At 35.0% G+C, this 144179-nt stretch overlaps 10 protein-coding genes across 15 annotated transcripts; 3 read left to right on the plus strand and 7 right to left on the minus strand.

The window, feature by feature from the left end:
- Positions 1 to 1674: 1674 nt before the first annotated feature.
- Positions 1675 to 2049, plus strand: LOC136063368 (uncharacterized). The gene has a single exon (XM_065763671.1). It carries the CDS (start codon positions 1675 to 1677, stop codon positions 2047 to 2049), a length of 375 nt encoding a protein of 124 aa, XP_065619743.1.
- An 11330-nt stretch (positions 2050 to 13379) lies between these two features.
- LOC112004408 (psbP domain-containing protein 6, chloroplastic) lies at positions 13380 to 17479 on the plus strand. Its single transcript, XM_024036657.2, has 3 exons — positions 13380 to 13870; positions 16037 to 16353; positions 17120 to 17479. The coding sequence occupies exons 1-3, from the start codon at positions 13510 to 13512 to the stop codon at positions 17288 to 17290; spliced, it is 849 nt and encodes a 282-aa protein (XP_023892425.1). The 5' UTR covers positions 13380 to 13509; the 3' UTR covers positions 17291 to 17479.
- A 2610-nt stretch (positions 17480 to 20089) lies between these two features.
- On the minus strand, positions 20090 to 23819 carry LOC112004393 (bZIP transcription factor 17). The gene is made up of 2 exons (XM_024036637.2): positions 21861 to 23819; positions 20090 to 20861 (listed from the first exon to the last, which is right to left on the minus strand). Exons 1-2 carry the CDS (start codon positions 23707 to 23709, stop codon positions 20431 to 20433), a joined length of 2280 nt encoding a protein of 759 aa, XP_023892405.1. The 5' UTR covers positions 23710 to 23819; the 3' UTR covers positions 20090 to 20430.
- Positions 23820 to 25908: 2089 nt separating this feature from the next.
- LOC112012537 (uncharacterized) lies at positions 25909 to 30173 on the minus strand. Its single transcript, XM_065763672.1, has 7 exons — positions 29966 to 30173; positions 29314 to 29490; positions 28959 to 29041; positions 28352 to 28519; positions 26944 to 27054; positions 26283 to 26336; positions 25909 to 26199 (listed from the first exon to the last, which is right to left on the minus strand). Exons 2-7 carry the CDS (start codon positions 29432 to 29434, stop codon positions 25909 to 25911), a joined length of 828 nt encoding a protein of 275 aa, XP_065619744.1. The 5' UTR covers positions 29435 to 29490; positions 29966 to 30173.
- A 5579-nt stretch (positions 30174 to 35752) lies between these two features.
- LOC136063369 (uncharacterized) lies at positions 35753 to 37704 on the minus strand. Its single transcript, XM_065763673.1, has 4 exons — positions 37452 to 37704; positions 36892 to 37391; positions 36216 to 36322; positions 35753 to 36158 (listed from the first exon to the last, which is right to left on the minus strand). Exons 1-4 carry the CDS (start codon positions 37702 to 37704, stop codon positions 35753 to 35755), a joined length of 1266 nt encoding a protein of 421 aa, XP_065619745.1.
- A 15974-nt stretch (positions 37705 to 53678) lies between these two features.
- Positions 53679 to 54488, minus strand: LOC136063370 (uncharacterized). Its single transcript, XM_065763674.1, has one exon. The coding sequence runs from the start codon at positions 54486 to 54488 to the stop codon at positions 53679 to 53681; it is 810 nt and encodes a 269-aa protein (XP_065619746.1).
- A 9295-nt stretch (positions 54489 to 63783) lies between these two features.
- Positions 63784 to 70163, plus strand: LOC112004394 (uncharacterized). Its single transcript, XM_024036639.2, has 4 exons — positions 63784 to 64161; positions 67640 to 68264; positions 68782 to 69061; positions 69873 to 70163. The coding sequence occupies exons 1-4, from the start codon at positions 64047 to 64049 to the stop codon at positions 69921 to 69923; spliced, it is 1071 nt and encodes a 356-aa protein (XP_023892407.1). The 5' UTR covers positions 63784 to 64046; the 3' UTR covers positions 69924 to 70163.
- A 4903-nt stretch (positions 70164 to 75066) lies between these two features.
- LOC112004402 (transcription factor MYBC1) lies at positions 75067 to 77506 on the minus strand. Its single transcript, XM_024036647.2, has one exon. The coding sequence runs from the start codon at positions 77048 to 77050 to the stop codon at positions 76040 to 76042; it is 1011 nt and encodes a 336-aa protein (XP_023892415.1). The 5' UTR covers positions 77051 to 77506; the 3' UTR covers positions 75067 to 76039.
- A 3346-nt stretch (positions 77507 to 80852) lies between these two features.
- Positions 80853 to 97466, minus strand: LOC112004404 (calmodulin-interacting protein 111). Of its 6 annotated transcripts, XR_010625049.1 has the most exons (13): positions 97218 to 97466; positions 96046 to 96356; positions 95792 to 95947; positions 93556 to 94430; positions 88759 to 88963; positions 86296 to 86503; positions 84660 to 85147; positions 83946 to 84372; positions 83677 to 83757; positions 83372 to 83562; positions 83107 to 83295; positions 81637 to 81710; positions 80853 to 81510 (listed from the first exon to the last, which is right to left on the minus strand). XR_010625049.1 is itself a non-coding variant. In XM_065763663.1 (12 exons), the coding sequence occupies exons 2-11, from the start codon at positions 96337 to 96339 to the stop codon at positions 83152 to 83154; spliced, it is 3069 nt and encodes a 1022-aa protein (XP_065619735.1). In that variant the 5' UTR covers positions 96340 to 96356; positions 97218 to 97466; the 3' UTR covers positions 80853 to 81510; positions 83107 to 83151. The 6 variants fall into 6 exon arrangements, 5 of the variants coding, with proteins under 5 accessions (XP_065619735.1, XP_065619734.1, XP_065619733.1 ...); XM_065763663.1 differs by lacking the exon at positions 81637 to 81710; XM_065763662.1 differs by having other exon boundaries at positions 80853 to 81710.
- Positions 97467 to 133352: 35886 nt separating this feature from the next.
- LOC112004390 (geraniol 8-hydroxylase) lies at positions 133353 to 136946 on the minus strand. The gene is made up of 2 exons (XM_024036634.2): positions 136055 to 136946; positions 133353 to 133973 (listed from the first exon to the last, which is right to left on the minus strand). The coding sequence occupies exons 1-2, from the start codon at positions 136931 to 136933 to the stop codon at positions 133368 to 133370; spliced, it is 1485 nt and encodes a 494-aa protein (XP_023892402.2). The 5' UTR covers positions 136934 to 136946; the 3' UTR covers positions 133353 to 133367.
- Between the last annotated feature and the right edge of the window lie 7233 nt (positions 136947 to 144179).

Consider the following 144179-nt stretch of genomic DNA (forward strand, 5'->3'; position numbering starts at 1 on the left):
AAAACTGGGCTAAACTAGTCGTGTCGGTTTAACTGTTTGAACTGATGAATCGGTATCTGGCCACAACCCTTTGCGACTTATTCGACCAGTTCAGCTACTAAAATATTGATGGCAATAAATAAGTTAACAATCTTTGAGTGGCCCCTATATTGAGGTCTTAAATCAACACACAATCATGTCTTAAACAATCGGTTTGATCCAATGAGAGGTCAATTACTGTACCTTTAGACAAACTAAAAAGCCCTTAAACTACAGAACAAACAAAATCCAATTCATTTAAAAATCCAGAAACAAAAAAGGTTAAGAGCTTGGACGAATTGAGGTTTTATTACATAATAATTATAAATAATCTTCGGGAAGTGGTGTTCACGTGGCACGAGGAAGAGCACTTGAACCAATGAGCTAAAAAGTTATATAGTTATTTTATCTCTACTAAAACAGAAAAATAATCATACAGCAGAGCTAAAGTTATTTGTTTTAGCTTCATTGTTACAGTGCACATTTATAGATAGATGTGCACTATAGCTTAGAACTAAAAAAAAAAAAAAAATTATTCCTTGCCTGATTGTGTGTGGCTGCGTGTAGTGAATATATTATTTTATTGTAGTAGATATATTATTTTATTGTGATATTTATATTATTTTATTATATTAAAAGTTAAAATAGATTTACTGCTATAGAATGTGCGTAAATAAAATAATTTTTTGTGGGATTAAATAATAAATAGCTAAATTTTTAGCTGTGGATGCTCAAAAAAGAGTTCCTACTTTCAGGTAGGAGTATCATGTTAAGGTTGTTTTCTTTCCTTTCTCCACTGCTTCATACATTACACCGCAAAGAATTTTTTTATAAAGTCCTGAAAAAGCTCGTCGACGTTCTTTTTAGAAGACATCTCTCTCTCTGTCTCTCTCGGATAGAGTTTGGACTTTAGAGTACCAAGAATCCCCCACTTTTCTGATGACTTTTTGCTTTTCTTCTCGTCCTTTTACTGTTGTAGTCTGTTCTGTTCTGTTCTGTTCCTTGGGTTTCTCAAACTGAAAATAACATATTATTACTTATGTGAAAACGGCTCTACGGTTTGCCATTGGTGAACAGTACTGTGTATTGTCCTCTCTGTAGATCCAATATAGCATAAACTATCATGGTCAGTTGACTCAGTTCTACTTGCCAAACACATTATCATTATATGTCCCATTTCTTGTTTTTTTTTTTTTTTTGAAATTTAAACTACATCTCTCTCTCTCTCTCTCTCTCTCTCTCTGGTTAGGAAATGAAAGTATTCATGATCTTTAAGATTCCACATACATCCTTTTAGTATTATCTGTACTTGCAGAATATTTCTTTCTCGATTTGTTTGCCTCAAGTATTGACCCTGTACTTCCATTTCTCATTATATTATTGAATGAGTTAACACTATCTGGTTACTGCTTCTTTTAATTAGCCATAAGATATCTTGTCCTTCCAGTCCCTTCTATATTCTCTTCATCAATCTCTTTTCCAAACCTCCAAACTCGACCTCTAACTTGTAATCCATATACCCTCCAACATTTTCAAGCTACATCTTCCAAAAACCCCATAAGCTTGAAAGCTTTACCTAGCCAATTCCCAGCTGCCCAAAACAATCCAGAATCATATATATCTTGAAACATCAAACTTCACAGAGTTCTTTACATAATGTCAATGCCACTAGATCAAGTACCTCCTCCACCAACAGTGACCATAACACATCAAACTTTCTATAGCCACAGCACCTTTGTTCCTTTTATTGCCGTTTTCGTCGTGATCATAATCTTTGGGGTGCTTGCCATTATGATCGGACGGCTGTGCTCAGGTGGGACAACCCTGGGCTACGGCCATTATGATATGGAGAGGTGGGTAGAGGAGAAGTGCTCATCATGCATTGATGGAAGGATTAGTCCCCCAACAACTACTCCAAGACCAAGGGCTAATAATGTGTCTATCACCTCGGTACCAACAACGCCAATCCAAACCCACCAAGAAAACAGGCAAGAGGAGCCCTCTCCTCAGAACCCGCAGGCAAATGTTTGATTCCTTCAGGTGTTTTTTGGATGTTATAGCCCGTTTTAACTGTTTTATTTTATTAATTTTGGAAATAGCTTTTTGGTAGTTGCTTTTATTATATATTATTATTAAAGAATGTGATGGATTCTTCTTCCTTTAATATCAAAAATCCTGAGTATGTTTTCAGTTTATGTTTACATTCCTGATAAGGCTGAAATGCCTCTTTTGCCAAATGCATTTGCTAGAAGACTGTTTTCATCAAAATTTTGGTCACTAGGTTCTTTTGCATTATGAAAAAAAATACACCCATCTTATATAATTGTGTGATAGGGTGCAGTCTTTTTTTTTGGCTGAATGACAGGGTGCAGTCTAGTAGTTAGAGGCATTGAATGAGCTATAGACCAGACATTCAATCCCTATTAGGAGTTTTATTAGATTACTTGATACACAGTTTTGGCTGGCGAGTGAGATCGTTTATCCCTAATTTACTTCCTAGGTGATGTTTAATGTCATTAACAAATATATATATATATATATATGTTATAATTATAAACAATGTTACATCACTCAATAACTTGTTATTGAATTCATATTATGAAAATCCAACTGTTGAATTATATGTTCTATATATTTTTAACATGTCATGAATGCCAATATGCCATTTTGCATGCCAATCTAATGTAATTTACTATTTGATCTATAAACTAATCTTTTATGCATTGTTTTAAATTACAAAAATTTGAATTTAAACAATTGATTGATGACATAATTATTAATCTTTGTCATTTTAAAATTTTGTAAGCATGAAGAATATATGAAGATAATATAATCCAACGGTCGACTTATCAAATTTCACATCTAATTAAAAAATATTAGGTGGTGTAATATTACTTAAAGTTACACTAGGTGTAACTTGAGCTCAACTCATATATATATATATATATATAGCAAAAGAATTATTAGGTGCAAAAATCGAAGAGTCTAAAACTAATTAAATTCTAAATCATATATATATATATATATATAATGAGAAACCATTACATATTTTAGAAAATGTATGCTTTTAAAAAAGTGTAAATTAATACTATGTATAATTTGAACATTTTCTTAAAGATATATATAATTTGAACCATATAATTGTGATTGTTTTTAATTATATTTGTGCATATGCACAGAGCTACACACTAATGTATGTATGTATATATATATATATATAGAGGGTTCAGTGGCATTAACTTAATGGATAGTTTTAGGAAATTTTTGCTACCACTTTTATATGAAATATAAAAAAACTGTCAAAAAAATCTATGGGGCCAAAGAATTTGGCGACCCCAGCCCATTTTATACTGAGCCTAAGGTCCACGCCAAGAAGGAAGGAATATCTGAGGACGAACAAATAAAGCCCAAATTGTCGAGGATCATAGCCGAGGACAATCTTGTCCTTGGCCAACCAAGATCATAGAAGGGAAGAGCTGTACGCCACCTAAAGCAGCCTCCCAGAGCATTCCAAAAAGAAGGACGAGTACAATGGACCAGTCATGGGAGCATAGTGTAGGAGCAATTCATGGAGAAGCTGTCACCTTCGCATTAAATGCCCATAACTAATGTTCTGGCCGCATTAATGAGGAAATGACCTCTGAACAGCGCTACCTCGGTTACCGCGACTCATAGAACGCCATAGAGAGTGTCTGATGGGACAAACACTCAAGTATAGGCTTGGATGATCAACAAGTGGAAGGCCAAGATCGTCTAAAGAGGGATATATAATTGGAGAAACCCACCATAGAGAGGAGGTTGCTGGAGAAAGGGAGAGAAAGCATTATGGTGATCTCAAGAACTCCTGTAACCATTGTCACCCAACATATATACAGGAGTAGAGTTCCTCGAATTGTGCCAAGGACAAACTTCCTCTAATAAACTTAGTTCATTTCTGTTTGATCGTCATAAACCCCCATGTTAACCGTTGCCCATGCACCAAAACCTAGCTCTTTGGCCCACTTTTTACAAATTTATTGTATTAGGATCACTGGGGCCAAGATCCCATTTATTTTTGGGCTTAGTCCGAAAATCGAGATCCTACAAAATCAATTACTTTTTTTTTTCCATAAAAAATTTCTAAAAATACTTAATCAATGCATCCATTAAATTGTGACAATGACCTTACTTAGAATACACCAAGGCCATGGCTACTAGCTAGAGTTGCCTCAATTTTTATTTTTTTATAATTCAATAGTTGGTAAAGGAGATTTAAACTTCCTTTAATTGAAAATACCAAAAAGTATAAGTTGGGTTATAAGATTCTTGAGTAAAACTACCTCAGTTTTTCTTACATGTATAGCACAATTAAGTGCTCTATGTTTGCACTTTTTTTCTGTTTATAACAAATGAGATAGTGGATTCAAATTACTTTGCACTTGAAATTTTTTCAAAAAAGCCAATATTCGTGTCTGAAAAAAGTGTTTTTTTTTTTTTTTGGGGGTGGAATCGGTAAGGAGGTGTTTTCTTCTTTCTACAATGGTCAACCCCGACCTATGAACTCGTGCTTGAATGCGGCAGTTCGCTCCATTGATTAATATATAGCTTGCAGTTGCAGGAGCATAAATATTATTCCTTGTTACGTTCACGAGGATAGGTAACAACTTATTTTTTATAGGTAGAATGGTACAAACATTTTTTATTTCTACATTGCCAAGTGTGTTGTAAATTTATTCTCAGCCAATTTATGTGCCTAAACCGGTAAGACATACCGTCTCGAGACATGTAAAGCAGGAAGAGTCAAAACTCAAAAATCCCAATAGCTACTAAACGAAACCAAAAAGTGCAGGGACATGATTTTCTGCTGCAATTTCACGTGATTAACAGTGAATGATTGAGAAAAAAATAGTAGATTCTTGTGTATATAATTGTCCATTACTTACAATTTATCACTTTGTTAAGTTGTAATAAAAATTGTGACGATTTGTGGGATCCAACTCAACGGAAAAATGTTTTATCTTATGGTCAACCAAGAAAAAGAATTTTATGAGACAATACCTCTTTCTCAAAATATGTCTCAATTATATGGATTTTATTCACATTTATCTATATTTATATATATCTAAAAGTTGAAGCGTACTATTTATTGTTACTGCATTCATATTGCGCTATCTCATTCGCCATGTCATTGGTTACATAGGGTCCGTTTGGATACAACTTATTGTTGCTGAAAATATTATAACAAAATAATTTTCAAATATATGAATAGTGCTGTAGGATCTATTTTTAAATTTTTTTTCTGAATAAAGTGGTTGTAAGTTCCATGAACAGTGCGTGAACAGTACCAAAACAGTGCATGAACAGTGTTTTTTGTCTTGCACTGTAACTTTTGTCTCCTGAACGGCGTGAAAGCAAAAAAAAAAAAAAAAAAAAAACTGGTGATCATGACTTCGTGATTGTGTCATGTGTGCAAGTTCCATTAACGATTTGATTTAGATTAAATACTACAATAAAATTATTTTTATTGTACACAGTTAAATTCAAAAAATAAAATCATAATCTTTAAAAAAATACTCACTGTCCACGCACCACCATTTTTTTTATTCATCTCTTTCTTAGCAGTGGTGGGTTAAATGTTACTTGGGACATCATGACTTGATTATAGTGGTCAATGGTTGTTTTTTATTTTATTTTTTCCAAATATGGGTTGTTGCAGGGGTCACAGGCAAGTTGGCCATGGATTGGGTTTAGGATGGGTATACCCAGACCCAACCAGAATATTTTATTTATGGATATTCAATTTCAATACCCAATTAACACCCATACCCAATTGCTACATGGATTTTTATCCATGGATAATGGATATCCATACACTACCTAAACCCGGTTTTTTGGTTTTTTTTTTTTTTTTAGTTATGGAATTTTAAACTGACATTTTTTATATATTAATTTTAACTCTTTTCTTAAAATATTTATTAACCATTTATTTTACATTACATTAGTCATTAGTTTTATATTTTTCAAATATAAAATCAAATCTTATTTATTACTTGATATCCAATTACTATTAGTCAATTACTTAAGTGTCAAATACATGTTTTTTTTTTTTTTTTAAATCTCTAAGCTATAAACAACAATATATATCTATATATATCTAAAAGTTAAAACGTAGATTTTATTGTTGCTACGCTCATATTACACCACCTCGTGTGCCATGTATTTGGCTACATAATCATTATTTTTCTTATTTAATTTCTATTCCTAAATTTTGTTGACAATGCTTTGCCGGTTTTAACTTTATGTATAACTTTGCATTTACATATTAACCTACATTAATTTAGATATTTATACCTAAACAATAAAATCAATGAATAATCTAAAACCACAAACAATATCTACACACACACACACACACACACACACACACACACACATATATCTAGGTTATTATATAATAATGGAAGTTTTGCAATAACTTTTACAATGCTTCTTCTCACCCAAAAAAAAAAACTTTTACAATGCTGATTCTCAAATATATATATATAGACACACAAACACAAAGCTCTTTTTGTGCCACATCATTAGCATCCTTTCTTATTTTTTAGTTTTTTTAATTTTTACTTTTTCATCATTTCATCTTATTCAACCATTGCCTTTTTAGTTCAATTTTTCATCTCCTCCAATCACTATCTTCTTAAATTTTTTATTTGATTTCCTTTATATATTTTTAAATTTCTCCTTTATAACTTTTTAACCTCTACCGTTTCACTTTTTTCAACCTTTCATATGCTTTTATCCTAATTCTTCCATCTTAATTTTCTTATAAATTTCTTTTTACTTCTTTTCCACTTCTCTCTCATATTCCTTCCAAGTTGTTCACAGCAAAAAGGTCAATACTCTCTCTCTCTCTTTCTCTGTTTCCAATTTTTTTTTTTTTTGGTGATTTTTTTTTTTTTGTTTCAACTACTTTTTTTTTTTTTTCCATTCATGGTTATCTTCAGGTTGTATAATATTGATTTTCTTAGCACGCAAGTGCTTATTTAACTCATATCACAAAATCTTGCACATGCTTTAGCTTCATCCTCTTTTGCCGTCTCAATTTTACGTATGGGTTGAATAAGTGAATCAGCTTTTGGGATATTATAGCATGAATCTACGTAATACCATTGATTTGAACCTTGTAGGTCATGATTATGCTCAGATATAAAGTGGGAGATCGACACTCCTCATTTTTTTAATGCAATTTAGATCGTGGCCTTGCAACCTACCCTAGTTTCTTTTCTTGTAAACGTTTTCATATTGGTTGGTTGCTTCTTTGATCAAAATTCTTCCTTTGAACTGTAAAAATATTTTTTTGCAAGGGATTTATCTGCCAACTGTTGTACCTTGCCTTTTCTTACCTTGAAACCTATTTCCATGGCATATTTTTTGTAAAACTTGAGAGCCTCTTCCTCACTTGAAAATTTCATCCTAATTTCTAGTACATGATGAGACTCAACTTCACGATTCCCTTTAGTTGTAATAACAAGTGATTCAGAAGATGCCTCAACCCCGCGGCTTTCTAGTGACAGTACCTTATCCTCATCATTGCATGCTGGAGGAATGGAACCAGTATTCTTGCAAGTTGAAAGGTCCATTATCAAACCACTATTTGTCATCTGCTTACACAAAAAAGTTATATGTAGTCATGATGCTAGGACACATGAATGGATTGTTCCTGATATTTATACATTTAAGGTCCATTTGGATACAGCTGAAAATTGAAAACTGAAAACTAAAAAATATTGAAGCAAAATAATTTTTAAATGTGTGAATAATACCGTAGGACCCATTTTTAATGAAAAAGTTGTTGAAAAGTGAAGTTTGTGGAACTCGTGAATAGTGCACGAGTGCATTGTTCACAGGAGAAAAGTCAAAAGTTGTGGCTTGAAAAAAAAAAAAAAAAAAAAAAAAAAGATGAAACGCGTTTTGCGTCCAGACGTGGACGCAAACACAGTACCCAAACGGATACTTAATAGTGAACATCAATATTGCTTTTGTTAGATTGAGAAGGAATNTTTATTTTTTTATTGTTGATTTAATTGTCACATCACACTTATTTCTCTTTTTGGCAAATTTTTATCGACCTTTATGCATATTTATTTGATCATATTTTTTTTCTTTGTCCTATTGGTTTGAATTGATTTAAGTTAATAATTAGTTGTTTTACAAGTTAAAATTGATTTTTTTAGTGATCCATTTAGATGTTAAACTATGAGATTTTAGTAAGTTTCGTTTTTTTTTTTTTTTTAATTTATAATTCTTTTGGGTAGGCAAAATTGTAGTTTTGTATAGAAAGTACTCTTAATAGTTTTATGTGAGTACTCTCTCTCTCTCTCTCTCTCTCTCTCGCAATAGAAGTTTTAATATATTAAAAAATTGTTACAATAACTTAAAATAAAGAAATTGTTGCAATAAATTGATAACAATTATTTTTGCAATTTATTTATCATTACAATAATTTGAAATTAATTCTTTTACAATCTATTGCAATGGCAAATACCAAAAAAAAAATCAATGAATATATTATTACAATAACCTGATATTAGGTATTTCATAATCAATAGCAATGACAAAATGAAGTAATTATACATTACAATGAAGACATTATTGCAATAATTTAATCCAACTTATTTTGTTCAATTATTTGCAATCAATTACAGTAAGATTCGTGAAATAATAGTCTATACCTATAAGATGTTCAAAACAATAAATTATTTATTGCAACAATGTGTGTGTATCATTGCATCAAAGTTGTCATTAAAATATTTGAAATTTATTGCAATGACTCTAATATTATTGCAATGATTGTTTTCATTACAATAAATTTTCACTTATTTCTTGGATAAATCTTCTTGTCTTTAATACAACCACTTGATATGTATTAAACCCAACTTAGATCTACCTAAATTACAAATAAGGTGCATTTTGTCAAAGTATTAGCCAATTACATAGAAAATATGACCCTAACAAAAACAACTCTGGCTCACTGGCACTACAGTAAAAATCTTCATGTAGTTCTTCTCTACGCTAATGCTCTGTTGCTTTTTCATATTTCAGAACATACTCCTGTAACATCATTGCCTCACTTTTCACATTCTAGAAAACATTAGCATAACTGAAATATTCAGGGCCTTGGTTTGAGTTAATGCTAGCACAGAAGGTCATCTTACTGAATAAATAAGAACATTTTGAGTGTAAAGTGTATATATTTTGAAGCCATGGGTTTTCATGAAGATTGTATTGCTCTAATAGAGAACTTCATGATGACTAAAATTCTCCTTCTAATTGATAATAAGTCGCTTTCAAATCCAGGGTGCCCATAATACATCGAAAGATATTGTTTTGCATTTTGGCAGATAAATTGTACATAAAGGCGATGTTGTGATTTTGGCAATGTCGCCTCTACAGCCTCTGATATTGTTGAACACTCAATAGTAAAAAAAAAAAAAAAATTTGGTTGACGCCTACCCATAGCTTCTATAAAAGTCCCAAGCAACCAAGTATATGACTCCACTGATACATCAAGCAAGAAAGCACAACCAAATAAGACTACTTGTTGATGATGATTAAGCCCCAAAAATGGTGCACAAATCATGTTATACCTGTCTGTCTTAAATGTTGTGTCCAAAATGAGAACATCACCAAAATAGTCATAGTCAATCTTCGATGTGTTGCCCCTCCAAAAGAAATTTGTCATGTGGCTTTCAGCATTAACTTGAAATGTGTAGAATAATGATGGATCCTCCACTTGCAATTTTTTGAGGTAATCTATCAACCCCTGAGCATCTTCAGGTTGTATAATATTGATTTTCTTAGCACGCAAGTGCTTATTATAACTCATATCACAAAATCTTGCACATGCTTTAGCTTCATCCTCTTTTGCCGTCTCAATTTTACGTATGGGTTGAATAAGTGAATCAGCTTTTGGGATATTATAGCATGAATCTACGTAATACCATTGATTTGAACCTTGTAGGTCATGATTATGCTCAGATATAAAGTGGGAGATCGACACTCCTCATTTTTTTAATGCAATTTAGATCGTGGCCTTGCAACCTACCCTAGTTTCTTTTCTTGTAAACGTTTTCATATTGGTTGGTTGCTTCTTTGATCAAAATTCTTCCTTTGAACTGTAAAAATATTTTTTTGCAAGGGATTTATCTGCCAACTGTTGTACCTTGCCTTTTCTTACCTTGAAACCTATTTCCATGGCATATTTTTTGTAAAACTTGAGAGCCTCTTCCTCACTTGAAAATTTCATCCTAATTTCTAGTACATGATGAGACTCAACTTCACGATTCCCTTTAGTTGTAATAACAAGTGATTCAGAAGATGCCTCAACCCCGCGGCTTTCTAGTGACAGTACCTTATCCTCATCATTGCATGCTGGAGAATGATTGCTTTTGTTAGATTGAGAAGGAATTCTCAGTATATTGATACATGTAAAAGCATTCAAGAAATTGTATTTTAGAGTATTTGTATCCCTTGTGTAAAAATTTCTGTTTATTTTAGCATAAAAACCTACTTTTTTTTTTTTTTTTTTTACACACTCACTTTTTAAAACACCCCACATCGGTTGATTCAAATTAACTATTTACACAACATTTCATTAAAGTATAAACTTTTTTTAATTTTTTTCTCTTTCTTTATACACAACAACCATCATTCACTTTTTTCCTTCATTCTAGGAATATGTAAATTTATATAAAAAAATAAAATAAATTTTTTTAAAAAAAAAACCTAAAATAAATAGTGTCAATTTAAATTTACATAGTTGTTTGTAGTAACCATATATTTTTATACAACTTTGCATAGACTGATGTGAGTAAATTTTGAGCTTGACGGGATAAAGTCTAAAACGTGATACTCAATCTTCTATTATACAAGCGCTTATATGAGTGCTCTTATATAGGCACACATATGTGTGTTTTATAAATAATAGAAGTGCAATATAAGTAAAGGCAAAAGTTAAATACAATACCTTACAATATTGTTACTTTTGTAATAGATAATTACTTCATTTTGTCATTGCTATAGATTATGAAATAACTAATATCAGGTTATTGCAATGATATATTCGTTGATTTTTCGTATTTGCCATTGCAATAGATTGTAAAAGAAATAATATCAAATTATTGCAATGATAAATAGTTTGCAAAAATAATTGGTATCTATTTATTGCAACAATTTCTTCATTTAAAATTAAGAATAGCTATATCCTATCTATCATTGGAAGAAGAGGCAAAAAAAAAAAAATCATTAATTTTTAGCCTATATATAGAGAAAATTTGTTTACTAATGCAATGTATATAATAGTACTATATTAATATTATTTCGTGGAAATTGCCAAGGAAATTAGAAATTTTCGTTTTTTATTTCTTGATAGAATGTAGTAGTTTTTTGTGTGAAGAAACTGATACAAGCAGATTGGTTCTTGTATTTTTTTTTTTTTCTCTATTTAAAAAGAGGTTAATTAATTTATTTATTTGGTTAAAGTTTTTTTTTTATCTACTCAATAATACAACCTTTTTTTTAAAATAAAATATATAAAAAATTATACACACACACAATATATATATATATATATTAAAGGCAGGTCAGGTAATACCCATACCTGATCTACTAAATTTGGATATGGATAAAAACTCGTACTTGATATCCAGACCCTAATCGGGTAGGGTAATACCCACAATTATCGGGTAAGGTCGATCTAGGTATCCATTACCCAATAGGTATGGCCCCCTAATCACAACTTGGCTGTGGTGATATTGTGTATGGGTTTATTAGATTTGGATTTTTTCTATCCAATGTTGTTGCATGTTAATTATGATTGTCAACTTCAGTTTGCTATGGTGGTTCGTTGTTGTCGGCTTGGTTATGGTGGGTTGTTGATGCGGGTTATTGTGGTGGTTTTTTTTATCTGGTGGACCATAGCCACTTAGGGTTGGGGTTGCTAAGGCTTTGTGGTCTTTGGTTGTTAGTGTGGGTGTGGGTGTCGTCGGGTTAAGGTTGGGTTTGGTTTTGGGTTTTGGTGGTAATGGCAGTAGTGAATGGTTGCGATGTCTCGAACTTTTTTTTTTCTTCAATCCAGTTGTTGTTGTTGTTGGTATGTGTAGAAAACATATTATTTTAATGAAATATATTACAGAATAGAGAATGTGATGTAGGTTTTTGTAAATAAAAAAGTGACCACTTGGTAGTGTAAAATAAAATAGAGATTTTTTTTTTTCAAATCCAAATGTGAATGCACTTAGTGCTTTTTTGGGTGTTTAGATTCTCATGGATGTGGTGAGATTTTGGTGGTTGTCATTGAAATTCTATTGAGTAGGTTTGAGTTTTTTCTCCTTTGAAAACAAGTTTTATTAAATTTTTATATTTTGAAAAAAAAAAAAAACTGAAAGACTTATGCTTCATTTTTAAATCACAATATTATTTTCAAACAATTTTTTTTTATTCTCGTAAAAAAATGTTTTGTACATTGGCATCAACTTGTTTAGTTTTTTGCTAATTGCTAAAGCTAAAAAGTAACATTTTGTTTAGGAGAGAGAAATGAGAGATGATGAAATGAAATGAAAGAATTTTAAAAGAAAATTCTTTCAATTACCTTTTTTGAGGGTCAATAGGAAGGCAAGGAATAAAATCCAATTGGCATTCCATTCCCAATTTAAAAACAGTTTTCTAGTTTTTTGAAACACAAACAACTTTCTCAAATTGAATGAATGGGTCCATGACCCACTATCTATCAAATGGTTGGTTGAAAATGGATTTGTCAATGCTTCGAGAGGGTAGGTTGGTTATGGGCGAGTGATCAATCTTAGGTTAATGAATTGTGTTGTATAGTCTATACTCTATACAATTTAAATTACAAAGGAAATAAAAAAAAAAAAATTGTTTGCCCATTTTAGCCCAAAACAATGGGCTTGATGGTTTGGTTTATTTTTAGTGTTTAAAATTGCTCCTAAATATTTCTTAGGTATATTTATTTTTTTTAAAAGATAGAAATTTTAGTTAAGAGCCTTGTAATTCAACTAGTTGGCACATTTTGAAATTTTCATGACATTCAAGATTTAAAATCCCCCTTTCTTGTTGTAAATATTGAATTATCAAAACAGAAAATATAGAAAAATTCTTAGACCCTCAAGCTAAGCCCCATATATAAATTACTACACTCATCACTCTAAATCACTATTTTTTGAATCACTATTTTATATTTCTAGGGCTCTACACTGCCAGCTTTAGGCCCAACCCCATTAACAAATGAAATATCCCTTGGGCCTTGGGCTATACAAATATACAATACCATACAAAATCACAAAATCATCATCTGCTCTCTCTCTCTCTCTCTCTCGCTCTCTAGTTACCATCATCCAACATGGATAAGACTATATCAAGAGAGCGGGAGGGAACCAATGCCAAATCCAATCTCATTATCTCATCCCACCCTTCCAAAAAAAAAAACACTGACTAATAATGGCGACTACTTCTACAGTTCCACGCTTTCCCAGTCCCATATCTTCAACTTCAACCTCAACCTCAACCAGTACTCCAAAACCTCCACAGCTTCACTTCAAAGCCCATAATGCAGCCAGTTTTTCTCAGCAGATAAGTCAGAACTCTCTCACTCTCACTCTCACTCTCACTCTCAGAAGAGAAGTACTGCTTAAAGGCCTAGCAGCAGCAGCAGCTGGTGCAGTGCTCCCTCTTCTCAAAGCGCCTCCTTCTTTTGCAGCTAAAGAAGTGGAGGTGGGTTCTTACCTCCCCACTTTGCCTTCTGACCCTTCTTTTGTTCTCTTCAAAGCCTCTCCCAAAGACACCCCGGCTCTTCGCGCAGGTACCTACACCCTTTCATTCTTTTCTTTTTTAACTATATATGTGTTCTAGAAAACTGAGAATAATGCTGTATATATCATTGAGATACAACAGAGGATTTGTATTCATTTATATTGTGATGGCTCATCAGTAGTAATGACATCTTTAATATTGGTTCAAACCCCACCTCCCCTCACCATTACATTATCCACCTAGAGCTACAATATCTAATATTCCATCATTATGTTTGCTTATTTATATGAAAAAATTGGGTTTGAAGGTTTCGATTAGTGTCTGTGGATTCATTCTATCCTATAAAGGAAGGTTTAAATTGGTTAAATGATAAAAGTTATCCATTTTCTTATCAATTTCAGTTTTCAGGACAAATGGTAATTCATCAATACCTATAGCAATTACATGGATTTTCTGGCATCTACTAATTGCTTGCGTTACGAGTAGTATGGTGATTGGTCAAGGTTTTGATACCTTTGTAGTTTTTGCGATTTGTTTTTTGAAAGTTCAATTGGGTTTGAAACATGAAGAAGGAAGAATCAAAAGGGTTTAGAGTTTTATTGATTCAGCTTATAGAGGCACACACATGGATTCTTAATGGATCATGCTGTGTTTGTATTCAAATTGTAAATGGGTGTTCCATGTTTTATACCCAGGAAAAAGAAATCGACTTAGCATTCATATCTTGGATGTCAATAGACTTAATCAAAATGGAATTTGAGTTAGGGATGTTTAGGTTTAGAAGGATTATACAGTGATAGGAATAGGAAGTCAAGCAAATCCATGAAACTTAGGGGGAACTGACATTGTGAATGTGGACTGAAAAGGCAACTCATTGCATTTCCTCGACGTATCAACTGATCTGGAATTCTTGATCGCAGAATGAATGAAGTGGATTTGAGCTTTCAACATAATTATGTGTTGGGAGTCCATTACTACCTTTGATACCTGAAATTGTTTACTAAAAAATCAGATGAAGCCTGAGATCAGGAAATCGATTGAAGCATTCTGCATAAAGAAGTTGTCCCTATAATCAATGAAAATGCAACATTTTTGCCCTGGAATTTTCTATAAGCATCTAAAGACTCCCAAACATCACAGTTTTGCTATTAGCACAGAGACTCTTATTTGGTTTCTTTCACAAATGCCAGTGTCTATCATTAGAGAAGTTGCTAAATTATTGAACTATAAGTAGTATTGTCCCTTCACCTTGCATCACATTAGCATCAGAATAAAGTATTGAGGATTAAGGGAACATGATAATTGTTGCCCCACTAGCATACATGTTAACCTTTAATATTTGCCAAACATGCTACCACTAAATGAGAGGAATGATAAATCTCTTTTTTTTTGGCTTTTGGTTAATGCTAATAAAAAGATCATACCCAAAGCACTAGACTCCCACTTTTGCGGGGTTTGGGAGAGGTAATTGGTAGGTAGTCTTACCCCCAATCTGGTTAATTATAGGACATTTTTGTGCTTCATTTGCAACTACCAGTGTTGAATTTCTGCACCATGGCCACCAACATCAGCTTTTCCTGCACACTCTGACTCTTGTTATGACCAATAGAGCAATGACAATTCTGTCACAGCCATGTAATTATTACCACCACCGTCCATCCACAATAACGGTTGCCATAACCATACTGCTATAGTTCCAAATACCAACAGCATTCTGATCATCTTTGCTGCCTTTACCAATGCTATTAGGCTGGTCACAACTACAATGCCTTTACCACTGCTATATTCTACCTTCCTAATGCCTCAAATCCTGAAACCATAGTTGAGGCTTTGCTTTTTTCCATTGTTGTCATCGCCATCAACTGACTGAAACATCACTTTGTTGATAAGTATTACTTGAAGACTAAAAATAATTTGACCAAATACATAATCAATTATGTAATGAACAACGTATACCATAATGTGCATATCAAATGCTGTTGCTGCAATTCATTTTTAACTAGACAATTCAGAGTTACAGAATGAAATAGATTTTAGAATCTAGATTCTAATATTCTCTATTACCAACAATAAATATACCCTCTAAATAAATTAATAATCCAATATTTCTCTAGCATTGTTTTTTAATTATTCTGCTTCTTCTTCTTCTTCTTCTTCTTCTTTTTTTTTTTTTTTTGGTATATGCTAATGATACTTGAGATTTAGTTCTTTGCAGGAAATGTGCAACCCTACCAGTTCATCCTCCCACCAACTTGGAAGCAATTGCGAATAGCAAATATATTATCTGGTAATTACTGCCAACCAAAATGTGCAGAGCCTTGGGTGGAGGTGAAATTCGAAGATGAGAAACAAGGAAAAGTCCAGGTAGTGGCTTCACCTTTGATACGCCTGACCAATAAACCAAATTCATCAATTGAAGAAATTGGGAGCCCTGAGAAGCTCATTGCTTCTCTTGGCCCTTTTGTTACTGGAAATACATATGATCCAGATGAACTCCTTGAGACATCAGTTGAAAAGCTTGGTGATCAAACGGTACAACTCTTTTACTAGATTACTTACCATATGATTTGCTATCGTAATTCTTCTGTTGTCATTTATGGTCAGTCCTCATTCTTTTCTTTTTGCTTGCAAGTAGGAAAAGAAACTAGAAATAGGACACGGATAAGCACTATTTGGTTGTGTATGTTCCAAACGGTAGAAAAAGCAGAGGAATTGAATCGGGATTTGTTCCAGTTTAAAGGGATACTGGAGCATGTGCAAATATTTTATCAGATGAATATAGTAACACTGCCAGTATTACTACAGATTCATATTGCTGTGAGGTTTGCTTATGCATGAAACTTTCTTTACTTTGTCATAACATATATTTGGGCAAGGAAGTTAGACATGTAGTTTCCAACACATGTTGACAATGAGAGAAGGAAAAAAAAAAAAAAACTAGAGATTATTTTGTGAAATTTGTGGAAAATGATATGTCGAGAGAGGTATATGATTGAGAATATTGAGCCACTTGAAAATTTTTAAAGAAATTTGAAGGTGTTTGTCTCATTTTCATATGTTACAATGGCTGCTAACACTTATTGCTTCTTAAATCAAGAGTGATTTATCCCGCAAACACTTGGATATAAGTATATTTCATTTCTTTAATCTAGATGTTTGTTTGATGTTACTTGTGAAAATTAATTGTGAATTAGAAAAAAGCAATATGTGTGTGTGGTGGCTATTGTTCAATATGTTACATCACTTAAATTTCTATTAAAATAATTCTTTTAACAACTTTCCATATTTTGATGTCCAGTATTACAAATATGTGCTTGAGACTCCTTTTGCTTTGACGGGTTCACATAATCTTGCGAAGGCAACAGCAAAGGGGAACACCGTCATCTTATTTGTAGCTAGCGCAAACGATAAACAGTGGAAAGCATCTGAGAAAACTCTAAAAGCCATGCTTGATTCCTTTCAGGTGTAGCTCTCTCTTCAATTTGTTACTTTTTGACTTTCAAATGTACAAATCACTAAAGCCGAAAGAATGTTATCAATTGTTGAATTTCTGCGGTTCTTTGATGTTGGAAGGGTGATACCAGAGATCAAATTTTAGCAAACATTTGAATTAGTGTTGCTATGGATGATTGAGTTTACATAGAAACCATTTTTCAGATGATTGAAAGTATCTTATTGTAGTTGCTAATTTGAATACTTCAATCAAACTACAACATGGTGTGTACTACTGAAGAAATCTAGGAACCAAGAACCCCGAGTGACTTGGCTTGTTACAACGTGATGTCAAACTTCTACCTCTTTTTTATTGGCATCCATTGTATCAATTTTATTCCCCAACTAGGGTCAACCAATTCTATGTGGACTCTGTGCATTGCTTATTCTGCACAACAGTGCACATTCAAGCAAGATATGTGGGAAATGGATAATTCAGAGAATAATTGGTGCACTCTTTAATACACAAGGAAAAGGACTATGAAACAAACATCTGAGGAAAAAGTTTACCTCCAACTTTGGAGGAAAAAGTTTTCCTCAAATTTCTCTAATCTACTACATGGTGATTGATAAAACAATCCACACGATTTTTTCATTGAGTCGTGTGAATTATTTAAATAATACATGTAGACAGTTTTATCTATCTCAACATAAATAAGAACATAAGGCCATTTAACCCTACAAAAATCTGTAGGGTCAAATGGCCACGATGAAGGCTAAAGGTGGAACCAAATTTATATTTCCCCCACCCCAACTCTATATGCGTCTCCCCACAACTCTGCAATTCTCCTTGGATTAGTTCTCAAATTTCTCTTAGATGCAATTCTCCTTGCATAGATGTAAAATATTTTGTGTAAAATATTTAACTAAAATTATTTTCTGGAAAACAAAATTTTCTTACGGTGTTTGGTAACACATTTGAAAAATATTTTCATGTGTTTAATGGGTGATGAAAATGCTTTGAAATCACAAATTTTATTAACACAAAATTCACCAACCAACACTATAATCCCACAAAATTCACAATACAAACAAATCTAGAATACCAAAATCCGCTATTAATCAAAATCCACTGAAAAAAAAAAAAGAATATATATATATATGAAAATTGAAAAAAGGCAACCAGGGAGAGATGGGTTGCAGGTGTTGCAGTGGGTCGCTTGAGCAGTTGAGCAAGAGATGACTGCTAGAGAGCAAGGGACAACTTCTTTTCTTCTTTTCTTTTTTAAAGAATATCTGTGGCCTAAACTTTTTATGCCAGTAATCCATCTTTAAAAGAAGAAAATTACAATGTTCATAATATTTTCACAACATTTTTATTATAAATCATAAGAGGCAGGTTGTTATTGACTGTTACAAGTGGGCAACAAAGTAATTTAAATTGTAGATTCAAATTAAAACCAATAACAACTTACCACCTTGATTTGTTGTGAAAATATTATGAATTTAGTATTTCTCTTAAAAGAAACATATAACCACTAAAATGAGAGGATTCTATTTCCCTACCTCAATATAAATAAAAAAAAAAAAAAAAAAGAGGTCAAATTATTATCATCTCTTCATGTTCACGTAGAATTAGGGAATGGATTAAATTCACACAACTTGTTTTTATGCAACTTAAATGATTATTTGGTTGGAAATTTTTAAAACTGTTTTTTTTTTCCTCCAAAAACCAGACTTAAAAATGGTTACTCAAATTTATTATGCAAATATCAAAAACTGTTTGTGTTTTCAAGATCAGGTTTTGTATTTTTAATTAATGCTTGAAGCAAAGATACATTTGCCACATAAATAAATATTGTCTCCTTTAACCTCTTTTTTTTAAAATAATTCAATAGTTGGAAGAGGGAATATTTAAATATGGACATCTTCGTTGGAAACATCAAAGGTATTAATTGAACTATTAACACATCATTTTATAAAGGAATTGATGAAATTAAGTAATGGAAATAAATTGAATGTAATGAAATAAATAACCTTGTTTGATTATTTTAAAATAAGTAAATAGAAATGAGTAAATTAAGTAACATTTTTTTATTGTTTTAAAATAAGGATATAGAGAAAAATAGACGGTAAGATTTTTTTTTTTTTTTTTTTTTGAGGGAATAGAAGGTAAGTTTTGTTTGGGAGTAACATAAAAAGAAATGAATAAAATCATTTTATAACAATATTACTATTAGACCTATATTTTAAAACAAATTACTAAATATATAAAGGAATTGTGAGAGTTTTAGTAAAAAAAAATCATTAAACCTAATTTTATTCCTCTTTATACCCTCTCAATTTTGGAAATAATGAAAATTTACGGTTTCCAGATGATAGAGAGGAATGGATGGAATGGAATGAAATGAGTGAGAGAACATTTATTCCATATTTCCATTTTCTTCCACTTAAACTTTCAAACAAGAAAATTAATTTTTCATTCCATCTATTAAAAACTTCCAAACAAGAAAAGAAAGTGAATATTCTAAGATTATTCTTTCTATTCTTTTTCATTTCATTCATTTCCCTCCCTCCTCCCAAACAAGCTATAAGGCTCTTAGCTTCCCTTTTCACATTTAAAAATTATTCAAAAACATTTTTGAAACCCATTTCAAAACCAATTTTACTCTTTTTTAAGGCCCTTTTACCAAAAGAACAACTTTAATTTCCTCTCAAGAAACCATCCAGGTTTAGAATCATGACCCTCTTCTTACCAATACAAAGAAAACATGTTGTCAAGTTTGATCGACAGTGATAAACACCATTCATCTAGATTGAACTTTTAATAAAAGAATACACCAAATAAGTTATTACAATTTCATATATTTAGTCAAATGTCTGCAATCAGTACAACATTATGACATGCTACAGAGTATAGCACTAGACACTAGAGAGAGAACAACAGCCGCACATCCATTTGAAGAAACCTCAGGGCTAATGTTCTACATCTCAACCAAAGAACATTATAGTATATCCTAACAAGCCGAAGTTAACGGAAGTTTAGGTAATTTAGAGTACATCTAAAGGCTAAGAAAGCTATTAAAGCTGCTTATTATCTGTTATATACAAAACTGGGAGCTAGAGTTGGATGCTGCTGTTATTCCATATCACCAAAATCTACTTTCCTCTTTGTCACTAGATGAGACCAGACCGTGGAAGCACACAAGAGTAAGTGACATACTTCACACTGTCCATAAGAACAACTACAAAAATCCGCGAAAGCGACTTTGGTCTGATCATGCCATCAACCTCACTATCTCCAGCTTCTCTGGGATCAACAAGCACAGAAACAATCATAGAAGAAGATTTATTACCTTGAAAGCTTTCCTTCTGAGAACTATTTCTCACATGCTCTTCAGTAATGTTATAATTGGATCCAGCCACAGGAATTGGAAGACGATTGAGGATCCTTCTATTCCTCCCCTTGCTAAGGCGAGTAGCATTCTTAAGGTGTTTTGCAGGAACATTGGAAACTGAGGATGCCGGAATTATAGCTCCTGGAGCAGAAGCTGGAGAGGCATCAAACTGGAACACCTCAGTGCACATGCCAGAACTCAACATTGGACCTGTAAAAGGAAAAGAACCATAAGTATTTAACAAAGTATTTTTGATGAGTTCCAAGCATAACAGATCGCCAAATTTCAAATCCAGTTTTAGTGAGGAGAACACGCATGGACACTGAAAACATGAGATAAACTGTCACCATCAACCCAACTTGCAGCCCAGCACAGAACCCCCAGAAATGACAGCCAAAATGAACAGGCAAATGCTCTCTTGAATGAGAAGGTGACAACAGTTAATCATTCTCTTGCAACAGAACAGACCTACTAGTAAGACAGTATATGAAATATATGATTTGAAAGTCAGAATGTCAGGAGCACAAAGTTTAGGTGCATCAGAGGCTAGTATTGGTGCACTCACTAAATTAAATGTTGCCCTATTTTAGGCTCTGGGCCTGCATTTAAATATTCCCTAATAATTCCAACTAAATGGGTATATAGCACAACACTATATATATGGGTACATTAATCTCAATCAATGGTTGAGATTAATGTAGTTCACTCTTAATCATAAGGTCAGACAAACAAACATCAATAAAGTAGGCCAAAAAAGGTCAGTGATATGGAGGAATAGCAAGACACCATATTCTATGAATTCCTGAAATTAGAGAGCATGTGAGGTATGGACCTAATGTCACTTCTCAAAAAAAAAGGATGACAAGATAAGCGCTTCATGTCAAGACACAAAATATGTTTTGTTGGACTTTCACAATATTTGTGCATTGTCAAAAATAAGAAATCAAATGTTCCACTCCAATACACTTTAGGGGTAATTTCCACAATTCCAAAAGTCTTAATTCATACACTGCCAACAAGGTTTAACTTCAAGGCCTGTCATCAAAACCAAGACTAAACACAAAGAGGTCTATTTCAGCCAGTGGAGAACCAGTAGCTTGCCATTAAATCATGACATATAAACTATTCAAAGCATAGAACATATCAGTAAGCACCCTAATATATGCGCAAACAAGAATTATTGGCAAAGTGAGAGCAGAAAATTATTACCTGCAAGACCTTCACGGAACCACTGTTGCAGCTTACCATCAGCTGGAGCCGACTTCAAATTGTCCTTCAGAGTATCAGCTGAACCAGAGGCAAGAGCCTTCTGCCCTCCTGTAGGATTTCTGTATACATGAGAATGTCTCCCTCTATTCCCTCCAACTTCTGGAATTGCCAATGCCTGAGCCAAATCCCTATGAATTGCCAGACCAGTTTCTTTATTGTCTTTCTTTTCAGGTTCAGCCTGAGATGCCATAGCTTTCTCACTGGCAAGAACAGAGTGAATTATCAAGTTCCCATCAATCTTCACAAGCTTATCATTCCTCGGCACATATAAAGACGCAACAAGAGGCTCACTACCGTTGCCAAAACGAATAGATTCATCTGAACCTGGTAAAGGTTGCGACCCTTGTCCTTTCCGTTCACACTCTTCGATTCGTACACGTCCTCTCACATAATTTACTTTGTTAGTATTATCAAATTCCCCACTAGAAAATCCACCTCCTACACTTCCTCTAGACCCATTTGAATATTCATTAACACTCAAAACCCTCCCATGTTGTCGATCATAGAACCTATCACTAACATAACCAGCCCCTCCAGGAACTTTGTCCCCTATTCCTCCATACCTAACATTGACAAAAGGAACCAACCCACCAAAAAGCATGACGAAAAACAACAAACCCAGGAAACTAACACTGGCAACCTTCTTAGTTTTCCCCTCACTCTTCCTACTCTCCGGCTTCTTCGCCTTAGGCGCCGGTACAGGCTGCTGTGGTTTCAGCCTCGGTATCGGAACCAAAGGAACTTGAGACCCTTGTTGTTTAATAACATATGGGGCGCAAGGCGGCATCCACGGGTACCCCATGGGCGCCATTGCGGCGGGATGTGGGTACATACCCGAGTGGGGCGGCGGTGGCTGCACATTGCCACTCAATTGCTGGCGCAATGTGGCGTTTTCGGCCATAAAATACGAAATCTTGCTATTCAATTCAGCAATTGTAGAGTGCATACTCCTTACCTTGTCTTCCAACTCCTCCACATAATGCTTCTTCCTCTGCCTCGACAACTGGGCGCTCTCTCGATTCCTCATAAGCCTCGCCTTCCTCTTCTCCTCGTCTTCGTTCGCCGGCGCCGCCTCGAAACTCACCGAATCCGCCACAGTCTCCGACGATCTCCGGTACTTGGGGGTCCTCGAATCCGCGGAGATTCCTTCTTCCACGTGATCTTTCTTCCTCTTCGACACGCAATTCTTCGACGCCGTTTCCTCCTCCACCTTGACCATCTGATCAACAACGATCACATTCGGAGACCGCGGCCCGTTCTCCGATCCCTGCGACGAAACCGACCCGCCACCGCCGCTCTCTGACCCGCCCGATTCGGGAGACGGGAAATTCAAAACCCTAGCTGGGGCATCGCCAGAACCGGACTCGGCCGATCCCGAACCCGAACCCGAGAAGTTCAGGAATTTCGAAACGTCAGAACCCACATGATCGGTCGAAACCCCAGAAGAACCCGAAATGGAATCCGAAACCTGAACCGGTTGAGATTGGATCGGTTCTTCAACACCCAGCTGAACCGAATCGAGGCAGTGCTCAGAGATGATAAACTCTTCATTCTCCGAAGGAAGGTAGAAATCGTCGATATCGTCGAAAGTAAGCTCGAAATTCGAATTGTCGTCGAATCCGAATCCAAACCCGAGATCCGAATCAAAGGTTTCGGAATTATTGATATTTTGGGTATTGGTTTCGAAGAACACAGAATCCATAGGAGGAATTGGAAGAGAATCGAATTCAGACGAGCAATTGTTGTTAGGATTAAGGTTATGAGCCTCGACGACCAAAGGGTCAGTCATGGCTTTCTGGGGTTTTGCCTAGAAAGTTCTTCTTAGTTTCCCAAACCCTAAAAAAATGTTTTTTTTGGTATCCTTTTTTTTTTTTTTTTTCTTTTTAATTGTTTGGGTTTTACAATGTGACTTCTGCGGGGGCAATGGGGGCTTTAAATGGAGAGTCTCGTTTAACTGGTCTTATCTATGTAAAATTTTTAATATTTTTTTATATTTTTGGTTTCATTCAAGGGCTATGTGCTGCGCGTGTTATCACGCGCTGTAAGTGAGTGCTTAATTTTCCACCACGTGGCAATGAGACAACAAATAAATATTAGCGCTCTTCTAGGACTGCACCATTCGCCACTACTTGGTAAGCACCTACCTTCAAACAGATCCACAAATTTTTCTTCATTATTTATAGTTGACCGCATGTAATTGTGATAAAAGTGGTAGTTCAAAAGTTGGATTTTCTTAGACTCCCTCGTAAATTTAGGTTATGTTTGTTTTGGTGTAAATAATTTTTAAAAAATATTTTACACAAGTAATGTTTGGATGTACCTGTAAAATAAAGTTTTTTAAAAAATTTTAAACTTTGACCGTAAAATAAGCCCTTTGACCCAAAAAATCATTTACGAATCTCTTTTACCTTCAAATGATTTCCAAACTCAAGACACCCAGAGGGAGAGAGAGAGAGAGAGAGAGAGCAAGAGAGAGAGACAGAGAGTGATCTAGAAACACAAATAAGCACACTCCACCTGAAGCACATCCTCACCAGACTCACATCTAGAGAAAGAAGACCCATCTCTCAAGCCAAGAAAGAAGAAGGTACTCCACTGACCCATCCCTCATCCTCACTAACCCATCCCTTGTCCTCGTCCTTTGTCATCCATCCCTCGTTCTCAGGGTAGCCACCAGAAAATAAATCAAACCACCTGAGTCCATGACCCAATGAATAACCCACCCCTGAGCCAATCAGACCACCATGAGCAACCGACCCTGAGCCGATTTGTCCACTGTGTAAACAACCCACTTCGAGCTCTGCATGTACCCAATCCACCAAGGCAAAACTCTCCTTCACACCGGCGAAGCCCATCTCACCTCCAACATCTCGATCCGTCGCCGACGAAACACTTCTCTCAAACCCACCCTTTACAATACCCGATCCACCCAAGACCGATCTCATTGCCGCCACTGAAGATCGTCGCCGTCGGTGAAGATCGATCTTGTTGACTCGATCTTCATCTCTTTCCCGATCTATCTCTCTTCTCCCTCAATCTCTCACTCTTTCTTCCCCTCTCACCAATCTATCATGTAAGTGTTTTTATTTTGATTTTTGGTTGTGTTAAGTGTATATTTTGAAATTTTTTGTAATAAAATTTGTTTGGATCTGAGAAAATGTAAAAAATTTTAGAGAAAATAGCATTTTTAGAATGTTTCCAAATACCAAAACGATTTTCGGATATTTTCCATTATAAAATCAAACACCCGAATTTCATGATCCTTACAGGAATTCACTTTCCCCTGCATTCATTNTAGCTTCAGAGGGAGAGCCCCAATATTGATGGCTTTTTCAGTTTAGCACAACCTAGCTTATAAAGAATGTGTAATTGCTAATATGATAGGTTTTTTTTTTTTTTTAATTGAATACATGTGTTACATTATAAAGTCGTGTGAAAAAAGATCTATACAAAAAATAGTCTACTACATTAACAATTATAATTCGAATAATAGCCATATAAGATATAATAAGAGTCATGTTGAAGCATTTTAAACTTCCAAGCACTAAACTGGAACAAATAATTAAATTAAGTCTTCTATTATTTATAGTTTAAGGACCCACAATCGTATTTCATACAATTCCCTTAAAAGTTATCACAGCTTTCATGTAATACCCAATTGCAATTTCAGCCAAGCTTTATGGACCCAGTCAACTGGTATCCAATTATTGGTTTACACGAACAAGAACTGTATTAGCCCAAGCAACAGAAAATGAGAGATAAAAACTCAGAAGTAGTATCAAAGGGCTTGGTAGATTTAAACTTTCATTCTTGAAACAGGACACAATTAAAATAAAAATGTTTCAATGTAAATATTATCTGACTGCAAAAGTTTGCTTCAACACTTCTACAAGACAATTTCCACTGAAATGCAGACATAGGAAGACTCTTCTCTCAACACATCTACAGAACTTTCTTTTAGATTGTGGCACATGTTAGTAAAGCTGGTTCATGTAGCCATACCACTCGGTTCATGACTGTTGCCTTTGCCTTTGCCTTTGCCTTTGCGATTCCAGATAGAAGTCGTCTCAATAAGCTTATGAGGTACAAGCCGCCTTTCTCGCTTAGTAAGCTTGCGGAAGTTGTGGACTCTGAGTCTAGCTATCTCGGCCTCCTCTTCAGCAGTCATCTCCCTCACTACCACTGTTAGTCGGCACTCAGGTCTCTCTTTGACTCCAATTCCTTTAGCATGATAGGAAACTCTTTTTCTATAGAACCCCTTCCCCAACAAATGCCTCAGCTGTATGAAAGAGAGTGCAAAATAAGCAAGCTAAAAAAAAATGAAGAGAGAAATTTCACTTGCATCATTTACCAACAAGAGACGTCTAGATCCAATCCATGGTTATGAGTTGCATTTGCTCGGGCTGAGTGGATAACCTGCAGATAACAAATTTCTTATCACATAATGTAAATTGGCAATTCATTTAAAGGAAAAAAAAAAAGGTTCCTCCTTCTATGGTACCTCTAACACACCTTCAAGACTCAGGTACCAAGTTTCAGGATATTATCTTGTGAAAGTCATAAGCATTATGACATAAATCAAATAGATTTATGTAATTTCAAAACCCCAGTACTAAATCAAGCAAAAAAACCCAAGTACTAAATCTTTTTTATTTTTATTTTTTTTTAGTGAGTTACACATGCATTTGATCGGTCTTGAACTCAGTGCTCACAACCTCACTCTCCAAGTAGCACTTAGTAGGTTAGGAGGTGCCAGTCAGGGTAGAGCTCATTGTATGTGCTAAATCATTTATATGATGATAAACAACTATTTGCATGACATCTTTAAGAAAGAATACAAGGAAAACTAAGTGACAGCTTAAAGAAAGAATTACAAGGAAACTAAGTCCAGATCCTGGTACCAGAAATGCACAATAAAAATAAAAAACAGAAAAGAGAGAGACAGAGAGACAGAGATTTATGAATGAAGATACTATAACCCTTTCTAATTGGTAATGTTGATAGTGTAGAGTGCTTGTATAACCTGATACACAGTTTTTGCTGCTCGCTTTACTGTTACTTGCAACTGCAACAGTGCATCCTCAACTCGCATCCCACGAACTAATGCAGCAACCAAATTGACCTTTTTTGGACTCTGAAAATGCATTAAGTTAAGGGGCATATCAAACTTAAACAGAAGCCATTCAGGTGCAACTGAGTAAACACATATTCAATGGTCCATTCCAAGAATCCTTTATGTTTAATGTCTAAACTGCACTAACAAAAATCTGATTCAACACACACATAAACTTTATATCATCCTTTTCAAGCAACTAAAGTTTGGTTAAAAATGAAATAATAAAATTTCAACTGCTAGGATAATTAGCAGCTGACTACGGTGCAGTAATAGGGATTACTTACATTTTCATAGGTTTTAACCCAATTATTTCTTTGATTTTTGTTCCCCTTATTTAAATGCATCTCCCTTTTGTTCTCTGAATTCTTACAGTAATATCAGTTAAAAAAGAAGAAGCAAGAAAGATGTCATGTATAAGAATGTTCATAGTCATAGGTCTGTTACTTCATATGCTAAACCAGGGCATTAGTATTGACCAAAACAACAAATAAATGCTACCATATCTCAATATGGAAAAGCATATCTTGCAAAGTGTCCCAGGGCTTTGGCTTGGTGACATCAACGTGGAGTGTAATTGGGCCAGATCTTACGATGAAATCTTAGTAAGTTGTTTTTTGACAAGTAAATCTTAGTAAGTTGTTCTAAACCCCTCTCTCATTACATTATTTCTTTGATTTTTTGTTCCCCTTATTTAAATGCATCTCCCTTTTGTTCTCTGAATTCTTACAGTAATATCAGTTAAAAAAGAAGAAGCAAGAAAGATGTCATGTATAAGAATGTTCATAGTCATAGGTCTGTTACTTCATATGCTAAACCAGGGCTTTAGTATTGACCAAAACAACAAATAAATATTACCATATCTCAATATGGAAAAACATATCTTGCAAAGTGTCCCAGGGCTTTGGCTTGGTGACATCAACGTGGAGTGTAATGGGCCAGATCTTACGATGAAATCTTAGTAAGTTGTTTTTTGACAAGTAAATCTTAGTAAGTTGTTCTAAACCCCCTCTCTCATTACAATGGGAGATGTTAGGCATTCACGGTAACTGAATCATAAAATTGTGCAGCATTTGAATACTCAAAGCCATAGTGTTACATTTAGATTACTTTATCCACCAATTATAAAGTACAAAAATAATTATTTGTTTCTATCCTGATAAGTATTTATCGGAAAGACTGAATCAAAAGCAATATGATAATTTCAATGGCTCTAATAATCACATAAGACTGAAACCAAAATGAATTAGATATTCAATTGTCCCATAAATATTCCCAGAAGAGACTGACTGATGCAAAAAAATGTGGTACCTCATACCTGTTTAATGCCCTTCAATATAGCTTGAACTTTTGAAGCCTTAGAGACAACTTTCTGGTTCTGGTCTTTGTTTTTTCCACTATTTATTGCCAATACAGGAGTCAATGGAGATGGAATGGCTTTTTCCTCCGATGATTCTGCTAGTAACTTCCTCGAACTGGAAATTCCCTGGATCAGTAAGAGATTTAAATTAATAATGATAGTAAAAAGTATATACAACACAAACATACAATCAATTAAGTTGAACGAGAATGTTTGGCATCAACTCTTCTTAAGCCTAATAATTTCCACTGATAAAAAGAATTGCCAATACAATGAACAACAAATTCAGAGGTATTGTTCAAGATTGGTCCCATCAAGTAGGAAGTGCTCAGGTACACACATTGTGACAAAATTTACTTTAGAATTCTAGACAATGCAAATGTTTTACAATATATGCCCAGGTGTGTTGGAGGTGTGCCATGGTACACAGCTTCTCTTATAAAATATTCATGCTACATACGATAAAAACAAGAACTTTACTAAACTAGAGGACAAGTGAGGCACTCAAAAAGGAAAATGTTCAAGATTCAGGGGAAACAATAAGGCAAGGATAAGTTAGCAATACCAATTGTTGAAAATACTGATAAAAGGGCCTTGAGATGTTTGCAGAAGGGGGTCTCCATAGTCTCTGAAGATAAGTTAATTCACCTGCAAAAGCTGCCTGTGCTATTCAGTCCTAACATTTGAGTTGTAATATGCCAAAAAACACTGACAGCCATTGAAATAAATATGATTCCGAAGACAACAACAACAGGAAAGAGATTTCAAGCACACAACTTGGTTGTAAATGACAGTTGCAACATTGAAAAAATAAAAATTCTACTTAACATTTTTCATTACTAAAGGTTCAAATTTCAATTTAAACTTCATATATGACAAAAAAAAAAAAAAAAAATCCACCCAAAAAATTTAAGACTAACCTGGTGAAAAAGAAGATTCCAAGCGAGAAGAAGAAAAGTTGGCAGATAAATTGTAACTATGTTCCACTCTTTTCCCAACACGACTAAGTACAAGGTGTATGTGTCTCTGCCAGCCCACCATGACCACAAAAGCTAATTCAACTAACAAAATCTTCGGCTAGAAGAATATCAAATTATCTACAAGGAAAAAGTAGCACAATTAGACCGTCAAAATCAAGAGCACAACAATGCACAAAACACTAGTCGTTCAATTTTTTACAAAAAAATATCCAAATTTTCAATAACCCAATTGAATGTTGGTCCATAATAGACTACATTTCAGTTCAAATCAAATAGTTCATTTTAGGACCAACCCATTTGAAGAAACATAGTTTACATTAAAAAAACAATACAAAACAAAGTTGTGCATTTCTGAACATAAACCCTCCTAACCTTAAACCCACAAGGGTTTATAAACTGAGTTTGTTCTTACATTCACAAAAATATGCACTTTCTCACACAGATTTCAAGCTTCTCAAAAATTTAAAAGTACTATCAACAACTTCTCTGAACAATCAAAAGCCCAAAGCAATTAAACTCCTTCCTAAATCTAAACCTGGAAAAGGAATGAGTAATCAGCTCAAAGTCAGTACCATAAGAAAGTGATATTTACCCAGGGCCGGCCCTTAGGCGAGTTAGGCAATTGTCTCTAGTCTCCACTGTTCAGTCTCCAGCTGGACCGCCTCAGCCTCTCTCTGATGCTCTGCTCTCCGCCTCTCTCAAGTCTCAACTGCTCACCTCACCTCAGGAATCAGGTATAAAATTATAAATATTTGGGCACAGGCACAGGCACAGGGCACTCCATTTTATTTGTTAAGAACTTAAGATAACTTTGTTTATTTGGGCCCTACCTGGCTGGTTTTGTAACTTTGTTTATCCCTTATCAGTTTATCATTATGGCTGCCTGGACCCTCCCTGGACTGGGCGTTAAGTTTGGGCCCTCAAGGTTTTTTTTTTTTTTTTTTTTTTTTGGGGTGAATCTTATTAATAAGTCTTGTGTCAGTGTTATGGTGGTGCTTAAATTTTTGTTATGCTTGTGCTTAATTTTTTTTTTTTTTTTTTTATTTATGCAAGTTGAGATTGCTAAAAATTTGTTATTATTTAGTGAAACTACAACAATACTTTTTATATAAATCAGGTTCTATTTCTCATTTGCTCTACACTTGAAAGTTATTTTTTATTTTAGTATTTATAAATATATTGTTTGATTAGAAATGTCTACTAGAAAATATGCATCTGGATATGAAAAACTTAAAAAAAGAAAAAAAAGAAGAAAAATTAATTGAGTCTAAAAAAGGATTAATGTATAAATTTGTTATTAGTAATAAACAAAATATAATACAAAATTTAGATGAAAATATCACAAATGAGTAAGAAATTCACCAAAATAATTTAGAAGAAAATGATGTTCAATTTTGCAATACAACTGATGTTTCCAAGGAAATCAGTGGGCTGAGGATCTCCGGGTCTTGATCTCGTAGGGAGTCCTGTAAAATAAAATAGGATCAGAGGAGATCGGTGGGAGCCGGCCAAGGGTCCTCCGATGGCAAAGTTAATCTTTTTGCTAATCGTCAAAAGAAAGAAGGTGCTATCAAGAATTTTTCAGAATGTTTTTCATACCTTGCTCCTCTACCAATGAGCCCTTTATATAGTGTTCGCCCAAAGCGGTTACCTTGTAACTTCTCCAGTCATCGCAGGTCTCGAGGGTAACCGCTATAACCATTATGGAGGTTACAATACTTAGATTCCTTAACTGATCATTTACTACAGAGCGGTTGATAGAAAATTGCATCAGTTGAGAACAAACGCAACGTCTCATCTTGTCCGTCTTACCTTTAGAAAGGACGAGACGCTGTCATAATGCCTAGCTCGTTTGTCATCAAGGATGGACGAGACATTATTACAATGCCTCGTCTTTGTCCCTCAAGATGACAGAGACCGATAAGGATGACTGTTGACTCAATTGGCAGAGGCTCCATCCTCTTCCTCGGACGAGGCGTGTGGACGACCTGTGGGTTATCCTTTTTCCTTCCCCATCAGTTGGACGAGGCGTGTGGACGACCTGGGAGTAGATACTTTTTCCTTCCCCATCAGTTGCCCCCTGTCCACATGGGTTGTTCAACTAATGGGGTGAGTTGTTAATTCGTCCTTTAGACGTTTATAGCTAATGTAAGATAAATAAATATGCCACGTGTCAGTATCTTATTGGCAATTAGTCTCGTCGATTCATTTTTTCGAGGTAGGTGCCACGTGTCACTCTCGTACTGGTGACATTATTTCAAATGCCTAGGTCAACATCCTATAAATAGTTGAATCCCTCCTGTGCCCTTCACATTTCTAGAATTCTCTGCCTTTGACATTCCTCGTCTAGAGCCTCGTCTAGGAGTTTTCACGCGTTTATAGCCTTCATCCGTCTTAGAACCAGGTATTCCCTCCTCCTTTGTCTTTTAGGTTTCTTCAATTTTTCTTTTCAAAGAAAATGTCAGCAACAATTATCTCCTCGTCTAGTGATAGTGTAGAGAAAGAGATAGACGAGTATTACGACGAGAGTAGCTCCAATAACTTTAGTAGTACTAGTGATAGCACTGGGGGGAATTCTTCAGACGAGTACATTTCTGGCGTCCCTGGGCTTCCTTTGGAAGTTGTTTAAGATCAACTTCGGAAGGCCTCAGGGTCCCGGGCTGGTACCTCGTCCAGCATTCCTCCTAATGTTTCGGACGAGCAGACCACTGTCTTTAGTTGTGCTGTAGATATTCCTTCTAAGACAGACGAGTAAAGGTTGAAAAATCTTAGGACGTGGTACCAAATCCTGGACGAGCTTAATCCCAGATTGCCAGTTCGTGGAGAATGGTGTTGTGACCCTCGTTTTGGGATAGGCGTCTATGAGGCTTATCTTTTGGGGGGTCTAAGATTTCCATTAAATTCTTTTATCAGAGAACTACTATGTAGGTTAGGTTTAGGAGTATGTCAGTTTAACCCCAACGCGTGGAGGTTGATTATCTCCATGCAAATTTTGTGGAGGGAAGTATTTGGAGGGGACCGTCCTCTTACCGTGGACGAATTCCTCTTCTGTTACAAACCCTCAGAGATTCATCAATCCTTGGCTTCTATCAGTTCACAGCCAGGGGTAGTGATTGTAGATTGATCAAGTCCTTGGCCTCGTCGGATAGGAAATGGAAGACATGGTTTTTCTTCGTCTCTGGCTTTTGGGCTGGCAACCCTGCGGATGTTGGCCGGGATACGTTTGGTCTTTATACTGGGGATTTAGGGAACCTTCGTCCAGAGGGTAAAGTCCTTATCTCTTTCTTCTTCTTCATTTTTTTTTTTTTCTCTTTTGCTATATTATTATTATTTTTTGTCTAACTTTTATTTATTTTCTTTTGGCCGTTGGACGACCTTCCCTCAGCAAATTTCACCGTGACTGCATCCACAGGGCTCGTCTACACTCAGACAGGGACTTCCATTCCTTAGTTACACTCAGACGACTTGCCAAGTGGGGACTTGGTCCTAACCCGTCCAAGGAAGCTCTTGCACACGAGATTACAGTAAGAAGAAGTAAGTTCAAAATTCTAAGTGTTCTTGGTATTGTTTGTCTTTCATCTTTGTTCTAAAAGATCTGTTTTTATTTTTTATTTATTTATTTATTTTTTAATTTTTAGGAATGACAACAATGAAGGGAAATAAAGGGAAGGAGGTAGCTGGTGAAGGGACTCGTCCTGAGGGCGAGCCTCAATCTCGTCCATTGGCTAGGGAGAAGAGGAAGACTTTGTCCAGAACTCTGGATTTAGGGAATCTCCCTAGCCATCGAAGCAAGAAAGTTAAGCATGGCTCGTCCCAAGTGAAGCCCAACCTACCCTCGTCCCAACCACCTACTCAGGTGTTTGATGTTGATTCGTCCACGCCCATTGAGACCCCCCCGTCCAAGACTTCTACAACCAAGACGACTATTGCCACCTCGTCCCAGCCTTCCCAAAGGGTTGCTTCAAACATCGTTGAGAATGAAGATTTGGCCTGGGAACGGTTCCAGAGTGCTGTGCTTAAGGAAGACATAAACGCCTGTTATGACATGTCCTTAAAGGACTTTGAACACTCAGGTGTTCATGATCTTTTTAAGGTATGGACTTCTTGAGCTCGTCTTGGCTATAATAGGTTTAATTTGTTAACTTTCTTTACTCGTCCTCTCTTATAGGCTATGTCGGCTTTTAAGCAAGCTACAGAGCTGGACAAGACGAGGGTCTTGCTAGAGACGAGGATCCAAGAAGTGAAGGGTGAATCCAAAAGGTGGGCCGAGGTAGCCGCTAATGCTAAGGAGAAGGCAAAAGAGTCAGAAAATTTGATCGAGGAGCTGAAGACTGATGCTGTGGAGAAAGATACTCGTCTTGATCATCGCCAGAAAAAGAATGACGAGCTGAATTCTCTTCTCTCCAAAGCACAAGAGGACGCAGTGGTAGAATTTAAGGCGTCTAAACAGTATACTGATCTCCTAGACACCAACTATGCAGCTGGCTTTGAGGATTTCAGAATAGAGGCTATGGAAAACTTCCCAGAAGTTGACTTTAGCTCCATCAAGCTTAATTTGAATGCTGCTGCTACCAGTTCTCTCCTTCAAATTGGCTCTGAAGACGTCAATATTGAAGACGATGCCTCGACCTTGCCTCCTCAGGACGACTCCCATGTTGATGCTCCCCCAGCTTAAGGATGAAATTTTAACTTTGTTATCTTTTGTATTTTTATTTTTACTTTGGTCCATTATTTTAGGACCCTTCTTTGTAATGCAAGTACACTCAGCTCGTCCATAGTTTAAGGACGAGCTTACGTAAAACATTTTAATTTTACAAGGGTGTTTGGACATTAGTTGTCCGCCCTTGAAACAGTTGAATGAATATTGTTATCTTTCTTTAATATGTGCATGGACGAGTCTTTATTTTCCACATGCTAGTTCTGATGCTTAACTCGTCCATTTTACACATTTTTACCATTTTTGCTGGAATTTCACCAAGTGTGATTTATCCATATGAAGTAATAATTCAGCATCATTCATCTTTTGTTTTTGCCAATTGTCGTCCTGAGACTCTGCATTTTCACTCATCCATGGAGCGAAATATCTCTGGTTCCAAAGAAACTCGTCTATGCATTTCCTTGTTCATACTTGGAACATACATAATATTTTACTTCATCCGTTGTATGGACGAGTAAATGTTAACCTCATGACGAGTGTAAGTTTTACCTCGTCCTTTGATTTGGACGAGTTTACTTGGATAAGTTTACCTCGTCCCTTGATTTGGACGAGTTTACTTGGATATCAGGTTTACCTTATCCCTTGATTTGGATGAGTTGGATGGCATAAATTTCACTTCATCCTTTTATTCGGACAAATTTGCCTTGGAAAAATTTTAACGATACATCTCCGCGTCCAGAGAATTTTCTCGTCTTGAGCTTTTCAGCTCTTAGCTACATGAAAATCAATATTGCACACAACATTTTATACATAACGTATTGTTTATGAAAATCAATATTGCACACAACATTTTATACATAACATAACGTATTTTTTTAAGATGAGGCATACACTTCAGAGGCTAATGCCTTTATTTAAATAACACAGACTATAACGTTGTCCATAAATTTAACACAACAATAAAGCCACACAAAATATAATAGCAAAGTTTTTTAATCCCTGAGTTCGTCTAGAGTCATGCTCCTCCAAGCTGGCATTCTACTGATAGTACTTCCTCAAGTGCTCCACATTCCAAGGATGTTCCAACTTCCTCCCATCAAGGGCTTCCAAGTAATAGGACCCTTGTCTTTTGCAGTTGACAACTCTGTAGGGGCCTTCCCAATTTGGTCCCAACTTCCCATGTGCTGGGTTCTTTGTTGCTAAGGAAACCCTTTTTAGGACGAGGTCTCCTATGTTGAAACGCCTTGGCTTCACCATTGCATCATACTGCCTAGCCATAAGGTTTTTGTACCTTGCCATCCTTTGTTCAGCGTCCATCCTTACCTCGTCTATTAGATCAAGGTTCAAACGGAGTTGCTCCTCGTTATCTTTGTCTTGATACGCCGCCACTCTATGATTGACCATATGCACTTTTGCAGGTATGATTGCTTCTGTTCCATAGGCTAGCTTGAAAGGAGTTTCCCCTGTAGGAGTTCCCGCTGTCGTTCTATACGCCCACAGAACACCTGGTAGCTCATCTGGCCATACTCCCTTAGCCCCCTCAAGCCGAGTCTTGATTATCTTTAAAAAGAATCGGTTTGCAACTTCTTCCTGGCCGTTAGCTTGTGGGTAGGCTGGTGAGGAGTAGTGATTTTGAATTCCAAAGTGTATGCAAAAATCTTTGAAAAGTGCATTGTCAAATTGTCGTCCGTTGTCCGATACCAACACCTTGGGTACTCCAAATCAGAACACAATGTTCTTCCACACGAAGTTCTTGACGTTTTGTTGTGTGATGTTGGCTAAAGATTCTGCCTCTACCCACTTGGTAAAATAATCAATACCAACCACGAGAAATTTCATTTGTCTTACACCTAGTGGAAATGGACCCAGAATATCTAATCCCCATTGTGCAAAAGGCCACGGGGACGTCATTGGAGTCAAATACTCTGATGGTTGCCTGGGGATGTTGCTAAACCTTTGGCATTGATCGCAGACTTTGACGTAAGCCTTAGCGTCAGCCTGCATGTTTGGCCAATAATACCCTGCACGGACGATTTTGTGGACGAACAACTTGGCTCCTGAGTGATTGCCACATGCTCCTTCATGAATTTCTCTTATTATGTAGTTTGCTTCGTCCAGGGCTAAACACCTGAGATAAGGTTGGGAAAAACCTCTTTTATAAAGAATTTCGTCCATAAGAACGTACCTGGCTGTCCTTACCCTTAGCTTTCTAGCTTCGTTCTTCTCTTCTGGGAGTTCTCTGTCTTGTAGGTACGACACAATTGGAGCCATCCAATTTTCTCTATCTTCAACCTGTTATACTTCTGGGATGTTTATACTTGGCATATACTGAACTTCATCAAATTTGTCTACGGCTTCACTTGCTGGAGCTTCTCTTGCCAAGGCATCAGCTTCCATGTTTTCCTCCCTTGGGATTTGAATGAAGCTAATTTCCTCAAACTTTTTTATAAGGCGCATCACTCTGTTTAGATACTTCCTCATTCGTTCCAATGACGGCCCCGTGGCCTTTTGCACAATGGGGATTAGATATTCTGGGTCCATTTCCACTGGGTGTAAGACAAATGAAATTCCTCGTGGTTGGTATTGATTATTTTACCAAGTGGGTAGAGGCAGAATCTTTGGCATTGATCGTAGACTTTGACGTAAGCCTTAGCGTCAGCCTGCATGTTTGGCCAATAATACCCTGCACGGACGATTTTGTGGACGAGCGACCTGGCTCCTAAGTGATTGCCACATGCTCCTTCATGAATTTCTCTTATTATGTAGTTCGCTTCGTCCGGGGCTAAACACCTGAGATAAGGCTGGGAAAAACCTCTTTTATAAAGAATTCCGTCCATAAGAACGTACCTGGCTGTCCTTACCCTTAGCTTTCTAGCTTCGTCCTTCTCTTCTAGGAGTCGTCCGTCTTGTAGGTACGACACAATTGGAGCCATCCAATTTTCTCTATCTTCAACCTGTTGTACTTCTGAGATGTCTATACTTGGCATATACTGAACTTCATCAAATTTGTCCACGGCTTCACTCGCTGTAGCTTCTCTTGCCAAGGCGTCAGCTTCCATGTTTTCCTCCCTTGGGATTTGAATGAAGCTAATTTCCTCAAACTTTTTTATAAGGCGCATCACTCTGTTTAGATACTTCCTCATTCGTTCCTCCTTAGCCTCAAGCATTCCATTCACTTTGCCTATGATTAACTGAGAATCCCCCAGGACGAGGAGTGACTTCGCTTCTACGGACTTGGCCAATTCCATCCCCTTGAGAAGAGCTTCATATTCAGCTTCATTATTAGATGTCTGGTACTGCAAACGAACTTTGTGTTTTAGCTTGTCCCCCTCCGGAGATTGTAAAACCACACCTATTCCTCCTGCGTACTATGTAGATGAACCATCCACATAGACGACCCACTTAGTATTTTCCTTCTCACCCACTTTGCCACAATTTGAGGTAAACTCTGCGATGAAATCTGCCAGAGCTTGAGCCTTTATGGCATACCTCGGTTGGTACTTTATGTCAAACTTACTGAGCTCGACGGCCCATTGGATCAAACGTCCTGCAGCCTCTAGTTTATTCATTGCCTTCTTGAGTGGGTGGTCTGTCATGACGTTAATGAGATGAGCCTGAAAATAGTGCCTTAGTTTTCTGGAGGCTGTTATCAATGCAAAAGCCAATTTCTCCATTAACGGATATCGTCCTTCCGCTCCCCTCAGTGCTTTGCTGGTATAGTATACAGGTCTTTGTACCTTGTCTTCTTCCCTCACTAATGCTGAACTCACTGCGTGTGGAATGACTGCCAAATATAAATACAATTCTTCTCCTTACACGGACGGGCTTAACAAAGGGGCCTTAGTGAGATATGTTTTCAAATCTTCAAAAGCTTTCTGACACTCGTCGGTCCATTCAAATGCTTTCTTAAGAACCTTAAAAAATGGCAGGCATTTGTCAGTAACTTTAGAAACAAACCTGTTGAGGGGGGTAACTCGTCCGGTGAGGGACTGAACTTCTTTAACATTGCTCGGAGGCTGCATATTTAAAATTGCTTGAATTTTGTCAGGGTTTGCTTCGATTCCTTTGTAGGAGACCATAAACCCTAGGAATTTTCCTGATAATACTCCAAAAGCACATTTGCTAGGGTTCAACTTCATGTGATACTGCCTCAATGTATCGAATGTTTCCTGCAAGTCATCCAGATGCCTATCCTCGTCCTGAGTTTTCACCAACATATCGTTTATATAGACTTCTATATTCCGCCCGATCTGTGGACGAAACATATGATTGACCAGTCGTTGGTACGTTGCTTCAGCATTTTTCAAACCGAAAGGCATCACTTCGTAAGAAAATAATCCCTGACTAGTGACAAAGGACGTCTTCTCTTGGTCCGCCTCATCCATCCTAATCTGATTATATCCAGAGAAAGCATCCAGGAAACTGAGCAACTTGTGGCCTGCAGTAGAATCTACCAACTGATCAATGCGTGGTAGCGGGTAACTATCCTTGGGACAAGCCTTGTTTAAATCAGTGAAGTCAACACACATTCTCCACTTACCGTCCGCCTTCTTAACCATGACCACATTGGCCAACTAGTCAGGATAGTATACCTCTCGAATGAACTTCGCCGCAATTAACTTCCGAACTTTTTCCTTAACAGCATTGTCTCTCTCTGGGGCGAACACCTTCTTCTTTTGTCGCACTGGTTTGGAGGAAGGGCATACACTCAGACGGTGGGTAATGACACTAGGATCTATACCCGGCATGTCTTTGTGACTCCATGCGAACACATCTCTGTTTCTTTTTAAGAAACAAATGAGATCTTTCTTGATTTTCGCTTCCAGATCTGCTCTAACCCTGATACACCTCTCAGGGTTATTATCATCTAAGGGAACATCTTCCAACGCTTCAATGGGTTTCCACAGACGGCGCCAACTGATGTTCCCAAGGAAATCAGTGGGCTGAGGATCTCCGGGTCTTGATCTCGTAAGGAGTCCTGTAAAATAAAATAGGATCAGAGGAGACCGGTGGGAGTCGGCCAAGGGTCCTCCAATGGCAAAGTTAATCTTTTTGCTAATCGTCATAAGAAAGAAGGTGTTATCAAGAATTTTTCAGAATGTTTTTCGTACCTTGCTCCTCTGCCAATGAGCCCTTTATATAGTGTTCGCCCAAAGCGGTTACCTTGTAACTTCTCCAGTCATCGTGGGTCTCGAGGGTAATCGCTATAACCGTTATGGAGGTTACAATACTTAGATTCCTTAACTGATCATTTACTACAGAGCGGTTGATAGAAAATTGCATCAGTTGAGAACAGACGCAACGTCTCATCTCGTCCGTCTTACCTTTAGAAAGGACGAGACGCTGTCATAATGCCTAGCTCGTCTGTTATCAAGGACGGATGAGACATTATTACAATGCCTCGTCTTTGTCCCTCAAGATGACGGAGACCGATAAGGATGACTGTTGACTCAATTGGCAGAGGCTCTATCCTTTTCCTCGGACGAGGCGTGTGGATGACCTGTGGGTTATCCTTTTTCCTTCCCCATCAGTTGGACGAGGCGTGCGGACGACCTGGGAGTAGATACTTTTTCCTTCCCCATCAACAACAAATCTTGATAATGAACTTCAAAATAATTTAGAAGAAAATGAAAATAATGATGAAAAATATAATATAAAAATATTAAATAAACATTAATTTAATTAATATATAAGTATAAAAAAGACCCATTTTTAGTTATCGCTTTAGGCCCCAAAATGTCTAGGGCAGCCCCTGTTTCCCACTCATCCTCTCTCTGCCTCAACCCATGTCACACCGTGCTCCATGTCTAACCACCAAGCTCTCCTTCTAAACCTCCATGGCTGGAGCTTTTCAAGCTCATCACCGCCAACCACGTACCACTGCCAAAACCCAGCCAAAATCAAATCGCAACAAAAACCCAGAAGCCCACCAAATCATAAATCAAATCACACCCACCGCACAAAACCCACAAAACAACCAAAATCACAAAAGGAAAACATTGAAAGTGAACCCATCGTTAAAAAAACATATATTGGTTTTGTTATTATATTTTAGAAGAAGAATCATCTTGTTGAATTAATTTTAGATCCAAATTAATTAAACACATACCACAAGTAAGAATGATAGACTGAAAGTTAAGCAAAAAAATGGTATTTCTCAGAAAAGTGTTTTCAGAAAATAGAAAGGGTAAGCAAAATATAAAAACTATTTGCTTCATAATCTCAAATAAATAAATAAATAACCACCATAATCCGGTGAAGCCTCGTGAGAGAAGAAAGACGGGCTGAGATCAGGTGCACTGTTGTAGATATTTTTTTTTAACATTTTTTACTCTTTTTTTTTTTTTAAAACTTTTTAACTCTCCTTTAATATATTTTATTTAGTGGTTGAGATTAAAAGTTGTTATTTCAACTTTTAATCTCAGCCATTAATTACAATTGCATCAGGGTATTGCACCTGAATCTGAAAAATACAAAGAGACCTACACATACACATACACATACGCATACATAAGCACGCATAAACACATAAACATACATAAATATAAGCACGCATAAACACATATACATATACACACATACACATACACATACACATACACATAAACATACATACACATACACATAAATATACATATACATAAATATAAATACACATACACATAAACACGTATAAACTCATATAAACGTAAACATACACATACACAAACTTAAATATAAACATAAACACATATAAAGACTTGATTTAGCACATCAAAGTAACGAATGAAATTGTTTGAAGATTAATGTTAGTTTGTAATTTTTTTCAGTCTATATGAGGGTTTAATTTTTCTCAGTCTGTATGTGTGTTTATGTGTATGTGTGTTTATGTTTGTTTGTTTTTGTTTATATTTGTTTATGCATGTTTATGTGTATGTATGTTTAAACGTAAACATACACACAAATAAACTTAAACATAAATATAAACACATATAAAGACTTGATTTAGCACATCAAAATAACCAACGAAATTGTTTGAGGATTGATGTTAATTTGTAATTTTTTCCAATCTATATGAGAGTTTAATTTTTTTCACTCTGTATGTGTGTTTATGTCCATATTTATGTATGTGTGTTTATGTGTATGTGTATTTATGTTTGTTTGTTTTTGTTTATGTTTGTTTATGTGTGTTTATATGTATGTGTGTTTATGTTTGTTTGTTTTTGTATATGTTTGTTTGTGTTTGTGTTCATATATATTTATGTATATTTGTGTTTATGAAAAACAAAATAAAGCAAAAATGGAAAAAAAAAAAAAAACAAATACATAAACATAAACATGCATAAACATAAATGGATATAAATATAAACACACATACACACTCATACACATATACATACATATATATTAACATAAACACACATACACATAAACACGTATAAACTTATATAAATGTAAACATACACACACATAAACTTAAATATGAACATAAACACATATAAATGCTTGATTTAGCACACCAAAGTAAGTAACGAAATTGTTTGAGAATTGATATTAGTTTGCAATTTTTTCCAGTCTATATGATGGTTTAATTTTCTTAGTCTGTATGTGTGTTTATGTCTATGTATATTTATGTTTATGTATGCGTGTTTATCTGTATGTGTGTTTCTGTTTGTTTGTGTTTGTGTTCATGTATGTTTATGTGTATGTATATTTATATTTATGTTTATAAATATAAATGTACATAAACATACACACATACATAAACATTCATAAACATAAATGAACATAAATATAAACACACATGCACATACACATAAACATACACATACACATACACACTCATACACATACACACATACATAAACATAAATGAACGTAACCATAAATATATATGCACATACACATATACACATATAAACATACACATACATAAACACATATACACATAAACATATATTTTTAGTTCTCGCCTTAGCCTCCAAAATGTCTAGGGCCGCCCTTGTATTTACCCAGTAATTTTATTTTCTTTATTTTCCTGGGGTTTTTCGAGAACCAAACAAAGAGTGAGCATGTGAGATTTACCTAAATGATCAGCAGTGAACACTGAACAATCCTTTTGAGCTTTCGCAAAGAATAAAAAACTGCTTAAGCCTAAAAGTTCTAGGCAGTGTGGGTGGGTTTGAACCAACTGGGAAACCCAACCCATAAATGAGCTTATTGACGAGTCCGTCTGGCCCCTGACCATATAATCATGAAACCCAACACAACAAATATTGGAGAGGACTAATAATTGTAAATTGAGCCAAAAATTTAAAAGCATTATCTTGTAAAATTTAATAGTATTTATTATTATTATCTGTCTTTAAACAATTGATATTTAAAAAAGTATTTGATAAGCTTGCGAAAATCAGTGGGCTGAAGATTCCCGGATCTTGATCTTGGAGAGAATCCTGTAAAACAAAATCAGATCAGAGGAGACCGGTGGGTGCCGGCCCTGGGTCCTCCGATGGCAAAGTTAATACTGTCACTCGTCGCCTAAAGAAAGTACAACTCAGAAAAATGTTTCTTCTTTTTTTTTAGAGTTTTTCATACCTTGCCTCCTTGCCGATTGCCCCTTTATATAGTGTTCGGTAAAAACGGTTACCTTGCAACTTCTCCGGTTGTTGCGGATTTTGAGAGCAACCGCTCGTAAATTAACCTTTTGACCACAGTCGTTGGGTACCGTTTCCGCTACGCGTGTTTTTTTTTTTTTTTTTTTTTATTATTTATTTTAAAAATAGCCACACTGTAAAAACGCAGCTAATTAGCCACTGCAGTACGATTGAGCAATTATAACTTCTCTTCCATGTCATTATTATTCTCATTAATTCACTAATCTTATCCAAAATCCCACATTCTTAATGTTACTTAATAGGTTCCCTAAAAAGCTATACTTGATTAATTTTTAGTATTTATTTTATATTACCACTATCTTAACCTATTTGAGTATATAAATGGATAATTTGATGGATTGATTATGTCGTGTATATATGATTGTTATCCTAGTTTTTTAAATAAGTCTCTCTTAAAAAGTAACTATATTCATACTTTTTATTACTTTCTTTTTTGGGTTGAAGTTTTTAATGTATTTTTTTTAATAAGCTCAATCATTAATAGCATGTTAGATAAAGACAATTTTCGTTTATTTTAGTTGGACAAACTTAATGAACACTTTTTTTTTTTAAGAACTTCATTTTGTTTATATAAAATCATTTGAAAAAAAAAAAAAAAACTTTTTCCTACTCTCAAAAATTATTTTCTTTTATACTTTCAAAAAGTACATGTTACTGTGAGACTATTAAAATAGAGTTTTTAATTTTTATTTGTTCATAGCTCCACAAACTCATAGTTACTTTTTCATGCAAAATTAAAGGTTTTATTTTAAATAAAAGACTATTAATAAAAATAAAAATTAAATATAAAGAATATTCTTGACATGTTTTTTACTAATTAGACATCCCATAATTTATTTATTTTTTAAGTTAAAATACATATGCTTCTACCTTCTTCTTAAAGCAACATTTATTTTGGTACATTTCATTATTTCAACAAGCTTCAGGATTATTTGCATAGCCGTCTTATCTTTGTTCACAGACTAATTTAATGTTGAAATATTTCTAAGTGTTAGGATTATTATCATAACCTATTTGTCTTCACTCGCAAGCTTATTACCTTAGAAAAAAAAAAGTGTAATAAAATTAGAATTATCTTATTCAATAGTACATTTTAAAGTAAATATGTACTAACTTTATTATCCAGACCACATATTCATGGGATTATTTTCATTTTTCATATTCATTTGATTGTTTATTTATTTATTTATTAGGCATAAGGGTAATTATTTGGAAAATAACATTGTTAGGTACATAAAGTATAAGTCTTCATTGTGAATTCTAGTTAGTTGAATTGATAAAGTCTTTTGTGGTTGAATAACAAATTTGGGATTTGATTTGTTGACTATTTCTTTAGCTTTTGTTCTTTCATTTATATAAAATCATTTGAAAAAAAAAAAAAAAACTTTTTCCTACTCTCAAAAATTATTTTCTTTTATACTTTCAAAAAGTACATGTTACTGTGAGACTATTAAAATAGAGTTTTTAATTTTTATTTGTTCATAGCTCCACAAACTCATAGTTACTTTTTCATTCAAAATTAAAGGTTTTATTTTAAATAAAAAAACTATTAATAAAAATAAAAATTAAATATAAAGAATATTCTTGACATGTTTTTTTACTAATTAGACATCCCATAATTTATTTATTTTTTAAGTTAAAGGTGATATATAAAATACATATGCTTCTACCTTCTTCTTAAAGCAACATTTATTTTGGTACATTTCATTATTTCAACAAGCTTCAGGATTATTTTCATAGCCGTCTTATCTTTGTTCACAGACTAATTTAATGTCGAAATATTTCTAAGTGTTAGGATTATTATCATAACCTATTTGTCTTCACTTGCAAGCTTATTACCTTAGAAAAAAAAAATGTGTAATAAAATTAGAATTATCTTATTCAATAGTACATTTTAAAGTAAATATGTACTAACTTTATTATCCAGACCACATATTCATGGGATTATTTTCATTTTTCATATTCATTTGATTGTTTATTTATTAGGCATAAAGGTAATTATTTGGAAAATAACATTGTTAGTTACATAAAGTATAAGTCTTCATTGTGAATTCTAGTTAGTTGAATTGATAAAGTCTTTTGTGATTGAATAACAAATTTAGAATTTGATTTGTTGACTATTTCTTTAGCTTTTGTTCTTTCTTGCTTTTCTTCTATCTTCCTACGTAAAGATTTTTTAAAAGTACTATTTTCGTTTAACATGTCTTCTCTTACAACTTTTCCTACTTCTTCTTTTGTCTTTATCTTTTCACTATTCTGTCTTTCACTCATCTCTTTTACTTTATCTTGGTCTATTACTATGTTATCTTTCTTGCTATTTTGTTTTTCCATTTTTTCTATTATTTCTTTTACCATACATTTTTTAATCATTCCATTATTTTTTATACGAGTTATTCTTTCATGAACAAGGCCATCTTTCATGCTGTTAGTCTTTTGTCTTTCACTTTCTTCATGCATAATTCCTGTTAGACTAGTTTGTTTCTTTAGTTCGTCATTTTCTTTGTCTTTATATGTTATAGATATATTGTCTTTATATGTTATAGATATAGCTCTATCAGTTGATTTTGAAATATTTACCATATTCATTAATTTGTAGCTACTTGTCGAATTATCCTTTTGTCTACTCTACCAATTATATGCCATAGTATTGGTTAAAGGTGATCTATGATGGGGTTTAAACTCTCTTTCGTTTTTTAAAGGTGAATTTAAAGTTTTCAATTTTTTATAGAGGTCCAAAAAACTATCATTTTTTCTATCTACTTTAGTATTTATAGTAGATCTTTCAATAGTTTCCAAAGATTTCAATTTTTTATTAATCATGTCTAAAAAGTTATTATTGTGTCTATTAGTCTGTCGATTGATTTTATATCCAGTTAAAATACTCCAATTATTTGTGTTATTATTATAGTTATAATCATCAATATCACTATTAGAATCAGAATCTGTTTCATAATTCATATTACTATTTAACCAATTATTGTCTATATCTCTCATACTATAACATTCATCATAATCTATATCATAACCAAAATTTTTTTTTATTACTTTTTAGATTTTAGATAAAGCTACCAATTTGACATCCAAACAAAATAAAAGGCAAAGAAACAAAAGATAATGTGTGGTGGCTTAAGACTAGTCCATTTGGCAAAAGGCACTTTTTTACATAATAAAAAAATTTGCCTTTGTCTCACCTTGTTCAAAAAAAAATAATAATAATAACTCTCATTTCTTTTTTTCTTTTTTTTTTTTTTTTGATACCACAAAAGGAAGATACAAAGTTATCAGTTTACAAAAGAAGTTGGATCAGCCCAACAGTTATGTATTGGCATTCTAACTGCCACAGCTGCAACATTATAAACAAAATCAAGTACAATCCTAGGAACCTCTAACAGCTTACAAACCAGTCCATCTAGGTACAAAATAAGTAATTTTTAGGTACTCCCGGAGCACGAAGAATGGTGCTCCATTTTTTCACATTTATGGTGGGGTTCTCTCATTAAATTCATAGTAGGATTCACCATGAATGTGAGAGGAGAGAATACTGATAAGTCCTTAGAAATCAGTGGGCTGAAAAGTCTTCGGATGTTGTTGATCTTGAAGAATGAGTCCTGGAAAACCAAAGAAAGATGCTGTTGATCTTGAAGAATAAGTCTTGGAAAACCAAATAACATCAGAGAAGACCGGTGGAAGCCGGTCTTGAATCCTCCGATGGTAAAGTTAGTGGATTGAAGTAGAAAAGAGAGCACTTCCAAGACTTCACCAATTTTTATCTATAATCCAAAAAAAAGTCCCCATACCTCTGTGTAGAAGGGTCTTTATATAGTGTTAACTTGACAGTTATTTCTCCTATCATCGTAGAGTTTGGAGGATTCAGAGGGTAACTTCCATAACTGTCATAGGAGTCACCTCATCGGGACCTGTGTTCTGATTCAAATAATATGACTCTTCAACATGACTCTTGGCTTTTGAAAGAGTGTTGGAAGTGTAACTCTTGGTGAACCTCATTCGTCCATCATTAAGGAAGGACGAGGTTCACTGCTTGTACGTCCTTCATTGGACGAGTGAATGAAGGACGAATGTAAGAGGACGGTAAAGGAAGGATGAGTGTACCAACCCTTCGTTCTCCACTTTGTACATCGCTATGGACGGCCATATGGACGAGTAATTAACTTGGAGTTTTTCTTGCACCATCAGTTGCCCCTTTGTCCATGTGTCGTCCAAGAAAATATAGTAATTTACTCCTCTGGATGGACGAGCTTTTTTAACGATCAGAGATGCCACGTGTCACAATCTAATTGATGGTTCATTTCGTCGATTCATTTTTTCGAGACGAAGACCATGTGTCAGCATCTGATTGGTTGTGTCGTTTCATATGCTCAGGTCAACCATCTATAAATAGTGGAATGCCCTCATTACCCTCTCACTTCTGAGATTTTTCCTCCTTGACATTCATCGTCTAAAGCCTCGTCTAAGAGTTTCCTCGCGTCCATAGTTTCAGTGCGTCCTAGAGCCAGGTATTCCCTCTCTCCTCGTTTTTTAGGTTTTCAAAATTTTCTTTTTAGAAAATGTCAGGAATCACCATTTCCTCGTCTAGCGATAGTACAAAAAAGGCTATAGACGAGTATTATGACGAGAGCAGTGATAACTCTAGTGATACCAGTAGTAATAGTAGTAGGGGAAACACCACTGATGAGGAGTATGTCTCAGGGGTCCCTGGGCTTCCTTTAGAAGAAGTACAGAAACAACTTAGGAAAACTATAGGGTCCCAGGTAGGTACCTCGTCTTCCATCCCTCCGTCCAGTTCTTTGGACGAGACGGAGGTAACTGTATATAGCTGTGCTGTAGATATTCCTTCAAAGACGGACGAGGAAAGATTAAATAACCTTAGGGGGTGGTACCAAATCCCAGACGAGTTTAATCCTAGATTACCCGTCCGTGGAGAGTGGTGTTGCAACCCTCATTTTGGGATAGGTGTATACGAGGCCTACCTTCTTGGAGGTCTTAGATTTCCTTCAAATTCTTTTACCAGAGAGCTGTTAGTTAGGTTAGGTTTAGGGGTGTGTCAATTCAACCCAAATGCATGGAGATTAATTATCTCTATGCAAATTTTGTGGAGGGAAGTGTTTGGAAGGGACCGTCCTATTACTGTGGATGAGTTCCTCTACTGCTATAAACCTTCAGAGATTCATCAATCTCCTGGCTTTTATCAATTCACAGCCAGGAGTAAAAATTGTAGATTGGTGAAATCCTTGGCCTCGTCTGACAGAAAATGGAAGACGGAGTTTTTCTTCGTCTCTGGATTCTGGGCTGGAAATCCTGTAGACGTTGGCCGGAATTCCTTTGGTCGTTTTACTAGGGACCTAGGGAACCTTCGTCCTGAGGGTAAGTCCCTTAGCTTTCCCCTTCTTCTCTCTTACCTTTTATTTATTATTATCTCATTTAATTGTAATTTATTCCATTACAGCCGTTGGACGACCCATTTTGAGCAAGTTGCACCGTGACCGTGTCCACAGGGCTTGTCTACACACAGACAGGGATTTCCATTCCTTGGTCAATCTTAGACGACTAGCTAAGTGGGGGTTAGGTCCTAATGTGTCTGACATTGCATTTGCACACGAGATTACAGTAAGAAAAAGTAAGTATTAGATTTCTGCATTCCTTGCATCTTTTATTTTCATTTTTCTAAGTGAATTCTCTTCGTCTCTTTATAGGAATGGCAACCATGAGAGGCAATAAGGGAAAGGAGGTAAATGCTGAGGGGAGCCGTCCTGAGCTTGATCGCCAAGCTCGTCCTGTTGCTGGAGAGAAAAGGAAGACCATATCCAAACACTTGGATTTGGAAAACCTCCCCAGCAGACGTGGTAAAAAGGTTAAGCATGGCTCGTCTCAAGTAGTTAAGCCTACTCCGTCGTCCTAGCAGCCAACCAAAGTCTATGATATCGACTCATCCACTCCTGTGGAGTCCACTCTGTCCAAGACTCCACCGTCCAGAACTGTGCCCACCTCGTCTCAACCATCCCAAAGGGCCCTTTCAAACATTATTGAAAATGAGGACTTGGCCTGGGAGCGTTTTAAGAACGCTGTGACGGATGAGGATATAAACATCTGCTACGACATGTCCCTCAAGGACTTCGAACACTCTGGTGTTCATGACCTTTTCAAGGTAATATTTTTTCTTCGTCTTGACCAAATGTACATTTTTTTTTTTTTAACTTATATTTGTTGTTGACTTTTATAGGGCATGTCTAAGTTTATAGCAGCGTCCAGACATGCCACTGGGTTGGACAAGACGAGGATCTTGCTAGAGACGAGGATACAGGAGTTGAAGGAAGAAGCTAGACAATGGGCTGAGGTGGCTGCTAAGACGACGGACGAGGCAAAGGACCTTAAAGCTTTGGTTGAGGAGTTGAAGGCTAATGCTGCAGAGAAAGATGCTCGTCTTGAAGACTTGTAAAGAAAGAGCGACGAGCACAGCATTCTCCTTTCCAAAGCCAAGGAAGATGTAGTGGCTGAATTCAAAGCATCTAAGCAATATACAAATGCTATGGACACCAACTATGCAGCAGGGTTTGAAGACTTCAGGATGGACGCTGCTGAGAAGTTTCCTGACATGGACTTCAGCTCTATCGTGCTCAATTTGAACCCTGCCACCACTAGCTCTCTCCTTGGTCTCGACTCTGAGGACGCCAACATAGAGGACAATGCCACGACTCAGCCTCAAGACAACCCCAATTTAGATGCCTCAATTTAGAACATACCTTGATGACTTTGTTTTTTTTGTTTTTTTAAATATATATGTAATTTGAGTACATTTAGTTCGTCCATGTTTAAGGACAAATTTTGATAAAACAGTTAAGGGTGTTTAGGACGTTTCTTGTCCGCCCTTGAAACAATCAAATGAATACTGTTTGTCTTATATGCATGGACGAGTGTTTATTTTCTATACTAGATTTCCTGTTTTACTCGTCTACATTTCATACACAAACTCAAACCATTTTTATTGGAATTTCCACTTGAGTGTGATTTGTCCATGTGAGATGGTAACAAAAACTTCACTTGAAATGGTTAAGTAAAAGCATTACTCATCCTTAGACTTGTCTATGCTTTTGTCTCGTTCGTGAAATGCCCTTTTTTTTTTAAGTAGGTGATTTAAAAAAGTTCAAAACGCCCATGTTTTTCCTCGTCCATGGTATGGTTAGGTATTATGTTTTACCTTGCCCCATTTTGTGGACGAGCATGCCTTGGTTTTGCTTGTAATTTGATCTGCACAGGCTTTATCTCATCCTTTTCTTTGGACGAGCATGCTTTATCTCGTCCTTTGCTTTGGACAAGCATGCCTCGACTTCACTTGGAAATCTTGAGATTACATCTCTGCGTCCAGAGAATTTTCTCGTTTTGAGCTTTTCAGCTGTTTTCAAGTCAATATGAACAAAAAGTAGTACTTAAATCATGGATTCACACAACATTATGTACATTCCACAAATATTGTTCACAATACATATATTGTTCATAGACGAGGCATGTTTTAAGAAACTAATGCCTGCCTTAAAAGAAAAACAAACACAAGCCAAACCACAATTTTGTCCTTAACATAATAATAAGACAAATAAATAAACAAGTCTTTTATGTAGAATAGTTTTTTATGTAGATAGACAGACTCCAGACTCGTCCAAAGTTATGTTCATCTAAGCTTGCATTTTACTGATAGTACTTCCTCAAGTGCTCCACGTTCCAAGGATGCTCTAACTTCCTCCCATCAAGGGCTTCCAAGTAATAGGATCCTTGTCTTTTGCAGTTGACGACTCTGTAGGGGCCTTCCCAATTTGGTCCCAACTTCCCATGAGCTGGGTTCTTTGTTGCTAAGGAAACCCTTTTTAGGACGAGGTCTCCTACGCTGAAACGCCTTGGTTTCACCATTGCATCATACTGCCTAGCCATAAGGTTTCTGTACCTTGCCATCCTTTGTTCAGCGTCCATCCTTACTTCGTCTATGAGATCAAGGTTCAAACGGAGTTGCTCCTCGTTATCTTTGTCTTGATACGCCGCCACTCTATGATTAGCCATATGCACTTCTGCAGGTATAACTGCTTCTGTTCCATAGGCTAGCTTGAAAGGAGTTTCCCCTGTAGGAGTTCTTGCTGTCGTTCTATATGCCCACAGAACACCTGGTAGCTCATTTGGCCATACTCTCTTAGCCCCCTTAAGCCGAGTTTTGATTAATTTTAACAAGGATCGGTTTGCAACTTCTGCTTGGCCGTTAGCTTGTAGGTGGGCTGGTGAGGAGTAGTGATTTTGAATTCCGAAGTGTATGCAAAAATCTCTGAAAAGTGCATTGTCAAATTGTCGTCCGTTGTCCGATACTAGCACCCTGGGTACTCCAAATCTGCACACAATGTTCTTCCACACGAAATTTTTGACATTCTGCTGTGTGATGTTAGCCAAGGATTCTACTTCTACCCATTTGGTAAAATAATCAATACCAACCACGAGGAATTTCATTTGTCTTACACCCAGTGGAAATGGACCCAGAATGTATAGTCCCCATTGTGCAAAAGACCATGGGGCCGTCATTGGAGTCAAATACTCTGATGGTTACCTGGGGACGTTGCTAAACTTTTGGCATTGATCGCAGACCTTGACGTAGGCCTTAGCGTCAGCTTGCATGTTTGGCCAATAATATCCTACACGGACGATTTTGTGGACGAGCGACCTGGCTCCTGAGTGATTGTCACACGCTCCTTCATGAATTTCTCTTATTATGTAGTTTGCTTCGTCCGGGGCCAAACACCTGAGATAAGGCTGGGAAAAACCTCTTTTATAAAGAATCTCGTCCATAAGAACGTACCTGGCCGCCCTTACCCTCAGCTTTCTTGCTTCGTCCTTCTCTTCTGGGAGTCGTTCGTCTTTTAGGTATGACACAATTGGAGCCATCCAATTTGCTCTATCTTCCACCTGTTGTACTTCTGGGATGTCTATACTTGGCATATACTGAATTTCATCAAATTCATCTACGGCTTCACTCGCTGAGGCTTCTTTCGCCAAGGCATCAGCTTCCATGTTTTCCTCCCTTGGGATTTGAACGAAGCTAACTTCCTCAAACTTTTTTATAAGGCGCATCACTCTGTTTAGATACTTCCTCATTCGTTCTTCCTTGGCTTCAAACATGCCATTCACTTGGCCTATGATTAACTGAGAATCTCCCAGGACGAGGAGTGACTCCGCTTCTACGGACTTGGCCAATTCCATCCCTTTGAGAAGAGCTTCATACTCAGCTTCATTATTAGTTGTCTGGTACTGCAAACGAACTTTGTGTTTTAGTTTGTCCCCCTCTGGAAATTGTAAAACCACACCTATTCCTCCTGCGTACTGCGTAGATGAACCATCCACATAGACGACCCACTTAATATTTTCCTTCTCACCCACCTCGTCACAATTTAAGGTAAACTCTGCAATGAAATCTGCCAGAGCTTGAGCTTTTATGGCATGCCTCGGTTGATACTTTATGTCAAACTCACTGAGCTTGACGGCCCATTGGATTAAACGTCCTGTAGCCTCTAGTTTGTTCATTGCCTTCTTGAGTGGGTGATCTGTCATGATGTTAATGACGTGAGCTTGAAAATAATGCCTTAGTTTTCTGGAGGCTGTTATCAGTGCAAAAGCCAATTTCTCCATCAACGGATATCGTCCTTCTGCTCCCCTCAGTGCTTTGCTGGTATAGTATACAGGTTTTTGTACCTTGTCTTCTTCCCTCACTAATGCTGAACTCACGGCGTGTGGGGTGACTGCCAAATATAAATACAACTCTTCTCCTTGCACGGACGGGCTTAACAAAGGGGCTTTGGTGAGATATGTTTTCAAATCTTCAAAAGCTTTCTAACACTCGTCGGTCCATTCAAATGCTTTTTTAAGAACCTTAAAAAACGGCAGGCATTTGTCAGTAGCTTTAGAAATAAACCTGTTGAGGGCGGCGACTCGTCCGGTGAGGGACTGGACTTCTTTAACACTGCTCGGAGGCTTCATACTCAATATTGCTTGAATTTTGTTAGGGTTTGCTTCGATTCCTCTGTAGGAGACCATAAACCCCAGGAATTTTCCTGATAATACTCCAAAAGCACATTTGTTAGGGTTCAACTTCATGTGATACTGCCTCAGTGTATCAAATGTTTCCTGCAAGTCATCCAGATGCCTATCTTCGTCCTGAGTTTTCACCAACATATCGTCTATATAGACTTCCATATTCTGCCCGATCTGTGGATGAAACATATGATTGACCAGTCGTTGGTACATTGCTCCAGCATTTTTCAAACCGAAAGGCATCACTTCATAAAAAAATAATCCCTGACCGGTGACAAAGGACGTATTCTCTTGGTCCGCTTCGTCCATCCTAATCTGATTGTATCCAGAGAAAGCATCCAGGAAACTGAGCAATTTGTGGCCTGCAGTAGAATCTACTAGTTAATCAATGCGTGGTAACGAGTAACTATCCTTGGGACAAGCCTTGTTTAAGTCAGTGAAATCAACACACATTCTCCATTTGCCATTCGCCTTCTGACCATGACTACATTGGCCAACCAGTCAGGATAGTATACCTCTCGAATGAACTTCGCCATAATCAACTTTTGAACTTCCTCCTTAACAGCATTGTCTCTCTTTGGGGCGAACACCCTCTTTTTTTGCCGTACTAGTTTAGAGGAAGGGCATACACTCAGACGATGGGTAATGACATTAGGATCTATACCCGGCATGTCTTCGTGACTCCATGCAAACACATCTCTGTTTCTTTTTAAAAAACAAATGAGATCTTTCTTGATCTTTGCTTCCAGATCTGCTCCAACCCTGGTACACCTCTCAGGGTTATTATCATCTAAAGGAATATCTTCCAACGCTTCAATGGGTTCTGTCATAACTTTCTTTTCTTCAATATTCATTGCTTGAATTTGCTCGTCCGCAGCCAGCATGGCTAGATAACACTCTCTTGCTGTTAGTTGGTCTCCCTATACTTGGCCTACCCCATGTTCCGTCGGGAACTTGACTGACAAGTGGTAGGTAGATGTAACTGCCTTCCACCTATTTAGGGTTGGCCTCCCAGTTATTGCATTGTAAGAGGATGAACAATCGACCACAAGGAAGTTCACCTTCTTGGTAACTTGCTGCAGATATGCCTCCACTGTCACTGGTAATGAAATACTGCCCACAGGTTGTATCTTCATTCCACCAAAACCCACTAGGGAGGAGCTCGCTTGTCGCAGCCGATCTCGTCCTAACCTCATTTGCTGAGAGGTTGGATAATACAAAATATCAGCCGAGCTTCCGTTATCTATCAACACCCTTCTGGTCTTGTAGTCAGCAATAAGGAGGGTGATGACAATAGCATCGTCATGAGGATGGTGAATTCTCTCTGCGTCCTCGTCCGTGAAGGTCATCGCCTGCTCATCCGTAGTTCTCTCGCTCGGTAATCGTCCAGAGAGTTGAACGTTCTGTACTGCTTTCAAGTATGTTTTCTTTGACTTGGACGACTGTCCTGTAGGACTTCCCCCTAGGATGATTCTTATTTCTTCGAGCGGTGGTAGTGATGACTCTTCTACCTTTGCTTTCAATTTCTCATCCTTGTGGTCTCGTCCAAGGAAATTTCTCAACTTTCCTTGCCTGATGAGATTCTCAATCTGCTGCTTCAAATCAAAGCATTTATCTGTATCATGCCCATGATCCCTATGGAAGCGACAATACTTATTCCTATTGCGCTTGTTGGGATCTCCCTTCATCTTCTCTGGCCACTTCAAAGAAGGCTCATCCTTGATTTGCATAAGAACTTGCTCAAGTGGCACGTTCAAGGGGGTGTACTGTTGATTTCGAGCTGAAGGACCTGCTTTCTTTTCTCGATCCTTCTTATCTTCCGTCCGTCTCTTCTTAGGACGAGGGCCTTGCTACGACTGACGCATTGGGTTGGCTTCAACTTTCTCAACTCTCTTCCTCTTCTTGGCTATGATAGCATCCTCTGCATTCATAAAGTTCTGGGCTGAATGAACCAGTTCAGCCATGGTTTGAGGCGCTTGTTCATATAACTTATGGATGAATAAATCAGAATGAACTCCATTATAAAATGCTGCCAGAAGGAGTTTATCATCCACCTCGTCCGCCGCCAAGGCATCCTTGTTGAAACGCGTGATGAAGGACCGCAAACTTTCATTCTCCCCTTACTCTATGGTTAGCAAGCTAGACGAAGAACGTTTGTGCCTCTGCCCTCCAATAAAATTGTTAACGAACAACTTGCTTAACTCTTCGAAGGACGTCACTGTATTAGGAGGTATTTTGCTGAACCACACTCGTGCAGGTCCTTTGAGGGTAGTAGGGAAAGCTCTGCACATTATTTCATCTAGAACTCCTTGAAGATGCATAGTAGTTTTGAAGGTGGCAATATGGTCAAAAGGATCTCGCGTCCCGTCATACGAATCTAAAGGAGGCATCTTGAACTTAGGTGGCAAAGGATGAGCATTGATAGACGCCACAAAGGGGGAATCAGTTCTGTGAACTAAGTCTTCCACAGGGTTTGTTTTCCTCATGTTTTCCCTCATCTCGTCCATGACCCTTCTCATTTGATCCATTTCCCTTTCCAAATGAGGTACCCTCCGTGAAGCGATACCTCTTGACTGATTTTCAGTTTCAACATTCCTTTCCTCTTCTTGACTTTCGGCCCGTTCTTCAGCATTCCATTCATGAGGCTGCTTCCTTAACTCAAGTTGTCTAACCAACTCTTGGTTCTGACGAGTTAACTCTGCCATAGCAGCGGCCATGGATTGCATATGTTGGAATGAAGATGGTTGCATGGTGGGTGCTGACTGACGGTCGCGGTGAGGGTTACTAGATGCGTCCCTGCTTTGTTGAGGGCCTGGACTCGTAGCCCTAGATCTTGTCCGAACCATTTCAACCCTTTATTGGAGAAAGAAATTACAGAACTTAATAAACTAAGTTCAAAAGACAACAAATTTCTTACGTTTCCCACAGACGGCGCCAACTGATAAGTCCTTAGAAATCAGTGGGCTGAAAAGTCTTCGGATGCTGTTGATCTTGAAGAATGAGTCCTGGAAAACCAAATAAAATCAGAGAAGACCGGTGGAAGCTGGTCTTGAATCCTCCGATGGTAAAGTTAGTGGATTGAAGTAGAAAAGAGAGCACTTCAAAGACTTCACCAATTTTTATCTAGAATCCAAAAAAAAGTCCCCATACCTCTGCGTAGAAGGGTCTTTATATAGTGTTAGCTTGACAGTTATTTCTCCTATTGTCGTAGAGTTTGGAGGATTCAGAGGGTAACTTCTATAACTGTCATAGGAGTCACCTCATCGGGACCTGTGTTCTGATTCAAACAATATGACTCTTCAACATGACTCTTGGCTTTTGGAAGAGTGTTGGAAGTGTAACTCTTGGTGAACCTCAATCGTCCATCATTAAGGAAGGACGAGGTTCACTGCTTGTACGTCCTTCATTGGACGAGTGAATGAAGGACGAATGTAAGAGGACGGTAAAGGAAGGACGAGTGTACCAACCCTTCGTTCTCCACTTTGTACATCGCTATGGACGGCCATATGGACGAGTAATTAACTTGGAGTTTTTCTTGCACCATCAAATACCATTTCACTATACTCTAGGACTACTTAAAAATTTTCCGTACAAAACATCCAGTTTAGCAATGAGAGACCTCTCATGCCAAGCTGGTTTCTTGGACTTACTAAAAAGTTGAATTAGGTCCTTGCTATTGGTCAAAATAAGGATCCGTTGAAAACCATGATTCCTGACTGTGAAGACAGCTTCCATCAGAGCCTCCTGCACAGCTCCTTTAGTTGTACTAGCGTTGTTGCTATGAAATAAAAATTCTCATTTAAAAAAAAAAAAAAAAAAACTAGCACTTTTGAAAATAAAATAACTCTTATCTTTTTATCTCACATTTAACAAATAAGTCACCAAAATTATGGAATAACAAACAAAATATTCTCAATAATAAGCGAAGGACAAAACTTAGGTATAATACCTCAGGTGCTGTTCCTTAAATTCATCTCTTATGATTCAGTCATGTGGCTACTTAACTAAAAAATACACTTCTATCTCATAAGAAAAAAATTCACTCACATGACAAAATATTAAAAGGAGAATCTAAGAAATAGCACTTAAGTCCTGTACTTAAATCTTGCCCATAAGTGAAATATATTCCTCGATCTCACAGAGTAACGCATCAAAATTGTTAGTTACTCATATCGGTGCAATGATAGGTGTAAATTGGCATGGTCTCTAGAACTACCTTTATATATATATATATATATATTGGTTTTTCCATTTTAGAGAGTATATTCCCAATAATAAGTTGATGCTCAGCTCCAATGATAAATAAATAAATATATATAATAAAATAAAAAAAAAAAAAAACTTATTATGACAAATTCACCAACAGGTTCAAAGAACATCTCAACAAAATTGTTTATTCAAATTTACATCATCACAGCTTCACGGATAGGTTCAATAACATCCAACAAATAACATTTGATTCTTCACAACAACACATATAACACAGGTTCAATAACAAAAGTTCTTGCATTAAGAAGATTCATCAATTGATTCGTGTCACGGGTCACGTGATGATCATATGATATCTGTCCAATAATAAGTGAAACATATTTTTTTATTGATATTGACTTTTCCATTTTAGAGAGTATATTCCCAATAATAAGTTGATGTACAAATTCCACAATAATAATGAAAAAACTCCATATGACAAATTCATCGATAGGTTCAAAGAATATCAATTCAAAATTGTTCATTTAAATTTACACCATCACATGATTCACATCTTCACCAACAGGTTCAATAAAATCCAACAAATAATACTTAATTCTTCACAATAACACATATAACACAAGTTCAACAGCATAAGTTATAGTATTAAGGAGACTCATCAACTAATTCATGTCACTAGTCACGTGATGGTCACATGATATCCATCCATCCATAAGAGATAACATAAGTTAGGCTATGTTTGGTTCCCGTAAAATATTTTCTGGAAATTCAATTTTCGGGAAAGGAAAATATTTTCAAGTATTTGGTTGCATTCTAAAAAATATTTTGGAAAATATTTTCTGGTGTTTGGTTGTATTCTTGAAAATACTAGAGAAAACACATTTTCTCCTTGATGCTCACATTTTCTCAGCTTCCAAACAAAGCCCAACCAAAAAAAATTCATCAATGGCGTGATTTGAGTGAAAGAAAACCCATTCGTCGGAGTGGTAGGTTTGACAAATGGGTTCGTCGGAGTGGTGGGTTCGTTGGTGATCTGGTGCGAATGGGTTTGAGAACAATCTCGCTGGTGGTGCGACGATCTCTCTACTCTCTCTTCTTTCTCTCTCTGTCGCTCTCTTTGCTCGTGGTCTGGAAATGGCAAGACGATCTCGATGATTGGTGACTGGGTTCGATGAGGGTGGGTTTGAACGATCGAAACAGTGCGAATGTCTTGCTCCGATTCGATCTGGTTGTATTCTTGCTCCGACAGCGATCTTCTTGCTCTCTCTCTCTCTCTCTCTCTCTCTCTTCTATTTTCCAAGGCCGAAAATCATTTGAAGTGAAAATGAAAACGGAAATCATTTTCCACCGTTTTGGCTAAATTTTCAGTCAACTCAGAAATGCTTTTCAGTTTGACCCAATTTGAAGTAACAACCAAACACCCACTTTTTCGGAAAATCATTTTCAGAATTAGTTTGAAGCCAAAACAAACGGAGCCTTAGTCTTAGATGTTGATTTGGTAGATATGAAAACCTTTGGAAGTTTTGAGGAAGAGTTGAAATCCCATGGGGCATTTTTTCAATTGACCCGACCCGAAGAGGTGATTTTACATTTAGGCCTAAAATTAATGGCAAACACCATTTTGGTATTTAAAATTTGTCCCATTTTCTAATTTGATTCCAAGAGTTTACATAGCAATCAAATCCTAAAAGTTTGTAAAGTAATCCTATTTTTTTTTTTTCTTTTTCTAAAAGCTAATTTGGACGCTTAATATGTCATTCATATAATGTTCTTTGTACTTAATTGTTACATGCTTTCCATAATTTTCATATTAGCTTGATCATGCATCACATGCTTTTTTTTTTTTTGAGAAAGAGAGTTTCAACTTATGGCGTCTGATCATGATGATAACTTTTTATCATCAGACTAAGACACCAATCAGTTTTTGGTGTAGGCAAGGTTTGAATCTCAAATCTCTTATACAACCATCAGAGACTTTACCAGTTGAGCTAACTAGAATCCACACATTACAATGCTTGTTTTATTATTGCTCAATGTGTGTTAACCTGTAAGCTCAGAAGTAGAAGCTTTGGATCACAATATTTCTTGAACTTGGTTATCCATGGGCGAGCCTACCACCCCACTGCATAGTACCACACAGCCCTTTTGAGTTAGGTATAATAAAGTTCAAACTTTATTGTTTTGATCAACGCCTCGCTTCGTACGTCACAGTTTTGAGGTATAACGTTGTATCTTGTATGTGATCTTAAAGCCAACATTTATCATTCATCTAGAAACCCAAATATATCATACACTGATAACCTAGCCCATGTAATTTTGCATTAAAAAATTGCTTGTGCTGACCTTGATTGCAAGGTTTTGTTTGTTGTAATTTGTAAATGAATTTAATCTCAACGCTTGGTGCTTAAAAACTAAAACACCCAAAAAAAAGGAAGACAAAGCCCAAAAAAAAAAAAAAACAAACCCAAAAAGAAAAAAAAAAAAAAAGAAACACCAACAAACAAAGAGAGACTTAAAATGTCCAGTTGAATGTATGGTTAAACCTGAGAAGGATCTAAGGTCTAAAGAGTAAAGATTGATGCAATTTAAAACATTAAGTACGCCATTTAGGCTGCGTTTGAATCGGTGGTAATCAATTTCCAGAAATCATTTTCCACATTTTCCGCGCGTTTGGCAGTTACGGAAAATTCCATTTTCGGAAATTCACTTCCTATTTTCCCTTAGACAACGGAAATGCATTTCCGTTCCTATTTTCACTTCAAATCTCATTTTCCGGAAACCCAAAAGTAGAGAGCACGCAGAGGGAGAGGGAGAAAGAAACAGAGAGCACGAAGAGGGAGAGGGAGAAAGAGAGAGAGCCCAGCGCCGGAGTCGATCCAAGCCCAGCGCCCAGCGCCCATCGCCGGCGACCTTGAACCCACGAACCGCCGATCCAAGCCGAGAGACCATCGTCGGCGACCATGAACCCTTGAACCCAGTCCCCATCGCATCGCGCCGATCCAGTCACGAGCAGATCCAGTTCCGGAAAATCGATCGCACCGCGCCGTCGATCGTCGATCGTCGATCATCGATCGTCGATCATCGAACTCCTTCGAACTCGACGCTCTTCGCACCGGTGAGTCGCGCCGCGCCGCGCCGTCGATCTTCGTCTTCCTCGATCTCTCCGGTTTTTTTTTTTTTTTTTTTTTTTAATTTTTTTTTTTTAAGTTTGATTGTTTGTTTTTGTTTTTTTTTGAGGAACTGATTGTTGTTGCTGTGGTTGTTGTGTTGTGGTTGTTGCGTTGTTGTTGCCGGAATTTGGTGGTGTTGTTGTTGTGTTGTGTTGCCGGAATTTTTGTTGCCGGAATTTATTGTTGTTGTTGTTGTTGTGTTGATATGAAAAATTTTCCGGAAAATAGCATTTTAGAATACATCCAAACACATAAAAATATTTTCCATAACAATTTTCATAATTCACCCAAACACTTAACACATATTTTCCTTTTCCAGAAAATAACATTTCCGGAAAATATGTATTTTCCGGAAAACGTTTTACACGAAACAAACACAGCCTTAGAAATAAAAAGTCCATTTCCAATCAACTCAAAACTCAATTTACAATAATCAATCTTCAAAGACTCAGGTCTAGCAAACTACAAACCTTAAGTTTCAAAGATTCACTTCTAGTGGACCAATAAAGAGAAGCTGATTAGGCCAACCCTCAAAGGTGTTCCCAATTCTATTATCAAGCATGTGCAAATAACTAGTTCAAATTTCCAATCCAATATGAAGCTCAAGATTGAAGGATATTTTAACCCTAGAACTTGGTATTCCTTCAAGTCCATCACCTAAAGGGTACAAGTGACATGAGCATTGTGATTATCACCAAGAGTGCATCAAATGGCAACATGCCATTCAAGACCTTATTGATTAGAAAGTCATCATTTCACCTCCATCGGCCTACCAACTTGATTTTGCTTTTAATTGAAGTCTCAAGGAGAAAATGGGCAAATGCCCCTTTCAAAAAAAAAAAATCCAGCATCTTGTCCCCTTTTCCAAACTAATTAGGGAAATATCCCTCTTTTGAAACTTGATTTTCTTAAAATCGAGTTATAAAAAAAAATATATATATATATATATATTCTAAAGCCCTATAGCGGCGTTTTTAAGGAGCTTATAGTGATGTTTTAAGGACCTATAGTGACGTTTTGTAACTCAATTTCCATGAAGTCGAGTTACATGCAAATTTTTTTCTTTTTTTAACCTATAACTCGACTTCATGGAGATCGAGTTACAAAACGCCACTATAAGTCCTTAAACATCACTATAGGCTCCTTAAAAACGCCGCTATAAGACTTAACTAGATTTTTAGAAAATTGATTTTCAAAAGAGTGACATTTCCCTAATTAATTTGAGAAAGAGAGCAAAATTCTGGATTGTTTTTTAAAAAAAGGCAAAGGCCAATTTTTTCCAAAGTCTCAATAGTCAATACCATAAATGATTATTGCATGAGTCCTTAAAGGCTTAAACAACAATAAGACCTTTGCATTTAATTGTTAAAATTCGTTAACTGGTTTATTTTTATCAGTCTAAAAAGTGCACATTTCTATTTGACTTCTTGACTTTAAATCTTTAATTAAATTTACGTTAGGAATGGTTGCACCATGAATTTTATGTTTTGATTAATCAATGCATTTTGTTCTTGTACGTATAAAAAATTAAAAAAAAAAAATTAAAAAAGTTAAAAGAAAAAGAGGGGAAAGTTGATCATTAATATTTGAGGGATAATAATAAAACTTTGAAGACAACACTACTTTATTAACGACATAAGTTGATAGTTTCTTAAAAAAAAAAAAAAAGACTTTGAAAGACCTATGTATGTAAAAACTAAAAACACCAAAATTTAAAATTAGTTAATGGTGTAATTACGGATGTTAAAACCATGAATTTTAAAATATGTTTTTTTTTAAAGAACCAGAGTTATATCTAGTCCCATTTTGAACTAATTTTTTTAAAAAAAAAAAAAAACAAAAAACAACAACCATGACTAGTTATATTATTCTAGCTTAGTTTAGTTTTGTGGTTTGTAAAAAAAAAACCCTTAGAGTGGATTTGGATAGCAACGCAAACCGCGTTTGCGTTTTCTTGGGTGGGTCTCGACTGCTCACGGATTCACAAGTACTTATTTCAACAAATATAACTTCTAACTTGGGTCCCACGGCATTATTTACACATTTAAAATTTATTTTGCTACAGTATTTTCAGTTTTCAGTAATAAGCAGTATCCAAACAGACTCTTAAAGTTCCAGTATTTCTCACCTGTGAAAAAAACATCCCTAATAAAGGTGGCAATTCATGTTCACGTGTCGGGTTCGTGTCATGTCAAGTCATGCGTATTCGACTACATAAGTCAACACTAATCCGACATGTTTATTAAACGGATTAAGATTCCTCAACCCTAACACGACCCATTTATTAAACAGGTCAATCGTGTTGACCTGTTTATCAGATTTTATAAAAAAAAAAAAAAATTATGAAAAAACAAACAAATAAATACTTTTAATATAAAATTCAGAACTAATGAGTAATTGTATCACAAATAATCATTCAAAACTAAAGCATATCCCAATATCACAAATAATCAATCACAATATGTCAAAGAAAATAAATTTCAACAACTAATATGTTTATATACCTAGAGTTTGAAGGGTATATTGGTAAAATGTCATTTAATTAAACAGGACAGACGAGTCAAACGGGTTCTATGTGTTCAACACTAACTCAACTCATTTATTAAACGGGTCAGCCGTGTCAACCCGAATATGATATTAACCCATTAAGCCTCAACCCATAATCTACTAATTTCGTGTCATGTCGTGTCGGGTTCATGGGTCGTGTCAAATTTTGCCACCCCTAATCTCTAATAGATCTGACAAATAGGTCAAGACGATCGGGTTTGTCTCAATTGAGTTTGGATTAAATAGGTCGTCCTAAATGGGTTACAATGTCTATGACTCTTACTTGGTCTTATGAGGAAACGGTCAACCTAGTATAACCCATTTTTGTGTTCACATGCCAAAAAATCAATAATATATATAAAAAAAGAAAGTTGATAATGTTATCTTTGTCTTCCTTAAATGCAAACAAGAGAATAAATAAACAAAAATACTAAAAAATAAAAGTTAAATAAAAATAAATTCTTAAGTTTACACATTCAACAGTAGACTAAATTAAAGCATTCAAACCTAGACATTGTGATGAAATAATCAGTGAGCATCTATGAGAAGAAAAAATCATAGAAAAGAAAGGAAATAAAGAAAAGAGCAATAAGGGAAAGTATAAAACACATTTACATATACTTATAAAGCTAAAAAGGAAAAGCTAAAAACATGAAAATAATTTCCCTTGAAAAGACAGAAAAAACAAGTCAACCCTTTGTTCGGGTTATCTGATTCAATCCAATTTTATTGGGTCTAATTCCTAATCTTTTCGGCTATGTTTTCATTGTCCCCTTTTTCTTCTTCTTACCTTTAGGCTAAAAGGCCCACACATGAAGTTTCAAATTGGGCTGACTTTGGACCCCAATTATGGAACCAAAAATGTTACTCCCAAAACCCGTTAGGAGTGTACCCATCTCAACCCAACCTTAACATCAAGCCCCAATGAAGATGTGTTTGGGCTTGACCAAATTTAGAGACTAGTAAATCCCACCCCAAAAAAAAAAAAAAGAACAGAAATCCATTATTATAGTCCCAATAAGGAGAGGATAATTTTGGTGGTAAGACTTTTTTGTGTGCTTTCACATTGAGAAGAAGATTTTTTTTCTTTGAGGACATAATAAAATCTAACACTTTGCTTGCACAGGCCTCTCTCTCTCTCTCTATCTCACACAATTCTCTTCCATATGGTATTTGTGAGATAACAAAGGAAAAAGGGGTTCCTTCCTTCACTTCCTCTCTTTCTTTCTAAATGCTATCAACGGAAAAACCCTTTCCTTTTTCTTCTTGACAAAGAAGAATAGGAAGAAGATTCTCCTTTGAGAGTTGGTTTTTTTTTATTGTTTTAGAGGAGAGAGAGAGAGAGAGAGGGAGCTCGTGGCTATGGACGCCTCTGCTACCATTGTTGGTGGTATTGTTGTTGGGCTCAAAGATAAGGAGTCCATGATGGACCCCTTCTTGGTTGAGGCTCTCCAGAACCCTCGTCATCGTCTCACAAGTAAGTACCTTTTTTATCTTCCCCCCTCAAATCTCATGTTGCAAACCTCAAATTTTGATTTTATTTGGTTTTTTGCATATGGGTCTGATTGCCTTTTGCTCTATGGTATGTGAGTCTATTGATTTGTAGTGCTGTTTTTGGCTTTAGGGTTTATGGGTTTTGGTTGCTTTGATTGGATTGGATTGGGTTTAGCTTTTAGCTATGTTGGGATTCTGATTTTGTCAGATCTGGGTTTGTTTTGGGTTTACCTTTTCTTTGGTATCTGGGAAATTGAGGAAAAAACTTAAATATTTGTTGATATATGCTGAATTGGTTGAGAAGCCCCAATTTTTGTTATGTAATATTTTTCCTGAAGTCAACACGTATATGATGCTAATTCTGACTTCTTCCAAACATATGTTTATGTATCTGTATTGTGTTGTTTTTAGTATTATCATTGTAGTCAATAAGGTCTGCTATAGTTCTCAAATGAATTATGCAGCTTTGTTAACCCATTAGAGAGTTTTTTAAGAAAAAATTAAATCAATTGCAAATTGATGGAGCTTATCTTTTAAAGTTCACCTCTGCCGTTACACAGTTTCATGTGAACAATTATGTATTCTAGCGTGGTTGCATCTATTAGGAACCTGTCTAGTAATTCCTTGTTTGTCCTTGAGTTATGCTTCAAGTTAATGGGCCTTTTGGATTATTTTTCCCATTACCTAACCACGAACAGCGGGGTGGGAACAGAAATAGATTTAGGAGGAAAAGTAAGATTGAAGAGGCTTTTAGAAGATCTAAATGTTTACCAACTAAATAGAAAATTATATACATATCAAAGTTAATTAGCAAAAACCTGTGTTACAAAGGGCGATTGCAAGTATCCAGGGTTTCCTCTCAAGGGTAGGTCCAAAGGGCCCTACCTTGGCGAGGTTGCATGTCATCAAAATAATTTTGTTCTAGGGTACTAGAATATGATGATTTTATTTATATTGGTGGTGTGTGGAAGGAACCAACTCATATCCTTTTTGTTTGTTTGTTTGTTTGTTTTATTTATTTTTATTTATTTATTTTTTTAATTTTTAATTATTATATTTATTATGCTGGGGTGTTTTTTGAGCTTTATCTTGCTGCGCTAATCTTGTCTTACAAACAGAATTGTGTTTTGACAAGGTTGGGAGTGAACATGTCCATTTGCCAAGAGCCTTGTAGCTTAATTGGTACCTTCTGGTGTTTCCTATAGAGATGTTTAGGGTTCAATCCCCCCACCCCCAACTATTGAATTATCAAAAAAGGAGCAAATTTATCCATTGTAGTTTAAAGGTTGGGTTTGACTAGAAATATCTATAGCACAACTATGCTCGTCAAATATTTGTTCACTTTCCTCAATTGATTAGAAGAGGCAGCTTTTGGGTTTACAAGGTGGAAGATTTTTTATAATTCTGTTGATTGGGATTTTATAAGTGAGCATGAGTGGTTGGAGGAATGTTCTTGTGAATGGGAAGGTGATTTATATATGTGTCCTATGTGCTTGTAGTGATTTAAGGAAGATCATTTTACGACACTTCCCTGGTTGAGAATTTTCTTTAACCTTAGGTTTTCAAAGAGGGATTTTTTTTCTTTAACCACGATATGGTTGTGCCATCAATTCCTCCCCTCCAAAAAGAACTTAACTCCCTCAAGTTAGGAGCTGGACCAAGAATTCTGTTGAAGGGCCCAGTTTCCCAAATAAGGAACTCTGCTTCAAGTAAAAGTTTTTCGTATTCCTTGATTGCATTTTGACTTCTTTTTGGACTGTCCTTTTTGAGCATAGCAACTGATTTTTCTGGACATTGAAAGGACGTATGGCCAAAATTGTGATGAGTATGAAACTTTACTCTAGAATTAGAACTACTACTTCCTTGGGAGCAAGTATGAGAATAAAAATTCTTGAACATGTGAATTACCTTGACATGTCAACAAACTTCTCCCAATTGGCATCCGCAATTGTTTTCTCACTTTTGACTTCTAAACTTGCTTGCTGCTCTCATCAAGGCTTTCTCTCATACTCTTCTTTCCTTTGGCATTCAACTTGAATTGCATCATGGTATAAAGTCTACTTGGAGTCAAACCCAAAGAAATTAGAGAGAATAGAAACGGAGAAGCCTCAACACTCAAAACACTCAGTACTCAAAATCCTTGGTATTTTTATTGTTCAACTATTCTTTGTTTGAGTACAATAACACAGATTTAAAGACCTTAAATCTTAACTTTTCCTAGTATAAGTAGGAATCCTACTTGACTAGTAAACCAAGCACTAATTGAATTGAACCAAAGGCCATGTGTGAAGTCTCATAAATATAATAAGACTTATCAAGAAAATAAAACCCCAGGTCCACAACTATGTCTCATACCGAACAATTATGAAATTATTAAAATACCCTTGACTCTAGGATAACCGAAAGAAAACATAAAATAACTTACTAAAAACCTTATGAGCTTCCATGAACGCTTATTCCAAGTCTTCTAGCGAGGATATTGTTTTTCTAACCATGCTACAGTGGTCAGCAGAACCACTCCATCCAAGAGTGGGGCGACCGGGGCTCATCCTCTACGTCTTCCATCATTTTTACGATTTTTACTCTCTTAGCATGCACAGCATATGGAAATTTGGCATTGAAGGCTTCCCTTCTATTCCTCCCCTCTTCAACCAAACAACACGAGGGATAGGCACTCTTCTCCCTCTCCTTTCCCCTCTTCATCTCTCATACGTTTCATTTGTTCTACTGAACTTAGGCTTAGTCACAAGGAATTGTCAGACACTTCATTGCTGACCTTATTACTACTGCCATCTGTAGTGCTTGATTTTAGTCATGTTTTAATTCCCTTTAATGCCGCAGCATGCCTGGTGACTGGATGTGTGGTGAGTATTTGGTATCATCTATGATGTAGCACTAGATTAAATTTAGCCTAGGCTACACAAATAAGTCCCAGGTATAGGTCTGATTAGGCTAACCATTTCATTTACAGAGTAATGAAGCTTTTTTCTCTCGATTGAGTGCCACCCACATATAATCATGATTTGTGAGGTTCTTGTATGTTTTGGGCTGAGTAGCTATAGTATTGTCTGTTTGGATAGTTTTCTTTTTTTGTCATATTCATAAATAAGGTTGTCAACCCAGGCAGACTGTATGGATTTTTGGAGTGTTCTGTGGGCTTTGTTTCTCTTCCTCTAATCTAAATTTTCAGATTTAATTGTGTCTTTAAGTTGGTCTTATCTCCCAATGCATTTTGTCTGAGATTTTTACTGCTCTCTTCAAGAGTCTTATTACCAAAAAAAAGAAAAAAAAAATTTAGGTTTCCTTCAAGATACTTTTCCTTAGAGCAACTCATTTAGTTGCTTCTGTTATTTATTTATTTTTTTCCACATTAACTTCATTTATTTTCTTCTTTTCTTTTTTATAGTTAATTATTTTTAGAACTAGATCAGCTGTTAATATAATGTCTGTATTTGTTTCAGTTTTGCGAATGGAACTTGATATCCAGAGGTTTTTGCACAATCCTGATCAGCAGCAATTTGAATTCCAACATTTTCCTACTTCCTACCTTCGGCTTGCTGCACATCGTGTTGCTCAACACTATGGCCTCCAAACTTTGGTTCAGGATACTGGTTTAGATGGTCAGGGTAATAGAATTTTGGTGAGAAAAATAGGAGAAAGCAGATACCCTGCTGTCCGTTTATCTGAAATTCCTGCAAATCAGCCAGAAAATGATAAACCTGAGAAGGTTAAAATTGCCATCAGGCCTAGGCCTAACAGAAATTCTTTAAATGATGCTAATGATGGTGGGATCAGAAGCAGTTCTATGAGAAGTGTGGAAGAGAGGAAGGAGGAGTATGACAAGGCACGAGCTCGCATCTTTAGTAGCCTTAACAGTCCGGATTCAGATGATACATTGTCTCAGGTCTCAACTGAGGGGAAAAATGTTTGTTTGAGCAGGGATGAGAATGAAGGTTTCAGGAACTTTATGATTGATCCGGAAAAGAATACTACCATCAAGGATGCTGGTTCTTCGTCTCGAGTTGCCATTTTCAGAGATAGGGAAAAGGATCGTACCGACCCAGATTATGATCGTAGTTATGAAAGGTAGGATTCACACCCCTAACAGTCACACACACACCCAAAAGACCAAAAAAAAAAAAGAAAAAAAAAAAAGAGCTATCCTGATTGTGGTTGTTTAGGTAGCAGGGATTCTTCTGTTTTAGTATTTTTGCTGTGTTGTACTTATGATAAAACACTTGCTGCAAACCATTTCCGGTAGTGGGCTTCGGTGTTTTTTTTGAAATTTACTCCGCCTCTCCTTTTTCAAGAATTATTCCCTTTCTGTCTTGTCATATTTTAATATATTATATAATATATATATATATTTTCCCCTTTCCCCAGTTCCTTTGAGGGTAGTGGTATGGTTTTGGGGGTCATTGAATGGGGTTAATTGCTCACTAGATATGAAACATTGACATTGTTTTCTTATGGCACATGTTGTCTACTCCTTGCTTTTGTGATTCTTAAATTCAGTGCTTTGTTTTAGAAATTGTTGTCCTACTCTTCTTTATTATGAATTAAACTCTGTTTATTGATAAAATTGAATTACTGTACTATTCAGGTATGTTAGGAACCTTCCAGCCAATCAAAACTATAACCTGGTCCCTTTCAATATGCAAAAGGTACAACCTCCATTTGTGCAGTACGATACTGGTTTTTCTCAGTTGGGTCAGATGCCAAGGACACTCAGCTATGGGCCTCCTTCAAGCCCAGCTATGAGCCCTTTTTGTGCCATGGGATTGGATCAGACGTCTGGAGATGCTGCTGCTTACATGCAGTGGTCAAGCACTGCAATGATGTATGCACATTCATATGAGCCGTTTAGACATGCTGTTTTCCAGGTAGTTCACATTTCCTTATTATTTTTATTCTGTCCAAGGTAAAAGACCAGTCTTGGCTAATGCTTTTAGGAATGAATGTAAAGAGGATGTATTAGTCATAGTATCCAACTGTATTGAGATTCAGTTTTTTCTGGTGGGTAAGACTCAGACAGGTGTTTGGTGGTATGCTGCATGACCTGTTGTTGATTTTTTGATACCTGGTTTGCAAATATAAGCCACAAGGCTACATAAAAGGGATCTTCTGCATTTGTCTTTGAAATGGTAGGGTCCATTTAAATGTGAAGATTTAGTATTTAGCAAATCTAACATGATGCTGCGTCATTAAAATTTCGTTATCGTTGGAATTTTAAATTACGTGGCATCATGTGTACTTAGATACCTCAAAACTAAATCGATCCATGAATGGATCATCTCCATCTCAAAGAAAATGGAGAGGGTCCCTATCCCAGGGCTACAACCTACTGATTATTATAATACAATGTTGTTTTATGAAATTTCTTGCATTTTTCATTTAACCAAATCAAGGCTTTGTTGTTGGGATCATCTATTTATAACTCTTAAACATGTCACTAATTTAGTATAGAATGCTGATGTGACTGGGAGTTGCAGGAAATTCTAGGAAGGAATTTTGTTGGGTCACTTTAAATCATGGGAAATTATGAACAAGTAGTTTAAAAGTATACTTTTCCTGATGCATAGATTTTTTTTTGGAAACCTTGATCTACAATGTATGCATGCTATTATAAGCAATTGTGTGCTCCTTGCTTAATGGCTTTACATCTGACTGACTTTTTCTGTCTTAATTTTGCAGGCTCCATTCTGTCAGCAGCCACTTTCTTTTGATTATTCACAAAATCATTAAGAGCCATTTAGATGGGGATTGTACAACTGATTTACATTCAAATCTTATTATTATTATACCTTTAGAGTGCTTTGAGATTAGGTTTATTATTTTTTGAGACTTTGTTACAGACCTTTGATGCAGTTCTAGCTGTTTGTTTTGTTACTCATTTTGGATCTTAATATTAGTAATGGAGTGTAATGATTTTACTCTTAATCAAACCATTGTTCTATTGTAGTGGAATCATACCCTTTTTTCTTCCTTTTTTTAGTGCTCCTGTGAATCTTCTGCTGTCTTTCTTACATGTCAGAGGCATGCATTACTTAGGAAGTGGGGCATCTTGTAATCAGCTTATGTTCAATGTCCAGCAGCCCAATTTTTTAGGAAGTGCCAAATATTTTAATTAGCATATGCTTAAGTTATGCCCAATAGTTTAATTCACATTTTGGACTCGTTGACTCTTAAAATAAAGGCTATCATCTCACATGGGGCGTCAGTATAAAAAAAATTGAGATAACTGGAATTCATCACTGCCAGCTCTGATTCCATTATGCGTTTATTACTAGACATTACTAACTTAGTAATGAAATATAAGTTATTCAAAAGCATATTATATCTATTGTATACATAGACAATGGAGGCTTTGTTTATCTGAACACTGAGCTGGCAAAGCATTTTAAGAGTGTGTTATCTGAGAGTTAACTATACAAACAAAGCATACTAACTAGCGTTTGGTTGTGGTCACTAGGGCACATCACATCAGTTTGGTACCGATGTGAAAGTCAAAAATTAGTCTGAATTGCGCTTTCTTTCTAGTGGTTGATTCATGTGACTAACCATGAAAATCATATTGACAAAATTTGCAGTTTTGTACCAATGTTGAAAGTCCAAAATTAGTCAGAAGAAAGAAAGCTTTTCTTCTAATCGTTGATTCGTGTAGCTGTACTGACCATGAAAATCATATCTGATTCTGACCAAGTTGGATGTTATGGAACTTATTATGTTATTTGATTCCTAATAATGAATATTGGTGAGTTATTGGCATACCATGATTGAAATACGTATGATGCTTATCAAATTCCACAATGCTGGGCCTACTTGTTAGGAATAATGTGATGTACCAAAAGGGATGTTGAAGACAAGAGACAAGGTTTCTTATTGTCCTTAACAGGTTGCAAATGCTAGGAAAAGAAAGATGCAAATCAAGCCTAAATTTGCACAAGCAATTTGCTTGTTTTTGTTTTTTTGTTTTGTTTTGTTTTTTTGTTTTGTTTTTTCTTAGTTTGGAACTTGGGAGGGAGCTGATTTTCTAAGCAAAGCAAATTCTTATAGTCTTTGTCACAATGACTTTTTTTGCTTTCATGTTAAATTCAGTTAATATTCTATTAAAAGACAATTATTAGTTGAGATCCAGGGTGTCCTCCACCTTTTTGCAACTTATTAAGGTGCTGGGAATCTGACATATCATGTCAGCTCGAGGCATATTGGTTAGGGGAAAGAAAGGAGTAGGCTCACTAGCTCAGTTATAAATGTCACTACCTTGATGGGGTGCATGTGAGATCTGCCTTGAAAATTCCTCTCCCCTTGTAGGGTTAAATACTAGAGGGAAAAAAAAAGAACAAAAGAAACAAATCAAATAAAAAAAAAAAGAAGAAAAAAAAGAAGAAGGAAGCCAATTGAGGGACACACAGCCCATTTGAATACATTAACCATCTATTTCCTAATTTCCAGATATGTTTAAGTGTTAACTTATAATTAATTACACAATTTATTAATTTCATGACATGTTTAAGTGTCAATTTATTATTAAATTATTTATCATTTAGTTCACCATTGATAGTTGGTGACAAAATGAAATATTGTGCATCAATTACATATGAAATTTAAGTATATTGTAAAATTGGGCGTGATTTTGAGTTTGTAGACTGTTACATTTGGCACCTTTTCTCTTGGCCTTCTCATTTTCTTTACGATCCGGAAAAATTTTCACAAAATATTTTACAAATGCCAAAATAACAAGTTATTAATAGAAAATAAAAGTGACAGTTATAAGCTCAAAAAATTCTATCTTAAAAAAACTTGCAAAAAAAAAAAAATGTAAAAATTATTGTGTCGTTCGGTAATACCTTTTTAATTTATTTTTTAATTTTAACGCTTGGGTCACAGTGTCAACGTGCTGGTACTATTCAATAATATTATCTAAGATAAGCGCATATCCATTTATAAAATAGTTTTATCTGCTTCTTTATACGTGCCATGTACTGAGAAGTTGTCTACTACCATGCTTTTTTTTGTTTTTAGTAAGATAGACTTAACGCGGAATTAAAATATAAAAATTCTCACAGCAGCCAAGGTTGAACTAAAAAAGGTAAATGGAAAAGAAGCAAACAGTGGTTTGGATATACTTTAAACTAGCAGTGTTTAAATTCTAAAACAGTGAAATTTCATTCAAAATGTTTGCAAACTAGGAGGAGGGCATGATTGTCACATATGCTGGCAGAGAAAACAACACAAATCAACCAAAGCTGATGATCTTAAAAATAACACTAAATATGTACCAAAGAAAATGATCTTCTGCTTAAAGATTGTTGAGAAAAATATTAAATGATGCAAAACATTTGATTTAGAGGACAGACAGTCTTAAATTATTACGCCAGTGAGGTTGAAGCATATTTAGCAAAACCATAAAGACAAGCCAATGAGCCTTATCATAAAAAACCTTGATCTCATTCATGAATCCTCTAGTATAAAGCAAAGTGTGCTTGACAAGTGCAAATAGTAAAAAGAAGAAGAAGAAAGAGAAGGCTGTAATGTCACTACAATCACTGCAACTGTAAACCTTTACAATACTCAAAGTTGTACTATAACTAGACCATAATGCAATTTCAAGCCAAGTATCTACTGTAGTATTCCCTTGCTGAAGCATTGAAGAACTCTGAGTGCTGTTATATTGAAATGCAGAACAAAACAATACCTAGCAAATCAAAAAATTGCAAAAAATTTGGGAGTCCATCACACTCCAGACAGACATAAATGTCCAGGGAAAACTCGAAGAAACCCTTTCTCAAGTATTTTATGCATATCTATACATAAATTCTATATATATATATATGACAAACAACTCCTTACTGATGCATAGGCTGCCTTACACTTTCATGCTAGGCTTAACTATCTAATATATGGGATGAGGTGAGGATTATCAAAGAAAATTCATAAAACTGGAAAGGAAGCCTAGAAACTTCAGACTTCCATAGGGCATGGTAAATTTTGCTCCAAGAACAGGTCAAGCTGGTTTAAAGAGTAAAAAATAATCAACATGGAAATATTATGAAAGAGATCATCAGGTAATATTTTTAAAAATTATATTGGGAGTTGAGATGTCAAAGGACAAGATATATTTTGTCCAAAGACAATGCCAAGCTAGTCAAAGAATCAAGGGAAACACTTTTGTCAAAACTTTGAACTTTCAGCCTAGTGCTTGACAGTCCATGGGTACAAAGAGATAGCAATAAGGAAGTAGCTTAGGCTGCCACTTCAAGATCAGTCCTAGGCAGTTAACACTGCACAACTCCATCAGAATAGATAATTCAAAAGCAGAGGAAAGACATGAGGATTCCATCAAATAACTTTATTGTCTAGCTTGAATTTAGGCATTGACTCTTGTATTCCCCTGTAAATCATTATATACCCTTCTATGCTTACACACACACACACACTTAAACCTATTGGTGGCTACTTCGAACTTTAAAAAAAAAAAAAAAAAAATCTATATTCTACTTGGACGCTTAGAATGTGTCTTTCCCCAAACTTTTTCTTCACAATGAAAGCGCATCTTGCTTGAGACCAAAATATCAATTTACAAAAGTATACTATATCAAATATCAAGTACATTGTATATAGTTCCAAAATTGGTCATGATGGTTTTTTTGTGAAAGAATCTGTCATTTAGTATATGATCAACAGATTCAAGCAAGAGACTAAGCAGTAAGGCATGCACGGAATTGTGGCAAAATTGGTTGTGGAAATTGTACTAGAGAAGCCAAAAACAGATTCTAGAAGGGGTGTTTCTCTATGATCAGAAAGTAATGTAGGTAAGGTACTGCTACCTGACTATGAGGGCAACACTGATCCTAACTGGGAAGCTGAAAAAACTTAGGCCAGAACTAAAATTTTGCAATCATAATGAACATTGTGATGGAGAAAGTTCCAAAATTGGAAAAAATGAAGAAAATTATGATGGAGATGCATACTGCATGACCAGGAGTAAGAAGTTTCTAAGAATTATAATCTAGAATGATAACCTATGTCGAAATTCCAGAAGTTCACAGTCCTTCTACAAGTAGATAGTTTTTTTATGTTTCATTTAAGGGTCATGTTAATGAGTTCCCTTAGGGCAATTGTTAATAAACCATTTTAAGAAAATTTTTATATCGCTTTTATGGAAAATTGAAAAATTTGTCATAACATTAATTATTTTTTTTCTTTTCCTATAAAAACTTTCCTTAATTGGTTCACTAACAAATGCCCTTAGGACATTCGTTAATTTTTCCCTTCATATAATCTACAATTTTTTTTTAAGAAAGTAAGTATTCTTTGACATCTTATGACAACCACCCAATCCCCTCACAGATTGAAGATTTGAAAAAGTAATTTATTCCAAATTGAGTGTTTTTAGTAAGGTGTTCAGTTTATTCATATTCGTCACTCTCAAGTGTTGAAGACAATATCTATTTAAACAAGTTTAATAAATAAGGGTAACATAATGGCTTATGTGATCCCCAATCTTGAGGATGCTCCTCACTATCAACTTATTTCTGTCCACATTAAATTTTCAATACATCTTGTCTATAATGTGGTACAGTTCAATCATTATCTAGACAGAAAGAAATTAAAAATTGATATGAAATTTTACAATCTACCTGTTGCCTTAAAATGTCTCACGTTTTAAGCAAAAGCATGTATAAAGAAGATTGAACATAGCATAGAAAAAACAGATCTTGTTTCATATACACATGCATGCTTAAATGATGAAGAATTTCTAACCGCCTTATTCTATGCTACATGAGAGAAAATATAAGCAATTTGATGCAAGATACACATTTTAATAACTGATAAGTGTCACTAAGAAATTTCAGAAAATCAAGCAATTTTAAGTGCTCAGAGCTTCAGAATAAATCCAACATTGTAATAAAAATCAGAAATTTCTTTAAGAGGTACCCTTGCATCAGGGGTTTTAAGTCTTCTATAGAGTCACACAATGTACAACAAGTACAACTCACCTCTACATGAAATTAGACTAATAAACATGAGATAAATCTTACAGATAAGAGATTCCTGGATTTTGCCAAGAAACTCGGTACTGGATGTGCCAACCACGGTTACCAGCCCCATTTTTGGATTTCTGGAGAAACATAATAGCACTTGCCTGCATTATTTATCCTCACCTACAAGCTCAATGTTTAGTCAATTTGATGCTTCAGCCATGCCCACCTTCAACGCCAATAAGAACCCTCCATGAGTGAGAAGACTCTGAGATAGCAGAAAACCAGCCGATTCCCAGACTACAATGGGATAAATCAACCTCAAAGATATCCAGATTGACTCATTATCATGACACCAAAATAGTTGCCGTCGTCATAGACGAGATTACAAAACACAATTCCCGCCCAAAGTGACATCACGATCAACATCCGTCACCAGAAGCTGACAGGGGACATATATAGACTGCTACAAACACTGGTAATTACACAAGTAGAAGCCCACAGAACCGAAGGATACCAAAACTGACACTACCCACCAACGCTAGCTAACCTCCTCATAAAGGATGGTGAAAGACACCCCAATGGGAACAGATTTTTAATTAATTAACCGAGATTATTTGAACCCAGAAATGTTCAGATATCAATGGAAGCCCAACAGTACCAATTACTATCACCAAGATTACTAAGAACAGCTAATACAACAATAACAACTAAAAAGTCTAAGACCCAAAAAACCAAAATCTAACAGGTACCACCACCAGACACCAATATAAAAAAGACCCAGATACAGAATTAAAAAAAAAAAAAGAAAAAGAAAAAAACTAGATGGAAGTTTTGAAGTAAAGTGAGGCAAATAACAATTACCCAAAAACTCTCTCAATCATCCCCTGTTGGAAATAGAGTAAGAACCTTCCTCCCTCCTGCCCCATTAGCCAATTCCAAATCTTCCCCATACCCTCCTCCTCCTCCTGGTCCTTGATTGTGCAGTGGTGCCATCCTATGAACTGGCTGTGACTGCCTAGTACTCAGAAATGGATGCTCAAATTGCCCATTGGGAGGTGACCCAAAATGCCCCACCTGCCTATGAAACGGAGGCTGCAACTGCGGGTGGGCTACTGTAGCAACCATCTGCTGCGGGTGATGGTGGTGGTGATGCGGCAGAGCAGCCACCTGCACGAAAGGCAAGAAATGGTCCGAATTGGGGCGACCCGGATGCAAAAAATGTGGCGGAACGGGCGAGCTGGCAAACAAATGGTCGGTGGCAGGATCAGCAGACGCGGCGGCCAATCCTCCGGCACCATTAGCCGGGCCACTACCACCGCCACCAGCTGATACGCCCTGCATTCGCTTGAGATAAAGGCGGTACTTCTGCAAATGGCTAGCAACATTCTCTCTAGTGAGGCCATCAACACTCATGAGCTGCATTATAGTCTTGGGCACAGCATTCTTGATCCCCAAGTGCGCCACAGCATCCACAAACCTCTTGTGGAGCTGTGGCGTCCACACGAGCCGGGGCCGCTTGAGAGTCCTAGCCGGTTCCTCCCCTGCGGCCCCAGAACCCAAGTCAGCCGAATCAGCTCCGAATTCAGCTGAGTTTGGCTGTGGAGGTGGAGTACTTGCTGAAGTGGTGGTGTTTCCCAAAGGATTCACTGCAACTGAGCCTGTTTGTTGATGGTGGTAGTGGGTGGGGCTGTTGTTGTTGTTGTTGTTGTTGCTGATGTTGGTGTTGTTGTTGTTGTTGTTGCTGTTGTTGGGATTTGGGTTTCTGATATCAAAAGCCAAAGCAAGATCAGGAGTGATTAGGGTTTGAGACAGAGGCATAAGTTCTTCAGGGGAAGGAAGCTCTTCTTCCCATCTTGAGAACCAATTTGAGTCCTCCTCCCTCATTATTTCTCAAATCTCCTTCACACCCAATTCACTATTTCTCTTTTTCTCTCAATTCCTTAACCCAATTCACCAAACAAACATAAAAAAAAATCCAATCTTGTACAGAAAAAAAAAAATCAATAACAACAACAACAATAACAAAATAGAAAAAAGAAAAAAAGAAAAAAAGAAGCTAATATGGGTATAGTAGTGGTGGAGCTTGTGGTTCAATACAAAAACTAACAAGATGGGTTTGTTTGAAAAAAGAAGAAGATATTGATTTGAGAGAGAGAGAGAGAGAGAGAGAGAAGAGGGTTGTGTTTTGGTGATGGAGGGTTGTGGAGGAAGAAGATGAGGAGGGTGGAGAGAGGTTCGAGGTGGATCTTGTTTTCTTCTTTTCAGCTTTTATTTAATGACTACTGTTGTTGCTGATGATGCTTTTCTTTTCTCTTATGATTTTTATGGGTCTTTTTTTTTTAATGTTTCTTTTTTTTTTTTTCCATGTGTTGCGTTGTGTTGTAAATGTGGTTTGTGTTACACACTTCACTTACATTACATTACAACAAGATCTAATAGATTTTTTTTTGTTTGTTTTTGTTTCTTGTTATTAATGTTCATCTCATGCCACAGGCCTTTGGTAGCGCGTGAGATCACGCTATACTGTTCACTGAGTCAGATTGTGTCTGCCAGGGGGTTGTGTACTGTGCTATTAGGTAAATTGTAATAATGAGGCCACCAGGCATTTTTGCTGCTTCTGTTCGCTGGGTGTTGCAGTTTCAGGTTACCAGAGCAGAGATCGTACCGTTTGTAAATCCGTCCCCGTGCCCTGGATTGATATGTGTGCCATATAATATGAGAGAAACGTTGGCGTCACGTAAAATAGCATAATCTGTGTCACAAAATTTGTCTCCAGTAGTAGAAGTGTATACTCACAATTTACTATGCGAGAGAGTTGTGGTATAAATTGTATCGCTTTATTTGTTATTAACATTAATTTGTAACCTCATTAATTTGTAACTTCATGCATATATATGGATATATTTAAAAATATATAATATAATTAATAATATAATTCTTATATATGTAATTTAAATACTATTGATAATTACTTTTATATTTTGTTAACTCTTTAGAATATTTTGTAAAGATATTATTATGTAAAAAATGTAAATTGTCCTTTTTTTTTTTAAATTATTGTGAAACACTTTTTTTATTTATTTTATGATTCATTTATTCTAAACTCTTTGATTTTTGTATTTAATAACTCACTTGGAAGAATATTTATGATGTGGTCCCACATTTGATTCTAAAATTAAGAAATAAAACTCTTTAAATAATTTAGGACACATAGCACAAAATTGAAACTCTAATTTGGAATTCTAATTTGAATTTTTTTCAACTTCACTTATTATTATATATATAGATTACTCATAACATTATTTGTAGATCCGTCTCCACGCACCACCAGATTCATACTTAAAATTTCCCATATGGACATGTGTCCAATTTTGAATGATGTATCCATTTTGTATCAAGTATAGTGGTGTATTTAAGTTTCATAATTTATTAATTTGTACGATTTTAAGTAAATAAAGTAAATTGGTGGGTCACATAAAGTAAAAAAATTATAACAATTCACAATCGCACAAGTCAGCAAATTATAAAATTAAATGTGAATTATGTTCATTTGTGAATTGTTTATTTTCATAAACTTATTTGCATAGTATTTATAATATATATATATATATAGCTTGTGGTACTTTTCATATTAAATGTGTTTAAAAAAAATTAAAAACTAGTTCATTTTGTTTTTATAACAAAAAACTGGTTAATTTTAGAGTAGCTTGAAAAGGTGGATCATTTTATTCCAATCGTACACCTATAATTAATCATTTGCAACATTTAAGTGGGTGTGTGTCACGCTCGGTGGGGAGAGAGTATGGATAGAACTACATTATTGCAAAGTTGGCTTGTTGTACGGGATTGGAGTTGGGATTAGAAAAGGATTAGAGAGAGAGAGAGAGAGAGAGAGACGCAAAGTTTGGTCACTTTGTGGGATTTTTCTTTTAGGTTGTTGATGGGGAATCAACTGAGTTGGTGTTTGGTTCTCAAGATAAGATTTTTATTTTTATTTTAAAATTTTTTATAGGCTTTTACTAAAAAGGATACATAAATTGAGTACCCAAAATGTTTTTATGCTTTGATTCAAATGAAAAATCTATAAAAACAATTGGGGTTGACTCTAAATTAGAGATTCCAAACTTTCTAAGCAAATCAGATTTTGTAATATTTTGTACTTTCAACAAAAAAAAAGAAAGTTGACAAATAAAAAATTCCAATTGTGACAAGAGGCTAAGTATCTTCCAGAGGTTGAAACAAAACCACAGAGTTTTTCGCAGAAGAGAATTGTCTGCATTTGTTACTGGGTCCAAAAGTTATACCTACCCACAATCAATTTTCCCATTAACATACTTGGGAATTGGGAAGTGATTGAACACATGAAAATATGAGAGAGAGAGAGAGAGAGAGAGAGAGGTGGTTGTGTTACTATTTTTTTTTTTGCTGAAAGGTGGTTGTGTTACTATAGTTAGCCATGAAATTGGCATAATTATTCCTTTCACAAAGAGCATGATTTTTTTTTTGGTTGTGAACGTGGTGAAGGAACCTATAAATCAATCAATGCTTGATAATAATTGAGGTATAATGTGATCCTTGTGTTTTCTCTTTCAGCTTCGCCCTCCATTCGGGCACTTGATGTTCACGCTTGTCTTCTCTCTTACTTTTTTGGAATTTCCTTCATGATTAGGAATGTTACGCATAAAATAAAAAATAAATAAAATGAAATCATTGCCACTTTAATTTTAAATTTCAAAGAAATATTAATTGCTTAATGGAATGTTGGAGGTATTGAGGCACCTACGTTGAATATATTGGAAAAAGCAAAACCCTTGCCTTGGTAGGCAATATTCACGTTGATGAGGCACCATCCAATAGTTGAATTCGATGAGATATATGAAATATGGATTTTGCGTAAAAAAAAACTCCATGTTTTCATTGGAATGACGCAAAATCCATATTTCATATATCGGCAAAAAAAAAAAAAAAAAAAACCATTAACAGAAAGTTACACCACTTCATGGTTATCAATTTGATTAATATTTTGATAATTTTACCATTGTATTACACTTTTTTTTTTTTTTTGTGTCTAGTTTATACATAATCAAATTCTATTAACCATAAATCATTGTCCAATATATATATATATATATGTATATATATTTTTACATAATTTCCAATTGCAATAAACCTAAAATTCAACTGTTCTATAGATTGATTAATTATTAAACATAAAGGGTACAAAAACTAATATATAATTTAATAATATATATATATATATAACAGCTTTTATTGAAGTGCGGTTGTATCTTAAAGCCAACCTTATATTAAAACTTTAGTCATATTAATTATGTAGTTATGACTATTTTTGTTGATCTATCTGGTCATTTTTCTTCTGTTAACATCATAACAATGAAGGAAAGTAATCCAACTGTTCTGAGATCTCTACTCAATATACATATAGAATAGCCGCAATTTTTTTTTTTTTTTACCCCCCGCTCTTTCCGTTAAATTAATCTATACTTTCAAGTTTCAAGGCCAATCATAAAAGTGGCTCGGAAAAAACAAGAAAAAAGACCCAATTATAAAAAGGTATATCCCAAATAAATTGAAACGAAAGGATAAAAAGATATGAAGAGGAGTCATGATCTACGAAATTAATAATAAAAAAATAAGTGAAAGGATTAAAAGATATGAAGAGGGGTCATCATCAATTCACTTGTCCAACCCATTTTACCAACTTGTAAAAAATCAAAATTCAACCACAAAAATTTCTACATGAGATCATTGAGATGCAGGAAAAAATTTAGAAATTTAGATCATGCAATACTCAAAAAATTCCTAGTCTGAGGAAGCGATAATGTGCTTTTTGGCCAACCTTTGCTAAACCGAACCCGCGTCAACCCTCCATTTTCAGTCATCATGGTTTCCACAGCAGGTCAAATGCCATAGTGATGAGCTCACAAGTTTCTCCTGTCTACTTATGTAGTAGAAATTGCAATACCCAGAAAAGTAGAAATGCTTGTACATGAGTCATGACTAAAAGACAGTTGGATGGACAAAGAAGCTTGTCCCCACATCCCACGGGCTGCCCCCTTAGTCTTTAATCACAACTTTCAAGTGCAACCTATAACTCACTGTTGCAAAATATCATCTGCCAATGTCTGAGGCCCACCAGAAAGGATCATTTGCTTTTTCTGTTCTTGGAGCTCAGATTGGTAAACATGGAAGGCAAAAAAAAAAAAAAACACTGCACTCAGAATTCCATGTTCACCATTTACAAGAGTCAACCCGATCAAAATATGGTGGTTCTATTTGACATTCTTTTTGAATCCCAAACACGAGGAACTCCAAGTCTTATCCGCCTGAAAAACCATATTTAAATCAGACAAGGTGTAGTCTTCTGTTCTTGAAGGGTTTATGTAAATGACATGCTGTGATGAAATGGACATGAAGATGGTAGAAAGTTGGATCAAAATTGGGCTACATACTTGCAGACTTTGAGAGTAAAAGGACTGCGGGGAATTGATAAAGAAAGAATGCAACAGATTTTATGTAATTCCTGCTTCATCAAAGTTAAAGAAAAAGAAAGAAAATGATCAATTAATTTATCATTCGAATAAGATGAAAATTTAAACATAGCCACAACAGAAGATTTATTATAAGTGAAGAAAATGTCTGCATTTAGAGAGAGAGAGAGAGAGAGAGAGAGAGAGAGAACCACAAAATGTAACAAAATACAGAAGAAAATTTTAACAAAAAGAAGGTAAATGATGCAAATCAGATATAAATCTAATCAGAATCTTTCCATTTTTCTTTAGAAGAAAAATCAATCAATTAATGTAATGTTACCCTAGAAATCCTAAAAGCAATTCCAGATGCATAAGCAAATTGCAGTTGTAAGTTACCAACATAAGAATAATTGCAAACTTTTTTTTTTTTTTGATAAGTAACAATCTTTATAAAATCAGCAAAACTTCCAGGTATACAGGAGGAAATAATTGCAAACTGCAAACTACTAACAACTGCCCTTCAAAAAATTATTATAATACCTTATTATCTTTATTCTCAAACTAACAAGAACAAATAAATATTAGTTTGGAATACAATGATGACTGATAAGTCTCAACCCTATGAAGCATCAATTTCCGTCATACACATGGTGAAGTCTGCTTGGCATTCACACTGTTAGAATAATAAATTATTAAATTCACATTTTACTGAGAACTAAATCTTTTGGGACAAGTGGTAGCTTATCATGGTATTAGATCAGGTGGCCCTAAGTTTGAATCTTGGTTCCACACTATCTCCCATTTAAAAAGTTAAAAAATCCCATGTGTTGGATACTTATTAAGGGAGTATGGACCCACGTGTGAGAAGGGTGTTAAAATAACGGTTAAATTATTAAACTCATTATTTTCTAATGGCTTAAGCTTTTAGAAAAGTATTAGTTTATCAGACACATTACAAGACTTGGATTAAACATGCAATGGACATATTGCATGCGAATGCAGGGGTGAAGTAAGATATAATGAAGGTAATAAGACAATGATAAAGGAACATTTATCTTTTACAGACATAGGTATACAATTATTCTTCATCTAGAATATTATGATCATAACCTATAATAAACAACAATCCTTAAAACTAATTTGATAAGGGTCACTATTTGTCTGTAACATGTCAAGAAAAATAGTAAACTAATAATAGTATTTCTATTTTCTACTAGCTAATTTAACTCTATAAATGCAGATCAAGGTGAGCAGGGGGAGACAATGAAGCTTAGACCTATATTTACACGAGTAAGCGTTAAGCTTAATGTTTCATAAGATAGGGTGTAGGGTACGTGAGAGAGAGTGAGTGCATCTCAATCAAGAAGCAGTATTCAATTCCACTTACTGACCAAAATAACAATATTTAAACAGTAAAAAAAATGAAATAGCACGAGATGAAATGTTTACCAGATAGGAAACCAGTTAGATTTACTAGGGTGCACTGCTGAAATCCTAATTCATTCTGTTGCTAGAATGAACAAGCCTTTGGAATTTTCCTGATAACTCCTCATAAGACTGAATTTCCGACGGCTGTACTTGTTTAATGGCTGTCTTTAAATGTTCCATTGTTATTTCAGAAGCATTAAGGCACTCCTGCTTGAAAAACAAATGTCAATTAGTCAACAAGTTCAAAACACAAAGCCGCCTAGTTATGAAATGAACTCAAAGAAACCTCAATAGCTGCAACAGCTGCCTCCCGGCAGAGCAAAGATATATCAGCCCCAGTGAAGCCTTCCGTGAGACTGGCCAGCTCATTTATGCTGATGTCAGCACTGCAAGGAATTTTGCGCAAGTGGATGCGGAATATCTCTTCTCGGTCAGTCTTATTTGGAGGTCCTACATATAGCAGCCGATCAAAGCGCCCTGTCCAAAATTTCATCATGTTAGGAACGTTACCAACTTTCTGAGAAGGGGAATAGTAAGATACTGGTAACTACTCAACACCTGGTGTGTGTGTGTGAGAGAGAGAGAGAAAACCTGGTCTTAAAAGGGCAGGATCAATCTTGTCTGGTCGATTTGTAGCAGCAATAACAGTAACATCAACTCTTTGATGCAAACCTGAATTCAGCAAAATATTTATCTATGAGACAGAGAGAGCATGGTTTAATCTCAAAAAAGATTCAAAATAAATCTCCCAAATTTTAGGTACTTTCATATAAGCTAAAATGAAATACTGTGTAAAGCAAATGCCATATGGAAAGAAAGCTTCTATTGGCGTAATTAATACTAGAAAAATTATCACTAACCATCAAGTTCAACTAGAAGTTGACTCATAACCCTATCAGAAACTGAAATCCCATCACTTTCCTTCCCACGGATAACGGCAAGGCCATCAATTTCATCAAAAAATATAATTGATGGGGCATTGGCCCTTGCCTTTGCAAATAGTGATCTTACAGCCTTCTCGGATTCACCAACCCATTTGCTGAAAAGTTCTGGACCCTTCACAGCAAGGAAATTCAGGCCTGCTTCAGAAGCTACTGCACGTGCCATGAGGGTTTTGCTGCAACCTGGAGGACCAAACATCAAGACCCCTGTTGGGGGACGAGTCCCAATACGCTTGAATGCATCCTGGTGTTTTTGAGGCCATTCCACTGCTTCCATTAATTGATTTTTAACCTCACTTTGGCCACCAACATCTTCCCAATTAACCTTTGGAACCTCAAGTATTACCTGGGAAGAAAAAATAACAAGATCAGAGTTGATAAATTAGATATTTAGATCAACTAACATATTCTTGTCTGTAAAAGTTTTCAAAAAACTTTCTGCCACAATTACAATTTATAACGTTTCAATTTATTATATGTGAGGCAGTGAAGTATGCAATAAGGGGTAAATAAGAGCAGTTGTGGGAATTGGACTCCTCCAACTGTAGCAATCACTTAGCTATCATGATTAATATGTGACTGAGATCTAGTATCTTAACTCAAACTGATCATATTTTTACTTTTCCAACATACCTCCCGCATGGCACTAGGCCTCACTTTCATCCTAGCTCGTTCAAAATCTTCAAAAGTTACTCTTAACCTACATTCTTCATCAATGCCACCCATTATATTATCCGAAATTTTTGGAATGGTACCCTTCAAGCAAAAGGATGGTTGAATATCTGAGGATACACCTGAATTTGAAACAGAGGAATCTGCCGAATCTGCAGAATCCCTCGAAATATTTCTTGCATCTTCTAAGCAATCAGATCTTTCAAGTATACCACCGGACCAACCTTCACATAAGGTACTGGAGTGCAAATCATGACATGAATGTTTAAACTTGACATAACGCCTAAGACAAACCAAGGCTGCCTCATTGCAAAGGGCAGCTAGGTCAGCACCCACAAAACCATGTGTGACTGTAGCAAGGTGTTGAACTTGGATGTCTAATAGAGATTGTTGCATTTCACTGAGAAGAGTAACCAATATATCCAACCGCTGCTTGGGAGACGGCACACCTACATATGAGTTTTAGTGGGAAACGAAGTTAATATCACATCCAGTGAAATGCTACAAACTCTATCTCATCAAGTATTTAAATACGTCAAGTGGACAACTACTCCAAGTTCATCCACAGTATTAGCAAACATTTAGTGCTCTTATAACAAATGTGAATTCCTAACACATAACTTTCCAAAACATATTTATTATCTAGTAATTATTTAGTTCAGCTCTGGCACAAGAATTTATTCATCTTATTTTCGCTTTAAACTTTGGGTCAAATAACGCTCACTCACACATGCACAGAGGCAGTACAACTACATTTGTTTCATTTTTAAAGTTGTGACCAACAGCATACTCGTACATCTTAGAATGTCCATTGGACCACTTCATGTAGAAAGTTAAGCATATTAATGTACTCATAATTCAATGTCATGGATAATTCGACATTGATTCCACATTTCTATTCTTGAAGTTTGAAGGAAAATACTCGTAAAATATATTTAGTGTGACTTCTCCAGATTTACCTAGAAGCATTACCAAGAAGATTAACTTCATTCCAGATATGGAAATACACATAAGTTTTAAGCACCTCCCTTTTGCAAATTTCAGAGAAATATTATTAGTTTTGTCTGATCCAATAATATGACACTATCTTGGAGGCATATTTAAGAATAGTGGGACAACTTATTTTTCATTTACTTGTTTTGCTTATACTAAACTGGTAGTAAATATAAGCTTATCCAAATACATATGGACTTACAGAGTCATTAAGACATCAATAAAAGGAATTCAATTTATTAAGAAGAAATGTGACATTAATGATTGCAGTCATGACACATGACAATGTACAGAAGCATTACCACACTGGGAATCAGGTTGCTTTCAAACTTTCAGATTTCATGAGGCCATCCTTAGTACACTAAAAAACGTTTCCTACGTACACATAGATTATGGATAGTGTTACTCAATAGTCATGAGGAGGCGGCTAGAATAAAAGACACAACAGATGTATGGCATAAACAGCTCAACAGCATCCTGTTTATCTTTTTGGTCATAAGTTTGACAATGCTGGACAGTGTGAATCATGTGAAATCTTAACCAGAACAAATTCAGTAAGATTCTTAAGATAACATAACATATTCACAAATAAATTTCATTATACCTATTTCAATTTCTCTGTCAAGTCTGCCAGGTCGTCTCAGAGCAGGCTCAATACTATCAGGCCTATTGGTTGCAGCAATAACAATCAGTCCATCAGTTCTGTTAATCCCATCCATCAAATTTAACAATGTAGCAACCATTCTTTGAGACAGCTCTTCACCTCCTTCTTTCCGAGCTGGGGCAATGGCATCCAACTCATCAATAAATACCTGTAATAAGAAACCACTAGTTACCCATCTAAAATGCAGAGTCGACTAAGAAAGAATACATCACACTCAAAGGAAAAATTTTATAATTTTGATTATATTTGGTAGACTTTATAACAGTTTTTTTTTTCCCTCCCTTTCTTTAATTTCTAGACGTGTATTTAGAATGTAAACACAATATATTGGTATTCAGCACTACCATGAAATGTCTAAAATCATTTTATTTTCATCAATTTGCACAATACGCTGAAGATTTTAATTTGTATAATGGTTCAGCCACGAATATCTCCACCCTAATATTGTTTACACAGTTTGGTCATTTCCAATATATCAGTGAGTCAATTGTTACAGTTCCTATGATGTGTCAACAGCCTTAATTCAGATTTTTTCAATTAATTAAAATATTCCCAAGGGAGATCTCTATGGTCAAGACTTTGTTTTTTTGAATTACTAATTTGGTCCTCCAACTATTGGAAAAAGTTCAATTGGGTCCCTCAACTATGAATTGTGTCAATTTCATCCTTTGTCTCCTCTCTGTTAAGATTAATAGTTAAGGGAGGGATCCAAGGCAGTCTCAAGCAAACAGCAAGCATACATGACCCTTAGAAGATTACATTCTGAAGTTTAACAATCAAGAAAATCCAAAAGAGATAAAGAAGGAAGACTACCCAGGACAGTCATCTCTTCATTTATTTATTTTTTTGATAAATAAGTAATGTAATATTATTGAATATCAAATATAATTTATGTTCACAATGATGAACACAAAGTGTCAAATAAGTACAGTAGCCTTATAAGGAAAATCTAAGAGCACCTTGAAACTCTAAAATAGAACAATGAGTGAACCCCAAACCCAGTACCAATCAAAAAGGGTACAAGCAAAGAAAGTTTTCAGTTGATCCAATGAGCTCTCCATGTCTTCAAAAGTGCATCTATTCCGCTCCTTCCAAATAAGCCGCATCAAATATGCCGACACATTGTTCAAAGAAAGCTCAGCTCCATCAAACTCCCAACCATTTCATACTCTCCACATAATACAAATAATGATAAGCAGGACATCACTCCAAATCATACTATTATTATGATGGCCAGAGGAGCCTCTCCAACAACAAAGCATATCAATTGACTTTTTAGGCATCACTCAAATAACCCAAAGAACAGGAAATTTAACGACCATAACTAAAGCAACCTTTTGAAGCATCTAAACACACCAAACAAACTTCCAAGGAAGTTGGCAGCAAACCTTTACAAATGGCTGAACATCAAAACTGCCACTGTGGTTAAGTCTCCAAACATCTAATCCCCTCTGCCAGAAGGAATATTGTATAGAGCAGCTAAAAAAATGAATCTACCAGCTCTAATTTCCAATCTTAAAAAGCATGAATAAAAGATTCTACCAACACTTCATTGTGCACTACAATTAAGAACAAATCAGGAAAATATCCTTTAATGAAGCCTCTACAGTCCACACCACACATTATGCCAAAAGCAAACTCTTCACCATTCCCTACCCAACCTTACAAATCCTAAAAACCACTCCCAGCTATTTCTAGTACTCATACTTTTCCATAAGTTGCATCCATGGAGCCTTATCACCATCTTTGTAGTTCACTGATTAAATGATTTCTCGTATTTCATTCCTACAGTCTGTCTCCAAAGTTGCTTCCTCTCCTTTGTCTACTTCCATAACCATTTCCCTAACAAAGCTCAATGGGAGAGCTCAACTTCTCCCAAAACTCCACGCTTGATACGGCTACAAACCACATTCCAATCCACAAAATAAAATTTAAACTCCTCACCAATCCCACTCCATAGTATTCTTTCTGTTCTTTCCCACTGTCAAAATGTTTTTCTGTTTCTTTTTTCTTTTAAGTGCAAATTTTTTTGAGAATTCCTAGAGCAATAATGTAGTCTAGGCAAGTTATAGAAGGATGAGTCAGAACTTACAGTCAACATTTCCATTATTGCCTTGAAGAAACACAAAACTGCTCTTAGGCTATAGTTCTATGATCCATCAAATTAGAGTTCACTGCAGATAAAATGCCTGTGGTTAAAATGTATGCTACTACAACATAAATAACACAAAACTGTACTCCATGTGAAATTGATATGTTCTAAACTTAATTGTTTTAGTGATTCAAATCCCTAACTTCAACACTGTATCCATCAGTACTTCAATCACAGAACAGCAATAATCCCTTAAAATAAGTTGCAAAATTGAAAGAGAAATTAGACATTTTGGAGTAAAGAAATCTAACCACTGCAGGTGCTGCTTGGCATGCCGACTCAAAAACTTCGTGCAAAGCTTTCTCACTTTCTCCATAAAACTGACTCACAATTTCAGGTCCATTCACACAGAAAAGTTCAACACCGGCATCTTGGGCACATAGTTGGGCCAAAGCAGTCTTTCCAGTGCCAGGAGGACCATGCAGAAGCACTCCCTTTGTAGTTCGTAAACCGAAACTAAAATAGTTACATCAATTATCAACATCTAATGTTGAATATGTGAACCATAAAAACAGCTACATTATGTATTTAATTAAAGGACGACAATAACTTCAAATCTTACATTGAGTTGTTTATAACTAGAGGTAGACAATCAAAAGTAATTATAGAAATGAGTAGAGGCCGTCTATTCAATCCTGTGCAGTGTATTGATTCACATATCTACTGGAAAAAAACAATTACTTATACAACTAATCACAAGATTGCCCAAAGTTCAGCGAAATTTGCTACATTGATATTTCTAACATGGATCCAGGTTAAGATCTGAAAAGAGGTTAAAAACAAAGTTTGATACAAGCATATCTTATGCCCTTTGATACTTAGATGATTAACACAACATACCAAAAAAGACAAGATTACAACATGACAAACTTGAACATCATCACCACATGATTATCATGGGCAAGGGAATGATCAAGATAGTGGAGCTGGACTTCTATCTGCAATTTAAAAATAACGCTTCATGGGGCAGCAAAGCTTGTTATTAGTTATTACATTGCTGGGGAGATTCACTTTAATTCAAAGTGACCCAAAAGCCAATCTCAGACATGGAATTAGCATGACTTCTGAGAATTAAATGGACAAAAAACACTGAAAAGTCCAACAGGCAGAAACATCAAGATCTGCTTTTATACTTTTACTTCCATGTCTCATATAGCACCAACAATTATCTAGAATCTTATCAAACAAGTCACATCAAAAAATCATACAGAAATTAGGTTTTAAAAATTTGAATCATGGACAACTGCATTTTCCAAAGTTCTCTCTCTCTCTCTCTCTCTCTAGCATAAGGAAAGAAAAGGAGGGACTTTACTACAGGCAGTGTACTTTTGGTCCCTTTAAGAACTACAAGTTAACATATAGAGAATCTGAAAAAATCTAATAACAAATGAGAAGAAGGTATTCTGCCCTCTGTTGATATCCCCTTGAAAAAGGCACTCAAAAACAACCATTCAGCCTATTAAAAGGAAGCTAAGACCATCAAACATTCTTTTGATCTTCTTGGACCAAAACATCCACATATGGCATAATGGCACTACATTCCAAACCTTTCTACTACTTTGCCTGCCTTACACACCCAGTTCCAGCAATGGAATAGTCAATCACTCTCTTAAGCACATAACCTATGTGACACCAAAGAACAAAAATACTAGAAATCTCATATATCTTGCAACTGGACAAATAAAAAATAAAAAGAATTTTGACAAATGCAACTGTCCAAGTAATCTCTCTCTTGCATTTTCCAAAGTCTTAATTGAATGCAATGCAAATAGCCATGAATAAAACAAGTAATACACGTTTTTTTACCATAGTCAATTATTATGATTTAAACAATCTCAGAACAGTGAACCCCAGCCTTTCAAACTCTTATCTGATTTAGAATGGTTCCAATTTCTCTTGCAAGGGTGAATTTGAATTGATTTGAACATTTTAAAATATGCAACTGAGATGCGAAAGTTATCGAAGTTTTAATTTTTTATTTTTATATATGTAAGAAAAAGTTATGAAAGTTTGAGAGGGAGGATTGAAAGAAAAAAGAACGAGGAAAAAGAGGCCCTCTAAGGCACCCTTATAATCCAATTAATGAAAGAGTAATGCATCCACCCACATGGTAACACACACACACACACACAAACCCAAATAGAAGGCACTGGTGCACTCAAAAAACTATCTATAAAGACCTCAGAAATTTTCCTTCTCATGTATTACATTTCTATGGAGTATCAAACAGCACAGCCGCCTTCTCAATATTAAATTTAGCTGACACTTAAGATTAAAAAAGATTTAAATATCCTTGATTGATTCATCAAGCTTCAAAAATTTATGGTTGGGAAAATCCATGGTAATAAAGTTCAAAGAAAGGCTTTTAAACAAGCATATGATGACCTTGGATGATAACCATACTTACAATGAACATTAAAGAAACTTTTTTTTTTTTTAATAATTCAATTATAACAATTGGGGGAGAGGATTTGAACTCTCCATTGGCAACATTAGGAGGTACTAGTTGAACTACAAGACTCTTGGCAACATTAAAGAAACTTTCTAACTACTTTTACATATTAAATTATCTTTTTTTTTTTTTTTTTTAAGTAACAAAAGTTTATTGATCAAAAAAAGGAAATACCCAGTTACACCGACGGTGTATTTGAGTAGCAATAAATCAAACACTTAAATTACAAAACTCTAACCTATCAAATAAGTTAGAACAGGGAAAAGAGTTAAAAGTAGTACTCCAATCAAGAAGAGAGTGAAAAGTTAAAAGAAATACTTTAATCAAGAAGCAGTACTCCAATCAAATTCCACACCATTGTCCATAACTCAAAAGCTACAAGACAATGAAGAAGTAAATGATCCACCAACTCCCCACTCCTTTTGCAAATATAGCACCAATCCACAATAGTAACACCTCTATTCCATAAGTTGTCAATGGTCAAAATCTTTCTTAAGGTTGCAGTCCAAGAAAAGAAAGCTACCCTCGGAGGAACATTTGAATGCTACACAGGCTTCCACAGAAAAAGAATGCCAGGAGTTGAGGAAAGGGAGTAAATATTAAATTATCTACCTAAAAAATATATATTTGCTTAACAAAGCCTTATTGCAACTTCTGGACGATGCCATGACCCACTTTTGCCTTTTTTTTTTTTTTTTTTTTGGGATAAGTGACCCACTTTTGCCATTCAGCTCTCCCTAAGTCCATTTGTTGATAAAATATAGGCCATCATGGTGTTTTCTGTTTGAAACCGCGATTTTGCATTTAACTAATTCTTCGTAGACCACTATTTCACATTTAAGTTAGGTGTTGTTCCAACTGTTTGTTACTTTTCATTTTGAGTTTCAGAACTAAAATGTTAACAAGGCTTTGGAGAAGGGTTGTAGCTCTCAAGTTTGGGGAAGAATGGGGGAGATGGACTTCCAAGCTAGGTAGAGGGGTACATGGGAGTGGCTTGTGGAGAAGTATCCACCTGGGATGGGAGGATTTTAGCAAGAATATTCAATTTGAGGTAGGGGTGGGAGATAGAGTGAAGCTTTGTATAGATCAATGGTGTGGGGATTCTCCACTTAAATTGACTTTTTCAAGTTTGTATGGGATTGCATCCAATAAAGAGGCATCGGTGGCCTCGTCTCTTGAACGGTTGGGGATAGAGGAACGGAGAAGTTGGGATGTTCATTTTACTCGGAGACCGAATGATTGGGAAATGGGTGGTGTGGATGTTTTTCTCCGTACCTTGGGCTCAAATCTACCTCCCACTGAGAACAAAGATCGTATGCGATGGAAGTTGACAAAGAATGGGGATTTTGATGTCCGATCATTTTACAATAAGTTGAGAAGCCCCTTGCCCATCATTTTTCCTTGGAAAGGTGTTTGGAAGGTTAAGGCTCCGCGGCGTGTTTCTTTCTTTGTGTGAACTGCTGTATGGGATAGGATCCTTACAGGCGATAATTTGAGGGATAGAGGGATGGATTTTGTCGACTGGTGTATCATGTGCTGTAGTAATGGGGAGACGGTGGATCATTTGTTACTACATTGTGGTAAGGCTTATCGGTTGTGGAGTTTGGTGTTTAGATCTTTTAGGTTTTCTTGGGTCTTGCCAAGATCGGTTGCGGATACTCTATTTGGTTGGTGGAATGGGCCTGGAAAGCATTTGTCTAGCATTTGGAATTTAGCTCCATTATGCTTGATGTGGTGTCTTTGGAGGGAGCAAAATAGGATGACTTTTGAGGACATGGAAAGTTCAGATGACCAGCTCTTGGCTTCTTTCAGTGGCTCTCTATTTGACTGGTATAGGACTTGGGGACTCACCTCTAGTGATTCTCTCCCTACGTTCCTTAGCTCTCTCCTGTGTATTTAGTATCTTTTCCTTTCTTTTTTCTTTTCTCTCTTTCTTTTCCTTTTGTATTTTTCTCTCTGCCTTATGTTTTTCTGCATAAGGTAGTGTTTTTCAATATATATCTTTATTATTTATCAAAAAAAATAATTAGGAGTGCTTCAGTATTGGAAATAAGCATCCAATGTGTAGAAGACAGACAAACATACACAGAAAAATTTCTGATATTTCACTCCATATGTTGTTCATTGAAATATGTATGTCAAGAATCAAGATAAACTTGTAGATGCCTGTATACTTTGAATAAATTCTTGATATTTCCCATGCATTGGTTTCCAGATTTAACTGGGATTGGCAGACTGGCTAAGTTGAAGCATCTTTATTTGCAAGTATGGAGGAGAAGCATGCTACTAGACCTACATGCATGTATAGTTGTTTGACATGAGTGCTTAACAACTTTAATAATTACTATAAAACCTTACTTAATTTGTAATGTGATTTTATTATAAAATGTACTATCTACACAATTGAATATGTCCTGTCAATCCATCTATAGAAAACTGTTCTTTAAGTTAATCAATCAAAAAGCAAATTTTCAGCCAAAAAAAATTGCAAAGAAGATCCAAAGCTCAAGAAGTCTAGTAGTATGACATCAAAAGGAAAAATGTAAACACTACAAATTTGAACAAGTAAACAAGAAAAGTATTTTATATGACATACCTCAATAAAGTGTCCTTCACTGATGAGGAAATTATTATATCTTTCAAAATTGCATATTCTTTTGAAAGACCACCCAATTTCAAAGAACTTTCTACCACTCTAGCTTTAACATCCTTATATTCAAGTTCAACACCTGAAATAGAAGTTTCAGACACCGCAGTTGATGGTGAATACAAACAGACTTTTGTATCACGGTTTATCACAAAAGCATGGTCTGCTAGTTCAGGAGTGTCAGGGGGCAAATCAGGACATTTCTCTTTTATGAGATCATGACTGCTACTCTTTGCTGACAAATCTTTAGCACCTATCACGCGAAATATGTAAACTTCTGAAAGTATTGGGATGGATACAAAATTTCCGCATAGTAGATTACGAGAATACAACCACGTAGTAGCACATGTCTGAAGAAGTTTCTTAGCACTTTCATCCCCCATTACATCCCTAATGTCGAATGAATCAATATATGAACTGTTTGGGTTTGGTAAATGTGATACTGGATCTCCACATATTGATGAGCTTGAGTGACTAGGACTAGAAGAGCTAAATTTTGACTGATACAATGGAGTCTTAGGAGATGAAACCATTCCAATTTCTAATGTATTACGATTCTTTTCAGCTGGGAAGTTCAAGGAAGACAACATATTACTTCTCACTGTTGATCTATTCTGCGAAAGAGCTTGCTCTAGATACAATTCCTTGCAGTTGTAAACAGAAAAACACTGAACTCCGTTGCCATTTGGTTCATCAAGTCCATCTACAATACCATGTGGTGGAAGTTGACTTTGTATAGGATAAACAAACACAACACTGCCTGAAGTGGGACAGCCCATGGTGTAGGAAAGGTTTGAAGACAATCTCACTTCACTTTTGAAAACCTGGAAAAGATAAAAAAATGAAGGGGGGGAAAAGTCTAAGTAATAAGATAGACCCCAATCTAAGACACACACACACACGCACATGATAGATTAGATCCCAAGCTTTGTTTAATATAATGTTTCCGAATCTCCATGAACTAAATAGATGAAAAATTAGACACACCATCAACTTCAAAATTCAAAAATAAACCCAGACAAATAAACTCATAAATTGATGACATAGGAAGTATGACATAACATATTCTTTAAAATTTTTACTATTTGTGTCTCTTTATATTTTGGAAGATGCTTTGGACCATATTCCAATAGTCCATTCTATTTCCAGAAGGCAAGAACCATTATGAGCCATATCATACTTCTAATTTTTCAAATTATAACAGAATTAAGCCAAAGTTCCCTTCCAGAAACTTTCAGAGAAGCAGCCCTGAAAAACAGCAATCAGGCTTTTCAGGTGATACTCTCCTCATTTTAAACATTTCCACAAATACACAAACGACTTTAATCTTCTCAATGCCACAACAGTTAAACAAAATAACATTAATTTCTCCAAACTTTATCCTGTTACTCAGATTTTTTTTTTTTTGATAAATAATAACACTTCATTGAATAAAAATAATCAAATACAAAGAGCCAAAGCACACAGGATGTGTGCTGAGGAAAACATGAAAACAGCCGATGCTGTTGTCCACCCAAGAAAAGTATGGAAAAAAGACAGCTTCAAGTCTTGAATTGAGCTTTCGGTTACTTCAAAAATCCAAGCATTCCTCTCCCACTAAATACCCACACTAGGAAATGAAGGATCATGTTACTCAGAATATTTATTTATTTTTTGATGAGTAATAATGCTTCATTCAACCAAAAATGAAAAAAACAAAAATCCCTTAGTACACAGGCAGGAAAACAATATATTTTGTTACTCAGAATATCACCTGCATTATATCCTTGACAAAGGTTTTTGTTACTAAAACCCATAATTCCTACCTCCCAAAGGCTTCACCCATCTTTTGATGAACCAAATCAAAACTATCATACATTACTAAAGCAAAACAATTTGATAATCAGGTTGTGAAAATTCCGATTGCAGGAATGACATTGTAGATTCAATGACCCAGTTCAACCAATACAAGAATCAAAAACCTGATACATTTAACAAGGGCATGATAGAAGTGAAACAAATCAAGCAATCAATCTTACAAAGTTATTTAAGTGGAATACCAGCAATCTAGAGTATTTGAAACAAGAACGTTTAAGCACAATAATACTAAATGTTCCCTACATTATTCCTATCCATCAATGCATTTACTTCCCTTTTTTTTTCTTTAGTAATCATAACAGGAAGTGAATTGAATTGCCTTTCAAACCTTGCTAGAAGGAAAAACTGTTGCAAGAGCAAAGTAGTTCCCCGCTTTGTTTGCCATTTTCTCTCCGATATCAACCCCAAAATACGCCGCACATTCATCTGCCAATGAGCAAAGTGGGAAGCTAGATGAAAATTTCTTCCTTGAAGCAAGTGACACCTGACAACAACATTAAGATAAAGCAATAAAACCAAAAAAGGTTACAATAATTATGCAATCATAAGTCACATATTCCATTTTACAGAATGGAGCATTACCGATACAATGGAACCTGGGGCAAGCGAAGATGCAACCATGGAAGGTTCTGAGAGCCAAATTTTACAGCCTCTGGACTCACGATCAACATCAATAACTTTGCCAATGAAAGTGGATTTTCCAATCAATGCAGGGTATTTGGTGGAAGCCTGATCGAAAGACCACACAAGATTCTCTTCGCTAACTTCAAAATTGGGAGAAGGTATCAATGATGGTGTCCGAGGAGATGCTGCAGACTGGTCACCATTCAGCAGCCTCGACTGTGCCTTTGAATTCTTCTTGGTTTTCGAAGGCATTTCTCCCACTACAAGCTCTAAACTTCCAAAACAAATAAACAACAATATTTCAGGTCCGAACACCATAACACATACACAGCCTATTTGGCTATGAGCATTTTTATCAATTTTGCAACCCAGAATTAAACAATACAGTGTAACACCAGTTCCCAGATTTTAAAACACTAATAATAAAGGGATAAACCCAAAATCAGTAAAAAGCAATTTCATAGTAACATTTTATCAAAAGGGTGGTGGAATATCTACTTCAATTTCACAAATACTCTCTAAACTTCCAAAAGCAAAAAACAACAATATGTCAGGTCCTAACACGTACAGAATTGCTTTTCAATTTTGCAATACATACTTAAACAATAAAGTGTAAAACCCAGTTCCCAGATTTTAAAACACCATAACAATAAAGAGAGAAGCCCAAAAATCAAGAAAAAAATGGTTTCATAGTGACATTTTATCAAATGGATGGTGGACTATTTACTTCAATTTCACAAATGCTCTCTAGAACTTCCAAAACCAATAAACAACAATATATTTCAGGCCCTAACACATGCACACCCTATTGGGCTATGAGCATAGCTTTTCAATTTTGCAATTCATACTTAAACAATAAAGTGTAAAACCCAGTTCCCAGATTTTAAAACACTAAAAACAATAAAGAGAGAAACCCAAAATCAAGAAAAATGGTTTCATAGTGACATTTTATCAAATGGGTGGCAGACTCTTTCAACTTCAATTTCACAAACACTTCTGTTTCACATAGAAACCTCAACAACATGAAACAATATAGGTTTTCTTTGACGTTTTCAGAGACAACCAAAGCGACGGTTAAACATGAAACAAAATAAATGGAAGAGAGAATTGGTGGGGTTTTTGTTACTCACTTCTCTCTCGCTGCTGGGTGCTCTACAGTCTACAGTCTACAGTCTATGCAAACGCAAGAGAGGGCTAGAGAAGTTTTCGTCAGTATCCAATGCCCCGTGACGGCGGCCGCCGTTGTCGTCGCCGTCGAGAGAGCACGCGGTGAAGTGGGCGGCGTGCTGCTACGTCTTTGTCTCTCGGTCGACTGCTGGATGATTTTTATCTTTTTTTTTTGTTTTTGTTTCGGCTTTTTTTCTCAGCTGTGCATGGGCCCTGCGTCCATGGTTCAGTTGGGTCACGTCAGAGGGTTTTTTCAACCCAACCCCATAAAGTGGAATTAAGAAAATTTCAAGTAATTGCAGTATGGACCGAGACGGATTGGATCGGTGGGTTGCACAAAAATTTATTATCTATACTACTATTTAATAGATTGTTTCTATTGGGTCTGGTTTTGGTCCAGTGGCCAGTGGTCACTGGAGCCGTTGCGATATGGACACGTGGTCACTGGCCACTGGACCAAAGCCGCTCCCGTTTCTATTTAGAATTTTTTTTAAAATATTTTTATATTCTTATGTTTAAGTAGAGACAAAATAAAATGACAATTCGGTAAAAATATAACTCTAATTCTCACTAAAACATTATTTACAAAATATGGTCACTCTCTTATTGATTTTTAAATTACTTATCCACTTATAAATTAGAATTTTAAAATAAAAATTATATGTATAAAATAAAAACACAATTTTTTTTTCCTACAAAATAAGATCACTAAAAAAAAAAAAAAAAAACCCTCAGGCTAGTGTTATATAAAAAAATCAACTTTCGTCAATGCACTTTTTAATAAATCATTACAAATCATATTATATGCTTAAATTATATTCTAAATTTATAAATTCATTAAAATTAATTCTTAAAATACCAAAATTTATTGAATTAAAAATTAAAATAAAGATAATAAAATAAGCTGAATATATAATATAGGGTAAAATATCATTTTCGTCCCTAAACTATCACAAAAGTTCGTTTTTCGTCCCTAAACTTTCAAAAGTTCGTTTTTCGTCCCTGAACTATCACAAAAGTTCGTTTTTCGTCTCTAAACTTTCAAAAGTTCTATTTTCGTCCCTAAACTTTTCCAAACGTATTGATTTTTGTCATTCCGTCTGACGGAGTGCTGACATGGCTTTGACAGTGTGCTGATGTGAGAGGGACGAAAATCAATACATTTGGAAAAGTGTAGGGACAAAAAACGAACTTTTGAAAGTTTAGGGACGAAAAACGAACTTTTGAAAGTTTAGGGACGAAAAACGAACTTTTGTGATAGTTTAGGGACGAAAATGATATTTACCCTATAATATATAATGGATCAAGGTAAAGTTAGATGGATTGAAAAAAAAAAAACTATCTACTCAAATTCAACTAAACCAACACTCTAAATTAAATTTTAATACTAGGGGAGGGAGATTTGAACCATAAATATCTCCATTGGAAATGTGTGTTTTTTTTTTTTTTTTTTTTAAGAAACCCGTTGGAAACATTTAGAGCATTCACATTAGTTTGTCTAAAATTTTCCATTTATTTTAGCATAAAAACTTACATTTTCTATTTACACAATCACTTTTAAAAGACACTTACATTAGATTATTTATTATAATCTCTATTTTATTTATTTTATTATTATTATTATTATTATTATTATTATTAACTAATAGACTCTTTCATTCTTATCTCTCTTCTCAACGCTCTATCTTTCTCTTGACTCCTCGTCTTTCCTCCCTCCTCCATAACTCTTTGCCACCTTTCCTCCCAAACTCAAAAACTCACACACAAAGGCAAGGTGATATCGGCAGCAATAACAATGGTGGCAGATTTGACGATTTTTCCATTGAATTTGGTATTTTATTTGATTTTGATTTTAGTTTAGGTTGATTTTGAGTTTGTTTTAGGATAGGTTTTCTAGTAGGTTTGAGTTGGGTTTGGAATGGGTTTGGGTTGATTTTGGTTTTTGGTGGGTGGTGGGTGTTACTAGGTTGCATTGGGTTGTAGTAGTGGTGGTGGTTGGGTGTTGCTGGGTTAGTGGTTGGTCCTCTTCTTCTTCTTCTTCTTCTTCTTCTATCAAGAGCTGTGAATGTTGGGTTGAAGAGAGAGAATTTGACAAGAGTTGTGGTAAGAGAGAGAAAAAAAAAGAATAAACTAAAATAAAGTATACACAGCTACAATAATCATGTATATTTACATGTTTACTGTAGCAAATGTGTAAATATGCACATTTATACACCCATTGATGTGGGTGAAGAGAGAGAATTTGACAAGAGTTGTGGTAAGAGAGAGAGAAAAAAAAGAATAAACTAAAATAAAGTATACACAGCTACAATAATCGTGTATATTTACATGTTTACTATAGCAAATGTGTAAATATGCACATTTATACACCCATTGATGTGGGTAGTTTAGAAGCAGTGGTGTGATTGCTCTTAAAGGTACTAGTTGAGCTACACTTTTACCAAGTTTAAGGTTTAATTTCTTATATTTGAAAGTTCAAGATTTAATTTTTTACCACTCTTAAAGACTAAAGTATAGGATTTAAAGTGGAATTTTTCACAAAAGGGTTCAAATAAATCGTGAATCTTTTTTTTTTTTTTAGTAAAATAAATCTTGACTTATATTCTCCCTTGCATTACTAAAATTTAAGTCTAAATTCAACACTAAAATCATGCTCTGTATTTATGATTTCGAGAAATATGATAAATTTATGGGTTAATTATAAAAATATTTCTTGAGATTTGGGGGAATGACACTTCACAAGAAAATATGAGAAAAAAGACACTTCTATCTCTTGAACTTTAGAGGAAATCGATGCATTATTCCTTCCACTAATAACAATAACATAATATTCCAATTTTTGAAAAGATTTCATTGATGAAGCACTAACCATGGTTAATACATGCTTTTTAAGTTATATATTAATGCTCCTTATCCTCAAACTTCCAAAAAAAAAAAAAAAAAACACCCATTTCCACCCACATAAAAACACTTCTACCAGCAACTCCTTGCAAGTTTGCAAATCCACCTACCTCTAGTAATTCTCTCTTTCTCTCTACAATTCTTACAATACCATACATACATATTTCAAAAACTTTCTGAAATTCAAATGATCCCAATGTTATTATTGCATATGATGATGGTAGATTGAGTAGATAAACTCATAATCCTAGTGTTGAGTATTGTGATGCAATATCTAGGTTGTTGAGATATTTAAATGGGATTTCTAATTTTGGTTTGCATATTGTGGTTATCTTGTTGTTTTAGAAGTATATTGTGTTGCTAACTGGATCTCTGATACAAATGGGGTGAAGCCCAATAGTGGATGAGTTCACACTAGTTGGAGGAGCTGTCTCTTGGAGGTCATCCAAGTAGACATGCATAATGAGATCTATAGTGAAAGCAGAGTTAGTGGCCTTAGTGAATGCAGGATCTAAAGCCGAGTTGCTTAGGAATTTATGAATTGATATATCTTTATTTACTAACTCTATTGACTTTGTATACAATATTGTGAGGCAACTTATTGATAATGATGTTATGTCATTAGGCTTTGTGAAGTTAGAAAGGAACTTGGCCGATCTTTTGACCTAACCACTAACAAGAAGGTTGGTGAGTAAGACCATAGTTGTCAGTATGTATCATGTACAAAAAGTTTCGTATCGTAAAGGCGTATCGTAAGTGCTTATGAATCGTCTGATATATAGGTGTTTATCATATAAATCATATCGTATCAGTGAATTGTACATATCGTACAAGACATAGACCTGTAGGTTTAAAATGAGTTTTTTTTTTTTTTTAAAAAAAAAAAAAAAAAAAACACCCATTTCCACCCACATAAAAACACTTCTACCAGCAACTCCTTGCAAGTTTGCAAATCCACCTACCTCTAGTAATTCTCTCTTTCTCTCTACAATTCTTACAATACCATACATACATATTTCAAAAACTTTCTGAAATTCAAATGATCCCAATGTTATTATTGCATATGATGATGGTAGATTGAGTAGATAAACTCATAATCCTAGTGTTGAGTATTGTGATGCAATATCTAGGTTGTTGAGATATTTAAAGGGGATTTCTAATTTTGGTTTGCATAATGTGGTTATCTTGTTGTTTTAGAAGTATATTGTGTTGCTAACTGGATCTCTGATACAAATGAGGTGAAGCCCAATAGTGGATGAGTTCACACTAGTTGGAGGAGCTGTCTCTTGGAGGTCATTCAAGTAGACATGCATAATGAGATCTATAGTGAAAGCAGAGTTAGTGGCCTTAGTGAATGCAGGATCTAAAGCTGAGTTGCTTAGGAATTTATGAATTGATATATCTTTATTTACTAACTCTATTGACTTTGTGTACAATATTGTGAGGCAACTTATTGATAATGATGTTATGTCATTGGGCTTTGTGAAGTTAGAAAGGAACTTGGCCGATCTTTTGACCTAACCACTAACAAGAAGGTTGGTGAGTAAGACCATAGTTGTCAGTATGTATCGTATACAAAAAGTTTCGTATCGTAAAGGCGTATCGTAAGTGCTTATGAATCGTCTGATATATAGGTGTTTATCATATAAATCATATCGTATCAGTGAATTGTACATATCGTACAAGACATAGACCTGTAGGTTTAAAATGAGTTTTTTTTTTTTTTTGGATTAAAATTTGTCGTTTTATTTGGTTTAAACAAGTTGTTATACTTTTTTAACACAAAATTATTGGGGAACTTAATTGAGTCTAATAAAATAGCAAGTCCATGAGTTTTTTTTCCTCCCTTCTCTTTCTCCTACAAAATTTAAACTATACTCATAAAACTCACTTTCATATGTGCAAATTTATTTTCTATGCTATTAATAATGTATTAAATGGAAATATAATTAATTTTTATTTTTTATTAGTATTATGAGTCTAAAAAGCTAGAATGCCAAGAAAAAATTATTAGAATATAAAACAAACAAAAAAAAAAGTAAATGTTGATAATAATGAAGAAAATATTTATGAAAAAATAATTTTGCAAGACGAGAACATGATGATAACATTGACTTAGATGGATTTTTTTTTTTTTTTTTTTTGAGAAAGACTTAGATGGAGTTGATTAGCTAAGATGAATATTTATGAAAAAATAATTTTGCAAGACGAGAACATGATGATAACATTGACTTAGATGGATTTTTTTTTTTTTTTTTTTTGAGAAAGACTTAGATGGAGTTGATTAGCTAAGATGATGAAAATATATTATTATTTTGGTTCATATATCATGTATTATCACTTCTGAGTTTAATTAATTTGAACATGTATATTATAAACATAAGTTAATTTGATTTATTTAATTAGTTTTGTTAAATTTTATTACATAAGTAACGATTAAATTAGTCATTAGTTGAATATATTTCAAATTTATAATGAATATATCTTTTATATATGTATATCTATAATTATTTTATTAGGTGGTTGTGTATCTTACGATACACGATACAAAAAATAAAAATTAAAAAATCGATTCACGATACAATTCACGATTTGACAACTATAAGTAAGACATCTAGGGGGATTGGACTGATACCCAAGTTGTGATATTGTGACTAATGCCCACCCTCTATAATGGGTGATTCCATGTAAGGGGTTAAATGGTGTTGAGGACTCTTTTTTCACCCCATGTGGCACTATTTCATTGGCAACCCATGCCACATCAACATATTATTATTTTTTGGATAAAACTATTTAAACTCCAAAATAAGCTCATATTTCATTCAATTACATGGTTTGGGCTCACATGGCCCGTGAGATCCTTACTTCAAGAGGAAGAGTCATGGTCCACATTTCCTTTTCATCAATTGGGATCATAACCCATGATATCATCAACATCAACATATGGATTAGGCTCACACAATGAATCAAAACTCACGGCCCATATTACCTCTCTCATATGCATGGAAAGCGGCTTCTTCAACAAAAGCCCATATTCATACAAAACGACGACAAAACCCAAGGTACGTCATCTCATCTTCGACTTATGTTCCAAGCTCATAAGTTTCTTTGGGGAAACTTTAGGAGTCGTGGTTTGGATGGCCAATAGGTATGTTTAGTAAAGCTCCAATGGTTTAAAGTTGATAAAAGAGACATGTTACTTGGCGTGCCTTCTCTAACTCCTTGAACTCTGTCGAGTCCATGTGTAGCAGGTAACATATAGTAAGCATCTCTTATCACAGAGCACTTTAGATGATAAAATTCTCCATTGCTCTTTTCCTAAAACTTAATATTCATCATATGACAAATACTCAATATCTCCAGCCATCTAAATGTTGAGAAAATAACTATTCATTCAATCTCCAGTTGTTGCTATATGAATTTAGAAACTTCATTATATTATTCTACATAAACTACATTACTACTTTCAACTAAAATCCAACTCAAAGACATAGCCTAATCTGATTGGCTATCTTTAATCTCCAAATATATAAAATATTCATAATATCTCTATTACCCAACTGCTGTCTGCCACAATCAAACCATATATTCCTCTGCCAGCTACTAGAGCAGAGCATTAAATACTCTTCTTGCTCACCAAGATTAAGTCACAACACAATGAGATCTTTACTAAATCTCTAAAATTTCATTAACTTTCAACCAACCCTTCTATTACTTACTAAAAACGTGTTGTAATGGAACCTTGGACCAAAAACACAAATACCCCAAAAAGGAAACACTTCCAGTAGAACCCCAGCAATGTATTCAGTATTTGACACCTGGCTGGAAGTGATATCATCAGTCATTTAATATTGAAATCCCAGCAACCAGCTACTATACCAAAAATAGTAAGATACCCTTGAAAGAGATCTTATTATTTTCAGCCAAATCTATGAAATAAATGATGAATGTCCTCTCCAGCAGTCTGATATCACCCAGCTGACTTCATCTACTTCTGCTCAAAGCAACAGCTGTCTCACGATAGCTATCACAACTTTTCCTGACAGCTAGAATAGCTTTTTCAGAACAGATGTAGTAGCTGACCTAGTAGCCTGAATATTATTGATTTTTCTTCATTTGTCTAAAACCAAAACCAACTAAAGTAACTATCTTTTTCTTGCCAAAATACCTTTCTTTTTTGCTGCTCTTTCCCTAGCAGCTCTTACCAAAAACAACAAGAACACCTTAAACCTAAACATACCATTTTTGGGCCAAATCTTAGGATTCATTCTTTGAAGATTCATTGCTAGTTGGGACAGATTTTGGTTAAGATTATTTGCTAAATACCCCCTTAAACTCAGCTCTAAAGGGGACCTTTAATCAACACCTCAAAGGAGGGGACACCAATAGAGGAGAACTCTCTCATAAACTTCCCTATTCTTTCTCCCTTTAATTATCTTCCTAAGCTCTTAATGAAGGGCTGAACTTCTGAGTTTTTTTTTTTTTTAGTTTCCAAATTAGGAACTAAACTCTCCAGCTCTTAGCTTATTAATGCCCATCATAAGCCCTCATACATCCTCCAGTAGAAAATCCTAGCAATAAATTCCATAAACATTGTTAAACACATTACAACACTATTACCCTCTTATACCCATTCTCTCACTATCCATATTCAGAAAATATACCTATCTTACTGCTCCTATCTCTAAATACCTAAACATATCTCTATACCATTCTCTTACAAAATCTTTCCTCTTGGAAAGCAATCTCCACAACTTCTCGAGCGGTTATAATCTTATATTTTTACTATCTTTAAGCTCCATATCTCTTATACTTCCATATATCATACATATTTCGAATATTACATCCCACAAAATATCTACATCTTTTACCATCTCCATGCTTCTCAAGAGATATCAAACACTCATACCAAAAACCCTTCTCATGGAAGGCATAAAACTTCTAATGCGAAAGCTCTTCTCCTAGAAGGCACCAAGATCTCACATCAAAACCCTTCTCATGGAAGGCACAAATCTATCTTACATAAAGCCCTTATCTTAGAAGACATAAGTACTCCATACAAAAGCCTTTCTCATGGAAGGCAACACTATTCGTAACTTCACAATAACTAAAAGAGCATTGTTAAGAGGGAAAACTCATTTAAGTGCATAATAAGAGGGGTAAGCTTAACCAGCCCCTACACACGGCTGGACATCCTTTCTCTCGCTCCAATTGCACCAATTTTTTCCCTTCAATCTTGAAGTCATCATGGCAAGCTGCCTCTTTATCGTTTGAGTCATTCTTCTGGAATCTTATCAACTCACTGATGCTATATAGCTGGGGTTACAAACAATACAAAGATAAGTGACTTTACTTCCATATTTTTAAATTTAAATCATTGAGTACATGATTACTTCACATTTAAATACATATTACTTTATTCCAACTACTATTACAATTATTTACTAAGACTTAAACTCATTTAAATGCATGATACGAGGGGCAAGCTTAACTAGCCTTTATAGCTGGCATTTTGCTGGAATCCTATCAGCTCATTGATGCTATACAATTGGAGTTATAAACCATACAAAGATAAGTGACTTTACTTCCATATCTTTAAATTTATATCATTGAGTACATGATTACTTTATCTCTAAATAAATACTACTTTATTTCAACTGTTATTACAACTACTAATTAAAGCTATCATATCAAACGCATATTGTATATTTATTTGACTATTATTGTGATTCTCAAACTTTGACTTTAATGGTTGTCGGGGGCGGTTTTTTTGCATGTAGCCACTTGTCTCCTGCTGGAAGTGTGGATTTGTTAAGTTTAGATTTGTTTTAGGGAGTTCAACTCGAAACTTGACATCGGGCTGCATAGACCAATGGCTTCCAGTGTATTTTTAAGCCTACAAAATATATGAAGCTCAAAGTCTTAGAATCATAATAATAGTTGAATAAATAAATGATATGCCTAGCATGATAACTTTGATTATATGGTGAGTTGATACGTTATTATTATGTATATTAAGTGATGTCCAATTTTAGAAAATAATTAATTAGGTGTCAAATGTCTAACAATGGGATAAATCCAATAGTCCATGTTTAGTTGCGATTTGTAGTTCATGTTTAACATAATAAGGTATGTCTAGCAATGGTCCATGTCCAAGTAATATATGTCCAATGGTAGTTCATTCCAAAAATATGTGTCCAAGGGTGGTTCATGTCCAAATAATATATGTGAAACGGTGGCAGATCTATTTATTAATATATATGTTCATTAATGAAGTATTAGTGAATCCATGACTATTAGATGGTGAGATAATATTAAAGTAATTTGCATCCAACGGTAAAATGATAATGAATTACCATATACTTAATAATGTAATTTCAAAGATGGAGAAAACATTGACTTATCTTTTATGTTTCTGACTCCAGCTATATAGTAGCATTTCATTCTTTATATGATTTGTGGCTCCGGCCATTTAGAATTAATGAGCTAATAACCTTCATATTCTTCATATTTTGTAGCTCCAGCCATATAACATTAATGGGCTTTAACATTTCAGCAACATGAGAAAATGAGGCCAGCAACATAATAACATTAGTTGAGTGGTATAATGATAATGAATAAAATATACTTAATAATATAAATTTGAAGACAAAAATATGATGACTTATCTTCATATTTTGTAGCTCCAGCCGTATCACATCAGTGGACTAAACATTTCAGTAGTATGATGAAGTGAATCCTTTTATGGTGATTTCATGTTTGAAAGAGAAAAATCGGTGCAACTGGAGGGAGAGAGAGCATGTCTAGCGGTGTACATCGATTGGTTAAGTTTGTCCCCTTAATCATGCACTTAAATGATTTCCCCCATGTAATGCTCATCTAGTTTTTAGTCAAGTATATGTGATATTGTCTTTCATAAGAAAGGTTTTTAATTTCATAAGTTTATGTCTTTCATAAGTTTATGTCTTTCATAAGAATAGTATTAAGTATTAGAAATGTATGTCTTCAATGAGAATGACTTTAATATGAAGTCTTTGTGCCTTTTAAGAGAATGACCTTAGTATTGATGTTCATATGCCTTCCATGAGAAATGGATTTTGTAATGTGTTCTTGGAAGAGTGTTTGATATATTTTAAGATATGTGGAAATGGTAAGAAGTATATATGTATATATATATGTATGTATGTATATTTTGTGATATATGGTGTTTGAAGATAAGTGAGAAGTTTGTATGGGTATTTTGTGAGGATTTTGTTTGTAAAATATATGGAAGTGTGAGATAGATGAAGGTTAAATGTAGTAAATGCATGAGATTATAGTTGTTGTTGGAGCGATTTTTATGTTATGTCATCGTTATGTTGCTGTCCAAGAAGGGAGATTTTGTATGAGAAATAAAGAATGAGATGAAGATGTGTTTTTGGGGCAGCAAAATGATGAAATTTCAGAATATTTATGTGTGGGAGAGATGGATAGTAATAGATAATGGTGTGTTATAATATGTGTGTTGTGTTGTCATCTCTAAAGAGAGATTTTGTAAGAGAGATGAAGAAAGATATGAAGATCTTTAGAGATGTGGCAGCAAAATGAAGGGAGTTTCAGAATATTGAAGATGAGAGAGGGATGGATCCCCCTTTCAGTAAGTAGCTTGGTCCTCTTTATATAGAGCCAAGTATGTAACTAGATTAGAACTAATTGAAGGGAAATTCAGTAAATAAAGAAAAATCTTTAACAATGTAAGTGGTCTCATTAGTGGGATTTTGTTTTTTAGCCAAAAGAAGCAAAGTTAGAGACTTAATAGTGCTTTCACAGCTGTTACAGCTGTTAGTCATAGGTGTGAGCTGTCAACACTACAACAAAATGTATTTTTAGTGACGAAAATTAGTGAGGAAATATTTTTCGTCACTAAAAATACAGTTTTAGTGACGAAATATGAATTTTGTCACTAATAATGAAAAAAATTATAACATTTAGCGACGAAAAATAAATTTTGTCACTATTGTGATCGGAAAAATTAGCGCCAATGGAGAGAAACTTTGGCGCTAGCTTAATTAATCTATAGTGACGAAATATTTCGTTGCTAAAAGTTGAAATTTTTAGTGACGAAATATTTCGTCACTGTAGGTATTGCTATGGATAGTTTTAATGATGAAAATACTTTCGTTGCTATAAGTAAGAATTAGTGACGAAAAATAGTTGTCACTAAAAATAATAATTGTTTTTAGCGACGAAATCACATTTCATCACTAAAAGTATGCTTTAGTGACGAAATATGAATTTCGTCTCTAAATTTTAACAAAGCTTGGGTTCTTTAGTGACGAAATTGACATTCGTCACTAAAAAACATAAAAAAATACCTTTTGTGATGATGAAATGAGCATTGGCAATGGAAAAGAATTCGTCGCTAAAGACCACTAAAACTACCATGACTTGTTTTATTTTCCAATTCCATTTATCATATTCACACTATTGCTCTAAGCCTTCTTCGTTCCCAAAAGAAACCCATCCTCTCCCAAAACCTAACATGTCGTCATCGTCGTAGCCGATCCCGATCGCAACACTTAAACTCAAACGCCAGCAACGCTTCATCTCTCGATCACAACGCTTCAGCTCCTAATCGCGACGATTTAGACGCTGGCGACGCTTCAGCTCCGATAAGGACACTTCAGTTCCGATCATGACGCCTCAGCTCCAATCGTGACGTTTTAGTTCCGATCGCAACACTTCAGCTTTCGATCGCCAGCGACGCTTCATCCTTTGCAACATCCGATCGCGACGCTTCAACTCTCGATCGTTGGCGATGCTTCATCCTTTGCAACATTCGACGACACTTCAGTTCGTGACGCTTCCAAGTTTTTTTTTTTTCCCCCCTAAATGCTTGATGTTAATTTTTCTGCTTGATGTTAATTTTTTTTCCTTTTTGTTTTTGTTTTTTTTTTTCCTTGTTTGAGATTTGTTCTCTGTGGTAGGATGATTTGTCTAAGTTTGAATAGAGACCGATCTCATTTTGTACATATTGTTTTGGATGAGGGCTGTGTTTTTTTTGTTTGTGAACTGGAATCGTGGTTGTGGTTGTGGAATGGTGATTGTTGTGAAATGTTTTTGGGTCTCAGTTTTGGGTCTTTACTTTGATAAAGCCTGAGATGTTTACTGTAAACTTGTTAGAGCTTTCGGTCTTCAAATGAGTAATATTTGGTGTAATATTTGAGTTGTGCTTAGATTTTGAGAAATTTTCGATTGCTTTAGGTGAGAAATTTGATTGAGAAATGATAGATAGGTAGTTATCATTGTGAATAAGAGGAGAAATTATATGGGTTCTGAGAAAAAAATTCATTAATATTAATTATTTATTAATATTCATTCATTAATTATTCATTAATATTCATTCTTAAGAAGGCTAGAGGTGGGTAGTTAGTGCAGGTACATGTTCTTAGAATACCTAAGCAGTGAAAGACTTCTTGATAGGGTAGTTTAGCACCTTTATTTACTATAACATTATGTTTCCTTCTTTTTCTCAATGCTGGTTGTGATTTACCTAATTCTAATGACTTTATGTCAATTATCTACTTATCATTTATTATGTAAATCTATGGCATTCTAGATTGAGAGTCATCTTTTTATTGAAATTCTTGCATTGTCTCCATCAAGAGGTAAAGCTTCATTGTTCTATGTGTTGCATGCAAGTGAAATCCTATTGATACATAGAATGTGTTGATGACTGCAGCCATGTTTTGTGTTGACTAATTAAACATTAGGAATATTTTGTGCTTATCATTGGGTCTACTTAACTGTTCACTAAAAGCTATCTCTCTTTTACCTCCAACTTTCTCTCTCTTTTGTGGCTGAAGAAATTGTGAGGAACAAGGTGAAGAACACAAGTTAACTTTGGATTATTTTTGAAAGTTGTAAACTTAGTTTGAGCAAAGTAAGTATATTCTAGTTAAAAACTTATAAAACTCCATATATACTTGTGATGTTGGAAATTTGTTTTATGGTGGGTTATTATGTTGAAACAAGCGGGTGGCTTGCATGGTGTTATAAGGTTGTTTAAATTCATATTGGGAGTGTTTTTAATTTCTTGCAAATGTGAATGAAACTTGTTGATTAGTAGCAATTGTGTTCCTTTATTCAATTTCAATACTTGTAAGCATTATAGTTGTGATGTTTGTGATTGGTTTTGTGGTAGGTTGTTGTGTTGGAGCAAGTGGGTGGTTTGCATGGTGTTATAAGGTGGTTTAAATTCATATTAGGAGTGTTTTTAATTTCTTGCAAATGTGAATGAAACTTGTTGATTAGTAGCAATTGTGTTCCTTTATTCAATTTCAATACTTGTAGATATTATAGTTGTGATGTTTGTAATTGGTTTTATGGTGAGTTATTGTGTTGAAGCAAGCGCGTGGTTTGCATGGTGTTATAAGGTGATTTAAATTTATATTGGGAGTGTTTTTAATTTCTTGCAAATGTGAATGAAACTTGTTGATTAGTAGCAATTGTGTTCCTTTATTTGATTTCAATACTTGTAGGCATTATAGTTGTGATATTTGTGATTACTTTTATGGTGGGTTGTTGTGTTGGAGCAAGCAGGTGGCTTACATGATGTTATAAGGTGGTTTAAATTCATATTGGGAGTGTTTTTAATTTCTTGCAAATGTGAATGAAACTTGTTGATTAGTAGCAATTGTGTTCCTTTATTCGATTTCAATACCTGTAGGCATTATAGTTGTGATTGGTTTTGTAGTGGGTTGTTTTGTTGGAGCAAGCGGGTGGCTTGTATGGTGTTATAATGTGGTTTAAATTCATATTGAGAGTGTTTTTAATTTCTTACAAATGTGAATGAAACTTGCTAATTAGTAGTAATTGTGTTCCTTTATTCAATTTAATACTTGTAGGCATTATAGTTGTAATGTTTGTGATTGGTTTTGTGGTGGGTTGTTATGTTGGAGCAAGCGGGTGGCTTGCATGGTGTTAGAAGGTGATTTAAATTCATATTAGGAGTGTTTTAATTTCTTGCAAATGTGAATAAAACTTGTTGATTAGTAGCAATTGTGTTCCTTTATTCGATTTCAATACTTGTAGGCATTATAGTTGTAATGTTTGTAATTGGTTTTGTGGTGAGTTGTTGTGTTGGAGCAAGCGGGTGGCTTGCATGGTGTTATAAGGTGGTTAAATTCATATTGGGAGTGTATATTTGTGTCTACAATGTATATTTATTTAAGTATTAATATAGATTTGTGCATTCATGAATAAGATAGAACTTTATCTAAGTAGCTTATAGACTTAGATGTTAGAATATATTATGCATGAGTTGTCATTATTTTACTAAAGTAGCATTCATCTTGTAATTATAGTCAAACATAGATAAAAGTTGGATGACAATAGGTAAGACACTTGATGGCAGATTAAGTCATCCATATATTGAAAGAGTCGATGCATTTATTAATTCTGCAAGCATGGTTGTGGACTTGAGTGGTAATATTTCATGCCCATGTATTCATTGTGTGAATTGCTATCAACAATCTCCTCAAACTGTGCCTATCCATTTGCTTCATCGTGGAATTATGCAATCTTACATTAATTGGTATAATCATGGAGAACATCGTGTATTGAACGAGAACATTCATGATAATGAAATGTCGGATGGTAATCATATGGACAGTATTCATGTGGACGGTATTGATGCCTTGGTAGGTGACCGAATTAGAAGGGAACCAAGAAATGCAACCGAAGATGATGAGGTGCGTCATTTTGACAAACTTGAGGAAGATGCAAAGCGTGAGTTGTATCCAGGTTGCACTGATTATAGTATCTTGAAGTTTTTTATTGAGATGTTGAATGTAAAGATAATGACCAACTTGAGTAATAAGAGACTTGATATGGTGCTAGAATTGCTGACAAAGGTTTTACTGAAAGGTAACTTAGTTTCAAAGTTAACTTATGAAACAAATAAGATATTACGTGACTTGAGCATGTCATACAAGCATATAGATGCATGCAAAAATGATTGTGCACTAATTTGGAAGGAAAATGAAAACCTTGATAAATATCCGGTATGTAAGGTGATGGTGTAGATAACATACGTAACGGAAAAATTTAATGGATCTACTTCATTCGCAATTGATAACATGTGCGATATAAATTTTAGAATATATGATCAAGAGAATGTACCTTGGTATGGTGAAATTCAAAACCGAAAATCAGAAGCACTTGGGAATACTTTTAATTTTCACTCTAATTCCACTTGATACCCAAGAAGTATGGTATCTCAATCAATTATGTGTGTGTGTGTTCTAGAGAGAATCAAAGAGTGTCTCTTCCTCACATACATTCCATTTCATTTATTGTACATAAAATTCTGTATGTTTCTCTCTACATAACTGATTATCTAATTAGGCTAGCCTTTTGAGCCTTTCCAATTGAGTTTTATGGAGTGGGACTAAAAGGGAACAAATAAAACTTTAGCTCTAATAGGCCTTGGGCTTTTCTGTCAACTCTTGACAAGTCTAAAGTTACCATTAACTATATTTGATATCATTATATAAATATAGTTGCACTCTAGGTCTTATTAATAAATTATATCCTAAGACTTTATTGTACACGCAACCCCTTCATAAAATATTCATAGTAATACAAAGTCATGAATATAGACTGCCACTTTGTGAATTACTATATCTTAATCCTTGAATACCCGGTTTAATCCTTTAATGTTATTTATCATATATTTATGAAATCCAATTTCATAAATATATGTTTTAGTCTTACTAAAGTGGTTAGGACTAGCTCTCTGAATAACAAACCCATTAAACTTATCTCAAGGGAATATTTTATATTTTCGTTAAGAGATTATGAATTCTATCTTGAGAATATATGTTCCATCAACACTAAATGTGGCTACCCAACATACTGAGGTTTTGACCGTTACTTTAGATCTCACTCTTGATATATCAAAGCAACTTACACTTCATGATCAGGTCTATTATTCTCTCAGGATTAAGAATTCAAGTAAATATAAATTGTGAGATTTATTATTCAATTGACAGTCGTTAGGAGAATAATAAATCTCACAACGGTCCAGTTCTGCCTTAACTCTTAAAATATATCAACATATCAATTAGAAGTCATCACTTCTATAATCAAGACAAATCATCTTAGTTGATATATTATAGTCTTTGTAGATGAAATGCCCAATTTCATCACAGACTATGAACCAAATTTCAAGTTTACAAAGAACTTGTGATTTATATCTTCTATGACTAAATCACATAAATCACATACTATGCATCTCATGAACTATAGAATAATGTTCGAATATTCATGTTACCATTATTTTAGATGATAATAAAAATAACTTTATTAATTACAGTATTAAGCTATACATCATGTCATACATAATGTCATAAATAATATCATACATAGCTTCATACAATAGAATTTAAGGGCACTAATCCTAACAATCTCTCACTTGCCTTAAAGACTATTGTGCACTAATCTAACTCTTATTCCCTCCAAATGTGACTTGAAGGTCCTTTGACGTAAGGCTTTGGTAAAGGGATCTGCTAGATTATTTGCACTTTCAATCTTTGCAACCACCACATCTCTACGAGCAACAATATCTCGAATGATGTGATACTTTCCCTCAATGTACTTTCCTTTCTTATGATTTCTTGGATCTTTGGATTGTGCAACAGCTCCACTATTTTCGCAAAACAATGTGATGGGAACTTGTTTCATTCTCATTACACCAAGATTAGAAAGGAATTTCTTGAGCCAAACAGCTTCCTTTATTGCCTTACAAGCAGCAACATACTCAACTTCCATGGTGGAGTCCACAATACAAGATTGCTTTACACTCCTCCAAGTTATGGCTCCACCTTTCGAGGTGAATACACATCCTGATGTGGACTTTCTGAAATCTAGATCCGATTAAAAGTCTGAATCTGTATAGCCAATGGGAATCAAATCCTCACAATGGAAAACAAGCATATAATCTCTTGTTCTCCATAGATACTTGAGAATATGCTTTACAGCTTGCCAATATTGTGGTCTTGGATTTGATTGATATCGGTTGACCATGCCAACTAAATAACAAATATCTGGTCTAGTACAAAGCATGTCATACATAAGACTTCTTACTGCAAAAGCATAAGGAACTTGTCTCATCATTTCAACTTCCTCTTGAGTCTTAGGCATTTGGTCATCAGATAGAGGAACTCCATGTCTGAAAGGAAGTAATCATTTCTTGGAGTTTTGCATGCTAAACCGTTCTAGAATCTTATCTATATATCCAGTTTGTGATAAACTTAACATCTTATTCTTCCGATTTTGCCAAAACTTGATCTCTAGAATAAAATTACCTCACCTAAGTCCTTCATATCAAATTGGCTTGATAACCAAACCTTTACTGATGACATTACCCTTACATCATTTTCAATGAGTAGAATATCATCAACATAAAGCACTAGGAACATTACCACTTTATCTTGATATCTTTTGTACACACATAGTTCATCAAGATTTTGTTCAAAACCAAATGATTTGATTGCTTGATCAAATCTGATGTTCCATGATCTAGATGCTTGCTTAAGTCCATAAATGGACATTTTCAACTTGTATACCATATACTCTTTATTCTTTGCTATGAAACCTTCTGGTTGCTTCATATAGATTTCCTCTTCAAGATTGTTATTAAGAAATGCAGTTTTGACATCCATTTGCCAAATCTCATAATCATAATGAGCAGCAATGGATAAGAGAATTCTGATAGATTTAAGCATTGCTACTAGTGAAAAGGTTTCTTTATAATCAATACCTTCTTTTTGTGTATACCCTTTTGCCACTAGCCTTACTTTAAAGGTTTTAACCTTTCCATCTACCCCTCTCTTTCTCTTGTAAACCCATTTGCAACCAATAGGTTTAATGCCGTTAGGCGCCTTTACAAGATCCCAACCTCTTTTAAGATAGTTTCATAAGTTTCTCCTAAACCTATGAATCTTATAGGAGGCCGAACAATTCTCTCACTACAACTAGGCACCTGCGTACTAGACATCTTATAAGTAGTATCTTGTCGTGTATCTAATACAGCCACATCATTCCTAGTTTCATCCATTGGTTGTTCTTTTACAAGTTCATTCATTTCAGCCAACACAACTCTATTTCTAGGAGTAAAATTATTCATATAGTCATTTTTCAAGAATTTAACATTTGTACAAACAAAAACTTTATTATCCTTATGACTATAGAATAAATAACCCCTAGTTTCTTTTGGATAACCTACAAGAAAACATACTTCTGATTTTGGTTCCAATTTATCAGACTTTACTTTTAACACATGTGCTGGACAACCCCAAATGTGGAAAAATTTTATACTAGGCTTACACCCACTCCACAATTCCATAGGTGTTTTGGGAATAGATTTTGATGGAATTAAATTTAAAAGATGTATTGCTGTATTTATGGCATAACCCCAAAAAGAGATCGGTAAAGTTGAGTAACTCATCATGGACCTAACCATTTCTAAAAGAGTCCTCTTCCTTTTTTCTGCTACACCATTTTGTTAGGGAGTTTCAGGTGCAGTCAATTGGGATACAATCCCATTTTGTGTTAAGTAATCCTTGAAATTCCTAAGAAGGTATTTTCCACAACGATCAGATCGAATGACTTTTAAGCATTTACTCAATTGATTCTCAACTTCAGCCCTAAACTCTTTGAACTTTTCAAAGGCTTCGGACTTCCATTTCATTAGGTACACATAACCATATCTTGAGTAATCATCAGTAAAAGTGATGAAGTACTCATAACCTCATTTTGCTTGGGTTGACATAAGACCACACACATCTGTATGAACTAATTCAAGTAATTTTTGGGCTCTTCTACCTTTTGCATTAAAAGGTCGTTTAGTCATTTTGCCTTCCAAACAAGATTCACAAACTAAAAATTCATCAAAATCCATGGGCTCTAAGAGTCCATCTTTGATCAGTCTTTGAATTTTGTTTGAATTAATATGACCCAAACATAAGTGCCAAAGATATGCATCATTAGTATAAGGAAACTTTCTCTTTAATGATTTTACATGAGAGTCATTATCTAATTTAGAATTATATAATTCATGTTTATCAAGAGTTAAAATATAAAGACCATTCACATTATTGCCAGAACAGATAAACACTTTACCATTCTTTATTTATTACAACATTGTCTTTAAGGATAACACAATATCCATGTTTACCTAAATAAGTTACAGAAATCAAATTCTTACAAACATTAGGTACATATAAACAGTCTTCCAATATTAAAACTTTAAACTCAAAAGATAAATTAAAAACACCATCAGCTACAACCGGAATCCTGCTCCCATCAGCCAAAGTAAGAAACAATTGCCCTTGTTTAAGCTTTCTGGTCTCCTGAAACCCTTGCAAAGAATTGCAAATATGATTAGTATAACCTGAATCCACACACCAAGAATCCGTGGGATTTTGTACTAAACATATTTCAAGGATGAAAGAACTTTTCATACCCTTGTTATTGGCAGCCTTGAACTTTGGACAATTCCTCTTCCAATATCCTTTTTCACCACAATGGAAACATTTTTCTTTGATCTTCTTTCCTTTGTCAGCAACCCCTAAAGCAATTTGTTTACCCTTTTGCTTAGTGAAGTCCTTCTTCTTCTTCTTCTTGCCTTTACCTTTCGACTTAGGTTGAGAAGTAGAAGCTTCAGCCATATTGGCATCTACACTAGAAGTACCAAGAATGCCTTCTGCTGCTATAAACTCATTCATTAATTCAAACAAAGAATAAATCTTTTTGTCCATATTATAATTGAGTCTGAATTCCTTGAATGATTCCGGTAGTGGCTAGAGTATCATATCCACTTGGGATTCTTCATCAATATCGGCATCTAAAATCTCCAATGTATTCAGATTAGAAATCGTTGTAAGACAATGCTCCCTAACTGAACTGCCTTCAGCTATTTTGGTATTATAAATTTGCTTCATGGTTTCTTGCCTTGCTGAACGGCCTTGCTCACCAAACATCTCTTTTAGACTTAGCATAATGTCTGAAGCTAGTTCTACATCTTGCATTTGATGCTGTAGAACATTTGAGATAGATGCTATGATGTAGCATTTGACTATCTCATTAGATTTCTACCAACGATCATATTACTTTTTTTCCTCAAAAGGAGCATCTAATGAAGGAAAGCTAGGACATGATTTAGTAAGCACATATTTGTGCTCTTCAACAGTAAGAACAATGTCCAAATTTCTTTTCCAGTCAACATAGTTGGATCCAGTCAGTTTGTTTTGATTAAGAATAGTAACAAGTGAGCTAAATGATGCCATGTTCAAATATGAAAATAATAAACATGAATATAATAAGTAAACTGGACATTATAAATTTAGCATATAATCATATAGTATGGAACCTTAACAAAACCATAATATAATAATGCAACGACAACCTAATCCCACAATTAATATTCCCCGGAAGCAAGGTCATATCAATCACTATGATTAGGTGAGAATTATTCTCATTATTAATGCTATCATGATAACTCTTATCAAATAAAAATAATTTGCCGTTTTTCCTTTAGCCTCTAAGTAATAATGACATAGCCCTGAAGGGAGGTTAACATTATACTTAGTCTAATGTTCACCATTGCTTAGAATCAATGTGAGTCACTAAGTAACTCCACGGAAGCGTGGTCATTCTTAATGTAAAAACACATATCATCCATCATTAAGAAGTTTAATATGTAGTTCCATGAATTAAACACCCTTCGAAGGGAGCAAGGCATATACGCCAAGGCGAGGTATTTAATCACACTACTATAAACCGACAATGGAGGCCGTGAGATCCAACCCTTGTATCTCTCTCCCACTAGATGTTTTAAATTAAATGTTTTTATTTTGTAAACATGTGTAAACTAATCACACACAGTATTGCATTTTATACAATTGAAAACATCTTGAAAAACTTGGAATTTCCAATTTTCCAAAATATTTAGATAGAAACTTTCGCTACTGTCTCGCGGGTATCTTGCGACTAATCGCTTCCCTCGTGGGTATCTTGCGATTAATCGCTTCCTACGAAAACAAGTTAAGCAAAATTTGAAAACACAAAAATTCGCACAGAAACTTTCACTACTGTGTCGCGACTATTTCGTGAGTAAAGCTTAACCGTGAAAATTTTTGTGCTTTGGTGGCATTTTTCGCAAGTAGCTTCGCAGGAAGCTTACCTGCAAAAAACCCGTTTTTTCAGTTTTTCAAGTTCAGATATAAACAGTTTTCAACGGTTTTTCAAAAACAATCAAACACCATATGAACATAATAGATGGAAATTGATGTCAAAACTGAATTCCATTGATGCTATAGCCTTAAAGATCAATTTAATATACTTAAATTCAAATTTAAACAACATCATAACATTAATATCAGTTTTCATCAAATCATAGTTTCATCATCCATGTAGAAAATTAAATGCATATATAATCTTCTAACAACATGAAACTATTATTTCTAATTCCAAAACTTACAAATCATGTTATACAGATTCGAAATGAAGACTGCTCTGATATCATTTGATGGTGTAGATAACATGCGTAGCAGAAAAATTTAACGGATCTACTTCATTCGCAATTGATAATATGTGCTATGTAAATTTCAGAATATATAATCAAGAGAGTGTACCTTGGTATGGTGAAATTCAAAACCGAAAATTAGAAGCACTTAGGAATACTTTTAATTTCCACTCCAATTTCACTTGATGCCCAAGAAGTGTGGTCTCTCAATCAATTATGTGTGTGTTTTAGAGAGAATCAAAGAGTGCCTCTTCCTCAGATACATTCCATTTCATTCATTGTACATAAAATTCTGTATGTTTCTTTTTACATAACTGATTATCTAATTGGGCTAGCCTTTTGGGCCTTTCCAATTGGGATTTAGTGTGTGGCTTGGAGTAGGACCAAAAGAGAACAAATAAGACTTTAACTCCAATGGGCCTTGGGTTTTTCTGTCAACTCTTGACAAGTCCAAAGTTACTATTAACTATATTTATATCCCAATACTTTATTGTACATGTAACCCCTTCATAAAATATTCATAGTAATACAAAGTAATGAATATAGACCGTTACTTTGTGAATTACTACATCTTAATCCTTGAGTACCTGGTTTAATCCTTTAATGTTATTTATCATATATTTATGAAATCCAATTTCATAAATATATACTTTAGTTTTACTAAAGTGGTTAGGCCTAACTCTCTGAATAAGAAACCCATTAAATTTATCTCAAAGGAATATTTTATATCTCCGTTAAGAGACTATGAATTCTATCTTAAGAATATATGTTCCATCAATATTAAATGTGGCTACCTAACATACTGAGGTTTTGACCATTACTTTAAATCTCACTCCTAATATATCAAAACAACTTACACATTATGATTAGGTCCATTATTCTCTTAGGATTAAGAGTTCATGTAAATATAAGTCATGAGATTTATTATTCAATTGACAATCATTAGGAGAATAATAAATCTCACAGTGGTCCAGTTCAATATATTTTAACTTTTAAAACATATCAACATATTAACTAGAAGTCACCACTTCCATGATTAAGACAAATCATCTTAGTTGATATGTTATAGTTTTTCGCAGATGAAATGATTAATTTCATCACCGATTACAAACCAAATTCTGAGTTTACAAAGAACTTGTGATTTATATCTTTTATGACTAAATCACATAAATCACATACTATGCATCTCTTGGATTATATGATAATGTTCGAATATTCATGTTACCATTATTTTTTATGATAATAAAATTACTTTATTAATCACAATATTAAATCATACATCATGTTATACATAATGTCATAAATAATATCATACATAGCATCATACAATAGGATTTACGAGCATTAATCCCAACATGAGGCACCTAGGTACAAAGATACACGTACTTAAAGTAAGAAGATTCCTCATAAGGTATTGCGTTACTTTCCGTTGACACCGAGACTAAGGAGATTGTACATGTTAGGCCAAAAAGCTAAGGATATGAGATGGTATATAGACAAATGTGTGGACGATGGGATAATGAGGCATCTAGCTGATAGTGAGGCATCCAGTTGATAGTGAGAAGTGGAAGGAGTTTGATTTACAACAACCTGATTTTGCCCTCGAGCCTCGCAATGTAAGGCTGGGGTTGGCTACAGATAGATTTATTCATTTTGGAAATATGAACAACAACTATAATATGTGGCCTGTCATACTTATCCCCTATAATCTACCGCCTTGGTTGATTATGAAGAAGTCATATTTTATGTTGTCCTTGCTTATTCCCAGTTCCCATCAACCGAGGAATGAGATTGATATTTACTTGAAACTATTGGTTTATGAGTTGAAGGAGTTGTCGAAAGAAGGTGTAGAAACTTATGATGTTTATAGTAAAGAGTATTTTTAGATGCGTGCAACTTTTTTATGGACAATACATGACTATCTTGGATTTGGTAACGTGTCCGGGTGAAGGATAAAGGGCTATCATTCCTGTTACACTTGCAATGATCAACCATATTCAGAAGTTTTGGAAAGTAAAATTGGATTCATTAACCATCGAGCTTATTTACTTATGGAACATCGTTGGAGACATAGTTAGTTGCATAATGGTTTATCGGAGAAACAGAAGAGATTTTTAGAGTTACAAGTGAGAAAGATACAAGAGCAGCTAGATAGAATGCCAAATATAATTTTAGGAAAGCATCCAAGTAACAAGAAGAGACAACTCATTGGGGAGCCAAATTGGTCAAAGGTAAGTATTTTGTACAAGCTTCAATACTGAAAAAATAAGAAGCTTAAGCACAACATTGATGTCATGCATGTGGAGAAGAACATTAGTGATAGTACTTATGGTACTTTGTTAGGCATTGAGGGGAAAAATAAGGACACTAACAAGGCATGGATAGACTTGCAAAATATGAACTTCAGGTACACGTTGCATTTGAAATAATGTCTTGATGGATTATATGACAAGTTTCAAACTTTCTTTTCATTAAGCCCCAATGAAGGGATGGTTTTTATGATTTTTTGAAATTAGTCAAGTATTCGGATGGTTATTTAGCCAACATATCAAGGTCAGTGAATGCAAAAAATGGTAGATTATCTGGTTTGAAAAGCCTCGACTGTCATGTGCTACTACAACGAATTCTTCTAATTGGGTTGCGAGGGTATACAGATAAAGACATTAATATTGTATTGTTTGAGTTGGACAACTTCTTCCAAGACTTATACTGAAGGACCCTAAAGCGGAGTGAATTGGAGAAACTAGAAGAACGCATAGTTCTTATACTATGCAAGTTTGAGAGGTTCTTTCCTCCAGTATTCTTTGATGTTATGGTCCACCTTGCAGTTCACTTACCTCGAGAAGTAATTCTAAGAGACCCGGTACAATATCGGTGGATGTATCCAATTGAAATGTAATTAGATCTTTTGATGCATTCATCAATTGCATCTTTTCCACGTGATATAAAATCACACTTTGTGCGTATTTTTTTCCTTGTAGATAACTTGAAAAATTGAAAAGATACGTTTCCAACCAAACTTGACCAAAAGGTTCGATTGCAGAGGCTTACATTCTTAAAGAATGTATTAACAATTGGTCTTTATATATTGATGAGATTGAAACTGTGCATAACCGAAGAGAAAGAAATGAAGATTTTGGTGAATCTAGCGAAGGATTGATAGTTTTTTCATAGAATGCTTGACCTACAGGTGGTAGGTGGAATGATGACGACTTGTCTCGTGTATTGCTTGATACTGCTCATTGGTACTTGTTGTACAATAGTCCTAAGTTAGAGCCTTATTTAAAGTATGTGATTTCATATGCATATATTATTTAATCAAGTTTTGAATATTATTTGCAATGCTTAGTTGAAAATAAATAACCTTATTTTTAACAGTGAACACAAAAGCACATTGCATAATTCTACTAGAGAAGCCATAACTCAAATCCAACGACAAGAATTTCTCAAATGGTTCAGACAACGTGTAAGACATTTGAAATTTAATCACACACTAATAAATTTAAACATTTAAATTTATTCGTCATTGCTTATTACTAATAGGATATCACTTGTTGTATGTCATTATAGATGAATAAATTGAAAATTAATGAGTCATCAGAAGCTACTAAACAATTATGGTTATTAGTAAATGATCCTAAGCCGCACGTGAAGGAGTACACAATTTGTGTGGTCAATGGTGTAAAGTTCCATACAAAGGACCTAGACAATCATAGTGTAACCCAAAACAGTGGTGTATGTATCGAAGGGGACCATGAGGGAGAAATGCATGATTTCTATGGTCACGTGTGCAAAATTTGAGAATTAGAGTATATATTTCACCATAAAGCTATTTTGTTCCAGTGTGAATGGTATAATACTAATACCAATGGTTGAAGGAGAATGATAAGAACTGATGCACATTGCATGAGCATTGATGTTACAAGTCGATGATATTAAAATGACCCTTTCATACTTCTTAGTCAAGCAAAACAAGTTTTCTACTTCAAGATACGAAATTGCGTGACCCTTGAAAAATTGTGCAATGCATCCAACATAGGGGAGTGTTTGATGTTCCGGAAGTCGGGGGCGGAGAATCCAATGATAATACAGAAGATAGTGACGCATTCCAATAAGAAGCAATTGTTGATGTTGTCCCTATCAATGTTGAAGACAATATTATTGAGTATTGTATGGGTAATGTTGAAACTGAGGTTGTTCCTGAATGTGGAACTTTAAGAGACGCTAATCAAAATGAAAAGTATGATATACCTGATGTTGATCTTGATACAGATTATGATATGTAGAGTTCATAACAATTGTCTTAAATGTTATGTGCTTGTCTTGAAGTTTTATGCTTGTCTTAAAGTTTTAATACTTGTCTACGTAGCAATTGTTATTGAGATATTTTGTACTTTTCTTAAACTTGATATGGATATTGATGTGGTCATTTGTTGTGTTGAGCTAGTAGCAATTGTGTTTAAATTTAGCACTTTTGAATTGCTTAATATGGATAATGGTGTGGATTACGATATGTAAAATTAGTAGTAATTGTTATTGAGATGTTTTGTGCTTATCTTGAACTTGATATGGATATTGATGTGGTTATTTGTTGTATTGAGTTAGTAGCAATTGTATTCAAATTTTGCACTTGTGAATTGTTTGATATGGATAATGGTGTGGATTATGATATGTAAAGTTAGTAGTAATTGTTATTGAGATGTTTTGTGCTTATCTTGAACTTGATATGGATATTAATGTGGTCATTTGTTGTGTTGAGTTAGTAGCAATTGTATTCAAATTTTGTGCTTGTGAATTGCTTGATATGGATAATGGTGTGGACTATAATATTAAGTTAGTAGCAATAGTACTTATCTTTCATGTCAATACATAGTTTCAAAAAATGCCCAAAAAGGCCAAATACACTAATAATATACCGATGTATGAGATGGCAAGATTGGATAGAATGAGGCAAAGCAAAGAGATAATTGATGCTTTGAGCTTGAAGAACATCTTAACTTCTCTAAAGGATTCTGTTCAGTCTAATTGTGCAAAAGGGATAAAAAGTAGAGTTAGTGTTGTGGTAGATGATGATTATGTACCACCTATTAGTGACGATGAGAATGATGTTGAGTCATCTAACTCTTTAATCCATAAAGTACAATAGATGTTCCATAAGGTACAACAGATAATAACTTTGTTGTTCTATTATTTGTAGAGGACTTTGTTGTTTCATTATATGTATGTTTGTTAGTTACAAATGGCACGAGGATGACTTATACATTTGCGAGGTTAGGCATCTATCCCGGTGGTCCAATTTACAGTTCAATCTACAGAAACATCCCCTGAAGCAAATCTTCCTGCCCAAAGTTCTTCTAGTGCGGTGGCTACCGACGCATTAACTAGCACGATTGGTAATTACATAGAACATACTTAATTACAACTGCACCTTGTCTTTACTATTGAGATTATACTTAATGTACATAGAATGTATAATTTTATAACATTGATAATTTTTAAATATGATCTACTAGCAGTGGAATAGCACGTGGTATAGCAGTATGGGCACTATTGAAAAAAAGTGGTAAATTGCTAGTACGTATAACTGCAGAGTATAATGCTCCTGTTGGGAAGAATGCGTGCAAGCTTATCAATCAAATTGGCATACAAGTGCAAAGTAATTTGTCCAGTTACAACGTAAAAAATTGGAAAAGTGTTGATGCTGCTACTAGAGATGTGGTGCTTCAAAATATCGCAGTAAATTTATATTGATAATGTCTAACTCGTCTTTATCGTCACTAAGCATATTAAATTCATATAATAATATTTTTATAATACATATATACTTCATTTTACAGGATCAGTTTGAGCTAGATGGAGATTTCAACTTGGTAATGAAAACAATTAATACAAAATGTGAAAGATTATTGAGTAGCTGCTCTAACAAGTTGTATCAGATTTATAAAAAGCTCATACAATCTCATGGTGCTGACTATGCAAAAAGCCACCCGCTAATGAATGCCACACTTGAGCAGTGGACTGGACTCGTTGAAAGGAAATGGACCAATAAGGACTAGCTGGTAAATTACTTATGCGTATATTATTATTATCTAATATTTATTATATTATGTTGTTAAATGATTAGATTAATACTTAGATGAAGTAAATGTCTACTATTTTATTCATGATCTAATAAATATCTTGAATGTTCTTTATTAGGAAAAATCAAGAATTAACCTTGAAAATAGGAGCAAAACTTCAGGCAAACATAGATGCGGGACAAAGGCACTTATTGTTAGGGTTGATAAGGAGGTGCGTGTTTTTTCATTTTCTTAAACCTTAGTATATTACATGTTGTGATTAATTAACTAAATAAATAACACTCAAATGTTAATTAATTAGAGAAATGATAATAGCAGTCAAGTTCCTGAATTGGCAAAAATCTACAAAGATATTTATTTCAATTCAAATACAAATAGGTAGATACACCATAAGGATGAAGCGACATATATATGTGTATCATTCCATCCCTATTATTCCATCCTTATCATGTTTGTTAAGCTATAACATATGTAGTATTAATGTTGTGATTAATTGTTTTTTTTTTTCTCTTTCAAATGGTAGGAAACTATTCTCAAAGTGCAAGAGTATCATTGTCAAGATCCTAATGCAATTCCCCTTACACAAGAGGAGATCTCAAACTTGGTTTTTAAGAAGAAATCTGGTATTGTAAAAGAACTTAGCATGAGGCCTTCCTCTTCTCTAGTAACCACTGCCTCATCTAGTTCCTTGGTGGAGTATATTCATTGGTTAAAAAAATGAGATAATTGAGCTTAAAGAGGCAAAAGCTAGGGACAAAGAGGAGTGAGCTAACGAGTAAGAGGCATGAGCTAAGCAAGATGAGGTCCAAAAGAATATTCTTAATTTTTTGAGGAGTAAGGTTTATGATGACGCTTTTACCTATGGGGGTCGTTCATCTTTAAATTAAATCACTTATTGGTTAGTACTTTATCTTTAAGTTAAAACACTTCATTTTTTTTTTTTGTATCATTTGAAACTAATTGTATTATATTACACTTGAAAATTTATATTTGCTTTCTACAACTTATACATTAGGAGTTATTATTTTAATTTATTGGTGTGACTACTCTTAATTCATTGTTAGAAATTTTTCTTATAACATAGTTAATGTTTTTACTTTACGATTTTAATGTAGTAGTGTTTTTATATTTGTGTAGATTTCTTATTAGTAGCTTTAGGGGATTTACTTTTGATATTATTTGAAGACATATGAGGACATCTTCCATTGATTCTAATTATATTATGCTACATTTTTTTTGTATTGTTATAAACTATTTTAAGTTATTGTATGTGTTGGAAACAATTATTGTATGGAAGGAGTTTGAATTGGATACTTGTTTTAATTTTAATTTGTGGAATGTATGGATCGATTTTTTATAAATGTGTTGTTGAAATAAATGTATTAATCAAATGTGAGGTTTTAATAATGTAATGATAGATTACAGGTTAATATTAACGCCATGAAAATAATAAAAACAGAAATAAGTTTTAGTGATGAATTTTTTTGTCACAAATATGGCAACAAAAAATTGTTTTAGTGACAAAATATTTCGTCACTAAATGCAGCGGAATTTTTTAAGAAATGGTTTTAGTGACAAAAATATTTGTCACTATATGTGCTTGGATTTTCTTAAAAATAGTTTTAGTGACGAATTTTTTCGTTACTATATGTACCAGAAAATAGTTTTAGTGATGAAATTGCTCGTCACTAAATATGATTTAATAAACCGAAATGGTTTTAGTGATGAAATATTTTCATCACTAAATACTGTTTTTAGTGAGGAAAATATTTAGCGACGAAACATTTTCGTCGCTAAAAGTTTTTTTTTTTTTTAACAAATCGGACTTTTAGTGATGAAATTTTTCGTCACCAAGACTTTTAGCGATGGGGCTACAGCGACGAAACGAATTTCGTCACTAAAAGTCCAATTTTGTCATTAAAGGTTCTTAGTGACGAAAAACTGGACTTTTAGTGACAAATTTTTCGTTACTAAAAATACATTTTCTTGTAGTGCAAGTGATACCATCTGAATGAGATCTTTTGCTTGAAGAGAAAATATTTGGCATTAAATTCATGGTTTTGCTAAAAATGGTAAGATAATCTTTATGAGATCTTTTTATTTCTGATACCACAGCTGGAGCCACTGCAGAATGTGCTGGAGTTGTTGTAGCTTTTGCTGGAGTTGTTTGCAACTTCGGCTAGAGCTGTGTCTGCAAAACAGCTTCTGCTGGAGCTGTTTGCAACTTCCGCTGGAGCTACTGTTGGTATTTTTGGCTAAGTTTCCTCTTTTGAAAAATTATGTTTTTAGTCCATATATAATTTTGGTAAGTAATAGACTAGTTGGTTGATATTTGATGAAGTTTTAGAGATGTAATTATGGTTTTTTTATATTTTAACCAAATCTTGGAGAGTAAGGAGAGCATTTAACGCTAGATATGAGATATTAATATATATTTAGCCATGTGCTCAGAATTGATTTAGGTGATAATAATATAATTTATATCAAAAACTATAATTACATTTTTAAATTTATATTATATGATGAACATTAATTTTTATGTAAAGAGCATGGGGAGTTTTATCATTTTAAGTGTTATGTGATATGAGAGACTTACCAAATGTTACCTATTGCACAATGATCCGTCAGAGTTCAGGAAATTGTGAAAGATATGCCAAGCAACATGCTTTCCTTTATCAACTTTGAACCACTGGAGCTTTACTGAACATACTTCTTGGCCCTCCAAACCACGACTCCTAACAAATGAGATGATGTGCTATGAGCTTGAACCATGGGCTTTGATGCCTTTTTGTGTAAATATGGGCTCTTTTGGGCTTTAGAATAGATTTTCCCAAAATCCATGATAGTGTTGACGTGGTGCAGGTCGCCAATGAAATAAAGCCATGTGGTGTGAAAAATTTTTCCTCAACAATAAAAGTACACCGGTAGCCATTGGACCATATGGTCCAATGTTGAGTTCCGGACGCAACTCTCCAAACAGAACTCAGGCCTAGCAAGATCATTCCTCCAACAAACCACATGTGGCTGGGCAATTGAAAAAGGCCCCCAAACAAATGGCAGAGGTCATTAGTTGACCATATGGGCATAGTCATTTATTATGTGTTTTCTGCTATCTCTCTAAGGAGATTAGTGATGAGTCCGTCCCTATGGTGTGAGACAGTGTTAAGTTGCATAATTGGGTAAGGATGAGCTTAGGCTCTTAATGTATCCATATTCCTACCTACTGACCCCATATGTACGCACTTCTGATGGATGCCACCGACTAAGTTACAAATTGTTGGAGGTTAAGCTTTAGGCTTTTAATAGGTCCATATCCCTACTTGTTGGGATGGGGTGTCATTGCATGTACTCCTGATGGATGCCACTGACTAAGTTGCAGATTGTTGGAGGTTGAGCTTTAGGCTCTTAATGGATCCATACTCCTTACCTGTTGGGATGGAGTGTCCTACATGCACTCTTGATGGATGCCACCTATGTGTGAGTAGAAATTGCACTGCTTCCTATGAGAAATTTTGGGTAGGTTTCTAGAGCTCTCATGGATCCTAGTGGCACATGGCCTGGATATGGTGCTAACCCGCTTAAGAACAACATTGGTAAAGAAAGTCATGTGAGTAGTAAGTTTGGTTTACTAATAGCTTAGTTAAAAGTGTTTTAACTCTACCATTGTCTTTTAGTTCCTACTTATTTATCTTATATATGGTTAAAATCTTTTGGTACCATATTAATGAATGATTTCTTTAGAAGATTGCCTTTCCTATTTCGTTTTTGTAATGTGTAGGGGATTATTGGTGTGGATGTGTGTTCCATACACTTTTATTATTCTTTATTTTTTAGCCGTTGGACTTTATGTTGGGCAATACAGGATAAAATTGCCTTTGGGAAATTATGAGAAAAATAGCCATTGGGCAATAACACACCATTTCCTACAAGTCTTTTGCTATTCTATGTTTAAAAATACACTTTTATTTTCTTTCTCTCCCATATGTTTTTTTTTTCTACAATTTATACTTATCTTATGGAAAGGCATTAGAAGGTAGTTCTTAAACTTTCGTGAGTGGAAGTGTGTCCATTACAAAGGTTGACACTATATTCTAATTCTGAGGGGTTGTTGGCCAAGAAAACCAATCGCACAGAGTTTTTCTCCGGACGGCACAAATCAACTTTTAAGGATAACGCTCTTTGCGTGTAACTATAGCACTGTGAGATTGTTCTTAAATTTACATACAATTACTTTGTTATTTTTTTTTTTCATTCTAGATAAAATACTTAGGATAGAATTTGTTGTATTAAACTTGTTATTCATTGTTATATTTCCAACATGGTGTAGTTTTTTTTTTTTTTTTTTTTACTAAACTATAATGCAGTGGAAAAACTTGTTATTCATTGTTATATTTCCAACATGGTGTAGTTTTTTTTTTTTTTTTTTTGACTAAACTATAATGCAGTGGAAATTAAATTGACACAGTGATTTGTTGACATTAGAAAGCCTTCATAAGGCAAAAATCTCTTTGGGTAAATTTCATGTCACCACTCTTGAAGAATCCACTAATCAATAACAAGCTGTTTCAAGTATAAGAAATCTTATCATTACCCGGCTTATCCCAAAATACCAACCTATAGTTGATGAACCTTTGCTTTAATCCCCAATTGGACTTGATCTTATAGAAGTCATCTCCTTTGCATGAATCTCCAATACGTTACTGACTTCTTTGCACAAATCTTCAATCTGTGTCAATCTTCAATCTATGTCTAACTTCATAGCAACCTTTTTAATTGTTGTAGTTGATTTGCAATAGCTTAAAAAAAACACCAATAAGATCTTCAATTGTTGGTGCCAGAGAATTTATTTTGTACAAAACCCAAAGATACATAAGAGTTGCAGCAAATCTCTTTTTATAGTTTTTTGAATTCACATGTTCAAAAGGTGGAGGGTAGGATTTTAATAAGAAAACCTTAAGAAGTATTAGAGTTAGGGTTTTCTTTCTCTATCACCTTTTTTGTTTTTTTTTTTTCTCTATCACCTTATTTAAATAGGAACTTAATGAGCCTTCTAAATGGGGAAAAAAAATTGCCAAATGCCCTTTTTAGGCAAAAATAGCAGCTCTTTGCCCCATTTCCCAAACTAATTAGGGAAATGCCCATTTTTTGAAACTTGAATTGTGATAAATTGAGTTAGGCCTTATAACGGCGTTTTTAAGGAGCCTATAGTGACGTTTTCAGGACCTATAATGGCATTTTGTAACTTGACCTCTATTAAATCGAATTATAGGTAAAAAAAAAAAAAATTGCCTATAACTTGATTTCATGGAGGTCGAGTTATAACGCTACTATAGGTTCTTAAAACGTCACTATAGGTCCTTAAAAACGCTGCTATAAGGCTCCAGAATTTTTTTTTTTTTAACTTGATTTATCACAAATCGAGTTACAAAAGAGACACATTTCCCTAATTAGTTTAGAAAATAGGGGCAAAGAGCTACTATTTTTGCTCGAAAATGGCATTTGGCAATTTTGTCCTTCTAAATGGACTCTCTTATTCCTGTTAGGTTTACACAAACAAACAAATAATAGCCAATTAGAATCCAAATGTTGTTGGCTACATTAGAAACTCTGTTAGCTCGATAGATAGACAGGTATTGAGGTTCATCAAATCTTGATAGATCGAAGGTGTCAAATTAGGTATTGAGACTTGTAGATTCAGCTATTCTTGAGTAGTTTCTTAAGTAATTTTCATGTCTTCAATGAAACCACTTGTCATGATAATCTTGAAACCACTTAGAACTACCCAATTACAAATATCGTACATTTTGTCATAGGATATGTCAAATAAAAAAAATATGACCCTAAGAGCAATCACATTGGTGGAGCCATAATTTAGCTATTTGGCTCCACCAAAACTTACTATATTTATTTTAACTTCTCACTTTACAAAACATCTAATATTAGTGGTTTTATTTTAGGTTTTAACACAATAAAATAATATAAACAACACACTAAAATAATATACTTTAATAAAATAATATATCCACTATAATAAACAACAACAACCACCACCACTAGTCAACCACCACTTCACACAGCCCACTACCACTACTACCACTACCCACAGCCAACATCACGACACAACCAAACCACAACCACCATCACAGTAGCCTCAAGCTCAACCAAAAAACTAGCAACCAATTGGGGGAAAAAAAAAAAAAAAAAGTCACCCTCAAGATACTTAAGCCAAGAGCACACAATACACAAAATTAGAAATCTTAAAACCCAGATATACAATCCAAAGAGACCCACATAGAAACCACACACCAAGACCCCAACAACCCACCAACAAACCCAGCGGTGGAGCAGAGGTGAGGGAAGAGGAGCGCCAACCGTTTTGGCACTGAGATCCTCACCGAAACCACCCACGAACCGTTTCTGCACTGAACCCAACCATTGTCGAGCTTAGTCTCATCATTTTGGCACCAAGATCATCACCAAAATTGTTGCCAATGATCCAACCACACCACAGCCCACAGCCTAGCGATGCCGATGAACCCAGCCACCCATTGACACGAGAGCATTACCATCAGGTGTGCTAAATGTGCCAAATGCCAAATATTTGGCACATTTAGCACACCAAATACAAAAACAACCTCCCATGAGGTGTGTCAAATGTCTCAAAAATATGAGACATGCTACAGTACGCTCTCATATTTGAGAGCGTACGGTCAAGAATGCTATTTACTGTTTACATTATTTAATTTTTTTTTCTCTCTCCTCCTCTCAGTTCTCTCTCTTTCTCGGGCATTCTGAGAAACCATCTCTCTCACTCTCTCACTCTCTCTCTCTCTGGGGCACTCTCATCTCCGTCTCGCCTCACCCAGGCTCACCGCCACGCCCACGCCCACGCCGTCTCGCCGTCTCGCCTCGCCCAGGCTCATCGCCACGCCCACGCCCACGCCCACGCCGTCTCGCCGTCTCGCCTCGCCCAGGCTCATCGCCACGCCCACACGCACGCCGTCTCGCCGTCTCGCCTCGCCCAGGCTCATCGCCGTCTCGCCACGCCTAGGCTCGCCACGCCGAGGCTCGCCACTGATCATCGCCGTCTCATCGCCGTCTCGCCACTGATTTGGTGGATTTGGGATGTGGGTTTGTTTAATTTGGTGGATGTGGGTTCGGTGGATGTGGGTTTGTGCGCCGGTGGTAGGTTCGGTGGATGTGGGTTTGTGCGCCGGTGGTGGGTTCGGTGGATGTGGGTTTGTGCGTGGGCTTGTGCGCCGGTGGTGGGTTTGTGCGCCGATCTCTCTGGTTGTGTTTTTTTTTTTTTTTTTTTTTTGTTTGTTTGTTTGTTGTTGCCGGTGGTGGATGTGGGTTTGTGCGCCGGTGGTGGGTGGGTTCGGTGTTGTGCCGTTGTTGTCGTCGTTGCCGATGAGGATGAGAATGAGAATGATAGGGAGAAATTTTACTGAATTTTTTTTTTTTTAATGATATTTTAATGGAATGGATATATTATTTTAATGTATGAGATTGAAAAATAGAACACCTGATAAATGAGATGTTGTAAAATGATGTTGTAAAATAGTAAAGTAGGTTTTTTATGTGTCAAAATGGCATTTTTTATGCAACAGCTGATGAGAATGCTCTGATGAACCCAGCTAGCCAGCCACCCTCAAGACTGATCTACCCACCATCACGATCCCACCCACAAGAGGGAGATAAGGGAGGCGCTAGAGAGAAAAAAAAATGAGAAGAAAAAAAAAAGCAAGGAGAGAAGCCGGAGAGAGAGGGAAAGAAAGAAAAAGAGAAAAGATTTTTTTAATGAGAGAAAAGAGAGAAAAGAATAATTTTTTTTTTTTTTTTTTTTTTTTTTTTTTTGTTTTAGCTTCTTGCTACAGTGCACAGCCATCTATATAGCTATATGACTATTTAGTGTTAAAAATAGCTATATAGCTATTTAGCACCACCAATGCTAGTGCTCTTAACACCAATGTATATTGTTGTTCTTACTTTTTAGTAATTATTATCACATGGTTAAACTTGTTTATTAGTGTGGTTTGTACTTTGAACTAATAAGTCTGCATATCTTCAGTCTTCTTTGGAGGCATGGTAGACAAGTACCTGTTACCGTACGTAATTGAAAGCTTTCCTGCCTTCCCGAGAGAGATTAAAGTTTCCTTTGGAGGCATCGTTTGACAAGTCCCTGACATACCACAATTGAAAGTGTTCCAAATTTCCTTGAAATTGTTCACTATTCCGGGAGTCCTATTCTCTGCTAATATGAGTGAGATTATGGTTTTCATCTTTGTATTTAACCAAGTATAAAGATATCAAAAACCAACCACATATGATGGATACATAAGATATACATTATTAAGCGCATAGGCTTTCATATATTGATCAAGATATTTGTACAGAGCTTATAAGGTGATCATTTTATTTTTCCTAGTTAGAACGTAATACACAAAGGAATCAAACCTTTGGGCGGCAATTCTTAAAACATTGAAAAACCAACGACATCGAATAAAAAGAAAAAGGGCCATACGTACATGGCAATGCAAACTCCATTAATTAAAACCATTTCTTTACTCAACAAAAGGAACAGCACAAAGGGAAGTAGCCATCTTCAAAGTGAGTCCATATTGCTCCGACATGTCAAGGTTCTCTGGGGTGATTCCCTCGGGAAGTTTCCAATTGAATGAATGTAACATTGAACTCAGCATTAGGCTAACCATTCTTTGAGCAAGTGGTAAGCCAGGGCAAATTCTTCTACCAGCACCAAATGGTATGTACTCAAAATCCCTTCCTTTGTAATTTAATTTGGATCCTACAAACCTTTCAGGCTCAAATGACAAAGGGTTAGTCCAATATTTGGGATTTCTACCAATAGACCATGCATTTACCATAACTTGGCTTCCTTTGTATATGGTGTAACCAGATACTTCAACATCGTTTCCAGCTATGTAAGGCAAGAGAAGTGGTGCAGCTGGGTGAAGCCGCAAAGTCTCTTTGACAATTGCATCGATATATGGAAGTCTATCAATGTCTGATTCTTTAATTTCACCTTGAGTGCCAATCACTTGCAAAACTTCATCTCTTGCCTTTTGCAATGTTTTTGGCTTACGTAGAAGCTCTGCCATTGCCCACTCTGTTGTCGATCCAGATGTATCACTTCCGGCGATAAACAAATCCTATAAACATTTTCATGATTGAGAAGTAGACTTGAAAATTGACCACTACAACATGCATTAAGATTAATGGTATGTTTGGTTGGGGTGAAATGATAGAGGGGGAGAGAAAATAGGAGAGAAAAAGATTGATGAGGGTGTTTGGTTGGAGGGGTGGGGGAGTTTTTTTTCCCTGGCCCACAATTTAAGAGGAAAATGTTTTCTCAAACAAGAGAGAAAAATGGGAAGGAGTGAGTTTGATGAGAAATTACCCATTTACCTTCTCATTTATTTAATGTTGCCCCTTTTTTTAACTTCTTATTCTTCTTCTTCTTCTTGGCTCACGTTGAATGAACTTGACTTTATTTTCATATTTTGCATTTTAATTTTTTTTTTTTGGGCGTTGATTTCATGTTTTGCTTCCTTCTTTATATATATATATATATATATATTATATATATTTTTTTTTAATTTCAAACGAAAACTTTTTATCTATATTACTATTTAAGAGGTTTCCCCTGTTTGGGATCCTTATTATTATTATTATTATTATTATTTTGCTTAAAAAAGCTCCTACACCCTTATGTTTAAGTAGAGACAAAACTAAGGACAATCCGGTAAAAATACAACTATAACTCCCACTAAAACATTGCCAAAAAAATAGGATCACTTTCCATTGATTTATCTACTTATAAATTAGATTATCAAAATAAAAATTATATAGATAAAATAAAAATATAGGGTTTTTTTTTTTTTGGCTATTAAAAAAGCCTCATCGCACTCGCAAAGCCACTATGATGATGTTAGTTATTATTATTATTATTAATTTTCTTTTACTAGATGTTTTATTAGTTGTATTAGTTTGTAAGCTTGTAGTAAATAAAAATAATAATTTTATAAACTATTAAAAAATAAATTTTTATGTACTATGGGCATCTATACTACTATTTAAGAGGCTTCCCCAATTTGGGATCCTCATTTTTTTTGGTTCAAAAAAGTCTCTACACCCCTATATTTAAGTAAAGACAAAACTAAAAGATAATCCAGTAAAAATACAACTATAACTCCCACTAAAACATTGTCTAAAAATAGAACCACTCTTTTGTTGATTTTCAGATTGCTTTATTTACTTATAAATTAAATTCTCAAAATAAAAATTATATATATAAAATAAAAATATAGGTTTTTTTTTTATTTAAAAAAAGCCCCATTGCACGTGCAAAACGCCTATGATGAGGCTTATTATTATTATTATTATTAATTTTTTCTTTTTGCTAGATGTTTTATTAGTTGTAAACTTTTGTAAGCTTGTAGTAATTAAAAATAATAATTTTTATAAACTATTAAAAAATAAATTTTTATGTACTATGAGCATGAGAGTAAATTTTTACAATTTATATTTTCTATTCTCTTACTTTTCTACTCAACCAAACAAAAGAGTTTTTCATTTATTCACTTTTACACTCAACCAAATACACGAAGGGAAAAACTAAATTTTTTCTAACAACCAACTTTATCACCACCTTTTTTTTTTCATCATTCAAGCCAAATGGGTCATAAATATTATTGACAAAATTTATAGGGCTTTTGTGCCCTATAAACACAAATTAAATCTTAATAAATACTTACTTATTAGTTATAATATAATTTTTTAAAATGTTAATGATTTATAAGTTTTTATGGACAAATTCATTATAATTGTGCTTTTTACTCTTTAACCACAACCCATTAACAAAAGTTATGAAAACATCTAGGGGAGAAATGATAGGGATGATATTTTATTTTCAATCAAATTTGGGTCGATTTGTTCCATGTTATACAAAAGGCCAAAATGCACTAGTAAAGTGCCATAATTAACCCTATTAACTCTCACGGCCGGTGGAAAGGATAGAATACAAATCTTCTGTATTATTTTATATTCCACAAATTATAACTTGTTATGTATTTGTTTAACATTCTTTATAATATAGCCAAAGTTTTTAAAAAAATAAATACATATATGACAAGTTGTAATTAATAGAATATAAAATGAAACACAAAAAGTGATACAAAGAATTTGTGTTTGTGTATATATATATATATATAAACTTGAATTAAATTCTTACCATAATCAGCGGCTTCATGGTCTCAATGCTAAAGCCGGACCCATCTACTTGCACCTGATCAAGAAGCACATCCAAGAAATCACCATGTCTTGTTGTCTTATCAGTCTCTCTGTGTTTCAGACGCTTAGAAATGATGTCATCAAATATCTCATGCATCCTCGTATAGGAACCTTTAACATGGCGTCTCACACCTTGCAAATCAAACCACCTCAAAATCGGAAAGTTATCCGAAATATTTGGCTTCCCAGCATCCATCATAATTTTCCAAACAAGTTCCTTAAATTCCTGAGCTGTTTCAAAATCTGGGTCCACTGTATCCAACGAGAAAATAGTGTTTGATATAAGATTCAATGTGGTAGCAAAAGCTAAGGACCCAATATCAACTGGGGTACCCTTATATTTGTTTATGTGAGCTATGAGTTGATGAACTTTCTTGTGACGAAAGTGTTGTAAAAAGTCAAGGCGTTGAGAAGTGAACATTTGGGTGCTACATATGCGTCTACGGTTGCGCCATATTTGGTCACCTGGGATCCAAGCAAGAGTGCCTTCTGGGTGTGGTTGAGTGGTTACCGAGTCAGGGATAGGTCGGTTAGCAAAGCTTTGGTCATGGGTATGAAGGATTTCTTTGGCGGTTTCAGCAGAGGAAGCAACTATGGTGGTGATAGAGCCAAATTTGACAGTCATTAAGGGACCAAACTCTTTAGCCATTGTGGAGAGAGTTTCATGGGGTCTAGGGCCAAGTTGGTGAAGGTTACCAATAATGGGGAGGCCATTTGGTCCTGGTGGAAGGTTTTTGGTTTGAGATTTGCGAAGAAATTTGGGTCGGATGAAGAACAAGATGAGAGTAATGCAGAATAGGAAGACGTGTATTGCTTCCATTTCTGTGCGTGTGCCGGTGTGTGGGTGTGTTTGTTTTATGGAAGTTGCTAGACGTTATTTATAAATCTGTGTCATGGTAGCAAGGACTTGATCCAATAAGATATTATGACTCGGGATGATATGCTAAATATATTATTGTTTGAATTAGAATTAGAAGTATTTAAATTTAGGCTTAGTGCTTAGTGATAGATTTTTAGGATAAAATTAGTTCCTATGTTTTAGGATTTGTAGATGAGGATATCTTATGCTTGGCTTTTTAGGAGGTCATCTCAAATTGACTCATTATCTTTTACATTCCGTAATTTATCTATCATTACCCAAACCTGATATCTGAATTTGTAACCATAACCAGTATGCTAAAATCAAGCTTGAACTTGATATTAACTAGTCCCTAACCCGTGCAATGCACGGAATAGTTAAATAGAAATTAAATATAATTATATTATTTAATGTATTAACTTGAAAATATTTGAAAATAAAACAATTTGTTCAAAATAAAAATTCACAAATAAAGATAAACACTACAGTTTGTCACATTTTTAATCACAACACTTGTAGAAGCCTAAAGCAATATAATTTCATAGAGGCAATAGATCACAAAAGTAATACATTGTAAAATTTTATAAGCTTAGAAGAGTAGGTGTTATCGACGCATTGAAAATTTCTTTTATTATGAACCTGTTTGATCAACTTGTTTGAAGTACCAAAAATTACCTTTGTGGAGGATAGGACCAAAGCACCTGATGTTGCATGTTCTGAGAATACATTTTTTGATAGCATTGGCTTTTAGCGCATCACCTGAATAAGGGGTTTAGAGACAAGATTACATGCATTAGTTTGAGCAAATAACATTCTAAGCCAGCTTTATGGAATCAGAATGCAGCAAGTTATGAAGGTCCATATGATTTACCCAAAGTTGTAGAAGTAGCATGGACATTTACATAATCCACTTGGTTAGGATGAAGGCCAGACTACAGATCATAAAAAAGTGAGCATATTATAACAAACCACAATTATCCTTTAATGCACATTCTCATAAAATTTATCTTAATCAAAAACATTTTGTTGAGGAAATTATTAGGTCAATCCTACAAAAGAACTATTTTTAAGGGTCATACTAAGATGGCAAATGAAAAGAGTGAAACAACAATGAAGTTAGTCACTAAGACAATTAGCCCTACACCCGACAATTATGACCATACATCCACCAAATTTTATGTGTTCTCATGTGAAATTGATCGCATGAGATTTGGATGGGTTAAAACAATCATTTAAATAATTTTTAGGCGCATAACAATTTATTAGATTTGAATACATATTCACTAATAGTCTGCAACATCCTACATATGTGCTGCCACCATAAAAGAGTACCAAAATAAAAATAGAATTGATCTACAAGATATATTAATCTACATATATGTATCATTTGTACAATTAGCTAATGATAATATATGCATATACAAGAATACACGTGCATGCCAACAGTTAGTGTACATTACATAAAAGGTTCAATGCAATCAATTAGATTGTTACCTAACTTAAGGCATGCTTCATGGCCAAAATGGCACCTCTTCCATTAGTACGTCGCTAAGTAAATTGATATACATCACCTAAACTATAATATAATCTTCAAAACCCAATAATCCCATAGCCACAAATCTCTGCATAGATTTTTGCATCTCAGTTCTTTTGCATGCTCAAGTTCCTTCACAAAGAAAAAAGATAAATCCCAAATCAAATGAAAAATAGTGAAAACTACTCGATAAGGATAGAAAGAAAGGGAAAAAAATCTAAATGTTCAAAAAAGAGATGTTTCAACTCACTTCCAACACCAAGACTCTAGAGCCTTCTCCTATCCTGAGTTCAATGTAAGTTTAGACAGCAGAATGCAAGCAGATCAAAACAAAACAAAACATAAATTTGAAAAACAGGGAAATAATGAGAATATGCTTACAGATAAAAGTCCACCATCAATTCATTATTTAATTAGAGAAGTAGATAGACTCAAACAAATAAAGTCCATCATCAAAGAATGAAAATCTATCAAAACTCAATCAAATCAAATCAGGATTATAAAGAGATGCAGCAAGTATAACAGGGACTCTACCCTCATAAGTGCAACAATAAAAACAATAGAGTTAGTTCGTGTAATATGCAGCTGGCTTTGTACAGTTATACCTAATGAACTTAGCCAATGGTTCTTTTGTAGTTCTCATGAATGTGTTCCAAATTTTTATGTCTTCGTACAATCACACGAATTTGTTTAAACAAAATTTCATATTGTAAAGTTGTGATTTACAACTATATTTTATGTTGGCTATATTTCATGACAAAAAGTGTTGTAATTGCTTTAATTTTGTTCCTTGTATTTTGTGGGATTTTATTGTATTAAGTTTAGCATTAAGTTGGTGAAGACTCAAGCTTAATTGAAGATTAGTGCATTTCGCAACTAGCTTGCGAGAAGATCGCGAGAAGGGTTCCTACAAAAAGGGCATGTGAGAAGCACATGACTGCAAGTTGAAGAGTTGTGCTAGGCTGTTGTTTTCACGAGTGTCTTGCGGGTAAGACCTTTCTGCGAGGTAATCGTAAAACATTCTGCCTAGAGGATTTTTGAGAGTGACTTTCTTACCCTTCACCTCTACTATATATACCCTCATTACCCACAAATGTAGATGAGGTCATTCAAAGAGAAAAACCCTAGATAGGTTTTCTATAATACACACACCCATCTTTTTGAGAGTGAGCTACTCATCCTTAGTGAGAAATCATTGTAGTCTCTTCTCCATCCCTCTCCTATTGTCATACCTTGAGAAGAGATTTGTACCCAAACACAACCCACACTTATTCAGAGTGTAGAGAGTGTTTTGGAGCTTAGGTAGCTTTGGGGATTTGCCAAAAGAAGCCGGTGAGGCTTGGTGGATGCAATCGGGTGTATTGCGGGATTCGAAAAGTTAGATAAGACACAGTTTCTAGAAGTTTTGTTGGAGTAGGAGCTTGGAGGGCTTAGGTATATTGGGTATATTAGGCTTGGAGAGTCTCTTGCTAATTCATATATCCCAACTGATTGTCTAGTTGATCGATTACTGCTTGGAGGGTGGCGAAGAGTTTTTTCGCAGAATTTTTCGGTTTCCTCTTTGATACCACATCGGCGTGTTATCTTGTATTTGTATCTTTCTTCCTACTCTTTTACTTTCCATTTTACTGCTGTGTTGTTTTGATTATGGATTAGAGTAGCTTGTTTGTTTATCCGCTCGCTTTTACACTATTCAGTACTTAGTATTTAGTTAGTGTAAAATCAATCGAGCTGTAACTTTTAATTGGGGGTCTAAACAGCTCTTATATTTTCAATACATTTTCAAGTTTTCACATATACGCTCAAGGCATAAACAAATTTTTGATAATTTGATCACAACACCGTTGCCACAGCCTACATCAACCAACAGTATTCAAGTTGGACAAAAATCCTTTACACATAAAAACCATGAATAAAGATTCATGACAAAATCAATAACTCAATTTCCGATCTGTTAAAGAGATAAACCCCCTAAGAGATATCTTTACAGTTTACACAATCAAATCTGATTTTGCACAGCAAACACAACTCTTTGCTATAGAATCAATATCAGTTTCCTACGTGTTTTTCATGGATGTAATTTTGTAGTTAGGTTTTTAAAACTTGCGTGTAGGGTTTTGTAGTCAGTTTCTCGTAACATGAGTATAAGGTTTGGTTTTTTGTAGTTAAATTTAGTTTTTGTGTTTTTTATTATTATTATTGGGTTTTAGAAATATAAAATCAGAATTTTTAGAAAGATAAAATGGTAATTTTATTTAAATATTGTACTGATGTGAAAAATTATGAAAGTTTCAGAGGCTTCGGTTATATAGACAAGAACCAACTAAACTTTTAATAAAAGCGAAACCCTCTTTCTTTTCATTCTTATTCCTTTATATCCTTGATATAATTTTTGACTTGATATTCAGAGCATTTACTTTGTACTTCAAAGGATAACATTGATAAGTTATGTTTTTTTTACATAACATTTATGTTGGCTGTATTCCATGAAAAAAAATATTGTAATTTCATTAATTTATTTTCTTGTATTTTGTGAGATTTAGTTGTAATGGGTTTAGTCTTAAGTAGTGAAGCTTTGTTGAAGACATTGGAATTTGTGACTAGCTCGTGATTGGCTTAGGATTGCAAAACTCGCAAAAGGCTATGTGAGGAGCATATATGGAAGTTCAAGAGTCCATGTATCTTGTGAGTAACTCGCAAGATGACCCGTGAGATATTCTAACAGCTAGGATTTTAGATGTGACTCTCCTACCTTTCACCCACACTATATATACATTCATTACTCACAAAATTGTAAGGAGACTATCAGATAGAAAACCCTAGAGAAGGATTTTCACAACACCCATCTTTTAGAGAGAGCTACTCATCCTCAACAGAGCATTCAATATTTGCAGTTTCTTCTCTTCCTTTCTCCCATTGTTAAACCTTGAGAGGAGATTGTATCCAAACACAACCCACACACATTCAAAGTGTAGAGAGTGTTTTGGAGCTTGACAAGCATTGGGTCTTGTGGTGCAATCGGGCGGTATTGCAGGATTTGGGAAGCTAGTGAAGATAAAGCTTGGTGAAGTCCGTTGACAGCTAGAGCTTAGAGGGCTTAAATACTTTAGGTAGATTAAGCTTGGAGGGTCTTTTTAATCTCCTTTACTCCAACTTATTCACTAGTAGATCATTTTAGTTTTGAGGGCCGTGAAGAGATTTTTACATCGAGTTCTTTGGTTTTCCTCTTCGATAACATATCGTGGTGTTATCTTAGGTTTGAGTCTCTTTTCCCTACTGGCCTTTACATTTTGCCTTGCACTGACATGTTCATCTATGCAATTGTTGAGTACTTTAATTAATTAATTTGCTAATCACGTATATTCAGCATCAAGTTGTGTTTAGATTACAATTAATCAAGCCGTAAGTAAAAATTAGGGGTCTTAAGACTACAAAAAAGTGGACTTTTGCAGTGTTTGGTTTGTAGTGTTTTTAAAAAAATGATTCAATCGATAGTGATACTGAAATATTTTCTTAAAACACTACAAAAAGAGATATATTGCAATGTTTATTAGAGTGACTATTGCTAAATTTATTTGGATTTTGAAATGCTTTTCAAAACGCTTCTACTAAAACACTACAGTAAAAAACTTTTTTTTTTTTTTGGCTCTAGGATTCCAAAACCTAAAAAAATTGGCACAAAAATTTTCAAATCCCCATATCCAAAAAAAAAAAAACACTCCTAGGTTCACATTTAAAAAAAAAAAATCTTAAATCCTCAAAACCAAAAAACACTCCCACGTTAACATTTAAATAAATAAAATAAAATAAAAACCAAATTTCCAATCCCCTAATCCCAACAAACACTTTCACATTCAAATTATAAAAATAAAAAATAACAAAAAAAAATCCCAAAACACTCCCATGTTCCCACCATAACTTCCCAATCTTTTTTTTTTCCCCTCAAAAAACAAAAGCCTAATCCCTAATTTTACTCTCCCCAATTTTTAATCCTAATCCCATCTTCCATTATCTTCTCAAAAAAAAAAAAAAAAAAAAAAAATTCATCTCTCACCAGAAAAGAAAATCTCATCTCATACCAAAGGTTTTCTTAAGCTCTAGCATACCCACAAACACCACACCACTGCCGTTTAGCGCTCACTCACTCGCCCATTCTCTCTCTCTCTCTCTCCTATTTTCTAATTATATATTTATTTTATATGAGAGAGACAAAAACAAGTGCTCTATGATCTGTCATCCTCTCTCCCTACTTTTTGTGGTTTTAATTTTGTTGAGTGAGGTAAAGTTTATTTATTTATTGAATAATTAGGAAATTATGTGTGTGTTTTTGGAAGTGAGCTTTGTGGCTATCTAGGTTTATTGATTTTATTTTGTAGTTTCACTTCATGCTTTTAAATTGGGATTCAATTTCTTGCTATTTTTTAAAAATTGTGTTATTTGAAGTAAATAGCGGGTCGTGGCCTTGTGGTAATTGGAATTTAGGACTAAAAGTGATTGGTGAAACAACTTTGTATGGTAGGATTTCAGTTTACATACCAGGGGTAGGATTCTTTCATATGTTTCATGATTTATGTTGGAGTTGTTGTGATGAAGGAATTATAAATTTTGTAAATGACTTTATTAAATTTATTATTGTAATTTGTGTTGCAGGTAAGAAACAGAAGTAGCAGGGATGCATACACATGCTCGTGCATGCATACGCATCTCCATGAACATACATACGCATGTTCAATCTAGAAACTTAGATTTGTCTGTTTTCTTTTTCCTTTTGTTTTGTTAGTTTTAATGCATGTTTTAGGTTCTATTTAGGTCGATTTACACATGATTTGGTCTAGCATCAGTAGTATAACATGTTTCACATGCTTTGAGTGTTAGATTAAAGATTAGAGTTTTGTGTGCAAGATGCATAACATGAATATGCATAATCACATGATCATGCATTGATGTAATAAGGTAAATGAGGCAAATCATGTATAATCACATGAACATGCATTTGAATTGGATGAAGAACATAGTTGATTGTGATGAACATGAGATGCTTGGTTGATGCCATGTGTATATGATATGATTGCTACCTTGAATGTTTACTGCCTTGATGATGATTGGAGTTATGAGCTTGTTTGGTGTGTGTACATGCTAAATGAATGGTAGATATGAATGGTAGATACTATGCCTAGATGTATGTTCGGATTTGATGGGATGCATGTGATGAGATGGATGATGAATATAAAATGTATGTTATGCCGTGTTTAGGTGAATGCTAGGTTGGGTGCTAGATGCATGTTAGGATAGGCTTAGCACGTGTGTGTGTGTATAGAATAACTTATTAAAGGACCCTTTGATGGAATTAGAATATGTAACACAATGTGTGGAGATCAATCCACGGATTAGATAGGGTCAGGTTCCTAATACCTTCTCATCCACGTACTTAAACTCCAGACACGTACTTTTGTAAGATTAGTCTTTCACATAAGGGCATTATATTAATGTTTTCTAGACCAAATCTAGGTGGTGACTCCATTTTTCACCCTCCACTAGGTCCATTCAGCCATGACATATTCTCCCACTAGACCATTGTCACTAGGGGGCGCTTGCACCCATAGATTGCTTCTGGTACTTGATGAATTTAATTTAGATGCAATTTAGGTGTGTTAAATGCACAGCATTTGGTTC

Source organism: Quercus suber, unplaced genomic scaffold (genome assembly GCF_002906115.3).
Source record: "Quercus suber isolate HL8 unplaced genomic scaffold, Cork oak 2.0 scaffold_518, whole genome shotgun sequence".
Taxonomy (NCBI): Eukaryota; Viridiplantae; Streptophyta; class Magnoliopsida; order Fagales; family Fagaceae; genus Quercus; species Quercus suber.

What these genes read in the sequence shown, in the direction of transcription:
- LOC136063369 (XM_065763673.1), bottom strand. Translation starts at nt 37,704, where the DNA reads ATGGAGAAATTGGCTTTTGCATTGATAACAGCCTCCAGAAAACTAAGG. An exon ending in CTCAAATTGTGGCAAAGTGG is followed by an intron (nt 37,392 to 37,451) that starts GTGAGAAGGAAA and finishes CATAGTACGCAG; the next exon opens with GAGGAATAGGTGTGGTTTTA. An exon ending in ACGAAGCTAGAAAGCTAAGG is followed by an intron (nt 36,323 to 36,891) that starts GTAAGGACAGCC and finishes GAAGTATAACAG; the next exon opens with GTTGAAGATAGAGAAAATTG.
- LOC112004394 (XM_024036639.2), top strand. Translation starts at nt 64,047, where the DNA reads ATGGACGCCTCTGCTACCATTGTTGGTGGTATTGTTGTTGGGCTCAAA. An exon ending in CCCTCGTCATCGTCTCACAA is followed by an intron (nt 64,162 to 67,639) that starts GTAAGTACCTTT and finishes TATTTGTTTCAG; the next exon opens with TTTTGCGAATGGAACTTGAT. An exon ending in TTAGACATGCTGTTTTCCAG is followed by an intron (nt 69,062 to 69,872) that starts GTAGTTCACATT and finishes TTAATTTTGCAG; the next exon opens with GCTCCATTCTGTCAGCAGCC.
- LOC112004393 (XM_024036637.2), bottom strand. Translation starts at nt 23,709, where the DNA reads ATGACTGACCCTTTGGTCGTCGAGGCTCATAACCTTAATCCTAACAAC. An exon ending in GTTCCGTGAAGGTCTTGCAG is followed by an intron (nt 20,862 to 21,860) that starts GTAATAATTTTC and finishes TTCCTTTTACAG; the next exon opens with GTCCAATGTTGAGTTCTGGC.
- LOC112004402 (XM_024036647.2), bottom strand. Translation starts at nt 77,050, where the DNA reads ATGAGGGAGGAGGACTCAAATTGGTTCTCAAGATGGGAAGAAGAGCTT.
- LOC136063370 (XM_065763674.1), bottom strand. Translation starts at nt 54,488, where the DNA reads ATGCAAATCAAGGATGAGCCTTCTTTGAAGTGGCCAGAGAAGATGAAG.
- LOC112004408 (XM_024036657.2), top strand. Translation starts at nt 13,510, where the DNA reads ATGGCGACTACTTCTACAGTTCCACGCTTTCCCAGTCCCATATCTTCA. An exon ending in CACCCCGGCTCTTCGCGCAG is followed by an intron (nt 13,871 to 16,036) that starts GTACCTACACCC and finishes AGTTCTTTGCAG; the next exon opens with GAAATGTGCAACCCTACCAG. An exon ending in AAAAGCTTGGTGATCAAACG is followed by an intron (nt 16,354 to 17,119) that starts GTACAACTCTTT and finishes TTTGATGTCCAG; the next exon opens with TATTACAAATATGTGCTTGA.
- LOC136063368 (XM_065763671.1), top strand. Translation starts at nt 1,675, where the DNA reads ATGTCAATGCCACTAGATCAAGTACCTCCTCCACCAACAGTGACCATA.
- LOC112004390 (XM_024036634.2), bottom strand. Translation starts at nt 136,933, where the DNA reads ATGGAAGCAATACACGTCTTCCTATTCTGCATTACTCTCATCTTGTTC. An exon ending in CCATGAAGCCGCTGATTATG is followed by an intron (nt 133,974 to 136,054) that starts GTAAGAATTTAA and finishes AAATGTTTATAG; the next exon opens with GATTTGTTTATCGCCGGAAG.
- LOC112012537 (XM_065763672.1), bottom strand. Translation starts at nt 29,434, where the DNA reads ATGGTGGGCTGGCAGAGACACATACACCTTGTACTTAGTCGTGTTGGG. An exon ending in GGAATCTTCTTTTTCACCAG is followed by an intron (nt 29,042 to 29,313) that starts GTTAGTCTTAAA and finishes CAGCTTTTGCAG; the next exon opens with GTGAATTAACTTATCTTCAG. An exon ending in CAGCAAAAACTGTGTATCAG is followed by an intron (nt 26,337 to 26,943) that starts GTTATACAAGCA and finishes TGTTATCTGCAG; the next exon opens with GTTATCCACTCAGCCCGAGC.
- LOC112004404 (XM_065763663.1), bottom strand. Translation starts at nt 96,339, where the DNA reads ATGCCTTCGAAAACCAAGAAGAATTCAAAGGCACAGTCGAGGCTGCTG. An exon ending in CCCCAGGTTCCATTGTATCG is followed by an intron (nt 95,948 to 96,045) that starts GTAATGCTCCAT and finishes TGTTGTTGTCAG; the next exon opens with GTGTCACTTGCTTCAAGGAA. An exon ending in GGCCTAGTGCCATGCGGGAG is followed by an intron (nt 84,373 to 84,659) that starts GTATGTTGGAAA and finishes TTTTCTTCCCAG; the next exon opens with GTAATACTTGAGGTTCCAAA.